The 144,179-nt window shown below is 39.2% G+C and overlaps 3 protein-coding genes and 4 long non-coding RNA genes across 18 annotated transcripts; 3 read left to right on the top strand and 4 right to left on the bottom strand.

Annotated features, from left to right (window-relative positions):
• Positions 1 to 51,572: 51,572 nt before the first annotated feature.
• On the bottom strand, positions 51,573 to 58,644 carry LOC135301227 (uncharacterized). The gene is made up of 2 exons (XR_010362959.1): positions 58,526 to 58,644; positions 51,573 to 52,284 (listed from the first exon to the last, which is right to left on the bottom strand). It is a non-coding gene; the product is annotated as an uncharacterized LOC135301227 (long non-coding RNA).
• A 2,060-nt stretch (positions 58,645 to 60,704) lies between these two features.
• Positions 60,705 to 63,870, bottom strand: LOC135301611 (inositol 1,4,5-trisphosphate receptor-interacting protein-like). The gene has a single exon (XM_064421853.1). It carries the CDS (start codon positions 63,853 to 63,855, stop codon positions 61,300 to 61,302), a length of 2,556 nt encoding a protein of 851 aa, XP_064277923.1. The 5' UTR covers positions 63,856 to 63,870; the 3' UTR covers positions 60,705 to 61,299.
• Positions 63,871 to 66,624: 2,754 nt separating this feature from the next.
• Positions 66,625 to 77,472, top strand: LOC135301226 (uncharacterized). The gene is made up of 3 exons (XR_010362958.1): positions 66,625 to 66,820; positions 66,928 to 67,009; positions 77,084 to 77,472. It is a non-coding gene; the product is annotated as an uncharacterized LOC135301226 (long non-coding RNA).
• LOC135301610 (inositol 1,4,5-trisphosphate receptor-interacting protein-like) lies at positions 70,211 to 73,382 on the bottom strand. Its single transcript, XM_064421852.1, has one exon. It carries the CDS (start codon positions 73,362 to 73,364, stop codon positions 70,806 to 70,808), a length of 2,559 nt encoding a protein of 852 aa, XP_064277922.1. The 5' UTR covers positions 73,365 to 73,382; the 3' UTR covers positions 70,211 to 70,805.
• Positions 77,473 to 80,092: 2,620 nt separating the features above from the next.
• LOC135301609 (inositol 1,4,5-trisphosphate receptor-interacting protein-like) lies at positions 80,093 to 83,258 on the bottom strand. Its single transcript, XM_064421851.1, has one exon. It carries the CDS (start codon positions 83,241 to 83,243, stop codon positions 80,688 to 80,690), a length of 2,556 nt encoding a protein of 851 aa, XP_064277921.1. The 5' UTR covers positions 83,244 to 83,258; the 3' UTR covers positions 80,093 to 80,687.
• Positions 83,259 to 86,021: 2,763 nt separating this feature from the next.
• LOC135301225 (uncharacterized) lies at positions 86,022 to 87,121 on the top strand. The gene is made up of 3 exons (XR_010362957.1): positions 86,022 to 86,208; positions 86,316 to 86,397; positions 86,590 to 87,121. It is a non-coding gene; the product is annotated as an uncharacterized LOC135301225 (long non-coding RNA).
• Positions 87,122 to 93,215: 6,094 nt separating this feature from the next.
• LOC135301607 (uncharacterized) lies at positions 93,216 to 136,970 on the top strand. 12 transcript variants are annotated; one of them, XR_010363375.1, is made up of 10 exons: positions 93,216 to 94,645; positions 100,519 to 100,593; positions 101,216 to 101,414; positions 104,315 to 104,521; positions 104,673 to 104,843; positions 107,713 to 107,772; positions 107,938 to 110,950; positions 113,045 to 113,126; positions 115,693 to 115,789; positions 136,177 to 136,970. It is a non-coding gene; the product is annotated as an uncharacterized LOC135301607 (long non-coding RNA). The 12 variants fall into 12 exon arrangements; XR_010363382.1 differs by lacking the exon at positions 136,177 to 136,970 and having other exon boundaries at positions 107,938 to 108,835; positions 108,911 to 108,996; positions 115,693 to 120,523; XR_010363373.1 differs by lacking the exon at positions 136,177 to 136,970 and having other exon boundaries at positions 107,938 to 108,835; positions 108,911 to 110,950; positions 115,693 to 120,523.
• The last annotated feature ends 7,209 nt before the right edge of the window (positions 136,971 to 144,179 follow it).

The raw sequence follows: 144,179 nt of genomic DNA, 5'->3' as shown, positions 1-144,179 counted from the left end.
AAAATACCAAACTGTGCAATTGCATTGCATTTGGTTCTGCTTTGCTTACTGCTCACTCACTAAGTTGAGTTTCTTGATTTTTTTTGTCTGCATTGAACAGAATTTGTTAGTTTCTCGTCTGAATCACACAAATGATAGAAGAATAAAACCTGAAAAAATATATCTGAATCTGCCTTCTCATTTAGATACTTGTATTTCAGAAGTTTGCAATTTTGCACTCAAAAGAAAAAGAATATTTCTCTTACAACTTTTAGAAGAGACCTGCAGTAATATCAGATCCCAAAGTCAATATGAAAGATTTTTGCTCCTATTAGGCTTGGAGGTTAAATCCCATGTGATTATCTACAGCATGACTTCCCTGTCTTAGAGAAAATTTTTGCAAGTACAGCAGTATTCTTCCAATAAAGGTTACAGATTTAGTAAAATAAACATTTTTTCCTAGAATAACTATCCATCAATTTTTTTTCTTTCATCTTTTCAATACTAATCTCACAGCTGCCATGCCAAAAAAGTGCAGTTTGCAACTAAGAAATCAGACAAAGCAACTAACTTGTCCCAAGTGAAACTAAGTTCCAAACACTGGTATTAATTATATAAGTCTGGAACAGCTGTACCTAGATGCTGGAGTAAGAGCTGACAGCCCCAGTTAAGCTGTGGCTTTTTGAGATGTTCATCAGAGTGATATGTTTGTGTTTATAGTGACTGTGTTGAATTGAAGATCTGATTTCAAGCCATTTCTTCGAGTTGACTAAAAGTTTCTCTTCTGTCTCCATTTTGAACTTTATATAAAAAATAAAATCTTGCATGAAACAAAACAAAAAAAGAGATAAGATTATTTTCTTTCACTAAGAGAAAAAGAGATAGAAAGTATGGAGTGACTTTAACACCAAAATCAAAGAGTTGCTAACAATAAGCAATCAGTAAGAAATATTTCACTCCTAGAGCCCTTTAATGTACCTGAACTTTTTCAATTTCCATCACCTGATTGGAAGCAAGACTGAGAAAACAGTTCAGGCTTTCTTCTGAAAGCTCTGAAAATGTTTAAAAATGTTTCTATGTTTTATGTTAGGAGTCAGATCACATTGTGTCTGTCTTATCCTCAGATCTCCACATCCGCTTGAAGTTAAAAGACATTCACTTTAAGATCAATGGTACTTATTTTGAAGATAGGTATTTGATCATGGGTCATTCAATAAGTGAATAATTCTTTGAATTAATTCAGTTATGGTAGTTTTGGGGACAAACCATTATTTTTATGATCTTACAACTTTTTATGTGTTATATTGATAGAAGTCCTTAAGAAAAATCTCAAACCTCAAAGTAGTTGTACCTGAATTTAAGACTCCAATCAAACAAAAAGTCCCATGATAGTCACTGTGTGTCTGGGGTCCTATACAGTTGCCTAAACACCCTAATTTATTGTCTAAGGATTTGATATTACCTCCAGGGCAGAGGAATTGTAGTGCTATAAGAGTTTATTCTTGATGTATCATTTTATGCTGGTTTTGTTAGCAATAACATGATTCGTTTTGTTTGTTTGTTTTGTTTAATATTTGGAAAATGTGACCTATTTTTGGTCCATCATATTTGTTGGCCCATAAGAAACTTTTGGAAATCCAAAAGTAGCTGAAATGTTATTAGGCTTTTGCAAGTCAACTGACCCTCACAGGTCCAGTCGTGTGTTTACCAGCCATGTGCTGATATCCCAAATATGTTTGCTCTGATAAGTTCTGCTGACTGTATGGTCTAGAATTTATATAGACAGATGTCTGTATGTAGGTGTCTTCATCTTGAAATGAATCCCACACAAAGTAACAAATCAGTCATTGGTAAATTACAAGTTTGTCATCATATGTCACGCATGATTTCTGTGAACACCTAGAATAACACTTCATAATTCATTAAGTAAAATCACTTTTTTTTATATAGTGTCTCTTAAATGGAGTGATTAAAAATATGGTAGATGTAGAAATGGAAAGAAACATTTGAAAGGAGTAACTCACACTTTCTACAATTTTCATTGTATAGCTTAGTGCCCAAATCCAGAAAATGGAGGAAATTAAATTAAGTTGCTACAGCCCTGATTCATAAAGAGCATTATGTTGTTACATCAACTTTCCAAAGATAAAACAGTGAAGAAGACATTGGATATGAGCTGTGGAAAATGGATTGGGAAAAGAAACAGAAAAGCTACTACCAGTAGTTGAGGAGATAGGAAATAGGAAGAGAGGGAAAGGAATTGTTTCCCCAGGACCCTCTGGAAAGACCACACTGAGCACCTGGCTGGTGATGCATGCCTTGTTCAGGCACATCAGTAATGAGAGTAAGCCACAAACACACAGGTGGGTGAAGACTGAGACCCATGGATACAAAGCCACTGGGCTGGCACTGCGGAGATCCCATGGAATCACAAACTGCCAATTACCATTATGTGATTAAAAACTAATCAGCACTAACACAAATGCCCAGTGAAGATCAGCAGAACAATTTCCAGACTGAGGAACCCTTAACAAGTCTGGGATTATTCAAGGAGAGTGGTGGGAATGTTGTTCCTGGTGAGAAGATAATCAAGAACCAAGGACCTCTGAACACCTTGCAGAGCTCTTTGCTTCTCCCTCTCAGAACACCTTGAGGTTGATGGAGCTACTGCCTGCACAGGCAGAGGTTTCCTGTTGGGATACCAGGATACTGCTTCTGCAGTACTTGAGGATTGCATGAAACTTCTTATAGGGTATTTCAAAGGAATTGTGGCAATGTGTGAGACATTATAGGATGCTGAGGGAAGGAATGGAAGTGGGAAAGGGAGCTGTCAGGGTGCATTATGAGGGAACAAACAGGAAAGAATAGCAAGAAAAAGGCGATAAACTGATCAGGTATAATTGTCTTAATTGTCTATTGTTGCTAAACTTATCAAACTGCCTTTCATAATTGCAGTTTGCATTGTGTTCTCATTAAATCCTCTTTCTGGTTCTGTATGGGTGCTCTCTCTATTCTGAGTATGTGTGAAAACTGGTGAAATTCAAACTGAATTAGACAGCAAGTAGGATAAAAAGTGCAAGTTAAAGGATAAAAGACCAGCTACTGGAGCACAACTGCAAATCCCTGAGGCTTGTATGTCTGTATCTCAGGAACTGGGGAGACAAGGACAGCTGGGAAGCAGATACTGGGTAGGCTGAGCATAGAAGGCTCACCCTCAGAGTGATTAATATTTTTGTAATTATTATTATAATAATAACAGAGTAATTATTATTTCTTTTCTCCACCAATAGAGTTCCATTCCAATAGCCACAAATCAAGAAGAGGACCAGGCCATCCACACTGGTCCTGTTTGTGTGGGTGCTGTGTGCATTTCTGTGGGTGCTGGTGATGCCCTGCTGTTTGTGTGGCAGCTGTGCATGTGTGTCTGTGTGTCTGTGTGTCCATGCATGTGTGTGTACCAGTGATTACACACTCAGCCTTGCTACCTTGGGACACAGCAACCTCACATCCATCAAGCTTTCAACTGCCTCAAACAAGAAACATGTATTTTGTTGGGGGGGAAGGTGGGATAATCCTTCAGAGAGAGAATATGACACTGTCAGCTGAGATCAACAGAACTGTGATAATTTATCCACTAAAATATATTTTTCTATCACAGTTTTTCACACTTTAAAGGAGAAAGCTGTCAGTTTATTTTTTGAAAGCAGAGGTGTTTAGCCTAGCTTTTAATATTGGTCCTATATGGCTTTCTTAAAAAAAAAAAAATGTTTGAAGCAAAATTGGCAGTATTTCAATTAACTTGAGTTTGGAATATCCAGGAATAATGCAGTGTTTTTTGCATGGCAGCCAACAAATGTGTCCTTATTCTTGACATGAATATATCAAAACAATAGTAGTGGTCTTAGCTTCATATAAAATATCATATGTTGCTACTTATAAATAAGTGGGCAGAAGTGGGTTCTGATGTGATTCACACTGATTTTTTAATTTAAGGATATTGCATTTTTGGAAGGAGAGATACACTATGCATATCAGTCTTGAGGGAAAGAAGCTATATTTGCTGACACTGCTGCTCTAGCTCATAATTTCTCAATATGTCTGAGGAGATGGTGCTCTGCAGCAAACACTGTGAAGCCAAGCAATTGTGGAAGCCCACAACAAATGCATCTCTGTATTGCAGGTATCAGAAGGGAATATTTCCCCTCAAAGGAATTATTTATTGTTCTGTTCCAGGTGGCTTTCATGGGTAATATGTCAGGATTCAGACAAGTTGAAAAGTACATGGGTAATTTATGACACCAAATGTATTGTAGCTTGGAAGGTCAAAGCCATATAAATTGAGAAAATAAAGAAACCGTCCTGAAGAAAATAACATTGGCTCTTTTGTGTTAAAAAAAAAAAAAAAAAAGAGAAAAGGGCATAAAGGCTCAGGTTATGGCACCAAATCCACTGTTATTTCAAATAACCATGTAATGAAGATCTCACAAATAGACCTTTCTTACCTTTAGAAAATTAAATATTCTTTTTCTCCTGTATATGTAATGGAAGTTAGTTCAAAAAGTTAATTGGATCACAATAAAAAAAAATCTAATACTTGGAGCTCTTCTAATTTTTGCAAAAAATTCACACTTGACATGTTTACTCTTGTGCAAGCATTGCCTACTAATAATCCTGGCCATTTTTGCATTTTTTGATGGTTTTTCATGCTTCTTCAACTATTACAATCCCCTTCAGCTGTTTGTTTTGTGGTTTTCTTTGTTTTGTTTTTGGGGTTTTTTTTTCATTTTTATTTTAAAAAATAAGAGCTGTTTGGGCCTTGGGTCTGCACAGGTCTAGAGATGTACTGGTAGTGATTGAAAAGCTTTTCCCCAGCCCAATAGAAAGCATAACTCATTCTCCTCCCAAATATTTTTAAGCCCATTGGTACGCAATTGCTCTGATCTCAGTCTTTCAGTCCTTTATTGCACCCTTCTAAACCAAGAGCAAGAGGCAACACAGTTCTACTGACTTGCAGAGTCAGTAATTGTTTAATCAAAATTAATGCAGAGACAGAAACTTTCTTGCTTTTGATATGTATCCAGCATTTCAAGATGTTTGCTGGTATAGAGGTGGTTTGGATGGGACTCTGAAGAAAGGCCATTTAAGGCATAGATAAGGCTGAATTCCTGATAAATGGAGACAACTTTCTTGAAAATACCACAGCTACAGTCCTGGCAACAAGACGAATTTTAGCAGATGCCATTTCCTGTGCTCATTTAAATGGAATTGATGTCCTGCAAGACTCATTTTGCCCCTGATCTGGGAGTTAAATGCATTGTCAGACAAGATAGGAACCTGACAACAGCAGTGACAGATTTATTCCCTTTATTATGTCAGTTGTCACACTTTGGCAGCTTTCCCATTCTCAAATTATCCTCAGGATACAAAATAACTATGGTGGAAGAGAGTAGTTTGTCTTCAGTATGGATTATAGAGCTGAAATTTTTCACAATCATTCTCTTTGAGATGGATTTGTTTGTCCACTGCAGTTATGGTCTTTATTAAGACCAAGAACTTGCAGGTAAGGAGCTTAAGTCCATTTCCCCTTGACAGCTTTATCTTTCCATGGGGACCTTTATCTTCAGCCCTTAATGGTGCTGTCTGTTTGCCTCACTTTGGGAATAATAGTTTCCAAAGTGACTTTGGAATCAAGCAGTCAGGCAAACAGCCAGTTGACAGCTATCAAACATTTAATCCTGTGTGTGCTGAGATAGACACAAGGGTAAAATTTGGCTTCTTGGGCTGTAATATTTGTTAGTCCTTCCATGTGATCCTACTGATAGATCCATAAAACTTGTTTATAGCAAGTTGTGTTTGTGGTACTCTGGAAGGCAGTTCTGAAATCCCACCAGTCTGCTGGTAAGACCTGAAATGACAAGGGGTCTGTGACTATACAACTGCACTGTACTGGGTGTCTTAGGCTGGAAATGGGGGTATGTATTCTATTTGCCATCTGTTAGAGGTGGGGCAGTTATCCTCTGTTCATTGGGCAGTTTTCTTTATCTCTTCCACCAAACCAATCCTCCCTCCGGGAGATCTCTTCTGTTAAAGGGCTATTCAGTGTCCCTGCAGGACTGATGAAAATTCCTTCATCCCATTGGGAGATGCTCCACCCAGGGGGAGGAGTCAAGCATTCCTACCTGGATATAATCTGAGATTTGAAACACCAGAAGCAGCCTTTTCCCACTGGATTCCCAGAGGAAGACCAGGCCCATCTACACCACCACTGGATCTTCAGGGGAAAACTACGCCCTTCTACAGGATCACACCTGACACTCCAGGAGTTCTGCAGCCACAATTCCAATTGGACTGCTACCAACACCCTGATCCCCAGGGTGTCAGGTCATATTCTGACTCTGTCTTGTTTTGTACTACTGCATTTAAATTTTATTTTTATTTTCATTTTCTTCCCTAATAAATAACTTTTATTCCTGCTCCCATATATTTGCCTGAGAGCCCCTAATTTTCAAATTATAACACTTCAGAGGGAGAGGGTTTACATTTTCCATTTCAAAGGAGGCTCCTGCCTTCCTTAGCAGACACTTGTCTTTTCAAACCAAGACACTGGGGTATTTTCCTGTGTAATCTGCACACTATGGCACAGATATAAACTCAGCCAGGGTGTTGCTCCTCCAAGGGGTGCCTGTGTGGGCACTTGCAAATTCAGAGATGAAGAGAAGTATGGCCACGTGCTGCCACTGCTGCCTGGCACTTAAAGGAAAACATTTGGCATTAAGTTCTCTTGCAGATAATGGTAGGCTGACATTGGACGTACAAACTCATGCCTTCTTGAGTAAAGGGCAGGGAAAAGTGAAAAATGGAGACTACTGATATTGTGAAATTACATAAAGCATCCTGCCTTGCCTGAATATTATGGCATGGTCCTTAGTTACTCTGACACCCACACTTTATCTCCCTGGTTAGAGAAGTCACTGCCAGCTGCAGTGAAATTGGGTTGCAGCTGTCATGGCAACTTTCACTCAGAATTCTGCATTGTGCCATTATAACTGCTATAGGGGATTTTCTACTGTTTATTATTTTCTCCCTTGGATGCTGCATTTCCATCCTTTTATCCTCTTGCATAAAGCATTGTGGGGTTATATTACAAACTAATGAGTGTTAGCAGTATTAACAGTGAATATTTATCTAATGCTTTCTTTTTAAAAAATATTTATAATTATTAGACAGCATGTATGTTGTGAGTTAGCACAAACCATGTGGCACTGTTTGTTCTGAACAGGCAAGCAATTGATTCCTTTTAGAAGTATTACAAATGTAAAATCAATATCTAATTTTTTCTTTAAGATCTTTAATATGTGCATTTTCCATGTTTCTGCCTGAAGGAGTTTTCAGAATAATCAAGAATAACAGGAGAAAATAAGCAATGAAAAATTATTTTAAAATATTCAGTTCTACCTGAATTTACTTTACAGTGTCATCCACCTTGCCCAATTATGAAATAGTTCAGATTACAAAATTCAAAGGAAAAAAAATCTGTGTGTTAAAAATTAATCATAACTTCTTTTTCTGCAGATGGCTATGGAAACACAGACTGACATAACCCACTCGGAAAAATTATAGAAATTCAATTTAAATTTGATAGAGAATGATTTCCATATCATAGATTCTTTTAAAATAAACATATATCTTACAGTAACAGTATTTAAAATTCCAGATGGAATAAAAATCCTCCCTTCACACCCTGACCTTTCATTTGTGCACTCACACACATGAAATTTTTTAACAGGGTCATTTCACAAAACTGAACAGAATTTCCCTTATGCCTCGACCCCTATCACACACACACACATCCTGGTTTCAATTTAGTTTTATAAAGCCACTCCAGCACTGTCTTCACTCCTCTCTGAGTCTGGGGACTTCTCATGCCTCCCATGCCAGATTCTCTCACACACTATCAGTTTTATCTATTTTGTTTTTCATAGGTGGCGTCTGCTGTGTGGATAAATTAGCAGAAACATTGATTTTAGACTCCCATTGATATTGTAAAATGGGCTGCAGTTGAAAGGGATTTTTTCCCATAAGATTCCCAAGGCTCAGAAAAATCCATTTTTGTCTGGCCGTCAGACATGCTCCAGTTCTACTTCCCCCAAACATCAATACCTCAAACACCTTGATAAAGAGAAGCCTCCCCTTTGTACCATGAAATTCAGTTCCTGGTGGGTAGAAGGGTGTGGCTCTGGGTGTCTTCCAGAAAGGAGTTACCCACCTTTTGTTCTGCTAATTTTATGTTATTGGCAGCATCTTCACAGCTGGTAAGAGCACACTGAACCAATGTGAAGAAAAGTGTAAAGTAAGCTTGTCTTTTGTTAAGGGACAGAACTTTGTCTGATTTTTCAATTTTTTGTCTTTATAAATTGGGAATAATTTTAAAATAATGAAATAGTTCTTTAAGCTACAAGAAGTTAGATTCCTTGTAGTGTCTCTCTTCAGATGGACAGCAGAAATATAGACCCATGCCAGTGAAGTGCATTTCTCTGCACTTCTTTTTCTGCTTTAATTTCTTTGTCTACTTTTGTCCCGGCCAAACATTGTACATGAAGTTGGATGATGAAAAAGGTACAGATACACTAACCCTTCACTCTCTCAGCTTTCTTCATCTTGGACTTAGGGGTGACCTAGAAGCTATTTGAGAATAGAGCTGGGCTCTGTGTACACACAGTTCACCTCAAAGCATTTTGAGTGAAGTTTTCGCATCCAAACATCTCCTGAGAGGAGGCTGTGGTTTCTCCCAGCCAGCTAGCAATAGGACAAGAGGAAATGGCCTCAAGTTTCACCAGGGGATGTTCAGATTGCATATTAAGAAAAATTTATTCACTGAAAGAATAAAGCTAAGCATTGGAACAGGCTGCCCAGGGAAGTGGTGGAGTCACCATCACTGGAAGTGTTCAACAAACAAGCAGAGGTGAAAATTTGCCATTTGTTTCAGTGGACATGGTGGTATTTGGTCAAAGGTTGGACCTGATTATGCTGGACGTTTCTGTGTTAATTTTCTGTGATTCTGCAATTCCATGAATGATGCTATCACTGAAAAATCACACCAAATATTTTGGCATTTTGGGCAAATACCAAAGGTTCACGGAGTAGCTAAGATGAAAAAATTGTGAGCTGTCTGTTGGCATAAACAGAATGTGATAAATACAATGCAGATTTAAAATAAGGCTTTATTTTACTTATGCTGTAATAATTCTCAGCTCCTCTGGGAGGAGCTTGAGTGCAAGCTACAGACCAAATTTTCAGTAGGAAAACATCTCCTCTGCATCATCTGTGTTTAATACAACATTAAACCTCACATAATTCTTAATAGCTTAAAAGCATCCGTTTGGCAAAGTGAACATCCAGTTCATACAATTTTTAAGCAACATGTAATAGATGTTGATAGAATTTAGAGCTACTACAATTTAGTGGTTCTAAATTCCAAGATTTAGTCAGAAAAGCACAACTCCTGTGGTACTGAAAGAGCAGACCAGAGGTATGATTGCAGAGTTGACAACCACTGACAAAAAAAATTGTTGTGGAGAAATCAGAATTTTGTAGAGAAGGTATATGTCTATTAGGTGCCCCAAAAAGGTAGATTGTAAATAATTCTGGTTTTAATGTGCCCAAAATATGTTAAAAAATAAGGAAAATAATGCTATGCTATGCTATTAATATAACAAGTGATTTGCATGAGCATTTGAATTTTTGTGTGTGAAGAGAAATCTCAAGCATACAGTCACCAATCAAATGTTTTTATTCATTCAACCACATTTAAAAAACCTCAAAACATTAACTTCTTCTATATAGAAAAATAGACACATCTTTCAATCAAAATTATTGCTAAAAATCATTTTTCAAGTGTGACAGAAGAAATACTTGAAAAATTGTTCTCCCAGTCTGGCAGTATGTGGTGTCCAAGAGAGCTGACTCATAAAGCAAAAGCTTTTAACTGAAAGTTTGAAGAAAAACAGTTTTATTTAATTCAGCACTTTTCCATGGAAACTTCATTGTCCCCTGACCCTGTTGTCAGCAAACAGATTTGCTGAAACTTTTTAGAGAAATTCAGCCTGAGGCAGACACACATTTGCAGGTGTTCAAATTGCAAATGTCCAGTTACAGTTTGGACAGGTAACATGACTGAAGATGGAATTTTAAAGTAGAAAACATAAGGCAAATTGTTAAACTGTGTCATTGGCACTAACTGTAATCTGCAAATAGTTAAATGTCAGGAACTCAAAAGTGTGTAACAGAGGTCTTTATGTTTGCATGGTTGGTAAATCTGTGCCTTCAAATGGCTGATCTCAGCATTAGTTTTTAGTCATCAAATCAAAGAGAACAGGCCAAAGAGCTGGATCACTACTGACTGACTGTCATTCACTAGCAAATCTGAACAATTTCTGGTGTTTTGCTGAGACATCAATAATTTCAGAATGTTGACATTTTGAGTATCCAGATGCTGGCTGGCACAGAAAACACATTATCGTTTTCCCTAGTAATACTTATTTCCATGCAAGGCATTTCACTGTCAGACACTGAAGTGCCTTGAAGAATTATGAATGAAGACAAAGAGCTGTGAAATGTGAAGATGTTGTCAATGCTGCAAAAGTTTGAAAAATTTTATATTGGAAGGTGCATGGCAAAACTTATGCCCTGGGAAGGATAGAGTTCATGCTGTCTTATACTAAAATGTTAACTGTTCTTTGCACTTTAAGAAAAGTGCTCACATTATGAAAATTTCTCTTTTTCTTTTTTTTTTTTAATTTGATTATATATGTTTTCTAAACTGTGTGTTTAATGGCTAAAATATCCATTATTTACAAGGGCCCAATATGTGCTGAAAAGCTTGAATGAACCTTACAGTAGGAAGGTAAGGCTTTGACTGATTAGAATGAAAGTCAAGAAAAAACCCCAAACCCCAACTAAATCCCTATGTAAAGCTGGAAAATTCCAAGAATTATGGTCTAGAAAATTTATCTTCTTTTCTAAAGGTAATTGCAGTGATTTTCCCCCCCTTGTTTTTCTTTCTTTTTTTTTTCCTTTTTTTAAACTTTATTCATAGACTAATTGCATTTTTATTTCTGCAATATACTGGAATTTGTTGTAAGGTCTAGAATCCCAAATCTGTCTCCCAGATAAATGTTTGATGTAGATTTGGATGTACTTGGTCTAATCCATAGGAGTGTGAGTTTGTTGAACTGTCATGGCAGAAAGTGATTTTGGCAAGGAACAGAAAGTCTTTACTGCTTTTCACTGACAATGAGAAGGCTTTTCTCACTTTATGTTGAGAAGCACTCCAAACACAGAAACGTACCTAAGTCACTAATGTGCCTTTGGATAACTCACTCAAAAAAGAATTGTTGTCACTCAAGAATCTAATTCAAAACCTGTGGAAATTAATAGAAAAGGTTCTTCTGACTCAACTTGAATCCTGGTCCAATGTCAGCATAAGTTAATGGGCCAGCTCATCCAAGTGAGTGTTACAGGATCAGAGCTTGTAGGAGTATTTATTCTGTTATGAATACAGTGTAAATAGATATGGTTTTGATGTCTTACAAGAAGGATGAAGGCAGTAAAAAGATTATTTTTAAGTCTTACAAAAAATATAGAAGCAACCATAGAAAATGCCATAGAAAATTCAAAACTTAATTACATCCTGCCCAAATGCAACCTAATTCCTATTAAGGAACATTTTTTTCCAACAAATAGACAAACCATTATTTGTGAAATAGTTGTTACTTTATACTTTTTAAAAATCCCAGCTTCATTAACTTTGCCTTTATTTGAATTCATTTGTACTTGCTCTTAACCTGTTGCTCTAGCTTCACAGGTAATTTTTATTTAAAGCACGGCTCTGCAGTCAGGAATTATTGCTGCATTTGTACTATTTAGGGCAAGGGGACATCCCTGCCTAGAGATCTAAAATATTAAAATGTTCTTTTTGTCCAGAGCGAGCAGGAACTGAAATTTAACACAAATCAGGAGTGATTCCCTGTAAGAGGCTTGTGAGCATCCAGTGTGATCTGTAGGCTGAGCGTGCAAAAGCGAAGGCACAGGGCAGCTGGTGGCAGACCTGAGTGCTGCCAGTGACACCTCAGCAGACGTGCTCATAGGTAAAAAATGCAGGACTGGCAGAGAAAATCATCGAGGAAATGGTTGCCAAGTTTGGTGGGAGAGAAGAGAGAGGAGAGAAACTCTCTGCCAAACGCAGATCCACACCATATTTTGCTGCAGAGGATGTGCTGTGCAAGCAGTTGTTACAAGCACAAAAGCGTCCAAATTTGTCAGTAAAGGAGAAAATTTTCATTAGCAGGCATGCACTGAGCTCGTTTTGCATCTGGAGCCTACCAGGTTTCACAAGAAAGTTATGTGTCATATTTAACCTTCAAGTAGTGACTGATCTTCATAGCTGAAATCTCAGGGGACAGGCTTGTGAAAGATGACATCGTGAAAGTCAGTAGTCCAGCTATTCTTCAAAATGTATTGGGAAATAATTCCACTAGACAAGTTAAACCAGTCTCAATTAAACCGTTGGAAACCTGGAAAACCAGATATCTAGCTGATAAACATCAGCTACTTTATTCTAATTTATCTAGGAGTAATGGGATTGCCCATAGAAGAAACTACACAATGCCATGATCCAAAGAGTAATGAAACACAAAAACTAAGTGTTGTTTGTGGATTATCCTACATTAAGTTTACAAATGAATTACCATATTCTGACGTTAAGTCTGTCTTCCTATCTAACAGACAATATATACATTGTTGTGAAAAATGCAGAACTTAATCCAGAATGTCTTCCTTGGAAAGAAAACGTGAGGATTCATGACTAAAAATAGCGATAACTTAAAGTGACAGAACACAGAAATCCACAGTGTTGAAAATAATGCAAATGATGAATGCTCCATAGTGACACTTGCCAAAAGTCAATGGAACAGTTTCAGAACTTGAAATTGAGCATTTCTTTACCCACAGAAGTACAGGAGCTCTTATAACAAATCCTGTCTGACCTGTTTCCTTGAATCACAGCAGAATGGATCCAAAGTCCAAACCTCTCAACCCTATGTGTGCTTCCAGAAGAGAGTCCCCAGCAAAGCTGCAATTACCATATAGAAAGTCCTTTTCAGACACATAGGAATAGTTGCAGATGGATTAACTTATTTTGTGAAAGACAGGCTGATGATTTGTGTGTTAACCCATCCTTGGATATTTCTTCTTAAATATGTGTGGACAGGACAGTTTTAAATCATTAAACAATTAATTGATTAAACAATTTTAGTTAAACACTAAAGACCTGACTGTACACTAATTTTCACTCTCTTTTCTTTTCTTTTCTTTTCTTTTCTTTTCTTTTCTTTTCTTTTCTTTTCTTTTCTTTTCTTTTCTTTTCTTTTCTTTTCTTTTCTTTTCTTTTCTTTTCTTTTCTTTTCTTTTCTTTTCTTTTCTTTTCTTCTTTTCTTATTTCTCTTTTTCTTTTCTTTTTACTTTTCTTCTTTTCTTCTTTTCTTTTCTTTTCTTTTCTTTTCTTTTCTTTTCTTTTCTTTTCTTTTCTTTTCTTTTCTTTTCTTTTCTTTTCTTTTCTTTTCTTTTCTTTTCTTTTCTTTTCTTTTCTTTTCTTTCTTTTATTTTATTTTCTTTTTTTTCTTTTTTTTTCTTTTCCTAGTTGTTTGAATAGACAATATGTAATTTATCAAAATTTTCAGTAGAAGAAACAAATTCAAGAGTGAAGCATAAAAATTACAGGGATACAAAGTCAAACTGTACAACAGAGACTGCCAGGTTGTGAAAAGTTTAGGTCCTGTGTTTCAGTGCAGAAAGCCAATGTCCCTTTTATACAGCAAAATGAAATAATGTTTACATTTCAGATTTTTAAAGTTATTTCCCCATTAAGATTCTTAATAATGGATAAAATTTCAGGTTATGAAATATTAATGCATTAAACAAGGATATCTGGAGTCTGAAAGCTTCATTTTTGATTTTGTTCTCCAGACATAGCTTTCTTATTTTTCCAAATCTCATACCATAATAATAATAATAAAAAAATCTGGTTTTTTTTTCCATTCCTTCTTATGTCTGTTAAAGCAAAGGAATAATTCAAGTTTTACATGTTTTGATCATATACTGAGCTTACAATGTTTTGTGGAGGAGAAAAATACAGTGTTATGATAGTGCTTAGAATATGGCAGGTGCATTGTTTTGGTTTGAGAAAACCCAGTTGCTTGTTTCTGGCATTTAACATTGAACCATGGGAAGAATATGACGTTCTAATTACCGACCTTCATATTAAAATTATTAATGCTGAATCTTAGTAACTCACCTGAGTACACAGTGATTTTTCTCTTCTATTTCTTCTCCAGTCCTTGGACACTTGAGTGCAATTAGACAGGATATGACCACATTCTAAGAAACAATATATCCTTCAAAGTGATCATGGTCATTGGTTAAAGAAATGTCAGATAAGTGGATATTTATGCAAAAAAAATTTGTTCAAAAAAGAAAGAACAGTTTGGGAAATGCAGCTAAAATACAAGAGTTTGGATGGACATCTTGCAGGGATTTGGGCTCATACTGATACAGGATTAAGCATCATATGGTGCCACTGTAGTTTCCTGGCTTGCTGTGTAGCATTTTTGCTATTCACTTGAGCATTTGTATACCTTACACACTGAACAGAAAGAGTGCTGTGTTGGTACAGTCAATATTCTGAGCAAGAAACACCTGAGCCACCCCCCAGGACATGCTGTAGAAAACCAGTCAACACTTCTGTGTGTGCATTGCTTTTTATAGTTATACAAGAGGTGTATGTTAGACTTTCAAACAAATCAATGACCTCTACAAACTTACATAATAGTCTTATATTTTTAAAGTTTTTACCTAGATGCTAAAAGTTTGATGTGGAAAATTTCCAACTTAAATCTTTTCCATCCCGAGAAACTCTACTAACAGCATGTAAAAGCCAAAGCCTCTAATGATTATTTCTTGGAGTGGGACAACTCTGCTGATAATCTCACCAAGTTCAAACATAAGAAGTCATAACAGAGAGGCTGAACTCAGAATTCACTCTTGGAGGAGAGACGTGAACACTAAGACACTATTCATAAACTCTGTGTTAAAACATCACCAGACAAAGTGTAGAAATGGTTGTAGATTCCCTTCCCTGGGACATGTCCTAACCACTTGGACTTAAGAGCCTCTATTCCACCCAAGCTGCATGTTAGGGTTGTAAGTGCCTGTCTGGATCTCATCCCTAACCTGAGGATATAACGTTATTAGCTCGAGCCTGCGTTGCCTTGAGCTCTCTGCCAGATCCCTCTCCTCTCCTGTTGCAAACACACGAGTGACACGTGTGTGCTCTGCACTTTGGCAGCAATCCCAGCCTGAGGCTGAGCCAGGAACACAAACCGTGCTTGAGACACCTCCACATGCCACTGCTTACCTGGCTCATGGCCAGCTGGGGTAGGGCCACAAAGCTCTTGAGGTGGCTGTGGGGAGCAAAGGATCCCACCTTGGTGCAAGGGCATTCAGGATGGTGTCAACTCTAAAGTGTAATCTGAGAGTAATCCCATTGCAATTAACAACAGTTTGAGACAGTAAGATTAAAAATACCCATGCAACACCATGGAGTAATAGACAAGAATACATCAGCTTGCACTTTGAATTGTTGCTATGTAATTTGTAATGCAGTCATTCAAGGCTGATAAATTAGACTTTTGTTTGTGTGGTACATTTTGAAAGATGCCTTAAAAATGCAGGATAAATTATTTCTCCTCCTAATGCATCACAAACATTAATCTCAATTTTTATGCAGTTTATTAATAACAGTAATCTCTTGAATGGGCAAAGCAAGAAATGGGACAGAAACTAGAAAAGAGGAAAGCATGTGAAGAGTTGCTTTACTCTGTTTCATCAGCTTCATTTATAGGGTTGTCCTTGGGCCTAATTCAATGCAGAGAAGTGAAGTAATATTGCTAGATGGCTGTAAACCTCAGGGAAATCCTCTATTAAGAGAATGATGGCTCTGGAGGGAATATCAGGCTTTATTGTTACTCTATTTCTTAGAACACTGTGTTCTTGAAGTCCCAAACAGCATCGGCATGCAGGACTTTATTCACTAAATCATGATTGGCTAGATAACTTGTTTATTATTTACAGACATGCACTATAATAGTCTCTTGAATTTCCATTTCAGGAGAATTATTTTTCTGCTTCAGAATTAGTCCAATGGAAAAGGAGAAACATTTCCAAAGGCTTGAACCTTGAGGGAGAAGACAGAGAATTAGGGCTTCTGCAATCAATACCGACAGTGCAGCCCTAGTCTGCAAGACAAACAAGTTTAAGAGCCTCTCTAGACCAATTCAGGGGACAGAAAGGCAAATTTTTATTTCTAAAATGGTAATTCAGACAAAGAAAAGAGATTTCATATTTTCATTTTCTGCATCCCAGGCTAGTGCCTCACACTTTGAAATACAGGAATTTTATATGCCTTCACAACAATCTTTTGAAAAACAGATTTTACCTTTAAAATTATTTCAGCTACTTCATTTTTTTAATGCAGGTATTCTTACATGTCAAACATTTTTCACATCTAAATAAAAGATTTGATTATAACTTTATAGAGCACTTAAATTCTTTGTGCATTTCAGTTAATCCAGATATTTCTTTAGTGTGGACAGCTTTATAGTACAATACGTAATGCGTAGATGTACTGTTTATTAACAGACTTAGACCAAAAGATTACAGATTTTTGTGTTAGTGTCAAATATCAGCGATGTCCCCCATTTCAATTCACAGCTGTATAGTTTGAAATGCAATCAGGTATTGATCAGAATAGAAATACATTAGAAGGCCTTAAAGAGAGCTGGACAAAGACTTTTTACAAGGTCATTAAATTGACAGGACAAGGAGGAATGGCTTTAAACTGAGAGAGGGTAGATTTAGATTAGATGTTAGGATGAAATGCTTTATTGTGAGGATGATGAGGCCCTGGCACAGATTGCCTACAGAAGCTGTGGATGCCCATACCTGGAAGTGTTCAAGGCCAGATTGGACAAGCCTTGGATCAACTCGAGATAGTGGAAGGATCACAGGGAACCATCTCCAGTCTTGCCACAGTCCTGCTCTGCCCATCCATGAGCCAGGCAAATGTCCTAGCTCCATCCCCAGGGAAACCTGAGGATACAGCTGTCCCCCTGGTCTGCCCTGCTCCTGACTGTGCTGTCCCCAAAACCCCTGCCATGCCCTACCCCAGGGACCTGCCAACCCCACAGTGCCCTGGCACCATGTGCCCATGGAGAGGTGTAGTGTTGATGTAGAAATAGAAATGTGACAACTAGAAGCAAACATTTCTGCTTTACATGTGCCAGAACACAGACAGCTTAATGATTCTGGAAAAAACTATAGTTATTCAGTTTATTTTGAATATAAAAAGACCAGACCTCTACTTAAATTATTGCCTTCCCCTGATCTCACTCCTTTCAGCAAAGCATTTTTCTCAATATACTTTTTTTAGGACAAAAGAAGTAGATGGCTCAGTATAATTATTTTTTTATTTGCTGCTGAGGATTTGATTTATATTTTGGCTTATGTTTCTATTTCTTATGGTAATTTTTTCCAGCTCCCATCTAATGTTTCACTTATAAGGCAGTTTTGTTAGATTTTTGTCCCAACTTGCTCTACATGACTCTTCTCTCAGGAGCTACACAAGCAACAGCCACCTGCTCTGTCTGTCCTGAATGGTCATATACAAGTTTGAAGGGCATTCAGCAACTTGATGAAGCTAAACTTTTTGATTAGAAAATTTCAGGATGAGCATCATTGTCAAAATTACCAGCTTCCACTGGGGATGGAGCCGCAGGCTGGCTTTAAGGTTTCCTGCAATAAAAATCGCAATGAACTCATTGTCCTGGCTGCCAAACGCCAGTGTGAGGCCCTTGACAGCATGATGATATCAAACCTCCAAATAAAAGCAATTGTCCTAGCAGACTGTGGCTTCCGGCAATGTACATAGCTTGATGCAGTCATTAGTTTTTATGCAGTTTTAGAGCAAACATTTTACTAGGAACCCAATTTTCTTCTGACAGAAGAGACTATTAGGGACCCCAAGCATGACAAGTCTCAAGAGTCCTTCCAACTGAAACAGGCCATTGACAGAAGGTGATTTGCCATCAAAGCTATATACATATACTTTGGTTGATTTGAGCATTAAAAGAAAAATAAAATGGAAAAAGAGAAGAATATTAGCTTATCTCTACTGTTTATGGTTAATGCTCATCTTAAAAGTTTGCAGAAGGGGCCTCTCTAAAGGCTGTATTCAGAGGATGCTTTGATTTTTGAATAGGTAACAGCCTTGAGTTTTGCATTATGCAAGGACAGCTGGCAAAGCATGTGGGCTGTGAAATAAGCAGGAGGCTTGATAAAATCCATCCTGAAAGAGAAAACAAGGTTAGGAGCAATGAGCTGTGACTGACTAGAGCTGTGGGAGCTTCAAAACCTTCCCCCCAAATGCAAATGCTTAAGGTTACTTATCTGGATGGTCTGTTGAAGACATGCTCTGTGACAGCATGGAAAGAGGGAGGATGAAACTCAGCCCTATCCTTTGCTGTTCTGCAATGGCCAGAAACCCCAAAAAAAGTGCTCAGCTTGCAAAACCAGTCTCAATTTCTACTGGAGGGGAACATACTGTACTGGAATACAAAATAAGTTGTATTCCGTTCTTTTAATTTCAATGTATTCTTCATGCAGATTTAAAAAAAAAAATTGTATACAAAATTATATATTCTCAGATAAAAAAGTGTTAGAGTTCACCCAAGAGTTCATGTTCTTGCCCTTTGGGAGATTGGGCTCCAACAATGGTGCCTCATTTTAGCACTGCACAGTATACAGGAGTTTCTGTTAGCAGTGCAAGCCCCAGAAAACAAAATTAGGTCAAGTAACAAGTTGTCCAAAGGAGTCTCCTCTTTCAGTAGTCATCCAGTCATCAAAATAACCCAAACATCAAATTTTTTTTTTTTCTAGATAATTTCTAGAGAACTTTTCTGCTCTTCCTATTTCTGTTACTCCATTTATTGTGAACTTTTACTCCTGAGTTTTATGAGGTCTCTGGAATCTATTAACAATTTGCCATATAGATGTGATGAGGATGAACAAGGAAAAGAGGATTTTGTCTTGCCTATTATCTTCATGAAGTATGTCCTAGAGATATAATGTACAAAAAACACACCCCCCAACCCAGACACCATATTTATTTAGTATTAGATGGCCAAAATGGATTTAATGCAAATGTAGTAAAAAATCTCAGATTTTAAACATTTTAAAGTATTTTGTCCGTAATGTAGCAGGCAGTAAAAGATAAAGAGACTTTTTTCCTCTTTCTTATGGAGGTCATATTTATCACCTCAGCTTACTCTAGCACTGTTGATATTAGCTAGATATAACATTGTTGTCCTCATTAAATAATTAAATTGCAATCAGACAAGCTAACCTCACAAAAAAACTTTAGATGGAATGGATAAAGATGTAATATAAAATAAAAATCAACCCTGATAGATTGATGAAATGCCAAAATAAAATAACAAACAAAATTAACTTAATTAACCTTCAAGGGAATAATAAAAGCAGGACAATTTCATGTGTTAAATAGCGCGTTACTTTATTAAGCTTTGACGTTGTTTGGCAAGTGATCCCTGACATGAACAATTTTACAGAAGCCAGAAGATTCCTTGTATACTGGGGATTATTCTGTCATTTGTAGTCAAGTTTATTTTGCTAGTCATTCTAATGGCTTCAAAGTTGCTTCTCAAGTTATGCTGCAAATAATTTATCTTTCAATAAGAGGTACATGATCAATCGTTGTTCATAGCAAGATTTTATTCATGGGAGGAAAAAATCCTGATATCGTCTTTGGCTTGCTTGGGGCATTTCTGGAGAATGCTAAATATATTTCTTTGCACAAATACTGTGAAAATAGTCAGGATGAATAGACACAATATAGTCAAATCAAAAAGCCACAATACAGATGCCAAAGATCTGTGTGAGCAGATGTTAAATGGTATACAGGACCCAGACCAGGTCAAAAGCTGGAAGCCTGAAGTGCTGTAAACAGATATATAAGGGAAGGTGCTGCTTTGAGCTTCTAACTCAGTTAAATACTGAACTAGATCTAACACAGGACCTGCACCTCCCCACAGTGAGGTGTGATACTATCACTGAGGTAATCAAATGCATTTTGTCTCAGAAAGGAATACCTTCTGACTTTGGCTGGGTTTCTATCAGAACTTTTAATCTGTACTCTGCAAAAGAAAAAGCTTTATATCATAAATGTGTGAAAAGATATAAACTTTTAAAAAGTTGTTTCAAGAGTGATTTTACTTTATATGAATGCTTTAGGGAAACCATGTGTAAAGATACATTTTTATTAAGCTGAGATTGATTAATCCCTACCAGAGAAGAATGGAAGTGGTAGATAGTGACAGTAGTAAAAAATAAACTAACCTGACTCACCAAAGAAGTATGTCATGGTTGAAAGACAAAGGCAATTTCTATGTATTTTCTCATTCCAGGAATAATGGAAGGACATGAACAAGGTAGATTACACTTGATTAGATTGTGTGACTTTGGAAAATATAGAGGAGATTTGTAAAATACAAATACATGAAATGTGATAATGGCATTTTTTACTTATTTAGGATAAAATCTTGCCTATAAGAAATCTGCTCTTTAACCTGTGCTGTTTAATTAGAAGACAATATTTTTAAAATGTCTACAATACAGAACAGTGTTTTTAAAGAAGGCCTGGAATTTAATGGAATAATTTTAGCCTAATTTCACACTATGACAAAAGCCATTTTTTTGGTCTCAAATAGAGTTCCTGTTGAATTCAATAGGGTACATAAGCACATTCCCAAAAGCAAATTCTGACAATTGGAATAATTATCTGTCTGTTAACATCTCTTGAAGTAATGGGCAGTTGCAGGCCAAATGACTAAACTGCTGTGAGGATTTCTCATATTCATTTAGGGAAAATTTCCAAAGAGCTATTTAGAAACTATTTTTTGTGACATAAAACAACATGAAAATCTGTCAGTTTTAGAATTTAGGTTTATGGAACAGTGGATCTGAGTATTCACACTGTAATTTGTACACCTCCCAGTATCTTCTACTGTAGTCAGAAAAGCCCAAGAGGAACTCCCCCTGCACTAATGTCAGCACCCTGGCTGCTGCACTGCACTTGTCCAAAAAATCCACTGCAACCCACACCGTGCTGATCTGATGGTGACCTCATGGCTGCAGAGCAGGTGAGAAACCTCTTCAGAAACCTGGAAAATAGTTTCTCCATTACTGAATAGAAATTCAATATCTTTCTTCAGAGCATGATCTATCTTTTGCATTAAGTATCCGAAAACGTGTCCAAACCACAATCCTTTTTTTTCCTACCAACACCTTTCCTTTTAGTTTTATGTTGGGGGCAGCTGTATGCTCATGTCTGCAGTTGCAAAGATTGGACTGTACATATGGGGTTTTCTGTGTTTTTCAAACTCTTCATATTAGTAAGAATATACCACAGATTTAAGCATTTAAATAAGCAGAAGTGTGCCAGCATGAAAATATAGAGGCGTACAATCTATATACAGTACAGTCTGCTGAACACACTGACAGGTTTCCTCTTGTGTAGTCAGAGCAGCTGTTACAGAAAGAGACAGATTTTCATGGATTTTGCAAGATTTTGATGTGTTGTGTTCCGTATTAACAGCAAATATTGCTCTGCAGGAAGAGAAAGTATTATTTTTGACATTCAAATTTACTAATTGCATTTTGCTAAATACATTTAATGCCCATCATGTTTTCAGAAAGTTTTAAAAAAGCTTCCAGCAAGTTTATGATGTCTGACAAAGATGACCCATAAACAACAACAACAAAAAGAAAAGCAGCAGAACCCAAGCTATCCATCTCCATCTGCACAGAAAAGTTTTCAAAAGGTATCTATGACATCCTTGGTAAGTTCATTTCTTTACCACCCCCAAAACAGACAATTTTTAAAAGTATAGTTGTCTTTCTGAACCTGTGTATGCCCCAAAGAGAGTCAAAGCTCATTTTTATCCCTGTATATGATATGGGGACAACAAGTAACACAACCTGTATGTGAAGAAATTCCAACATCTAAGATCAATGGAAACTGGGGAAAACATCTTCCATTGTTTAGAGATTCTAGCAAAAGCATTGTTTCAGGAATTATTAAATAATTAAAATTCAAAATGGATTTCTGGCTAATATTATGCAAGAAAACTAGCAACCTTGGCTACAGAAAAACATATGATGGGCAAATCAAATTAATACCATAGGGATGTAGGGGAGTTCTTTAAAATTGGTCTTGGAGTTTTCACTATTCTTTCACTGAAGACAGGAGGGAAGTAAGGATAATGAGTATTTTCTTGTTTCAGTATTTCTTTTAGATTCCTTTCTTTCCATCCATTTTTCTCTCCCAACATCCTTTCAATAGAAAGTTTTTTCCACAGTCCATGAGCTACTCATGTCTGCAGCTTTCATTGTGTCTACAGATTGTGCAATGGAGCTTGTATCAAGCAGACTCACATTCAAAAATTTACCCTAATTATGATTCTACCTGTTCTTTTGTGTAAGACCTAGTCCTTTGTATTCATGTGGACTCCCTTTTCACAATGTCAGCCAGCAAATCTCAGTAATAATGGAAATGACAGTCAGCTTCACCAGACACATAGCTGAGGGGTCTTTGGGAATGTCACATATAAAAATATCCTGAATTTGCTCCTAAATCTTTGAACTTTCAAACTGACCTTAAACTCCCAGACCATCATGACCTGAGTTCTGTGTTCACCTGTCCCTTTGTCACGCTGTTCTGTTGATTGTCCTGCACTGTCACAATAGCAAGGAAAGGGGCAATACTGAAAATTCTCAGCAGCTTAATGGCTTCTTAGGACAAAAGCAATTTGCTGCTCCAATAGTAAACTCTACCAACAGTGTGAGAATTTTGGAATTATTTTCCAGATGATGGGAATAATGTCTCAAACTGAAAGGTTCAGATGACAGGTATTTCCTTCCCTCCACTGTCAAACAGAATTTCAGTTGATATGCAGGTTCATCTTTCTGCAGAAAGAAATCAGTCTTAGAGTAACAGTTCAATGAGCAGAGACAAATATTATACATTTTGCAGGTTATAAAGATTTCTATATTTTTTAAAGCACTTGCTTCCCTGAGATAGAATTCTCCTAAAGCAGAGCAATCACTGAAAGACCATTCAGAATAAGCACAAATAAATTACTTATCTATATCCCCCTTTTTTTTTTTTTTTTTTGAGAGGATGCTATAAAAAGGGAGAGGCTAGAACTCCTGTGTTTATCTCACAAGGGTGACAAGTGAGAATATAATTTTCTTTCCCAATTTAAACTTAAAAATTTGCAGGCGATAGGAGAGGTCAGTACTTGCAGCTCCTGAATTTTCCTTGGCCCTGCTGAGCACTTCTCTAGTACACTGTTTATTCTTAATTTAGAGTTTGCAGTCCAGAACTTGATCTTCTGCCTTGAGCAGATCTCTTACATGGTGCCTCTCTGTCCTTCTGCTGAAGGGCAAGACCTGTGTGTTTGGACAAATATTAATGATGTATAACAGTTAATCTAAATCATGCTGTAAAATTCTTTAGAAATAAATTACATATTCACCACACAGTTTCCTGCAGGAAGAGTCATCTCTTCAAGGACACAACTCAAACAGGGATGGTGCTCAAACTGACAAAGTAGAGTGCACTTCTTGCATGGGCTGGGCTCCTCTATATTTAAGGAAAACTAACACATTTTGGACACTTGCAGAAAAATAGCACTGTTGCTGTCTGACACAGTGTCTCACCAAATGCATTATCTGTGAATCATAGAGCATGGAAAGGTTTGGGTCAGAGGTGACCTGGATCATCTCAATCCAACCTCCTTGCCATGAGCAGGGATGGCACCTTGTACATCACTTTGTCCAGGGCTTTATCCAGCCTGGCCTTGAACACTCCCAGGGACTTTCAGTCTGCTCCATTGGGTTCTCCTGGATGCTGTGGAGAAGATGGGACACAGGGCTGCCCTGTGGCTCAGCTAGCAGGTGGTGAAGGGCTGGAGGCAAAGTTCTGCACAGCTGAGCCTGCGCTGGGGCCCCGTGCAAGGCACAGCTCCGGCTCCCAGCGTCTGGCAGACACCAAGCTGGGCTCCTGTGGGGTTCCTGCACATGGACAGCAGAAAGGACTGCACTCTCATTTGGGCTCTGAGGGCTTCAGAAAACCTCCCCAAGCTGGGCTTGGCACCATGGGGATATATTGCATTTTGCAGTAAAAACCATGTAACTCAAGGATATGCACAGTTTCACAGGTGATATAAAACACCCTTATCCTAATCTTACTTATTTGATTCAACAGAGGGGTTTTATAAGTTTTATTTGTTGATAAGTGTCTCCTCCGTCTTCTCAAAGTGACAGCTTCTATTTATGCATAATTTTTAAAATAATTAATGTGTTAAATCTGGCTATTTTTGTATAGGTAGGAATACTAAAATGCCAGCTTTTAAAATGTTTTTTTTTTTTAAAATACTTAGCTACTGACCTTCCAGGAATCCTCATTTCATCAACAGTTTCAGCAGTAACCCTTAGAAGTTCAAAGATAAATCCATACCGTCAGTAAATTCTATATAAGAGGGACTAGAATTACAGACGGATGTAGAGTACCTTTTAAAACTAGTTGTCTTTGTTCAGTTTGGCATAGGAGTGAAAAAATACCAATCTCAGGAATGTAGTTACTTTATTTAAAAGGAAGCTGTGTCATTCATATAAAATAATTTAAATTCATTGAGCCTTCCGTCTCTCTTTCAAGTGAAAAATATCAGTAGACTTCATAGGCTGGTGGACAGTGGCAATTCAGCAATATCTTTCCTTCAAAAATCACTATTAAATGTGCCTGGGGATCCTGGGACTGACTGTGTAGCTAGAGGGAAGGACCTTCCCTGGCTGCACAAATTCCAAGGGCTGGAGGTGTCTCTTCCACAGAATGAGTTTTATGAAAGGTTAATACATAAGCAGGGAAAATTTTACAGCCAGAAGTCAGCCCCAGCTCAGGAGTCTAAAGCCAAAGCTGCCAGACATGGTGATGCGGGCAAAAAAAAAAAGAAATTTAATATTCTAATACAGAAAAGTAAAATGCTAATCATGTTTGCCTGCAGAAGAAGGAACACTTAATATATTTCACAATTTAACTTTATTGGAAAATACCTCTAATTTTAAGTTACAAAACCAATTTCAGTTCAAGTATCGGCACCTAAACAAAACTTCAGATTTGGTCCTTTACTTCCACATGAATACTGAGTTAAACTTTCTGAGACCCCTTTTAAACCTTTTTCTCCAGTCCTGTGCAATTTTACAGCATTTTTTGTGTTTTTTTTTTTTTTTTTTTCTTTTTAGAATTGACCCTTTAAATTGGAAAAGGTACTTTTAATACACTGCTCTACACTCTGACATTTTAGTGATCAGAATGCCAAGGGACATTGGCTTTTATTAGAGAAAAACAGCAGCCTTAGAGCCAGGATATGTTTTTCTGGTGTTCCATTTCAGAAAAGTATGCTCATTCTGGCCTAGACATTCTGAAAGCAATTGAGATAGATCACATAAGCAGGGAAAAAAAAAAGAGATCTTAGGCTGTGTTTCAGCTTTGTTTGTTCTTCTCTTTTCCCCTTTGCTTTTGCCTGTGCCTGGCCAGAAAAGAGATGAACTCTCCAGGGAAGCAGTGAACTCTAGTGTTACAATTCCTAACTCCATAGGGCTTAATTCTTCTGTAGCATGTATTTACCTCACACTTTTGAAGTATTTGAGATAAGTTTTCCCCTAAGATAATGCAGATCTTTTGCAGTTTATTTCAGGAAACCAAAGCAATGCATTCATCTGGATCTCTGACAGATACTCCTGACTGTTTTCTGGTGAGAACAGTAGATCAAGAAACAAAGGTTCAAATATAATTCAATACTTCCTGCCCTAATTCCATGCCATTTGAAAGAAAACAAACCAAAAATATTTATTCTGCCCACCAAAGAGCAGTATAATTTGTATGAGGGCTTTACCATCCCATAACTGTTCTGGTGGATCTTGTGCATCTGAGGATGTAGTGATCTGCACACACTTGCCCTGTGAACATCTAAAAACTGCATGTCTACATAACTTGCATTAACCAAATTAAAAACTCAGCATGAGTGCAGGTTTCAGGACTAGGTTTGAGGAGTTCCATAGAAGAAAGTTCATCAACCTTTGAAAATGTTCCCATCCCTTTTCAGTTTGAGAGAGGAGGATTCTGATGTACACTTTTCAAAAGGGATCACTAAATTACAAGTAACATTTTTCTTGTTGTTTAAATGGTGAGCTATTCCTGTTACCTGTAATCAATACTTTGAAAACCAGCTTCTTTATTACAAAGCTCTTCTGTCTCTCTCCTGCCCTTTTAAAAGCAAGCTGCAAACATACAACTGCTTGCTGTCATAAGTTAGTAGGAACAGAACATACCTTTTAATTCTAATTTTCATTAGGTTTTATAGTAAATAGTGGAGAGAGAAATCTTAAATGTTTATTACTTAATTGATTTTATAGGCTATGCAGTCACTGGAATAATAATTAATTAAAAAGACATATAAGGTCAGTAATGATTTTTATTAGCTGAAACTAAAGGAATTAATAACAACAATAATTTAAATAAGTAAGATAATCATGTGACAAAATTCTGCCACCATTGGTCACATGGATTAGTGTCATTTCCCTCAGGAAGCATGTTACTATGGGATCAACACTACACTACACTACAGTTATTCTCTGCATTATCCTTGTTGGCAAAAAAGCAAGAAAATATTAAATCACTTTTGATACATAAATTCACGTACCTCTGTGCTGTACTGCAGGATTTTAGAAACAACCACCTCTACCTCTTACTAGGAAGCCTGTGAGAGGTAATAGATTCAAAGACAGGAAAGCTGAGGAGATGCCCTAACTGAAGATCTTTGTGTCTCTTTAATTGTATAAATTTGTAAAAAGTGAGAAATGTGAGAAGAGCTGTAAAGATTCAGCTCTTTATTAAAAACTGATGAGTTATAGAGCTCACATAAAAAAAAGAAAAAAAAACAGCGTATGAGAGCATCTCAAATGCTTCTATTTCTGCTGCCTCTGCAGTGAAAACCAGACTTCAGTTCCCACTTGGATATGAGGAATGTGACAGGAGCTCAGTGCAATGGACCTCTAGCCAGAGACAACACCTGTAAGCAGAATTTCTAGCTACTTATTCTGAATGCTTAGATATTCATTCTTGGTTTTTAAGGTAAAAATAATTTTTGTTTAAAGTAGGGTCATTTTCCAAGGACAGTACCTGAACAAATTCCAGCACTTCAGAACTTGTACTGTGTCTCTACTCCATAAAGAACCGTGGTCTCTGGGGAATGCAGACCAACCTAGAGCTGTGTTTCACAAATTATGCATATTGTGAAGAAGAGTGGATTAATAGAAAGTACTCCCTGCACAGTTAACATAATTACAAACACACTGAGATTGCCAGCTATACTGCTTAAAGCTGAAATGTTGTCACCTAAATCACCTCATTTTCATTACATTTCTGCTTGTTGACAGGCTTTGTTGAAAATGTCTTTTCATACCTTGAAAGGAAGACGTTGTAGCAGACTTCAGAAATAGCTTATAAATAAGATACTGAAGGGCCTAGGCACTAGCAAAATGGAGGTATTAAAACAAAGTTCTGTGACCAAAAATATTTGGTTTTGTAAAAAAAAAATCCTAAAAATTTTACAAAATCTCTTCTTTCCATATGGTTTAACATATCTTGTATCCAGACATGCTCAAAATGTGTCAAGAATTACTATTGTGGGCATATTATACAACTTGGCTGTTATATGTTTAACCTCAAGAAAAGAGAGAGAGAGACTCTGAGAATGAGAAGTGAATAAGAGCTTCACATTCTTTTGAGGTACATCAACCTGAAGTCACAAGACATCTGAGAATGTTCACACACACACACACAGAGCCCTCCCCAAAATTACTGCTTTGCAAAGTCCAACTGCCATGTTAGAAAACACCACGATGAGAACTGAAATCCTTGTGCAGCCTTCCTAGCTACTGTTGGAAAATATGTGTGTTAGGGAGACCAGAACCCCTCTGTAGCACTTCAGGATGCTCACAAAGAAGGGTTTACTTCTTGTGAGGATCCTTCTTGTGGTTTACTTCTCTACTTGTGCAGAGACCTTTGCACCACCCTTGGTGTGTGCAATGAAGAACTCCTCAGCTCTTGCTGCATCTTGTCCCAGGTTCTCACCAGCAAAGAAAGTTAAACATAGTGTGACATTTCACAAAGTGTGGTGCAGTGCTTCCTCAACTCCCAACATGCTGTCCGCTGAAATGATGAACCTCCCACGCCTACCCCAAAATCTGCTGACACGAATTCTTTTTGAGAGATATTTGTACCACCTCCTCCATCCTGCTCTTGTCTTCATATGTGGTGGAGAACAGGCTAGACTTGCCTGCTTCACTCTGCAGATCAGCATCTACAGTGTCTGTCTCCAACAGCTCTGAGGCACCCTAATTAAACTTACATAAGTGTCTTCAAGATTGCTATACCAAAGAGTCACAGTTTCTCAGTTGCAATTTCTATTGTGTCTACAGCACAGCACAACTAAACTTGGCATCATGCAGGTTTTGTTCCAGCTGCAGCTCTCTGGGTCTGTTTAGGAGCCAGGTAAGTAGATATCAAACTTTTCAAACAGGGATTGTCACCTGAAATACACTGAGCTCCCCACTGCTGCAGTACCAGCTCCTTGCAGAGCACTGGCTAATCAAAACTTGTTTGAATAAACAACATTGTAGTACTTTTGTGATTTTCTAGAGCTGTGGATAACAAAAAGAGCTTTGGTAAGCTTTTCCTGTGACTGCAATAGAGGCACTTTGACGTGACAGTTTAATGTCACTGTCTGATCCACATAATCCATCCCAGCCTAATGCTGTTTTTAATATTTAGTCACCATGCAAATGGGTAGTAACAAAATTTGTCAATATAATGAATCTTGCTACTGAGACTACAGAAAGTCAATCGCCTTGGGTTCAATTTTTTTCTATATTACTTTGGATATAATATATAATAAATTACAATATAAAGAATACTTTATAATAATTTGCAAATGAATTTCCATAGACTCAAGATTATCTATCACTAGAACAGTCCTGCCCTCAGACCCAATTGAGTAAAGATGATGCAGCCCATCCTTTCTCCTGCATCCAGTTCAGTGCTACCTGTGTAGGTCAAGGTTTCTGCACTACTTTGGCTCTGCCCATTTACAGGCAATCAAAAATAGCATAGTATTGTATCAATTTTTAAACCAAAGGGCTAACCATTAACTATGTGTACACTGTTGGGTCTGGTATATCAAGCATTAACCTTTATTCTTCATGTTCTCCCATTTAATAATTTCCCACCACACAAAGGCATGTTATCTTAGATTTAGTGCCTGCTTTAGTGTGGCAAATTAGGGAGTTCTGGACAGGTTACAGATAGAGAAATGGCTGTGTCTGAATGGGTGTGACAAGTGCATAAAAAGCTTGAAGAAACATTTGTGTTTACCAGCTTAATTGCCTATACATTCAATTGGATTAAGCTCTGACATTTGACCTATCTGCCTTAAGTGTTTACTCTGGAGAAAGCACATCAGTGACTTGTCCATCATATACTGAACAGGAATATATGGAGAAAAACCTCACATATAAATAAAGTTGTACTGCAGTATTTGCAGATCTGTTGCCATGCCACCAGCACTAAAGCAATTTTTTATCCAGCCAGTAACAGTTACAGGAAAACTTTAGTCTGTGACGGTTGCACTTGAATGAAAAGTTATTTTTAACAGTTCCATAGATTTTCTACTGGTTTACCAATTAAAATGCTAATTACCTAAGTGTTTGAGGATATAACATTTCATAGTATGTTATCCCCAGAGAACTCTGAAAATTGTTAAAATCCTGATAGTAAATCATATAAAATCCACTCACTATACTGATCTTCCTCTGTTTTATATGGTCTGCTTTGTGTAACTATTAGGCAGGCAAACACTTACAGTATTTTTCTGTAAATACGTCAGCTCTTACCTTTTAATACTGATGCAGAAATAACTCTGTTTTCTTCTTTATGGGACCTACCCCACAGAGCTCTTATCCATGTTTTATGGTTTCTTTGTGCCTCTGACTTCGCCCAGAAGCCTTCCCTTCAATACAGTTTGTTCTGAATTGCCACTACCAAAAGCAAAGACCCAAAAGGGAAAAGCTTTTGATGAAATCAATTGAAATTATCAGTCCATCAAAAAAAAAAAACCAAAAAAACCCCAACCAATTTGAAAAGTGGTTAAACCATTGGCCAAGCTTATTCATAGACCATTCATGCCTGGAATTCATGTGACAGGCAGCAACCAGAGATTCTGAATGTGACACACTAGAGTGAATTTGGCAGCAGGTTTTTTTTCTTGTACTTTGGCAACAACATTTAATTAAGAAACTAAAATCTATATTCTCTGGATAGTCTAAATTTTTAGACTTTTGTAATTTTTTATATTTTTTCCTTGAGCATCTTGTTCCTACCCTTCTCTTTGGACAAAACTGATCATCCGTACTTCAATTTCCATAAACTACAGCCTTTGTTTTTTGAGAATTCTGTCTATTTAAAGAAAAAAGTACCAATGGTATATATTATCTCAGCAAGTCACTGTTTCCAAACCATCACATGTGCAATAGTGCCTCACAGTTCTCTATATGTTATCAGCCATCCCATGTTTTGTGCCTATTATGATAATGACTAAATGATTATTAAATATTATGACTTTATTTCTCTAAGAAGTGCTAAAATAAAAATTTAATGATTCTGAAGGAGACATCGCTTGAGAATAGCCTCTAATAGCTACAGCTGACAATATCCTGTGAAATGCCAGTGGAATTTTTTGCTATACAAAGCAATTATCCAAGAAACATGCAATGAAAATGTAATTTTGTGGCGGAGGCAAACTACAATATTGAAAGCACAATGTTCACCAGCAGTGTAAGGCACATGTTCGGCTTGCAAGCTTCTCAGACTGGGGCTGTTTTTATTTTCAGGTGCCGTGATTTGATTTTTGGATTGCTTTTTCCACCTGTTATTTCAATGCCTGCCCAAGTGTTGAAGATATTAAGGCATCTACTTCCCTGCTGAATATTTTTAGTGAAAAGTTTGAAAAGCAAATATGTTTCCTTGCGATAATCTTCTGTAAAAGCGCTTGTTAGACATCACGTTATCCACTACGCCACAGCACTTTTCTGTTTGTTTAGATTATAACCTAATGAGGCTGGGAATTACTTTATGTAATTCTTCTAATGCAGATTTCAAAGATTTGAAAATTTAATCCATTGAAAAAAACACCTACTTGGTTTCTTAGACTGGGATTTCAACTACTGTTATTCAGAGTGACACTAAATAGATAAAAAACAGCTGTGCGGTACTTCAGCTTTTTGCATTGAATAGCATACAGTAAGAGAAGGAAATTTAAACTGAAGGATAGCTGTAAATGTGATGCTCTATATTTCAGCAGTTATCATTATTACTAAACCTACAGTTTGAATATGTAGCATGACCTACATGTGCCTCTGGAATGTACTTTTAAGAGAGTTTATACAAGACTGCTGTACCATTACTATGTTAATACAATACTTGAAGTTTAAGGCTCTAAATAATCATAAAAAATGTAAATTTCTCTTGAAGGTTACCTGCAGGTGAAACACTACTTGAACAGGGATACTTTCATTACATACTCTATTCTTATCTACACTGAAAATGTTCACCTAATGTAGCTATTTAAAAGGGGGGTGGAATGTTTTACTGAGTGGTTACTGTACTTTGTAAATTCCTTTGGATGCAGTTTTACAGGGATAAAGGTGCCTCTTGGTCTGGTAGTAGAAATAATTTGCTTTGAAGTAACCAAAAGGAAAATAAGACCAATAAAGGTTTAACTGTATGAATATGTAGCTCTGGAGAGGCAGTGAAAAACTGTAGAGGAAAGGGAAGTGTTTGTATCATTTAAATAGTAATAATAGAATTTTTTTCTAGGATAGATTCAGCTTGTTTTCTCTCAGCTTGGTACAAAGTAGATCTTGTTACTTTAGGGTTAAATCTAGGAACATTTTCCTGAAAGAATTTTAGATATGGATGCAGTGTTTAATTTTTTTTCTTTCAGAAGAGAAATGTATTCAGTATACTGAAGCATACCATATACGTATTACATAGAAAATGGATCTTTCCAACATGTATTAGGTTTCACATTAAAATTTATAATCTTTCACTTAGAAAATGTGAATGAAAGACCTTTTAATTTGATTTTTAAAATATTTTGAAAATAACCTTGTTTTTACTTTGAATCAAAACCTGGTTTTGCTTATTTTGAATTGACAGAATTGTCCTCACTAAAACAAAATATTTGCAAAACTGCAGCAAAAACCTTCCAGCAGTACAAGTCTTATGCTCTCAGTGAAGCTTTTGGGTTGTAGTACCACTACAAAGGCAGCAGGTCTCAGGATACAAATTCTGGCTGAAAGCAGAACCAGAACATGGATACTGTATTTCTCTCAGCTTCCCTCCTCATCTGCTATTTATCCATCCTTACTCCTCTTACTGCTCCTTTCATTTTCCTAATTCCACCTGCTCTTCCCCATTGCCATTTTCCTCCGTGGCATTCAGATCTCCTGCAGTCACTGCACATTTACATGTTGCTTTGCATTTAGCACATTCTAGGCTGTCAGTAGAAGCTGTGAGTGCCCAGTCTACATCTTACTGGATGTGAAAAGCCCTGAAAGAGCTTTGGATCATGACTCTGTGAAAAAACTGTACTGAAACAGCTCCTGGGTAAATTAGAATCATAGCAATGTCTGGAGAAGCTCCAGCTTCCTAAATCAACCACCCCTTAGTTTTGACTCATTAGCTACACCCAAGTCAGTGAAGAAGGTTGACCAAAGAATATTTTCATGCTGGAACTCCTTTGACAGTCTTTCAAACATCACCAGACTTATTTTAATCTTTTGCTTTGCTTTCATGAATTTAAATTCTGATAACCCATATGATGTTCTATTGCAGAATCATGAACAAATTATTACTTCTATATTGCAGCTGCAGACAACCCCATGAATTTCTCCTGAACCTTGGAGACAAACCCATGACCTGCTGAATTTCAAATGTTCAATAAGTGGAAGCAGAAATAAAATGCTATCCCCTCTTGTTCATCTGATCATCTCTCAGTTATAACTCATGAGAAATGTGGAGAATGCAGAAGGGATATCTGAGCTACACCACTCTCGTCACATCCTGCACATCCTGCAAATGCTGAGCTGCCATGTTGCAACTTATTGCAGTAAGGTAGAAAAATTATAAAAAAGGCCTCATAAAGTCAGGCCTGCTCCTAAAATCAGTGCCTGGCCTGGTCAGGATAGCCCTTTGCAATTTCCCAGTGAAAGGAATCCTGGTGTGAGCACTTTGTTAACGTAACAATCTACTCCTGGGTAAAAAACAACTGCACCTGTATAAACTGTTTTTACACCTATCTCTCACAAAACTATCTCTCACAAACATCTTTCCTACATGTACACACCAAGAGTTTGAGTCACCAATCAATACAGAATAACAACTTGTTACTGACCAATAAAGCAATTAGCAAGAAACTACTAACCAATTGGAGTCACACACGAGGTCTGTAAAACTGTACAAAAAAGGAGTTACCTGAATAAAGAGGAAGCTTTTTCCACCATGAAGAAAATGGAGTCCACGTGATATATTCCCATAGCAAATCTATGTATTTTTTAAATTATTTTTTTCTATTTTTATTTAATGCCTTCTCTTGGTGTGATTTTCAAACCTTAAATCCCTTAGGTGCTAGTTTTCTCTGTCTCACAGTATTATTTCTCCTTTAGCTGGCTATAGCCTGTGAAGTTTCTCAAGCCTCTTTGAACTCTTTAGCAATGTCCTCTAAGGTGTAAGCCACAGTTCCAGCAGTGTTGTGTCACCAGCAGCTGAGATGAGGCTGAGGGAGGTGGCAGGGGACTGAGACCCTTATGGGTCAGATGTTGCCAGAGGAGGTAGGAAACTTGAAACATAACCATAGCTTAGAGAAACACACATGACAAATAGAGAAATCAAATGAAAGATATTGTTAGTGAATGGAAAGTAGTGACAAGTTTTCTCCACACTCGTTTTTTTCCTCAAATCATTCTTCTCGAGTCTATACTTGTATTAATCCACTAATTATAAATACTGGTTTGCTCAGAACTTAAGAAGCCAGTCCATGCTGGATTTCACAACTGAATTGCATTAACAATATATGAAAATAAGCCTGTAGATTCCACCACAAGCTTCTCAGTTCAGTTAGGCAGTAGCTGCAGTATTTGTAGAGGACCCAGAAAAATTGGAAGTCGGAGCCGTTTGTTTCTGGAAACCACAGTGCAATGAATAAACAACACGATCAACTCCAAATTTCTGGTAAAAGTATAAAAGCCATTACTTTTAAAAAGAAAAGAATATCTGAATTAGATGATTGACAACAGACATCTTGGCAGTACATTCTAGCTTAATACACCGGAATCATACAGCTATTTTCAATTATAAAACACAGCTTGAAAGTGCCATTATATATAAATTGACTTTTACCACCTTTTTTTTTTTTTAAAACCAATTTAGATTACCTAATTTAGTAATGCAGAAAAATAAATTTAGTATTTCTGGCACAGTTTGGTGTAATGTCCAGAATTTGCACCATAACCTTGGATAATTAAGATCATGACTAGCACATTAATCTGTTTTAAATTTGGAGCACAAACATATTTTACAACCATGTAGAAACTCTGCACAAACCATCATAAGTTCTACAGAAAGCTGAAGTTTGAATATAATTCCTTCTGCTCAGTTGCTCCTACTAAGGAGTTTTTATTTTTCTGTGGAAAGAAAATAAATCTCAAAAAGAACTTAAAAGGGGTGGGATGAGATGGGGCATATCGTGGGGGACAGGAAAAAGAATATAATCCATGTTTTGCCCAAAATGTGTAGTCAAAATAATCAGTATTTTAAAAAAAATATTGACATGGTCATCTACATCTGCATAAGAGATTGAAATACTTTTTTGGGACACATCACTAAACAGTTCTTGCCCTTAAATGCAGCTCCCTATTGGATGGTGTTTGCCAGCTGTGTTGAATAATGCACATATTCATTCAAAACACTGAGCAGATTCCTGGGAAAGATTTAGTTAGGTCTGTTAACCTTTTGGTTTATTGTTCTGTCATTTGCTGGCTATAGTCTGCTATGTGCCAGATGTCATTCAGAGATTGCTGCATGTTAGTGGTGCATGAAATTTTGTTTGTCTGCAGCTCATATCAGCTTATTGGTCCTGCAAAATGATTGTGATTTCTTGAAGATGAAAAGCAGTACATTTAAGTGATAGTCTTTTTTATTCATCTAAAATACCAGGTCTCTTGAGTCCAGTTATCCTCTCTATTTGACTACATCTCTGTTTAAAACTGATTTCTTCTCAATTGCCATAATAAAAATTTTTTAGTGTAATTTACTGAAAATAGCACCTGTGATATCACACAGCTAATTTCAGCATTGTGCCTCTCCTCACAATGGATGAGTGCTCTCCAAACCCAGCATCCAACCTGTGTGGTCCTCAGGCTTGTAGTTCCCTTGGCTCAAACAGCTCCTGTTCCGGAGCGTGCCCCACTGTTCCCGTACTCACATCCTAAGGACAAATGCTTGCTAAACCTTAGAGTCCTGTGGGGGCTGAAATGAGATGGAACAGATGCAGCTCTGCTGCACGGGCACAGTCACTGGCCGTGGCCAGGAGGATTGCTTCTGCACATCTCTGCTTTTGTAAATGACTCATGCCTGGAATGGACTGCACGACAAGGTGCTTAAATCCGGGAAGCCTGACGGAGGGAGGGAGAGAGGCAATCTGTTTCAGTAATGCGAAAGTGAAGGGAACAGATCTGATGATATTCTGCAGATGTCCACAGAAGGGGAATGTTTCTCTTGGTGGAACTGTCTCATCTAACAGATGAGGCTGGATGGGGACCAGAAACAAATCATGCTTTCAAAAAAGGAGAAATGAATCGTTGGCATAAACTGCCTTGGGAAGGAGGAAAGGTGACACTCCACAAAAAGTGAAAGACTGAATGAATATATTTTTTTCAAAACAATTACATCTACATTCTAAAAATAGCTTTAAAAAAATCTAAGTCTGAAGCAGAAGCTCTTTAACTTACTGTTAGAAAAAAATTTACTTCATTTATAAAGTCTGAATAGCAGTTAAAATTATAATTTCTCACAATTTTCTTTTCATTTAACTTTATCATCTCCCCACCCCCAGAATAAAAAAAGGCCATCTATATGCTGGATAATGTGGTATACTTCCATCATAAGAAGATTTTGCACCAGATTTTGTTTATCTTTTCAAATTGTATGCCTTAGTACCAGTGCAAATTATGAAGTTAATGTAGTGAAAGCTGTGGGTATCTTTGGAAAGATGTTGCAGTAACTTAGAAATGTTGTTCAAGTCTGGAATAAAAATGTAGGGTTTCCTGACCAGCTTTTTGTTAATCATCTGTCACATGGCACTGAGCAGAAATGTCATCCTTTAATGAGTATCATTCAAGATATGTCACATTTTTATTATCCTCTCAGTTCTCTCCATCATGGAAAACACTGCTTTATTGCTATTATTACATATTCATACCTTATTTATCAAACAGAATGAATCTGGAATCTGTTATATCAAATAAGAAATGCAACACCTGAGATGCATGATGGTACCTGACATCCTATTTCACTGTCAAACGTCAAAGTCCCAAATCTATGTTTTGTATCCAAGAAATTATAGAAGCTTTTTGCCTTCAAAAAATTTGTTCCTTTATGTGTTCTAAGGAATTCAGTTTTCATTGCTATTTTTCTAAATTCTGACACATAAATTTTTTCATGCTTTTGAAGTCATGAAAATTCTTCATTCCAAACACAAGAGCACATTATAATTATTTTTTGTTATCTAAGTCTTGTTTTGTGTCAAAATGATAAGCCTGCTTTTATGATCCCATTGAAACTTCATTTATCATTTCTCTGCAGCAACAGATGGGAAAGCTGGAAGTGACAAGAGCATGCAGCTGTAAAGCCTTGTGCTTGAGATGGGACAGACAACAGATTTTTTTTGGTTTTTAAATTAGGAAATGGTGAGTAATGAGTGTATAGAATTCTAATCTGTCTAAAACATTTAAATGCAATTGTGTGCTGCCTTTTGATTATTGATCACACTGTCTGGTTTGCTTCTATACCAAACCATCAGGGCCCAACACACTGGTTCTCAACTGTAGGAAACATAAAAATAAAAGTCATTGATTTTTTTCAGACAGCTGTGTTTTCTTAGTGTAAACTTTTTTATTTACTAGTTTATTTCACCTGTCCTGCAACAGATATAAAGCATCCAGAACCCCTTCCCTTCCCTTCCCTTCCCTTCCCTTCCCTTCCCTTCCCTTCCCTTCCCTTCCCTTCCCTTCCCTTCCCTTCCCTTCCCTTCCCTTCCCTTCCCTTCCCTTCCCTTCCCTTCCCTTCCCTTCCCTTCCCTTCCCTTCCCTTCCCTTCCCTTCCCTTCCCTTCCCTTCCCTTCCCTTCCCTTCCCTTCCCTTCCCTTCCCTTCCCTTCCCTTCCCTTCCCTTCCCTTCCCTTCCCTTCCCTTCCTTTCCCTCTCTTCCCCTCCAGACTTTTAAAAATTTTATTCAGGTACATTAGATTTAATCTCAGGTATTCACTTCCTCCTCAGGTGTGTTTCTGGTTACACACAGAGAGGCAGAGAACAGACAGTCTAGCTGCTTACAAGATCTTTCCTCTAAGAAACTGTACAAGGAGAATAATATTTTTGTCCATAATGAAGTGTTGCTCATGGGAAATAAAGTGTGAATTTGTAACATCCATTTCATGTATCCTTCTATAAAAATACAGACACTTCAGGTGTCTCACTCTGTAGCTACAGTGCAAATGCAAAAAGGGTTAAAGAGAGAACACTGTGAGCTGGGGTCACCCATGAGTGTGGTTATCTGGAAGTGTGAGTGAATGTATTTACAGACTATGGCATAAATTACATACAGTTATAGCATCTACTATAGATCACAAATATACACAAAAATAGCTGTGCAGGAAATTTCCACTCACAGTATCAGTCAGGATCTTGGCTTGCAGAGGGCTGGATTTTGCTCTTCATTTCAATTTGCTGTCAGAGCTGTGCCAAGGAGAGCCCTGCTCCTTCAGGAGGTGCTGCTGGCTTCCATGCAGAGAGGGACACCCTGGCACAGGGCTCAGGTCAGGGGGAGCATTCAGATGAGCTTTCTGACAGCAAGGACAGGCTCAATACCTGGTAGACACTATTTTCTCCCTTCTCTTTGTACATTTGTTTTCAGAATGGATTCTTTGTTTTTAAATAGTCTGTTGTTTTTCTTAAATTCTAGACGGATCACCTCACTGGAATTCTTTTATTTATACTGAAAGAACTCAGAAGAAATTCAAAACCTTCTTTGTTGTACTTGTACTCTTCAGGATAAGCTTTCCCCTGGCATCCAATGACAACCTTTCACAAACACTTATTTTACCCTGATGTTCTTAGTCTCAACAGTCTCAACAAGGAACAGGAGGTTTGGAGGTGTAGCAGTAAACAGGCACCCTCTTTGCATACAGCACACAAACACAACTGCTGTTTCTATAACTGCATGTCAGAAAAATTACATTCTCCCTGTGCAAGTAAATTTAATGCCAAGAAGGAAGTGTGCATCAGTGAACATGATGACTCAAAGGACTTTGCCCCAAGACACCTGCAAACTCTGACAAAGACAATGAGAGGTTGGAAACATCTGGCCTGTCCAAAGACAGTGCTGCAAATTCTCTGATGATGGCAGCACGTGTAACTACATGGGTAAGTCTTCCCCCTCCCACACCTATCCACTTCTCAAAGCAACAGAAGAAGAGAATAGAGAGAGTGGAAAACTGCAGAGGGGGGAAAAAAGACATAAATAGAAGAAAAGAGGATTTCTGTTCTCTATATTGTCAATGGTTTGAGCACAGAGGGGAAAATAATAATTTGGATAAAGGAAAAGAGAGAGTAAACATCTAAGTCCGTTCCTCAGCACTGAACAAGAGTGATAGTGATCAAGGTATGATCATTATGCACTTTGATGTTAAGAGTACTTTTTGTACCCACTCTGCACAAATCCAAACTGAACCCAGTTATTCAATACTGTGATAGAAACTATTGTCAATAACTGGTTTCATTCATATGAGAAATTTGATGCAGTTATCCTTGCATCATTTAAGAAAGTGACTATTTTGAAGTGATTTTGGTGTTGTCTGTATGTGTAAATAGCTGTCAAAGCAAACGCTTGAAGTTGACATCTTCCACCATCAATATCTGGTCAAGACTAAGCACATTTTATTAAATCTGTGCAATAACCTTCCTCCATTGTCCACAGAGTAAACTGGACTGAGTAAATTGAGTGGATGTTTGGGGTTGGGTTTTTCTTTCCTTTTCTTTTCTTGTTACCTGTGGAATTTTTTCCCATTCAGTTGCAAAGAAGCACTGATGGCTGGGTGCTTGAGACAGCAGGAAGGGGGAACTCCTCTGGTTTTGGAGTGTTTCTCTCTGAGGGACAGAGGTACCACAAGAACAGAGGCAGGTAAAATACAGGATTTGGGGCAGCTGGGGACTCTCTCTGGGTTGCGGAGGAGGTTGGTCAGACCTGCGGCTTGGGGGAAGGAATTCTCTGCCACTGTCATAACCCAGCTGGGAGCTTGTCAATGTGTTCATGGGCCCCAGGACAAGGGAAGAGATGAATCTGGCCCCATATTTCTTAGAATGCCGATATATTAATTATATTATATTATATTATATTATATTATATTATATTATATTATATTATATTATATTATATTATGTTATGTTATGTTATGTTATGTTATGTTATGTTATATTATATATATTATATTATATTATATTTATTATATCATGTTATGTGGTGTTATGTTATGCTACGTTATGTTATATTATTATATTATATTATATTATATTATATATGCTATACTAAAGCTATACTAAAAAGAATATAGAAAAGAAATAGAAATAGAAAAGAAAATAGAAATAGAATAGAAATAGAAAAAGAATAGAAAATATCAGAAGGATAGGAAAAGAATAAATAATAAAAATCGGGACTGCTCAGAGCCTCAACACAGCTGGACCATGACTGGCCATCAAATAAAAACAATTCACATGAGACCAATCAAAGATGAACCTGTTGGTAAACCATCTCCAGACCACATTCCACAGCCATCAGATAGTTATTGTTTACATTTCTTTTCTGAGGCTTCTCAGGAGAAAAATCCTAGCAAAAGGATTTTCATAAAATATCACAGTGACAGAAGCTGATTTCTTCTGCTGCTGGGCCCCACACCCCTGGCCCTGCTGGGACATGCCACAGTCCAGCTACCACCACAGAGCTTCTGGTACATCTCCATCCACCAGCCCGGGATTCCTGCTCATTGCTGCCATTCCAGCTTTCTGCTTCCCAGAGTCCTGCTAAAGCACCAGGATTGACTTTCCCAGGGGTTTCTGAAGCAAAGCCTCTCCTCCATCCCTTCCCATCTGGGCCGAGCCGCCATTGCCGCGTGCTCCCTGAGCCCGCGCCACAGCGCCCCCTGCAGCCGTGGGGGAATCACCGCACCTGCCCCGCCCACCGGGAGCCAGCAGCGCCCCTGGTGGCCGCGACCGGAACTGCACCAAAGGGAAAGCGCCGGCGGTCAGGAAAGCTGGGATTGCATTCCTGGTTCTGTTTGTTAATGCCAGAGTTGTTGTTGCTTTATCATACATACTAGTAAAGAACTGTTCTTCCTGTTTCCATATCTTTGCCTGAGAGCCCCTTAATTTCAAAATTATAGTAATTCAAAGGCAGGGGATTTACATTCTCCATTCCAAGGGAGCATCCTGCCCTCCCTAGCACACACCTGTCTTTCAAACCAAAACAGTGGGGCATTAGGTTTGGATGGTTCAATCAGCTTCCAAGAAATGGAAGAAATGCAAGAGAAATCAGGACAAGCTGAACATTTCCCTGTGTTGTCAGTTTTCACCAGGCTTTATTTTCACACAGGTACAAAATACCATTTGTCTTGGGTGAACAATGCAGCATAAAGGTGGTTGGGAATTTATAAGGCCCACTCCTGCCTCTGAATTTAAATTCATCACAAAGTGCTGGCAGAGGATCCCATACTGGAGTTCAAACCACAGGCACGGGGCACAAGCCATTTACTGGGCTATGGGAACTGGGAACCACTGTCTTGATCTAGAGCTTACACTGTGGATGTAAAATGAGTTGTTGTTCCAGATTTATCAGTCAGCGACTGAGGCCATCTCCTCTCTCAGTTAGGCTTTCCTGGCCACCTCTCACACCCCAAGGTGCCTGTACCAGCTCTGCTTTGCTCGAGGCCTGTTGGCACTTGACTTCCTTGCAGGTGGTGTCAGTAGCCCCCAAGCCCCCAAGCTACCTGCTTAAAGACTGTTGAAGAGGAAAAGGTGGTGGATTTCACAAAGAATACTCTGTGTGACTAGAGACGTAATTCAATGGGTTTCTGGTGACTGGCACATCTGTGTGTCATAATGCTGAATTCTGCTTTTGAACTGATTGTTGTAAGGTAACTAAAACAACTTTTTCTCTTTATATTTTTTTCCATCTTTTTTTCTCCTCCCATTTATTGAATTCAACAGTACAAGAAGGGGGAAAAAATAGTGCTTGGTCTTCTAGCACCACTAAACAGACCAATCACAGTTTTCTTTACTTCCCGGTATGAATCCTACATGGAGATAATAAAAATGTACTCAAGAAACTGCTCAGTTCTTCAGGAAGCAAATAAGTACTAAATTCACAGATGAGGAAACTGAGGCCAACATCCATACTTCACTCCAGCTATAATGTAAAAGTGCTCTTAACTAGCATCAGCCACTGTGATAGCTATTGCTATACTCTGCTCTTATTCCTCACTGGAATTCCACTGTAACAGGCATAATCTAAACAACATTTAGATTCTTCAGCATTCTTTTGCTGAAACTCTCCCCACAACTCTTAATGATTCAAAGAGATTGTTGCAATATAGAGGTTTTGTTTCAAAATAGCTTTATTCAATAACCCCTAACAGGCAAATACTTTTTCTGCTTTTCTGTCTGGTATCTTGGGAGGCTGTTGGAGGCTGGGCTCAAGGCCACACAAGACTTTTTATTTACTGTGTCACCTATAGCAAAGTTGTGGGAGGGAGAGAGGGATAATTTAGTTTTCCATCAGAGCAGGAGGAACATGGCACCAGCTGGTGGCTCCACACTCCAGAAGCAGCAGCACTGAGGTACTGCAGACCAACAGCAAAGGCAGTGGCAGGAGGGAGTGAATCCCATCATGGCCAGATAATGGACAAAGATGAAAGGCAGCAAGGTAGGGGATTTTTCACATAAATCTCTAAAATCAGGATCTAACGCTTTCTCCTGGGCAGATGGCATCCTGGGTCTCTGCAGGAAATTCTGGCAGCTTTCCTCACCCTTTTTTTCCCCTTCTTCCCTTTCTGTAAGCACCCTTTCATTACTGCACAGAATACCAAGAATAGACAGCTAAATGCCTGGCTGAATATAGCACAGCACAGGAGAGAACAATGAGGATCCTTTCAAACTTTGTGGGGGGTCCCATGAGGCTCCCCTGCTTCCCCTTGCTGCTCTGATGCTCTTCTGCCTCACACTTGAGAGAGCTTTTTCTTACCCACACTCATAATAAACTGCTGAGATCTCATGTTTCTATTATTCTTAATTAGAGCCATATGTGCCTTCAATGTCCATTAAACAAACTCTGATATTTCCAGAGCAAAGTTCTTACATTTGTTTTAATAGTCCAGCCATATTCTGCTTAAAATGGAGAGAATCTCTCCATGGCACACCCTGTGCTGAGAGCGATCAATAACCCAACAGGAACGGAAATGTGGACTGCATTCACTTTTCTTTAAGGTAGGGAAAAACTGAGCTCAGCTGTTCAGGCAGTGGAGCAGCAGCTTCAGCTACCCTGTGCTGTCAGCACCAACTCATCGCCTGTCAGTCACTGACACTTTTGGTAGAAGCCATGCTAATTTGTTATACTGCAGGCTGCACCCTGGGAGTCTCATGTAATACTGGGACTTTCACAACCCTGACACATCAGAGCCCAGGACTGCGCCGCAGCTCATCAGAAAAAATAATTTAAAATAGTTTTATCATAGAGGTATGTATGCTCAGAAAGGTTGTCTCACCCTTCTTGCAAAGTTTCTTTGTCCTTCACTTTACTCATGTTCCTCAAGAGTGGCCCTACAGTAGTATTATTTATTGGCTTGTGTCTCAGCTCCCGCCCATCCATTCAGTGTGCAGGGTCTGTGGCCAAGCAGAAACCAAGGTCACACAGCAGGTTTGGTCAGGTAATCTCATTGGATTTAAGGACGTTTCTACAAGACTGAACTCAGCTTTCCAATTTTCATCCCCAAGTTGTACATCATTTGCTCTAGGACCTATTTCCAGTCCCACATCTCGTTCAAATGATGTGGAGAAGTGTTTGCAGCTGGATCCAGGGCAAACCAAAAGTAGTCCCAGAGATAGTTCTCACCCCGGTTTCAGGAAGGTGTCTCTCTTTGTCCTTTTTAGAAGAATATTTTCTGTCCATACCACACAATAATTAGGGTAGATTAACATAGAAAATTATTTCTTAATTTCACAGCCACGTAGAAGAGGAACTTTCCTTTTCTAAACTCCGGAAGGAATGCAGACAATAAAAGTGGCATTCTCCAAGCTCGAAAAACCTAGTGAATTTTAAAAGGATGGAAAAGCTTGAGCCCTGCAGTCTAGGAAAGACCAGCAAAACAGCATGTCTCACAGAATGAACAGACTTTGCAGAACTACATTTCAAACTGTGTTGCAGCTGGCGTTTTATTTGGATTAAGATTCCCTTTTTTAGAAAAACTTGAAGAGACTCCTCTGTCTTTTTTCTCCTTTCTGGACTCTGCACATTGCTGCAGAGCAATGACCACTCTTCTGACATACCAAAAAGCAGAGAAACCCAGGCTTTTCTTCAGTACATTTACATTAATTCTTTTGCATAAATGGCAAATAAAATAATCTTTAAAGGGCTATTGAAGATGCAAATGCAGTTGTGGTACAAAAGGAATTATATGTGATCTTGATTACTCAGTACGTAAAGAATATTTGGATATTTGGATATGGATATTTGTACAACTGCAGGTAGGAAATACATTCCATGAATCTACTCCATGATGTGCAGAGTCAAAACCTGCCTGCTCAGGTAATCTTAGGAATTTGACCACAATACCTTAATGATCTCACATCTCTGATTATATTTCTAATATTTTCTAATGTGTTGGCTTCACAGATCTGTTCAGGAAAAAAAAACAAACCAAAAAACCAAAAAATAATCCAAACATAAAACAGACTTCAAAATGCAGGGCTATTGACAATTTATACCTAAATGTCTTTATAACTTGTTTTTTGTGTCATTCTTGCTCACAATAAGCCTAATTGTCAAGTTGGAAAAAACAATATAAAACTGATAGAAAAAGCAAAGCTGAAATTGCTCAGGGACTTTTAATACACCAATGCCTCTTATTTAAAAAAAATACTCACAGATTTAATGGCGGAGTCTACTAAAATGTCTTCTTTCAACAGACAATATTCTTTCATTTCATTTTCAGGCTGTCACGCGAAAGGAGTGTTCATAATCCAGCTGCTCAAGAGGGGATCCTTTGAAGGCTATGACCAAGAAAATGGACTTAAGCTACAGCAACTTTGATAAGACTCCCACAGCATGATAGGCTGCTGTAAGGCTGTGGCTCTTGTGGCTGTGAAGTCCCATGTTGATTTAGCTGCTGAAGAAAAAATTGTCTATTAGACCCTTCTATGGCTAGAGCTTAGGTGGCCTAGAGCTTTTTGATGGCATTATTAAGAGTCTGACTGAATGGAATACAAACTGTACTGTCAGGAATGTCAAACAGCCTCCATCTATCCTGCTCTGATTTAGCTTTTCAAGATACAAGACAGAATGACAGAAAAATGGATTTTATTTTCTGTACCAAGTCAATTAGTTTGAGGCAATGAGAGTAAACCATGGTAGATCTACCTTGCACCATCCTAAAGGATTTTTCCATTATATTTCATGAAGATCATCTTGAAAAGAGCTATCAGGTTGGCAGCTGAAATGCCAGTTGTATGTCTTAGATTTGATAAACTGCATTTTTCAGAGTACAGGGAATTGCTTTTTAACCTTAAATTTGGGTTCATCTATGAGGGGTCAATTGTCTGCCAATCTTGTTATTTTGAAGATACTGAGAAACTAAAAGGATTCTGTGTGTAGTGGCTTTTTAGCAATTTCAGTGGAAGAAGAGAGAGACAGAAGTACCCTGACATGACATCATGAGTAAACTGGCAAAAGGTATTTCAGCTACTAAAACTGCTGTTTCTTCCCAATCTATGAAGAACTTTCAGTTACCATGGGGGAAAAGGGGGACAAACTCGTGACATCCTTCCCTTATTCTGTTTTCATTCAAGACATTGGCAAATTTTCTATGTTTGGCATTCAATTCAAAACAATATTTAGAAGTGAAAGGAGTATTTTGATGAATATTTGTGAACTGAAATAAGTTGCTTCATAGATACCAGAACATTTCTTATTATTTTTGGTATTGTAGTTTGCATTGAGAGTGATTTTGAAATCCCTGGATTCATTTGTTTCTAATAAGAGAAATATGAAGACTAGAAGGAATAAAATTTTAAAATTATCAACCTCAAACAAGTAATTTTGACACATTTCTGATCTACATGGTAACGCTTTCAAGGACTTTGGGAAAGACAAAAACCAATTCTTTACATTAAAACTCAGTCCAGTAAAAACCTGGTCTAATAACATGCAGGTTTATTAGACAGATGCACTTCTGTGATGGAGTTGGCAAAAGGTCACATTAATAAAAAAAGAAAAAAAACTTCAATCAATTATGATGGCAAAGGTGGTTTCTTCATTAGGCTTCTGACTTCTGGCTTTCCAGCTGTCTTTTACCAAGAGCAGGAGTCATGAAGTTTTATACATTTTTTTTGAAGATGGAATAATAGCAATATGTCAGAGATTAGGAATTTATATCCAACTGCTCTTTCAATAAATTCTTTATTTCTTAGACGTAAATGTGAATGAACATTGGATATAAATGTTGACCTTCCTCCTACTGTTATTTATAGAGCTGGCTTTTCACCATATCAGGGGCTGAGAGAATCAATTCACTCTGTCATGCTTGATCGTAACAACATTGAGGTAACTGCAGTAGAGATTTTAACCGAATGGTCCTTTTTGAGTTTTTTTTTACTTGTTTTTCCACTGAGTTTTGACCTTGGTGTTTCTATCAACACAGTGAATATCTGAGTTCAACTTGTTGTTTATAAACCTCTCTGAGCAGATTTGGGATAGACAAGTCAATTTTTAAGATCTGAATTTTAAGAGAAGAGCTCCAGCATGGACTTCTGGCATCACAGAAAACCTTTTTAAAATGCAATTTTCCACAATGACCTTTCCCAGTCAAACATTTAAAACATTAAAATTGCTGACTTTAATACAGGTTATCAGCTACATTTAAACAATGTAGTGATAGTACCAGTAGACAGTTAAGACTCTACTATTTATGAAAAGTCTGAGAAAAAAAAATCCATCTTCAGGTAAAAGAGAAAAGGGAAACAGTCAGTTTTGTCCATAAATCTTCATTCCACTGTTGACCTAACACCACATTCCCATTGTTGTAACAGACTGTCTGTTATAACAGACAATTAATATTTGTTGCATGATTAAAAAAAAAATAAATATATTGTAAAGAGTCTGAAATAATGGTAGAAAGTCTTCTAGCTTCAGGGACTGGAAACTGGGGGCATGTTTTGCATGTGCTGTGGGTGGTACAAATCTTGCTAAGATATTTGGAAGAATAGCTTGAAGTTAAGGGAGACAAATGTGCAATCTTGTCTCTGCTAAAAAAGACCCTGACACATAGAATTCCTTGAACCAGACACATGGGAGCTGTCAAGCAGAACAACATTGATACCAGACCATCTTAATAATTAAATTACTAAATTCAAAACTTCTCTCTCGGCTTGAGGGGATAACTACACTCACCCAGAAAGCCATTCCTTGGGATACTCCAGCCCTTTGTCCCCACTCTCCATAACACAGCCATAACCAAGACTTTTCTCATGAGGGTGTAAATCAATAGATCCCAAATCATAGAACTGTTTCATTCATATTTATCTCTCTCCCTGTTTGTTCCCAACAATTCCTATGAATTCCTCCTTCTCAGTTTTCTATCAGGAACAATATCAACAGATGGTTACTCCTTCCTCATTTGTGCTATTGCATTTTGAAATAGCACAAATCTGCAATTTAACACTGATAATCACATCTCAGTGTCTGGCTGGGCAACCTTTATTATCTTGACATCATTTTTACCATCCTTCACTGAAGAATGTATCTTCTTGATGAGACAAAGAGATCAACAGATATTAGCACCGCAGTCAATTGCTTTTCTCATGCTGTTGTAAGAAATTGGATTTTTCTCCTCCAATGCAAATAACTCTGCAGATATTCAACTGATGTTTAATTAATAAGACCTTCCTCATTATGACATTCTGGGTTAATGCCTACTAAAAGATGGATAAGGGATCAACCCCCTTATGTCCTGCCTCTTCCTGTTCCTCCCTACTAGGCTTCACAAGATAAGATCAAAAAGTGGGTTTCTGAAATATGCTGCTCCCTGTAAAACTTGGTCCTAAAATCTACAAGGAACTTGACAGATTCACTGTAATAAAAAAATTTAAATGAGCTCCCTAAAAGTGGGAGATATAACATGCATTCATGTTGTGATACAAGGATTGTAAAAACTAACCAAAACTGATTGGTGCTAGACTGCAGAGAACATTTCCACATCAATCAGCCACGTAAAGAGTATTCTGTACATGTTTTGAGGAAACCAGTACATTACTGTTTGGGTTTGGTTTGGGTTTTTTTTTGGTTTTTTTTTTGTTTTTTTTTTGTATTGGGGTTGCTTTCTATTTGGCATGGGGTTTTTCTTTGTTTGGGGTTTTTTAATTTTGATATTTTTTCCTAATAGGCTATCTGGAACTGAGTATTGCAGACTTAAATTAATTCTAAATTGGATTATTCCCCCCTTTAATCTTGTTGTCCTATCAAGCCCATAGCATAGCACACTGCTGTTAAACTGCTCAAACCTGATGTAATCTTCCCTATGCTGCAGTAGTTAATCTGTAAAGGAAATCCCTTTTGTTCACTTAGTCACTACAGCACAAAGCATCTTCTTTCAAAAGGCTGCCTCCAAAATCTGTAGTGTTCAAGAGAGATGTAAATGGTTGCCTGAAGCACTAGCTTTCATTAAACTTTATAACCCTGGAATAAAGGCACTCAGGAGGAAGCTATTGATAAGAACAGGAAAGACTTTTCTATCACAAATACTGTGCAATGGAGACAGAAAGAGACATTCCATGATTTTTTTAGCAAGTTTAATTTATTTGGAGACAGAAATTATACTAGATAATAAGGGGATACAGAACAAAAGGATGTTCTGATTGAGGCATAGCCAACGTGTGATTTAATATCACAGAAAACTGGAGATTGTTTTCTAATATCCTGGATTATTACTTCTTTAGTGCAATGAGGTGACTACATAAGAAATAAGAAATGGATTTCTACTTTATACAAGGCACTTTAAAAGGAGGAGCCTGATATAAAGTCCACTACAAACCAGGGATAGACAGAAGGACAACTTCAGACAGTCCTCTAGATCTTAGGCTCCTCTTTCCTAAAATGCTTACAAATGGAACTTATGGAGCCTAGATCCACAATTTTTGTTAGAGAATCCTTTGTCAGTCCTCAGCACTGCGTCTTAAAGCTGCATATGTCAGTAGATAGGCAGAGTCTAAAAGTGGGTTAGAAGATGCCTGTGGCTTCCACATGTTTCTGAAAGAAAATAAAATGGAGTAACAACATGCCAGGATGGGGTTATCCACAGCAGTACTTGAATTGCTCAATTCTAATACACCCGGAGTCCCCTTCAAATACTGTTTTTATGTGTGATGATGAGTAGCCCACTTAGGTGAAACTACACAGGAGCATCAGAGTCTGGAAATTCAGGTGCAGGCAGTAGGAAGAAGCAGATGTAATCTCTAAGGTAAACACAACATTATACTTAGCAAAATAACAGTTGCCAGAGAGAATGAAGAGAAATTGATAATCTGAGAAATAGTTTTTGAATTATATATCACTGAAGACACTTTTTTTGCAAGATCAGCTTCAAAGAAGAGACATAATGGATGGTTTGGAAAACCCCAAGTTTTTTTAGAAATATAGGTTTAAGTATTTGATCTGTTATTCTTATACACATAAATCATATGAGATAAAGAAAGATGAAAGAAGACAGAAATCAACACAGCTACAGCTGTTTTTGCTAGCACCTTTTTTACAGAAAATTTCCTGGCTGCAGGATATCATTCCCCATTGGGACAGCATCCACTGTGTAAGGTAGCAAGGGAAAAAACAACTAATTGAATTAGGTGAGTTTACTGCTGTCCCATGCCAAGGTCCACAGTCAAATCTTGATGTGAAAATCTCACACACACACTGGCATGCATTGATAACTTGTTGGTAATTCATTGGTAACTGAGAGGCCTCAGAAGGAGCTTCTTTCAGCTGGTGCACATGTGGTCATTCACTTAACTAAATATCAGCCAATGCAATCTCTGGGAAGGAACACAGAGATAGATTAAAACTGAATCAAAGCCCACAGCACTGTTCAACCATATTTAAAACCCAACACTGAGTCTGTCAATAGTGTTTATGAAATATTGTTGCCATATGTTCTTCAAGAATATTATCAATCCAGATCTTCAGACAAATTCCAGTCTAACTCTGAACTCTTAATTTTTGTTAGAGAGAACACAGAACATATTACTGGAGAGATCTGGTTGTCCGTTGCTTGGAATCTCTCCTCAAAAATAGCAACAAGGAAGTTGAACCAGTATTTTAGAGTTTTTCTCCTAAAGCAAAAGTTTTTTAAAAATTTAGAAGTATAATTTTTTTAAAAAGCATTTTATTTTAAGATTGGTCAGTCTATATTTTATAGGCAATGCACAGTTCAGGTACTACGTAATTAAATCTTTATTTATAGACTGTTTTATGTCCTGAGATAGTTTGAAATTAGTTTGTTGCAATCTGGCACAGCCACCACAACAAATGCAGTATTATTAATATCTCACAGCTTATCAAGCTTTTCATCTCCCAGAAGCCTGAATAATGTTATTCGTGCTGAATATTATCCAGCACATTAACACACTGCTATTTCCACACAAATTGTAGCTACTGCTTTGCAGCCATAAACCTGCTGGGTTGTGAAATGCATTCTAATGGTATTACACCTTTAGAGGAAAAATGCATTTTTAAAAATCATAAAGAAAAATATTTCTAACTAGTTATAAAGCCTGGGGTTGTTTTTTGTTTTGCTTCGTGTGTATATGTGTGCTAGCAAGGTTACAAAAATTACTGTGGAAAATTCTGTGCTTTATCTCATTCTTTTAATATGACATATATATTTTGTACCAGCCTAAGATGGTTAACTATGATGTACATATTCCAAAAGCATCTACTAACTACCTGATATAAATTTGGTTGATGGATGTAATAGATCTGCTCTCAAACTTTGGCCCATCTTCCCTAGCAGAATGCTACATGGGTTTTCCAAAATTCCCTGGAATTCAAGAGATTAGAATGGATAATACCTACTTCCTGAAAGAGCACTTGCTAAGGGCAGAGTTCTGCAGTGTGGAACTGCAGAGAGGAAAGTGCATGAGAAAAGATAACCATGAAGAACAGAATGAGCTCCAAGCCAGAAGAAATGCATAAACACATTTCATTACCTGATACTGCGGAAACTAATTTAAAGATCAGAAATGCTGATATACAAACCAAATAACCTTAATCCTCTGAAGTTTCCAGATGTAAAGTGAGCAGATTAGAAAAAGTCAGGTGTAAAGGTCCAAGAAATCACACGGGAGTAGAAGCAAAGGGTTATTCTGTATGAATTGGACCAGAGATCAAAACATGGTTTTTGTCCCTTTCTCAGAAGGGCTTTGTTAAAATATCTGTCTTTATCTTTTAACAATTCCAGGGGAAAAATATCTGCAGAAATTCTTAACATGAAGTCAATTGTGTTCGTTGTGATAGTTTTTCCTGGTTCTAAAGAATAATAGAGTTATCTTGGATAAAATTAAGTAAGCTTAGATTAAGTGGAGGTTGTATAAATTTAGTTTTCCATGTCCTGCAATTTCCCAGTGCTGAAGAATCTGAATGAAAAACAATTAATTTAAACTATTTTTATTTATTTGAAAACCATAAATGGAAGTTGGAAGGTTGGTCAATCTACTCTTGGAAATAGATATTTTCCATGCACTTTTTTATTGGGTTTTATCTATCTTTTCACTTGGCTGCTCTAGAGTTATTTATAGAATTTGATAACTGACAATATATACTGTTTAATAAGAGGTGAATTGTTTGATGCCAGAAATGTTTCTTCAAACTTCTCCATAGGAACAATCCCTGGCTTTTTTCCTAGGGAAAAATGATGAGAAGGACTGTGATGTGGGAACTCTGTTATTTGCTCTTCTCCCAAAAGATATTTCTATATTTTATACTCACCATGTTGAAGTGTATTAGCCATTCCCCTGACATGAAAGATAATGGCTGTGTATTACTTTGCTTTAATCTCTAGACTAGTGAGCCCCAAAACAAAGGAAAGTCAACAAATTATAGAGAAAATCACTCTGCAACTTCTTCCTCATGATATCAAGGATATTTGTGTCCATTTGCAGTACAACTTGCATAGTTGTAAAATTAATAGATTTTCAGAATTTCTTCCACAATGAGGAGGTTCACCACCTCATCTATCATGTCTTCTGTTTTCATAAAGGCCAAGTGTCCCCAGCAAGCTGTTCCTCCAGTTCTCCCTGCTCCTCTAGTCACAAGACTTCTGTATCCCATAGAAGTTCTGAATGGGCATAAAAATACATCTGCCTGAAAGGTATAAGAGAGTGACTGAGATCTAGTTTAAAGAATAGTATGAAATAACCAAATTAGATCTGTACATAGTCTGTGCAGCCTTGTACTCCAGCCATTTATTCCCTTGCTTCTCCTCTCTCTCTTATCTTACACCAATAATGAACAAAAGGTATTAGTTGAGGAACTATTTTTCTCTCATCATAAAACCAGCCTGATAGATCTTAAAATAGTTTCATTCTTTAATATATTTCTGGGGGTTTCCTTTTGAGAAAAATATATTATTAATATTAATAATTAATATTTAATTAACCAATTGTTGCACATGATTAATATTTTGGATCTGAGCCATTTTTAGCTATTTATCAAAGTCCAAGCTGCATCAAATTTAGCAGTGTCTATGTATCTTGTGATAAAACATGCACCCCCTGACAGTGATCAATCTCATCCAAATAAAATTAATGAAGGAAGGTGGGGAGATTTGCCTTCTGAAGTTACTTATTTCATCCCACTAGGAATGGACTCTAGATTCCAAAATATCTTATTTCTCAGTATAGACATATTTTTAGCTTGCATATATTCCATCTTAAACCCAAATGACATCAATCTGTTGTAGCAAGTCCAAAGGAAGCCACCAAAATTATGAGAGGAACGGAGGACCTCTCCAATGAAGAAAGGCTAAAAGAATTGGAATTGTTCAGCCTGAAGAACAAAAAGGCTTTGGGGTGACCTAATTGGAGGAACTTCTAAAGGGAGCTTACAAGAAAGATGGAGAGAGACTATTTACAAGAGCCTGTAGTGATATGACAAGGGGAGATTGGATTCAAATTAAAAGAGAGTAGGTTTAGATGCGATGTTATGAAGAAATTTTTTACTGTGAAGCTGGCGAGGCCCTGGAACAAGTTGTTCAGAGAAGGGATGCCTCATCCTTGGAAGTGTTCAAGACCAGGATGGAAGGAGCTCTGAGCAACCTGGTCTAGTGAAAGGTGTCCCTGCCCATGGCAGGGGGGTTAGTGCTTTGAATGGGCTCCAAAAATGATATCTGGGAGCTAAGGCTGTATGACAGCTGTGTGGAGAGAGGGAGCAAAGAGACAGCAGCTGCCTCAGCTACATCTTGTCATGTCTGATCTGGGAGCATTGAGTCCACTCCTGGCCCTGACCCGTCCACAATCACATCCTGTGCCTGAGAGCATTGTCCAAACTCCTTGAACTCTGCCAGGCTTGGTGCTGTGACCACTTCCCTGAAGAGCCACTTCCATGCCCAACCACCCTCCGAGTGAAAGAACCTTTTTCTAATATCCAACCTAAACTGGCCCCAGCACAACTTCATGCCCTTCCCTCAGGTCCTGTCATTTCCCACCAGAGAGGAGAGATCATATGTTTATTTTTAACAGAAAAATGAAGTTTCAAAACTCTATGCTGTTACAGACCACTCAAATTATGCAAGCAAAATATGACATGTTAACAATCTTGCATGCTGAAGTATAACATTGCCCTTTCTCAAGGAATTTTATGACTTAGATGCACTGGAAACCTCAATGACTCTGAAGTGATGCAAATGTTGGGTTCTCAACCCCTGTGCAATGCAGACTTCAGACTAAGTTATTAAAATGTTCTGTGGAGGGAAAATATATTTTCAATAGATAGATAACTGTCCTTTACAGCCCTAAGGGAGAGCTGTCTGAATGTCAGCGATGCTTGTTCTGCTTAACCAGCTAAATTACATGCTCTGGTTGCTAAAATATACCAGTGTGTAAGTGACATGCCCTCCTCCATTAGAGGGACAGACAAAATAGATCTTGTTGCATAATCATTCCCTTCAAGCTTCTCTTTTGACTGCAGAGGGGGATTCTGTCAGCAAAGTTTGTTTCTTCTTAAACGTCTTCCTTTCCAGAATAGATCCAGAAGTCTCCCACTGATTGTAAAGGGCTTTGGATCACACTTGGACATACTGAAGGAATTTTCATTGTGTGTAAGTTTTGCAGGATGATTGCCATAAGCGATATTTGAAGACATCACCCCAAAATCATGTTGGCTTTTGGGGTGAGACATATCTGATCTGTAAAACCGAGGTGTCTCATCTAAAAGCTAAGTGTCTCATTTTAGCAATTTATTTACAGGGAAATGATATAAAAGTTTCAGATCACAAACCTGTAATGGGATTCCTCTGATCTAAGGCAGACGTATGGCTCAGATTGAGATTCAGGTGATGGTTTCAGACAACTAAATTTAATAACCTGAATTTCACTGTAAAAGTAACTCCCTAACTTCTACCTATTTCAAGATAGTTGAGATGAATCTTGCCTTTTGAATCAAAATACTATCTAATTTATTAGAGAGTATTTGCTACACATGAGAAATGATAATAACATGCCGGGATAATTGATTATCTCTTCATTTAGAAGTGAGGAAAAAGGGAAACAATACAAAGAAGAACTCAGTCCTTTGACCATGAGATCCCCTCTATGATGTCCAGGAATTCTGATTGCAACTGCTTGCAGATCTCCAGTGGAATTTCCAGTAAACAGTTCAACTCATGTCTTTTAAATTGTTATTATCCATGACTTAAGTTTTCTGAATGCTGTTGGGGGTTACAACAAAAATATATCTGGAAATCAGCACAATGAAGTAACACTCCATCTTCCAGTAAAGACCTAACAGAACCATTTTAGACATAAGGGAGGATCACATGTAAAAAATAAAGATTGTAAAGGTCAACAGAATAGCAAGTCTAAAACAACTGATATGAATATTTAGTTAACAAAATCCTCATCCTCCCCAGAAATGTCTTCACTGTCATCACCTCCATTCCAGCAAGATTTTAAAACAGCACAATAATTCCTGCAATAGGAGCCAACTTCAGAACCCGTCTATTATAAGTGAAATTCACTCTTCCTCCCATATGCTCTTTCCTGTATGCCCACAGAGGAAAGCTGGAAAATTAGACTTCCAACAGTCCAACAGCCAAAGAAACAGAAGATACTTTACACTGTGAAGCCTAGAGGGATATCTGAAAGACTAATTCAAAGAGTCTTCTCCACACACTTAAATTTCTCTCAGATCAACAAAGATAACAGGTGAGTCACCCTGGTCGCCCTGTTTACTGTATGTAAGGCCAATAAGCCTCTAAGATGATTTCATTTTCTTGTCTGCTGAAAAGGAAGCTGCCAACAGTTGATTAATAGGAAATATGAGGCTCCAGAGTGTATTTAAAATTCCAGACACTGTGCCCACTTCTGAAAGTAGCCAACACTGTGGCAAACAACGATCTCTGATGGGAAATCATCTGAAAGGGTTCAGAGATGTAACCTGTGCAGATTGAGTGCTGAGCACCAGCATCCTCTTCCAGGAGACAGGAAGATATAAATTCAACAATTATGGTTTTAAACCTTTTCTTTGGTGAGGGTATGGGGCCTGTAATGTCTTGCTGATAGTCACACAAATGACAAGACATAAGGCAATACTGAATTTAACTCCTGAATTCCCCATTACACAGTTCAATTCCTCTTTGTGTTAGTCAAGTGAAAGGTTTTGCAGTATGCGTGAAAGGATCTGGCCTGTTTCCTTATATAGCCCTGTCATTAGAGCTTTAACCCTCCCAGTGGATGGTGGCAGAGGAGGCCAAAATATGTCAGATGAGGTTTGGCTTTAACAGCAACAGTAATTGATTTTACTTTCGTAATTGGCGTTTGATTGGCTGATTAGTCAGCACAGGTTGTAGTCTTTAAGGAGTGGAAATGCCACCCCACTGAAGTGCAGAATACTGAAAAGGTCAAAGAAAAGGAGAATTCCCCCTTTAATTCATGGAGAAAAAGACATTAGAGCCCAGGGAGCCCACACACATGACAAAGGTTATAATGAGAAAAGAAAATGGAAAACAGATAATCCATTTTTATGAAAAAGATCCTAAGCAGACTCTAAAAGGGCAAATGTCCCACATTTATCCCTCTTGTGAGTGTCACCACATTGAGCATGCAGACAATAATTGCTAGGGGACAAAAAAAAAAGCACCATATTTTCTGAAAAAAAAAAATAATTCCCATATATCTTTGTGCTTATGTAGACAGAAAACACCAAGATGTGATATTTTTAAACAGAAAAAGACACAGTGGGAAAGATGTAATGAAAAGAAAGGGGTGTGGGTTTGTTTTAAAAATTCATACATTTCCTGCAGAATTCAGGAACAAAGAGCTGTCAACTCTTGTTCTTATGCAACTGGAAAGACTGAGGTAGAGAAGATGATTGTGGAAGAATTTTTGCTTTTCTAAAATAGAATAATTTTTGCATTTCCAAATAAAGATGTTTGAGCCAAATAAATATTTTCTGCCTTTTTTTTCCTTAATTTCTGGAACTCTTTCATATAGTTTACTTACTACATTAGCAAACTTATGCATATGCATTTATCTGCTGTGCAATAAATCAAACACAGAGTGTGCTGCTCTCACATTACTTAATTCTGTATATCATTGTGTGTAGGTTAAGGTTTCCCAGAGAAGTCTGCACTTGTCAGTAAGAGATACACAGATAAATTAACTTTCTCCTCCACTTTCTTCATAAATATGCATATATATGTATGTGTATATTAGCATTTGTATGCAAATATATCAACAAGATTTCTCATTTAATCATCCACATTCATGCACATAAACACAAATAAGGATATAGATATAGATACACAAAAGGAAAATAAAAGCATTATGGAAAGACATCCTATAATATTTCCATTCCCTTAAGCTCTTCTCCCAAAGCAATGACCCAGTGTATATCTTCAAACATATGCTAGTTCTGTGAATAGTTGTTTTTAAAACTATTTGGACTTTTGCTGCTAAAGCTGAAATCCAACACCCTAGAACATTCTGCTTTGACAGCTTTTAAACTGAAACGTCAGCTTTATGATAAGCACTTCTCACTGTCTTCCTCTCAAGCATTTTCATACAGTTTTTCATTTACTTTGCTGTTATATTCAAGCCTATAAACTCCACACAGAAACCCTGAGCATTCAGTGGGATTACAAGTAGATGTAAGATATGAAAACATGTGCTTGAAGAGAATAAAAATATGACAAAACAGGGCAGCATCTCTTTGCAATTAGATGAGTCTATAGTGCTATTCCTTTGCATCTGAAATTGTCCAGGAAAGTGACACATACACAAACAGAAAATGTGTTGTTTTTCAAGATAGGATGCAGAACTACTGAGAAACAACACGAGCAAAAATTTTCTGTTTTCCCCATTTTGCTGTGTGTGAAGTGCTGCAGTTGTTTAGCAGTCTGCACTTACAGAGAGAAGAATGAACTGTTATCTAACTGTTCTAAAGAGATTTGAAATAATATTGTGCTTTCAGAGAAAATAAAGAACTATATAGTTTCATAACAGATCAAAAACTAGGAGAAATTTTTGAAGCTTTTATACCACCTCTGAGGCTACTAAGTCAGACATGCAATTTTGAAGGTTTTGTGGAATCCCTAATTTGGGAACAGATTATGACAATGCTCAGAGACCTGACATAGAACATCCCAACTCAATTTTAAAAGAAAAGCAATCCTGTTATTTTCCAGAATGTAGTCAGAGAAGATGACGTATTTAGAAGAGAAAAGTTGTGGCTGAATTTTTGAGAACATGGGTCCACAGAAATATAAGAGGCAAAACAAAAGTAAAACTCGAAGACAGGCAAGAGGTGGGGAAGAGCACATGGCCTGCAGGGGAAACTGGCAGATGTTGGCAGTGTCCCAACATCCCATAGGACTGTCAGGTCTGCAAGATGCAAACCCATTTTCCAAAGGGCTGCAGAGGAGGACAGAAATAATCCATGAAGTATAATGTGTTTTATAGAACACTATGCCTCTGTATTCAACACAGAGGTGTTTGCAACACTAACAGCTACTTTAGAGAACATTTCCTGGTGGGATTCGCTCAAGAGTAGCTACACACTGTGACTGAACTATTACTTTAAACATCAGGAATATTTCTTTCTAATTATAAGTTTAAAACCTGCACAAATCAGTGTGATAGGTGAAAATATAGTAAAGTATGTGAAGAGAAACCTTGGTCATGTGGGACACAGGTAAAGGTCAATTTACGTCATGGAAAGACTATTTCTACTGTGAATACTCAGAGCTAGGTGCAAAAATCAATATGTCTTGGGAAGGTAAATTTACAAGTGTAAGGAAATGCAAGATCTGTCTGACATTAGTAACTTGATTCAGTTTCCCAAGCAAAGGTATCTAACATCCCCTGAAACACCTAACAAGATAAAATACCTTATTATGTCTCCCTGCTGGCAGATTCAGCACAGGAGCTATGGGATATCTATGGGACACCTACAGGGTCTTTTGTGTGAGAGTCAGAGGACAGAATGACACAGTGAGCTCTGCTATTTTCTATTGCTGACAATGTGAGCTTCTGCCACCTTTTATGACAAGGCAGAAGCCTGTGGTATAGAACCTCAACAGTTCTCAGCTGACAAGTGAGGTTGTGGGAGCCAGGTGTCTCAGCAGTGACTTCATTTTCCAAATGATTAGCACTGAAGACCATTTAAGTGTACCCAGCTGCTCCTAGATATTTCTGTGGGGTTGAGAGATAAAATATGATCAACAGGGCAAATTCATGGATTAGCAGCAGAAGTGAGCCATGAAGAGCAGGCACCTTAAATCTGAGCAGGCACTTCCATGTTGAGTCACAAACTGCTCTTGGTTCCTCTGAGGAAAATGTCAAGGCATGATGGAACAAGCAAAATCAGAGTAGTAACTTTGAAACTGATAACTTGAAACTCTTTAACTTTAAAAATATTGTTCAATAAAAAGCTTTAAAACAGCCTAGATGGTATCAACCCAAAGCTCACAACAAAGGTACTGCAAATGCCTGCAAGGAGATTTAATGAAACAGAAAATGCACCATGACAGGGAATTGTATTTGTGGAAGCCTTTGCAGCCAAAAATTAAAGGATATTTGAAAGAGTAAAACATGGGTGAAGGAGTGTAGGGGGATGCCCCCAATGAGAGAGGGACAAACTAGCCTTTGTCCCCCAAAAAAGGAAGGAGGCCCAGAAGTTTCTCCCAACGATCAGGTGAAAAGACACCTTATAGGACCCCAGAGACTTCACTAAAACCTTGGGGTCACCTAATTGGATGAGAGCCAAAAGATCCCGCCTGGGCCATCAGGGAGAAAAAGAGAAGACAAAAGAACGACGAGGCTTTTGTGAAGGTGTTTTACCAGGAGCAGACCTCTGTACCTGGATCGGATTTTCTGTTTATTGTTTTTCCTTTTATTAAACAGTTTTGTTTCCAACACTGCAGCAGAAGCCATCCTCCTCATTATTTGCCTCCAAAGGTAATAGCTGAGCTATATTCTTTCTGTATTAAGTTCTCTTTTAAAGGCTCATAAAACCCTGGCCCGACAAAACAGAACTTAATAATGAGGAACCAATTTAGCTGAGACTCAGAATTCCCTTTGTGACCAGTTACAGACTTTTTTTAATGGCAAGCCACACCAAAATCAGCAGGACGGGAACATCTCAACGTCCTTCAAAACAGTTACACCTAATGACACCTTTGAAGGCCTCTGAAATTTAAGGTCGTATAATTTTCATATAATTTTAATTATTTTCATTTTCATTTTTTATACACAAAACAGAGGTTGCCTCACTTTCCTTTAGGCAGGAACAAGCCCTTTCTCATGTTGGAGAGTACACATGAAGATTTACATGGGCATTGCCGAAATTCTCAACCAAACTTTTGAGATGAAGTATTTCTAGTATAGCTGCAGCAATTTATCCAATTGCTAAGGTATTCTAAAATTGACTAGTTGACCCCAGATGTATTGGTACAAAGGCAAAGAGAATAAATACTTCCAAACTCCTATGAATCTTACTATGTACTGCAAGAAGTAAATGATATTTTGTTTAGCTGCATCTCAGCATGGACAAAGCTGTGCATGCAAAGTGGCCCTCGTTGCTATACAATATTACACAGGCCTGGTGGAAAAGGTTTGAGCTGTAGATAATCCGGGCCCCTCCAAAAGGACACAGATAACCAGGAATAGAAAAAACATAACTTTCTGCTGTCACAATTTTGTGTCAAAACCTTGGTTATGAGAAGAGAAAATAGATGTATTAAACGACCTGTTTTGTAGTTGGGGACTTCTCTGTCTTTCTCTTTTTGGACTGAATTGTTCCCCAGGAGTGTATAAAAATGACTCTGTAAAGAAAACTTTTCCAAAGATTCCTAAAAAAATTCAGGAGTACTCTGCTGCAAAATTTCAGGCACTTCAAGGCATTTTTAATTCAAGCTTCAAGCATTTCTATGGGAATTCTTGAGAGACCGCATACTTAATATATCCAACATCTCTGATTGGCAAAAGTCTTTATTTCAGATAGGGGTAGAGGAAGGACATCCTCTAAGATACGAGGGTTAAATACGAAGAATGACACATTTCAAGCAATTTGAGAAACATCTCTTTTTATTAATTTTTCAAACATGGATACATTTGAAAAGAGACAGGTCACTACAAAAGGGTAATTTTTACAAAACTAAGGGTAATTTTACCAAACTGACTACACTAAAGGGGCTCTGGAAGGAACGCTAATAAATAAGTCTAATTAAAGCTACAGTTTACAACTACAAATAAAGCTACAATTACAGTTACAACTATAACAAAAGCTACAGCTACAACAACATCTACAACTACAGCTAAAACTACAGCTACAACTAAACAACTACATTAAGATGATAAGAGGTTGCTGTCTTCGAGGTGTTCCAAGCAACCTCTATCGGCTTCTGAGTCTTCCACGAGGAAGGATGTGCAGGTGGAGCCAGGTTTTGCCTCAAAGTGTTGGCCACCGTTGTAACTAGAAGGTGCAGGACAAGGCCACAGCAAGATGTGTCTGCACAATGAAGTCATGAGCTGCAGCGTCTTCCTTCCGCAGGAGCAGGAAAGCAGCTTCAGGACTGCCAGTGACGAGGGAAACAATTGTGCAGAGTTCACGTGGCTGCCATCGGATGTGATCCCCAGCACAGCTCTGTGCAGGGAACGCCTCTCAGTGGCTGGAGAGCATCGTCCAGAGGCGAAATCGCAGCTGGCCATATGTTTGCATCAGCTCCCTGTGGGTGGCTGGATCTCGGGCCAGGTGCTCGAAGAGGTTGAGCGGCTCAACCCTTTGTGTTGCTGGCGACACGCTGATCTCTGCAGGAAGCCTCTCACTGCCTTGCACAAAGTGCTCCAGGCGTTTCAACTGCAGGCAGCGGTGCAGGTAGGCCATGACGTCCCACAGCCGCCGTTCAAATTCCCTCCTGCGCCACTGGGACAGCGGTACTGTGGTCAGCACGTGCATGACCACCGTCTTCCAGGTGTAGCTGGAAAACCCTGTGCCCCTCAGGATGCAGGTGAAGACCTGCAGGCATTTCAGGTGCAAGCTGTGACAGGGCAGCTGCCTGGCGATGTGCTGGAAGAATTTCGCCTCTGCCACAGCGTACGTCTCAGGCCACGCTGTGCTTGTGATGAGCTTGGCCTCGGCAGGCTGACTGCTCATAAAGTTGATGGGGCCACCTTTCTGGGGCTCTGTGGGCTGGCTGATGACAAAGATGTCGGAGTCCCCTTGGCGCACTCCAAAGAGCATCTCCACCATCAGGCTCTTCTTGCCTTTGGTAAGCTGGAATTGGCAGGACCGGCTGCAGGGCTGAAACACCAAGTGCCATGAGTAGGACTGAGGCACGTGCAGCCAGGAGCATCTCACCAGCTGGTGGAACCAGTGGGAGGTCTTCTCCACGTCCAGGTAGGAGCCGGTGCAGAGTGTCTCTAGGAGGCTGCGCTTCTGCTTCCGCCACAGCTCCTCCTGCGAGTGGTGCAGGAAGCACAACAGCTTCTCGCCCAGCTGCTCCCTCTCGCATGTGCACACCAGCTCCACGCGGACGCTGAAGGTCCTTGCTGCCATCTGCCCCGCACTGTTCAGTTCTAGGTGGAAGGCATGGCCTGGCGGGGGATTCAGCGGGACCAGCACACGGTACACGCCATCCCACTCGCGGGGACTCCAACCCTCAAAGGCACTGCCCACTCCAATGGCTTCTTGAGGCACTGGGTAGAAGCTATTGCTCACGCTGTCCACAAAGACACGTGAGAAACTCTCCATCAGCTCAGCTGTCACTGAGCAACCTTGCTCCAGCTCCTCCACAGGCCACTCTATGTGATCCACAAAAAGGATGGCTCCCTCATTCCCAGCATCTTGGGTGTCTTCTTCGTCTTCTGTTCCACCATTCCCAGCATCTTGGGTGTCTTCTCCATCTTCTGTTCCTGTACTGCTGCTTTCTTCCTTGTCACCGTCACTGTCTTCTTTTTCACTGGCAGCCACGTTACCTTGTTCATCTTCTTTTCTCTCCTCCTTCTTGTTTTCCTCCACATTCGTATCACCTTGCTCTTCAACCTTGTTTCTATCACTTTCATCTTCTTCTATAACTTCGTTCTTTTCTTCCTCAGTTTCAGCAAAGGAACTATGGGCTTCTTCATTCCCACGTTCACCACTATCTTCCTGCCCAGTGCAATCCCTGCTTTTCTCTTCACTGGCATCACTGCTTTCCTGCACCTTCACATCCGTGTATACTTCCTGTCCATTTACGTTGTCCTCACCTTCATTTACATCATCATTGTTGCCTGCCTTCATATTTGAGCCATTGGTGTTTTCTTCATTCCCATCTTCTTCCTTTCCAGCGTCCTTGTCCTGCTCCACCTGTACATCCTTGTTTTGTCCTTCATCTGCTTCATCCACCTCTTCTGCCTTTTCTGCAACGTTGCCAGGTTCTTCTTCAGTTTCTTCAGCAGTATTATCTCCTGGCACATTCCCATCATTCCATCCATCATCTTTCTTTAACTCGTGGCCATTGTCACTGTAAACATCATTGTCTTCCTCCACCTGTACATCCTTGTTTTCTCCTTCTTCTGCTTCATCCACCCCTTCTGCCTTTTCTGCAACGTTGCCAGGTTCTTCTTCAGTTTCTTCAGCAGTGTTATCTCCTGGCACATACCCATCATTCCATCGTTCATCCTTCTTTAACTCATGGCCATTGTCATTGTAAACATCGCTGTCTTCCTCCACCTTGATGTCACAATTCCCTTCAATGACGTCATCGTCTCCTTCATCTGCAGCCACGGGACTGCCTTCTCTGTCACTTCCGCTCCCGTTGTTGTCAGCCTCCACAGTTACATCAGTGTTTTCTTTGCCTTCCTCCGAATAAGGACTGTCTTCTTCCTGTTGTGTTCCACTCTCGTCGTGTCCAAAGTCGTTGCAGGAGCTCTGGTCCTTGCCGCTGCTGCTGGCCTCACGGCTCCTTCTCCTGCAGCTAAAGCACAGGCCCAAGAGGAGCAGGACTCCAGCAAGAGCCCAGAATGGCCACTGCTGCAGAGCACCAAAGAGCACGGCTGCCCAGCCCTCGTCCAGGGGCCCCTGCTCCAGCTCCTGCAGCAGCCGAGCCATCTCCTGGTCCAGCAGCTCCTGACGCTCCTGCATACGCTGGTGCGTAGCCTCATCCAGCCCATCTCCAGCCGGCTGGGGGTACTGGATCAGGCTTTGCACGAGCACGAAGATCACTGATAGCAAAGCCATGGTCTGCAGGAGGACACACAGAAAGGGTTCAGTGGGGCCGGAATGGAGACAGGCAGTGGGGGTCAGGAGGCGCAGGGATGTGGCGGCAGGAGGGAGAGGGCCCCCGGCAGTTGGCAGGCACGAGGTCTGCACCGCTGCTGCCCAGCAAGCGCCGCGCCCTCAGGAAGGCGCTCCCGCCGGGCGCTGGGCCCTGGGTGCGGGGACAGGAGCACGGCCCGGTAGCGGAGCCTCTGCCCCAGCCCTCCTCCAGCCGCAGCCCTCCTCCAGCTCTGTCTCCTTGCTGCTGTGCACTCACCGCTCGCCCAGGCTCTACTGGGGCAGCCGCACGTGCTCTGGCCTTTTATAGCTGCCCCCATTGTGATGCGGCCCTGGTGCTGTCACAGAACCCAGAGCGCATCACCCAGCCCCGCCCGCCCTCCCCAGCCCGGGCAGGGAACTCATCATGGCCCTGGGCACCCAAAGCCCCAAGAGACACCAAGTGCAGACCCATCACTTGGGAACCTGGGAACCCCAGAGCTTCCCTTCACAAAGCAGGCACAAGGGCGCTCACACACAACTCTTGTCAAATATAAATTTGGGTGACATGACCCATGGATGTTCTCGGTATACAAGTGTAGGCTTTTATTTCATACTGGTGGGGGACATTTTTTATTATTAGTATTTCTACTTATTACTTTTGGGGCAGGGTGTCACGTAGGCTAATGCTCTGTTACAGATTTAGTGATAAATCCTTCTGAAAGTAATCCAGGTTGCTTGGATGATGCAGAGGAAGATTTAATACCATCCTGAAAAGGCCAAAAAGTTGAATGACAAAATTTTGGTGCCTTCAATAAACTCTTAGCTCTCAAACTCTATGGTTCAACACCACGCAAAATTCTGGTAGAGCCAGGATTTTGTTGAGAAAGTAGAATGTCTGGTTTTTGAAATTTGTGCAAAGATGTACCTCTGTCACTCCCACCATCTTCTAAATTGTCTCCCTCAAACAGAGATAGCCAATCTCTCTGACCGATTAAGGAACTTCTGCCTCTTTCTGCTGTCTCTTTGTGTATTTATCTCCAAAGGACTGTGAGTACAGGAGAGATTATACTCCTCAACCATTCTTTGGGGAACTCACCAATAAATAGAACTGCAGAAATGGGGAGGGAGGAAAGGGAAACAGGATGTGACTTGAGTACCTGCATAGTGACCACAGATGTCCACTGCTAGACAGACACTGGTGTCAGGCGGAGCATGCCCTCTCATTAGTGCGCAGAAGGACAACCATGTTGGGATTTCTGAAACTGCTCTGAATTGGATCTGCTTAACCGATGTCATTAGTAAAATCAGTCAAAGAGTTTTGAACCGTCTTCCAACCTGAGGCCACTTATCATTGGATCTGACCTTCAAGTTCTCTAGCTTAAAAAAAATAAAAAAAAAGTCTGTAAGAAATTTGCTGGTTTTCCTATTACTAAATGCCTTCAGCTTTATATTTAGCTTACTGCACATACAAGACACTTTCCTTGCATGGACAGCAGTGTCCATCCATCGTCAAGCTGGGGTATATTTTAAGTCTCAAGGATCAGTGCCTCCAGAAAGCATTTTTGAGATAAAACAGGCAAAGTATTTTGCGGAACTATACAATCTTCCAGCAGCAGGATCTTCAATCTCACATAAACACTTCCTATTTCTCCACAAAGGCATCCGAGATAGATTTTTCTGAGAAATAACAAACCATCAACAATTTATTAAATAACAAACAAGAGGAAAACACCACTTCCTCAGTCACCACGTTTTCCTTGATTTTTATAAGCCTTCGGATTCACAGCTGCTGGTACTACCACAGTAGCCGGGTTTTTTTCTAGTTTTACTTTCTCTTCCAGCAGAACAAGCACAGCTGCAAACTCATTTCTAGGCTCTCTTGTACATCCACATTCCAACCAGTCATAGTTGCACAACATCCCATCAGGGTACTGGGATTACTGCAGTGTCACAGACAGTTCAAGTGAGGTTCAAGGAGCTGTACAGTTTTAACTATGTTTTGTATGGATAATTAAATGATGTATGACATGGAAATAAGCCAGCTGTACTGAAACTTAACAAACTAACTGCTCTGATGCAACAGTCAAGCATCTCATCATTTGTAAAATGAAATAGGTTTAAAGCAAAAACCATGTAGAGAAAAGAATGCCTGACATTGTAAAGTAGCATGTTCAAAGGACCATTTTTGACCATTAAGCAAGTGTACTCACATTAAGCAAGTGTACTACATTTTCCAAAGACTTCCTGGCACCAAAATGCTCTCTGTTTGCTTTTTCACCATGTTAAAGAATGGATCACTCTTAGGGGGAAGAAAATCCTGTGTGCAAACCTCTGCATGAAACTAAGCAATCCTTAAACGTGGCTAATTTCCATGTGGAGCTGACGATTTAGCACTGGCATCCTTCAGCAAAAGAGAAAGATCTGCCTGTCTTTAGTTTACTTCTGTAAGATGAAAAAGGTGAAGAGTGTGAATTTGATCTTGCTTCAATTGTCTTCAGTGGCCAAACACTTGCCATGACTTCAGTGGGAGTGAGACTGCATCTTAATTCCTTCAATGTGGAGAAAACCAAATCAGCTGAGAATAATGCTCTTGTGTATTGGATTTAAATTACTACCATAGTTGTTTTTAACAGTGCTAAGCAAATCCTGTTTTAAAAGCCACAGGTTCCTTCAGTCATGCTTATTCCTATGTATTGTGTCACAATGTAGGGTTCCATGTTCTCTGACCAAGTCACAAGTGTTCACAGCAAGCAAGGCTTGCTCTGGGGCATGGCCACATTCCCACATGGGAATGATGTATGTTTGTGGATGTCACAGGTGACAACATCCAAGTGTGGGCTGAGGCATCCCCCTCAGCCAATAAACCAGGGTGCACACTTTTGTAAAATGAATGCATTCACTGAGAACAAAGACTATACTAACTAGGATGTCCATGAAACGCAGCAAAGTAAATCAAATCAACGGGGTTACATTTGCAATTAGGAATCTGCATTTCTGCAGGGAAATGTTAGGATAGCTACAAATTTTAAAACATTCCATTTTTGTTTTCCTTAGAAGGCAATCAGCCCTCTGGTTTGGCTGTTCTCTACTCTTCCTTATAAAGTAGAACTTAGAGAACTGCTCAGAAAATATGTATGTAAGTACCTCTCAATTAATTAGAAAGTATTATTACTCAGAACATAGACAGAAACAAGACTATCTACACTGAATGAATTAAACATATATGAATTCGGACACAGACCCTTCCATTCTTTGGTAAGGGATGCTGTCCTGCAAATTACATTAATGAATGAGACTGAGAGATGAAAACCTTCTGCATCTGCTCTAGAGGTTGGAATGAGGATGTTAAATGAGGCAGACAAGGAGGATTTGCTACTTAGGGATACTGAACATCACTTCTGTGCTTGAGGAGTCCTGCAGTTTGGATGAAGGTCACAGGTTATCTCCAGCTGCATAAAAATGAGTGATAAATATCTACTGTTTCTCTTAGACTGAAAGCAGTGTTAAACAAAGAGTATTAAAATAAGGAATATTACTCAAAAATCATCCCATGGTTTTCTAAAGACGGCAATCTTCTATTAGCAGACAGTTTGTTACCTCCTCCATATATTAAAGCTGTAACATAATAATAAAAGCAGCTCAAACTCTTTGAAGTATCAAAGATACATAGATTAAATAAGATCTATGCAGTGAGAGCACCCTAAAAACACCACAAGAGCAGTGACAATTTCTGAGATAGTAATGACATGAACCAATATTTAAGAGTTAAGTCTAAATGAAGAAGATAATTTTTCAACTAATGGAAAATGTGGGAATAAAGGATGAGATATGTGATTAAATTTCATAGTGTATTAACAAAGGTGGAGAATGTCTTACTTTGATTCTGTATTACAACATATTTCAATTGCATTGTGTGTAGTTTTAGTTTTATACATGCATGATTTTTTAGAACACATATTTAGACTGGAGCACACAATAATGGAAATCCATCGTGTGACATTGCATTGATCCCCACATCACTCACTGGAGTATCTTAGCATTTCCAGCAGAGGTTCTCACTTCTTAAGATGAAAACCCAGAGAAGATGCAAACCTGTAACTGCCATTAAGAGAAGGTCTAAGATTTTAATTGCTGTCTGAACACAAAGGAGCTGCACATGCTGTGGTTTCTTGAAGCACTCCTGCAGTTACAGACGCATCTTTAACTAGCCCACCCTGTCCCTCTTCCCCATCCACCACTGACTGATGCAGCTGGGAGATTCAGTAACTGCGGAGCAAAACCTTGCTTACTTTCAGCTCTCCTGCCCCAGCAAATGCTCAGCTCTTCTGGGAAGATGGACCTATGCCATAAACACACTGCACCTTGAAGGGAATGAAACCTTCCCTTCAAAGACACGCACGTGACCAGGTGTTTGGAACTGCCTGCTGTTGCCATTTTCCGTCTCTTTTCCACAAAGAAGGGAAAGAACCCTGTATCTTCCTCTTCGTGATATTTCAAGTCTTAATTCCAAAGAACAGAGATGCCAGGACTTGTCAGTGACATGACTAACAATTTTAGGAGAACTGGCAAGACACTTCATTTCTCCTACATCTTACTCACAGAAACCATGGTGTAGCCATGATATTTTATGAAAAATTCTCTGCTAGGATTTTTCCCGTCCTGAGGAGCTGAGAGCCTCAGGAAAGAAATGTAAACAATAACTGTCTGCTGCTGTGGAATGCAACAGGTGCATCTTCCATTGGTCCATGTGGATTGTTTTCACTTGATGACCAATCACAGCCACCTGTGCCAAGGCTGTGAGCAGTCACAAGATTTTGTTATGCATTCTATTCTTTTCTATTCTTGTTCTTTGCAGCCTTCTGATCTTTCTTCTCTCTCTGTTCTGTAGTATAATATTAATATAATTCTATATATATGTATAGAATATATATATTCTATATATATATTCTATATCTATCTATCTATCTATATATATAAAATATAAAACTAATTCTTTAGTATATATTAATATAATATATAACATAATAAATCAGCCTTCTGAGAAAAATGGAGTCAAGGCTCATGTCCCCACACTTGGATGGTCCGCCTCAACACTCAGTGGACTTGGCTTACAACAGCATGATCATGGCTTACTTAAAAAATCTCCAGCAGCAGAGCCACAGCAAAAAGGCTTCCAAAGTAAAAACGCCATTCTGTTCTGATAATAGGTATTTGCATTTATAAAACAAATTTTGACTGCTTAGCATCAAGTCACATGTGTGGTGACCATGCTACCATTCCTCAACTCCAGAACAGTGTAAGAATGTAGCAATGAGGAACCAATTTAGCTGAGACTCAGAATTCCCTTTGTGACCAGTTACAGACTTTTTTTAATGGCAAGCCACACCAAAATTAGCAGGACGGGAACATCTCAACGTCCTTCAAAACAGTTACACCTAATGACACCTTTGAAGGCCTCTGAAATTTAAGGTCGTATAATTTTCATATAATTTTAATTATTTTCATTTTCATTTTTTATACACAAAACAGAGGTTGCCTCACTTTCCTTTAGGCAGGAACAAGCCCTTTCTCATGTTGGAGAGTACACATGAAGATTTACATGGGCATTGCCGAAATTCTCAACCAAACTTTTGAGATAAAGTATTTCTAGTATAGCTGCAGCAATTTATCCAATTGCTAAGGTATTCTAAAATTGACTAGTTGACCCCAGATGTATTGGTACAAAGGCAAAGAGAATAAATACTTCCAAACTCCTATGAATCTTACTATGTACTGCAAGAAGTAAATGATATTTTATTTAGCTGCATCTCAGCATGGACAAAGCTGTGCATGCAAAGTGGCCCTCGTTGCTATACAATATTACACAGGCCTGGTGGAAAAGGTTTGAGCTGTAGATAATCCGGGCCCCTCCAAAAGGACACAGATAACCAGGAATAGAGAAAACATAACTTTCTGCTGTCACAATTTTGTGTCAAAACCTTGGTTATGAGAAGAGAAAAAAAGATGTATTAAACGACCTGTTTTGTAGTTGGGGACTTCTCTGTCTTTCTCTTTTTGGACTGAATTGTTCCCCAGGAGTGTATAAAAATGACTCTGTAAAGAAAACTTTTCCAAAGATTCCTAAAAAAATTCAGGAGTACTCTGCTGCAAAATTTCAGGCACTTCAAGGCATTTTTAATTCAAGCTTCAAGCATTTCTATGGGAATTCTTGAGAGACCGCATACTTAATATATCCAACATCTCGGATTGGCAAAAGTCTTTATTTCAGATAGGGGTAGAGGAAGGACATCCTCTAAGATACGAGGGTTAAATACAAAGAATGACACATTTCAAGCAATTTGAGAAACATCTCTTTTTATTAATTTTTCAAACATGGATACATTTGAAAAGAGACAGGTCACTACAAAAGGGTAATTTTTACAAAACTAAGGGTAATTTTACCAAACTGACTACACTAAAGGGGCTCTGGAAGGAACGCTAATAAATAAGTCTAATTAAAGCTACAGTTTACAACTACAAATAAAGCTACAATTACAGTTACAACTATAACAAAAGCTACAGCTACAACAACATCTACAACTACAACTAAAATTACAGCTACAACTAAACAACTACATTAAGATGATAAGAGGTTGCTGTCTTCGAGGTGTTCCAAGCAACCTCTATCGGCTTCTGAGTCTTCCACGAGGAAGGATGTGCAGGTGGAGCCAGGTTTTGCCTCAAAGAGTTGGCCACCGTTGTAACTAGAAGGTGCAGGACAAGGCCACAGCAAGATGTGTCTGCACAATGAAGTCATGAGCTGCAGCGTCTTCCTTCCGCAGGAGCAGGAAAGCAGCTTCAGGACTGCCAGTGACGAGGGAAACAATTGTGCAGAGTTCACGTGGCTGCCATCGGATGTGATCCCCAGCACAGCTCTGTGCAGGGAACGCCTCTCAGTGGCTGGAGAGCATCGTCCAGAGGCGAAATCGCAGCTGGCCATATGTTTGCATCACCACTCTGTGGGTGGCTGGATCTCGGGCCAGGTGCTCGAAGAGGTTGAGCGGCTCAACCCTTTGTGTTGCTGGCGACACGCTGATCTCTGCAGGAAGCCTCTCACTGCCTTGCACAAAGTGCTCCAGGCGTTTCAACTGCAGGCAGCGGTGCAGGTAGGCCATGACGTCCCACAGCCGCCGTTCAAATTCCCTCCTGCGCCACTGGGACAGCGGTACTGTGGTCAGCACGTGCATGACCACCGTCTTCCAGGTGTAGCTGGAAAACCCTGTGCCCCTCAGGATGCAGGTGAAGACCTGCAGGCATTTCAGGTGCAAGCTGTGACAGGGCAGCTGCCTGGCGATGTGCTGGAAGAATTTCGCCTCTGCCACAGCGTACGTCTCAGGCCACGCTGTGCTTGTGATGAGCTTGGCCTCGGCAGGCTGACTGCTCATAAAGTTGATGGGGCCACCTTTCTGGGGCTCTGTGGGCTGGCTGATGACAAAGATGTCGGAGTCCCCTTGGCGCACTCCAAAGAGCATCTCCACCATCAGGCTCTTCTTGCCTTTGGTAAGCTGGAATTGGCAGGACCGGCTGCAGGGCTGAAACACCAAGTGCCATGAGTAGGACTGAGGCACGTGCAGCCAGGAGCATCTCACCAGCTGGTGGAACCAGTGGGAGGTCTTCTCCACGTCCAGGTAGGAGCCGGTGCAGAGTGTCTCTAGGAGGCTGCGCTTCTGCTTCCGCCACAGCTCCTCCTGCGAGTGGTGCAGGAAGCACAACAGCTTCTCGCCCAGCTGCTCCCTCTCGCATGTGCACACCAGCTCCACGCGGACGCTGAAGGTCCTTGCTGCCATCTGCCCCGCACTGTTCAGTTCTAGGTGGAAGGCATGGCCTGGCGGGGGATTCAGCGGGACCAGCACACGGTACACGCCATCCCACTCGCGGGGACTCCAACCCTCAAAGGCACTGCCCACTCCAATGGCTTCTTGAGGCACTGGGTAGAAGCTATTGCTCACGCTGTCCACAAAGACACGCGTGAAACTCTCCATCAGCTCAGCTGTCACTGAGCAACCTTGCTCCAGCTCCTCCACAGGCCACTCTATGTGATCCACAAAAAGGATGGCTCCCTCATTCCCAGCATCTTGGGTGTCTTCTCCGTCTTCTGTTCCACCATTCCCAGCATCTTGGGTGTCTTCTCCATCTTCTGTTCCAGCACTGCTGCTTTCTTCCTTGTCACCGTCACTGTCTTCTTTTTCACTGGCAGCCACGTTACCTTGTTCATCTTCTTTTCTATCCTCCTTCTTGTTTTCCTCCACATTTGTATCACATTGCTCTTCAACCTTGTTTCTATCACTTTCATCTTCTTCTATAACTTCGTTCTTTTCTTCCTCAGTTTCAGCAAAGGAACTATGGGCTTCTTCATTCCCACGTTCACCACTATCTTCCTGCCCAGTGCAATCCCTGCTTTTCTCTTCACTGGCATCACTGCTTTCCTGCACCTTCACATCCGTGTATACTTCCTGTCCATTTACGTTGTCCTCACCTTCATTTACATCATCAGGGTTGCCTGCCTTCATATTTGCGCCATTGGTGTTTTCTTCATTTCCATCTTCTTCTTCCTTTCCAGCGTCCTTGTCTTGCTCCACCTGTAAATCCTTGTTTTCTCCCTCATCTGCTTCATCCACCTCTTCTGCCTTTTCTGCAACGTTGCCAGGTTCTTCTTCAGTTTCTTCATCAGTATTATCTCCTAGCACATTCCCATCATTCCATCCATCATCTTTCTTTAACTCGTGGCCATTGTCATTGTAAACATCATTGTCTTCCTCCACCTGTACATCCTTGTTTTCTCCTTCATCTCGATCATCCACCTCTTCGGCCTTTTCTGCAATGTTGCCAGGTTCTTCTTCAGTTTCATCAGTGGTGTTATCTCCTGGCACATTCCCATCATTCCATCGTTCATCCTTCTTTAACTCATGGCCATTGTCATTGTAAACATCGCTGTCTTCCTCCACCTTGATGTCACAATTCCCTTCAATGACGTCATCGTCTCCTTCATCTGCAGCCACGGGACTGCCTTCTCTGTCACTTCCGCTCCCGTTGTTGTCAGCCTCCACAGTTACATCAGTGTTTTCTTCGCCTTCCTCCGAATAAGGACTGTCTTCTTCCTGTTGTGTTCCACTCTCGTCGTGTCCAAAGTCGTTGCAGGAGCTCTGGTCCTTGCCGCTGCTGCTGGCCTCACGGCTCCTTCTCCTGCAGCTAAAGCACAGGCCCAAGAGGAGCAGGACTCCAGCAAGAGCCCAGAATGGCCACTGCTGCAGAGCACCAAAGAGCACGGCTGCCCAGCCCTCGTCCAGGGGCCCCTGCTCCAGCTCCTGCAGCAGCCGAGCCATCTCCTGGTCCAGCAGCTCCTGACGCTCCTGCATACGCTGGTGCGTAGCCTCATCCAGCCCATCTCCAGCCGGCTGGGGGTACTGGATCAGGCTTTGCACAAGCACGAAGATCAGTGATAGCAAAGCCATGGTCTGCAGGAGGACACACAGAAAGGGTTCAGTGGGGCCAGAATGGAGACAGGCAGTGGGGGTCAGGAGGCGCAGGGATGTGGCGGCAGGAAGGAGAGGGCCCCCGGCAGTTGCAGGCACGAGGTCTGCACCGCTGCTGCCCAGCAAGCGCCGCGCCCTCAGGAAGGCGCTCCCGCCGGGCGCTGGGCCCTGGGTGCGGGGACAGGAGCACGGCCCGGTAGCGGAGCCTCTGCCCCGGCCCTCCTCCAGCCGCAGCCCTCCTCCTGCTCTGTCTCCTCGCTGCTGTGCACTCACCGCTCGCCCAGGCTCTACTGGGGCAGCCGCACGCGCTCTGGCCTTTTATAGCTGCCCCCATTGTGACGCGGCCCTGGTGCTGTCACAGAACCCAGAGCGCATCACCCAGCCCCGCCCGCCCTCCCCAGCCCGGGCAGGGAACTCATCATGGCCCTGGGCACCCAAAGCCCCAAGAGACACCAAGTGCAGACCCATCACTCGGGAACCTGGGAACCCCAGAGCTTCCCTTCACAAAGCAGGCACAAGTGCACTCACACACAACTCCTGTCTAATATAAATTTGGGTGACATGACCCATGGATGTTCTCGGTATACAAGTGTAGGTTTTTATTTCATACTGGTGGGGGACATTTTTTATTATTCGTATTTCTACTTATTACTTTTGGGGCAGGGTGTCACGTAGGCTAATGCTGTCTTACGGATTTCTGAAAGAAATCCAGGTTGCTTGGATGATGCAGAGGAAGATTTAATACCATCCTGAAAAGGCCAAAATTTGAATGACAAAATTTTGGTGCCTTCAATAACCTCTTCGCTCTCAAACTCTATGGTTCAACACCATGCAAAATTCTGGTAGAGCCAGGATTTTGTTGAGAAAGTAGGATTTCTGGTTTTTGAAATTTGTGCAAAGATGTACCTCTGTCACTCCCACCATCTTCTAAATTGTCTCCCTCAAACAGAGTTAGCCAATCTCTCTGACCAATAAAGGAACTTCTGCCTCTTTCTGCTGTCTCTTTGTGTATTTATCTCCAAAGGACTGTGAGTACAGGAGAGATTATACTCCTCCACCATTCTTTGGGGAACTCACCAATAAATAGAACTGCAGAAATGGGGAGGGAGGAAAGGGAAACAGGATGTGACTTGAGTACCTGCATAGTGACCACAGATGTCCACTGCTAGACAGACACTGGTGTCAGGCGGATCATGCCCTCTCATTAGTGCGCAGAAGGACAATCATGTTGGGATTTCTGAAACTGCTCTGAATTGGATCTGCTTAACAGATGTCATTAGTAAAATCAGTCAAAGAGTTTTGAACCGTCTTCCAAGCTGATGCCACTTATCATGGATCTTCCCCCGTTCTTCTAGGGAGACTGGTTTTGATGTTTTCCCATCCTTCTTTCTACAAGGGAGCAAAAATTCTTTACTCTTTCAGTTCTGTTTCCTCTCATTTCCCAAGATTTAATAAAGTGAACACTCAGCAGAATAGTTCTGTATTTTTTGAACACAATTCTTCTTTTATCCAATTGTGGCCCTCTGTGACCATGAAAAAACAAAAAGTGTTGTGAGCTAAGGATTATACTTAAGAGGTGGATATGGGTCATTTCTCCAAGGTTGTTCTTAGTTCAACTGCTATGTAAACTGTTGATGTCAGTGACTGGAAGCTGTTCTCCAGGACATTATATCTATGATAATTATATGACAGAAAATGCAATATATAGTTGGATCTGACCTTCAAGTTCTCTAGCTTAAAAAAAAAAAAAAAAAAAAGTCTGTAAGAAATTTGCTGGTTTTCCTATTACTAAATGCCTTCAGATTTATATTTAGCTTACTGCACATACAAGAGACTCTCCTTGCATGGACAGCAGTGCCCATCCATCGTCAAGCTGGGGTATATTTTAAGTCTCAATGATCACTGCCTCCAGAAAGCATTTTTCAGACAAAAGAGGCAAAGTATTTTGCGGAACTATACAATCTTCCAGCAGCAGGATCCTCACTCTCACATAAACACTTCCTATTTTTCCACAAAGGCATCCGAGATAGATTTTTCTGAGAAATAACAAACCATCAACAATTTATTAAATAACAAACAAGAGGAAAACACCACTTCCTCAGTCACCACGTTTTCCTTGATTTTTATAAGCCTTCGGATTCACAGCTGCTGGTACTACCACAGTAGCCGGGTTTTTTTCTAGTTTTACTTTCTCTTTCAGCAGAACAAGCACAGCTGCAAAATGCAAACTCATTTCTAGGCTCTCTTGTACATCCACATTCCAACCAGTCATAGTTGCACAACATCCCATCAGGGTACTGGGATTACTGCAGTGTCACAGACAGTTCAGGTGAGGTTCAAGGAGCTGTACAGTTTTAACTATGTTTTATATGGATAATTAAATGATGTATGACATGGAAATAAGCCAGCTGTACTGAAACTTAATAAACTAACTGCTCTGATGCAACAGTCAAGCATCTCATCATTTGTAAAATGAAATAGGTTTAAAGCAAAAACCATGTAGAGAAAAGAATGCCTGACATTGTAAAGTCGCATGTTCAAAGGACCATTTTGAACATTAAGCAAGTGTACTCACATTAAGCAAGTGCACTACATTTTCCAAAGACTTCCTGGCACCAAAATGCTCTCTGTTTGCTTTTTTACCATGTTAAAGAATGGATCACTCTTAGGGGGAAGAAAATCCTGTGTGCAAACCACTGCATGAAACTAAACAATCCTTAAACGTGGCTAATTTCCATGTGGAGCTGATGATTTAGCACTGGCATCCTTCAGCAAAAGAGAAAGATCTGCCTGTCTCTAGTTTACTTCTGTAAGATGAAAAAGGTGAAGGTGTGAATTTGATCTTGCTTCAATTGACTTCAGTGGCCAAACCCTTGCCATGACTTCAGTGGGAGTGAGACCGCATCTTAATTCCTTCAATGTGGAGAAATCCAAATCAGCTGAGAATAATGCTCTTGTTTATTGGATTTAAATCACTACCATAGTTATTTTTAACAGTGCTAAGCAAATCCTGTTTTAAAAGCCACAGGTTACCTTCAGTCATGCTTATTCCTATGTATTGTGTCACAATGTAGGGTTCCATGTCCTCTGACCAAGTCACAAGTGTTCACAGCAAGCGAGGCTTGCTCTGGGGCATGGCCACATTCCCACATGGGAATAATGTATATTTGTGGATGTCACTGGTGACAACATCCAAATGTGGGCTGAGGCATCCCCCTCAGCCAATAAACCAGGGTGCACACTTTTGTAAAATGAATGCATTCACTGAGAACAAAGACTATACTAACTAGGATGTCCATGAAAAGCAGCAAAGGAAATCAAATCAACGGGGTTACATTTGCAATTAGGAATCTGCATTTCTGCAGGGAAATGTTAGGATAGCTACAAATTTTAAAACATTCCATTTTTGTTTTCTTTTCCTTAGAAGGCAATCAGCCTTCTGGTTTGGCTGTTCTCTACTCTTCCTTATAAAGTAGAACTTAGAGAAATGCTCAGAAAATATGTATGCAAGTACCTCTCAATTAATTAGAAAATATTATTACTCAGAAGAAAGACAGAAACAAGACTATCTACACTGAATGAATTAAACATATATGAATTCGGACACAGACCCTTCCATTCTTTGGTAAGGGATGCTGTCCTGCAAATTACATTAATGAATGAGACTGAGAGATGAAAACCTTCTGCATCTGCTCTAGCGGTTGGAATGAGGATGTTAAAGAAGGCAGACAAGGAGGATGTGCTACTTAGGGATACTGAACATCACTTCTGTGCTTGAGGAGTCCTGCAGTTTGGATGAAGGTCACAGGTTATCTCCAGCTGCATAAAAATGAGTGATAAATATCTACTGTTTCTCTTAGACTGAAAGCAGTGTTAAACAAAGAGTATTAAAATAAGGAATATTACTCAAAAATCATCCCCTGCTTTTCTAAATACAGCAATCTTCTATTAGAAGACAGTTTGTTACCTCCTCCATATATTAAAGCTGTAACATAATAATAAAAGCAGCTCAAACTTGTTGAAGTATCAAAGATACATAGATTAAATAAGATCTATGCAGTGAGAGCACCCTAAAAACATCACAAGAGCAGTGACAATTTCTGAGGTAGTAATGACATGAACCAATATTTAAAAGTTAAGTCTAAATGAAGAAGATAATTTTTCAACTATTGGAAAATGTGGGAATAAAGGATGAGGTATGTGATTAAAGTTCATAGTGTATTAACAAAGGTGGAGAATGTCTTACTTTGATTCTGTATTACAACATATTTCAATTGCATTGTGTGTAGTTTTAGTTTTACACTTGCATGATTTTTTAGAACACATTTTTAGGCTGGGGCACACAATAAAGGAAATCCATCGTGTGACATTGCATTGATCCCCACATCACTCACTGGAGTATCTTAGCATTTCCAGCAGAGGTTCTCACTTCTTAAGGTGAAAACCCAGAGAAGATGCAAACCTGTAACTGCCATTAAGAGAAGGTCTAAGATTTTAATTGCTGTCTGAACACAAAGGAGCTGCACATGCTGTGGTTTCTTGAAGCACTCCTGCAGTTACAGACGCATCTTTAACTAGCCCACCCTGTCCCTCTTCCCCATCCACCACTGACTGATGCAGCTGGGAGATTCAGTAACTGCGGAGCAAAACCTTGCTTACTTTCAGCTCTCCTGCCCCAGCAAATGCTCAGCTCTTCTGGGAAGATGGACCCATGCCATAAACACACTGCACCTTGAAGGGAATGAAACCTTCCCTTCAAAGACACGCACGTGACCAGGTGTTTGGAACTGCCTGCTGTTGCCATTTTCCGTCTCTTTTCCACAAAGAAGGGAAAGAACCCTATATCTTCCTCTTCATGATATTTCAGGTCCTAATTCCAAAGAACAGAGATGCCAGGACTTGTCAGCGACATGACTAACAATTTTAGGAGAACTGGCAAGACACTTCATTTCTCCTACATCTTACTCACAGAAACCATGGTGTAGCCATGATATTTTATGAAAAATTCTCTGCTAGGATTTTTCCCGTCCTGAGGAGCTGAGAGCCTCAGGAAAGAAATGTAAACAATAACTGTCTGCTGCTGTGGAATGCAACAGGTGCATCTTCCATTGGTCCATGTGGATTGTTTTCACTTGATGACCAATCACAGCCACCTGTGCCAAGGCTGTGAGCAGTCACAAGATTTTGTTATGCATTCTATTCTTTTCTATTCTTCTTCTTTGCAGCCTTCTGATCTTTCTTCTCTCTCTGTTCTGTAGTATAATATTAATATAATTCTATATATATGTATAGAATATATATATTCTATATATATATTCTATATCTATCTATCTATCTATATATATAAAATATAAAACTAATTCTTTAGTATATATTAATATAATATATAACATAATAAATCAGCCTTCTGAGAAAAATGGAGTCAAGGCTCATGTCCCCACACTTGGATGGTCCGCCTCAACACTCAGTGGACTTGGCTTACAACAGCATGATCATGGCTTACTTAAAAAATCTCCAGCAGCAGAGCCACAGCAAAAAGGCTTCCAAAGTAAAAACGCCATTCTGTTCTGATAATAGGTATTTGCATTTATAAAACAAATTTTGACTGCTTAGCATCAAGTCACATGTGTGGTGACCATGCTACCATTCCTCAACTCCAGAACAGTGTAAGAATGTAGCAATGAGGAACCAATTTAGCTGAGACTCAGAATTCCCTTTGTGACCAGTTACAGACTTTTCTTAATGGCAAGCCACACCAAAATTAGCAGGACGGGAACATCTCAATGTCCTTCAAAACAGTTACACCTAATGACACCTTTGAAGGCCTCTGAAATTTAAGGTCGTATAATTTTCATATAATTTTAATTATTTTCATTTTCATTTTTTATACACAAAACAGAGGTTGCCTCACTTTCCTTTAGGCAGGAACAAGCCCTTTCTCATGTTGGAGAGTACACATGAAGATTTACATGGGCATTGCCGAAATTCTCAACCAAACTTTTGAGATAAAGTATTTCTAGTATAGCTGCAGCAATTTATCCAATTGCTAAGGTATTCTAAAATTGACTAGTTGACCCCAGATGTATTGGTACAAAGGCAAAGAGAATAAATACTTCCAAACTCCTATGAATCTTACTATGTACTGCAAGAAGTAAATGATATTTTATTTAGCTGCATCTCAGCATGGACAAAGCTGTGCATGCAAAGTGGCCCTCGTTGCTATACAATATTACACAGGCCTGGTGGAAAAGGTTTGAGCTGTAGATAATCCGGGCCCCTCCAAAAGGACACAGATAACCAGGAATAGAGAAAACATAACTTTCTGCTGTCACAATTTTGTGTCAAAACCTTGGTTATGAGAAGAGAAAAAAAGATGTATTAAATGACCTGTTTTGTAGTTGGGGACTTCTCTGTCTTTCTCTTTTTGGACTGAATTGTTCCCCAGGAGTGTATAAAAATGACTCTGTAAAGAAAACTTTTCCAAAGATTCCTAAAAAAATTCAGGAGTACTCTGCTGCAAAATTTCAGGCACTTCAAGGCATTTTTAATTCAAGCTTCAAGCATTTCTATGGGAATTCTTGAGAGACCGCATACTTAATATATCCAACATCTCTGATTGGCAAAAGTCTTTATTTCAGATAGGGGTAGAGGAAGGACATCCTCTAAGATACGAGGGTTAAATACAAAGAATGACACATTTCAAGCAATTTGAGAAACATCTCTTTTTATTAATTTTTCAAACATGGATACATTTGAAAAGAGACAGGTCACTACAAAAGGGTAATTTTTACAAAACTAAGGGTAATTTTACCAAACTGACTACACTAAAGGGGCTCTGGAAGGAACGCTAATAAATAAGTCTAATTAAAGCTACAGTTTACAACTACAAATAAAGCTACAATTACAGTTACAACTATAACAAAAGCTACAGCTACAACAACATCTACAACTACAGCTAAAACTACAGCTACAACTAAACAACTACATTAAGATGATAAGAGGTTGCTGTCTTCGAGGTGTTCCAAGCAACCTCTATCGGCTTCTGAGTCTTCCACGAGGAAGGATGTGCAGGTGGAGCCAGGTTTTGCCTCAAAGTGTTGGCCACCGTTGTAACTAGAAGGTGCAGGACAAGGCCACAGCAAGATGTGTCTGCACAATGAAGTCATGAGCTGCAGCGTCTTCCTTCCGCAGGAGCAGGAAAGCAGCTTCAGGACTGCCAGTGACGAGGGAAACAATTGTGCAGAGTTCACGTGGCTGCCATCGGATGTGATCCCCAGCACAGCTCTGTGCAGGGAACGCCTCTCAGTGGCTGGAGAGCATCGTCCAGAGGCGAAATCGCAGCTGGCCATATCTTTGCATCAGCTCCCTGTGGGTGGCTGGATCTCGGGCCAGGTGCTCGAAGAGGTTGAGCGGCTCAACCCTTCGTGTTGCTGGCGACACGCTGATCTCTGCAGGAAGCCTCTCACTGCCTTGCACAAAGTGCTCCAGGCGTTTCAACTGCAGGCAGCGGTGCAGGTAGGCCATGATGTCCCACAGCCGCCGTTCAAATTCCCTCCTGCGCCACTGGGACAGCGGTACTGTGGTCAGCACGTGCATGACCACCGTCTTCCAGGTGTAGCTGGAAAACCCTGTGCCCCTCAGGATGCAGGTGAAGACCTGCAGGCATTTCAGGTGCAAGCTGTGACAGGGCAGCTGCCTGGCGATGTGCTGGAAGAATTTCGCCTCTGCCACAGCGTACGTCTCAGGCCACGCTGTGCTTGTGATGAGCTTGGCCTCGGCAGGCTGACTGCTCATAAAGTTGATGGGGCCACCTTTCTGGGGCTCTGTGGGCTGGCTGATGACAAAGATGTCGGAGTCCCCTTGGCGCACTCCAAAGAGCATCTCCACCATCAGGCTCTTCTTGCCTTTGGTAAGCTGGAATTGGCAGGACCGGCTGCAGGGCTGAAACACCAAGTGCCATGAGTAGGACTGAGGCACGTGCAGCCAGGAGCATCTCACCAGCTGGTGGAACCAGTGGGAGGTCTTCTCCACGTCCAGGTAGGAGCCGGTGCAGAGTGTCTCTAGGAGGCTGCGCTTCTGCTTCCGCCACAGCTCCTCCTGCGAGTGGTGCAGGAAGCACAACAGCTTCTCGCCCAGCTGCTCCCTCTCGCATGTGCACACCAGCTCCACGCGGACGCTGAAGGTCCTTGCTGCCATCTGCCCCGCACTGTTCAGTTCTAGGTGGAAGGCATGGCCTGGCGGGGGATTCAGCGGGACCAGCACACGGTACACGCCATCCCACTCGCGGGGACTCCAACCCTCAAAGGCACTGCCCACTCCAATGGCTTCTTGAGGCACTGGGTAGAAGCTATTGCTCACGCTGTCCACAAAGACACGTGAGAAACTCTCCATCAGCTCAGCTGTCACTGAGCAACCTTGCTCCAGCTCCTCCACAGGCCACTCTATGTGATCCACAAAAAGGATGGCTCCCTCATTCCCAGCATCTTGGGTGTCTTCTTCGTCTTCTGTTCCACCATTCCCAGCATCTTGGGTGTCTTCTCCATCTTCTGTTCCTGTACTGCTGCTTTCTTCCTTGTCACCGTCACTGTCTTCTTTTTCACTGGCAGCCACGTTACCTTGTTCATCTTCTTTTCTCTCCTCCTTCTTGTTTTCCTCCACATTCGTATCACCTTGCTCTTCAACCTTGTTTCTATCACTTTCATCTTCTTCTATAACTTCGTTCTTTTCTTCCTCAGTTTCAGCAAAGGAACTATGGGCTTCTTCATTCCCACGTTCACCACTATCTTCCTGCCCAGTGCAATCCCTGCTTTTCTCTTCACTGGCATCACTGCTTTCCTGCACCTTCACATCCGTGTATACTTCCTGTCCATTTACGTTGTCCTCACCTTCATTTACATCATCATTGTTGCCTGCCTTCATATTTGAGCCATTGGTGTTTTCTTCATTCCCATCTTCTTCCTTTCCAGCGTCCTTGTCTTGCTCCACCTGTACATCCTTGTTTTGTCCTTCATCTGCTTCATCCACCTCTTCTGCCTTTTCTGCAACGTTGCCAGGTTCTTCTTCAGTTTCTTCATCAGTATTATCTCCTGGCACATTCTCATCATTCCATCCATCATCTTTCTTTAACTCGTGGCCATTGTCATTGTAAACATCATTGTCTTCCTCCACCTGTACATCCTTGTTTTCTCCTTCATCTCGATCATCCACCTCTTCGGCCTTTTCTGCAATGTTGCCAGGTTCTTCTTCAGTTTCATCAGTGGTGTTATCTCCTGGCACATTCCCATCATTCCATCGTTCATCCTTCTTTAACTCATGGCCATTGTCATTGTAAACATCGCTGTCTTCCTCCACCTTGATGTCACAATTCCCTTCAATGGCGTCATCGTCTCCTTCATCTGCAGCCACGGGACTGCCTTCTCTGTCACTTCCGCTCCCGTTGTTGTCAGCCTCCACAGTTACATCAGTGTTTTCTTCGCCTTCCTCCGAATAAGGACTGTCTTCTTCCTGTTGTGTTCCACTCTCGTCGTGTCCAAAGTCGTTGCAGGAGCTCTGGTCCTTGCCGCTGCTGCTGGCCTCACGGCTCCTTCTCCTGCAGCTAAAGCACAGGCCCAAGAGGAGCAGGACTCCAGCAAGAGCCCAGAATGGCCACTGCTGCAGAGCACCAAAGAGCACGGCTGCCCAGCCCTTGTCCAGGGGCCCCTGCTCCAGCTCCTGCAGCAGCCGAGCCATCTCCTGGTCCAGCAGCTCCTGACGCTCCTGCATACGCTGGTGCGTAGCCTCATCCAGCCCATCTCCAGCCGGCTGGGGGTACTGGATCAGGCTTTGCACGAGCACGAAGATCAGTGATAGCAAAGCCATGGTCTGCAGGAGGACACACAGAAAGGGTTCAGTGGGGCCGGAATGGAGACAGGCAGTGGGGGTCAGGAGGCGCAGGGATGTGGCGGCAGGAGGGAGAGGGCCCCCGGCAGTTGGCAGGCACGAGGTCTGCACCGCTGCTGCCCAGCAAGCGCCGCGCCCTCAGCAAGGCGCTCCCGCCGGGCGCTGGGCCCTGGGTGCAGGGACAGGAGCATGGCCCGGTAGCGGAGCCTCTGCCCCGGCCCTCCCCCAACCGCAGCCCTCCTCCTGCTCTGTCTCCTCGCTGCTGTGCACTCACCGCTCGCCCAGGCTCTACTGGGGCAGCCGCACGCGCTCTGGCCTTTTATAGCTGCCCCCATTGTGATGCGGCCCTGGTGCTGTCACAGAACCCAGAGCGCATCACCCAGCCCCGCCCGCCCTCCCCAGCCCGGGCAGGGAACTCATCATGGCCCTGGGCACCCAAAGCCCCAAGAGACACCAAGTGCAGACCCATCACTCGGGAACCTGGGAACCCCAGAGCTTCCCTTCACAAAGCAGGCACAAGGGCGCTCACACACAACTCTTGTCAAATATAAATTTGGGTGACATGACCCATGGATGTTCTCGGTATACAAGTGTAGGCTTTTATTTCATACTGGTGGGGGACATTTTTTATTATTAGTATTTCTACTTATTACTTTTGGGGCAGGGTGTCACGTAGGCTAATGCTCTGTTACAGATTTAGTAATAAATCCTTCTGAAAGTAATCCAGGTTGCTTGGATGATGCAGAGGAAGATTTAATACCATCCTGAAAAGGCCAAAAAGTTGAATGACAAAATTTTGGTGCCTTCAATAAACTCTTAGCTCTCAAACTCTATGGTTCAACACCACGCAAAATTCTGGTAGAGCCAGGATTTTGTTGAGAAAGTAGAATGTCTGGTTTTTGAAATTTGTGCAAAGATGTACCTCTGTCACTCCCACCATCTTCTAAATTGTCTCCCTCAAACAGAGATAGCCAATCTCTCTGACCGATTAAGGAACTTCTGCCTCTTTCTGCTGTCTCTTTGTGTATTTATCTCCAAAGGACTGTGAGTACAGGAGAGATTATACTCCTCAACCATTCTTTGGGGAACTCACCAATAAATAGAACTGCAGAAATGGGGAGGGAGGAAAGGGAAACAGGATGTGACTTGAGTACCTGCATAGTGACCACAGATGTCCACTGCTAGACAGACACTGGTGTCAGGCGGAGCATGCCCTCTCATTAGTGCGCAGAAGGACAACCATGTTGGGATTTCTGAAACTGCTCTGAATTGGATCTGCTTAACCGATGTCATTAGTAAAATCAGTCAAAGAGTTTTGAACCGTCTTCCAACCTGAGGCCACTTATCATTGGATCTGACCTTCAAGTTCTCTAGCTTAAAAAAAATAAAAAAAAAGTTTGTAAGAAATTTGCTGGTTTTCCTATTACTAAATGCCTTCAGCTTTATATTTAGCTTACTGCACATACAAGACACTTTCCTTGCATGGACAGCAGTGTCCATCCATCGTCAAGCTGGGGTATATTTTAAGTCTCAATGATCAGTGCCTCCAGAAAGCATTTTTGAGATAAAACAGGCAAAGTATTTTGCGGAACTATACAATCTTCCAGCAGCAGGATCTTCAATCTCACATAAACACTTCCTATTTCTCCACAAAGGAATCCGAGATAGATTTTTCTGAGAAATAACAAACCATCAACAATTTATTAAATAACAAACAAGAGGAAAACACCACTTCCTCAGTCACCACGTTTTCCTTGATTTTTATAAGCCTTCGGATTCACAGCTGCTGGTACTACCACAGTAGCCGGGTTTTTTTCTAGTTTTACTTTCTCTTCCAGCAGAACAAGCACAGCTGCAAACTCATTTCTAGGCTCTCTTGTACATCCACATTCCAACCAGTCATAGTTGCACAACATCCCATCAGGGTACTGGGATTACTGCAGTGTCACAGACAGTTCAAGTGAGGTTCAAGGAGCTGTACAGTTTTAACTATGTTTTGTATGGATAATTAAATGATGTATGACATGGAAATAAGCCAGCTGTACTGAAACTTAACAAACTAACTGCTCTGATGCAACAGTCAAGCATCTCATCATTTGTAAAATGAAATAGGTTTAAAGCAAAAACCATGTAGAGAAAAGAATGCCTGACATTGTAAAGTAGCATGTTCAAAGGACCATTTTTGACCATTAAGCAAGTGTACTCACATTAAGCAAGTGTACTACATTTTCCAAAGACTTCCTGGCACCAAAATGCTCTCTGTTTGCTTTTTCACCATGTTAAAGAATGGATCACTCTTAGGGGGAAGAAAATCCTGTGTGCAAACCTCTGCATGAAACTAAGCAATCCTTAAACGTGGCTAATTTCCATGTGGAGCTGACGATTTAGCACTGGCATCCTTCAGCAAAAGAGAAAGATCTGCCTGTCTTTAGTTTACTTCTGTAAGATGAAAAAGGTGAAGAGTGTGAATTTGATCTTGCTTCAATTGTCTTCAGTGGCCAAACACTTGGCATGACTTCAGTGGGAGTGAGACTGCATCTTAATTCCTTCAATGTGGAGAAAACCAAATCAGCTGAGAATAATGCTCTTGTGTATTGGATTTAAATTACTACCATAGTTGTTTTTAACAGTGCTAAGCAAATCCTGTTTTAAAAGCCACAGGTTCCTTCAGTCATGCTTATTCCTATGTATTGTGTCACAATGTAGGGTTCCATGTTCTCTGACCAAGTCACAAGTGTTCACAGCAAGCAAGGCTTGCTCTGGGGCATGGCCACATTCCCACATGGGAATAATGTATGTTTGTGGATGTCACAGGTGACAACATCCAAGTGTGGGCTGAGGCATCCCCCTCAGCCAATAAACCAGGGTGCACACTTTTGTAAAATGAATGCATTCACTGAGAACAAAGACTATACTAACTAGGATGTCCATGAAACGCAGCAAAGTAAATCAAATCAACGGGGTTACATTTGCAATTAGGAATCTGCATTTCTGCAGGGAAATGTTAGGATAGCTACAAATTTTAAAACATTCCATTTTTGTTTTCCTTAGAAGGCAATCAGCCCTCTGGTTTGGCTGTTCTCTACTCTTCCTTATAAAGTAGAACTTAGAGAACTGCTCAGAAAATATGTATGTAAGTACCTCTCAATTAATTAGAAAGTATTATTACTCAGAAGATAGACAGAAACAAGACTATCTACACTGAATGAATTAAACATATATGAATTCGGACACAGACCCTTCCATTCTTTGGTAAGGGATGCTGTCCTGCAAATTACATTAATGAATGAGACTGAGAGATGAAAACCTTCTGCATCTGCTCTAGCGGTTGGAATGAGGATGTTAAATGAGGCAGACAAGGAGGATTTGCTACTTAGGGATACTGAACATCACTTCTGTGCTTGAGGAGTCCTGCAGTTTGGATGAAGGTCACAGGTTATCTCCAGCTGCATAAAAATGAGTGATAAATATCTACTGTTTCTCTTAGACTGAAAGCAGTGTTAAACAAAGAGTATTAAAATAAGGAATATTACTCAAAAATCATCCCATGGTTTTCTAAAGACGGCAATCTTCTATTAGAAGACAGTTTGTTACCTCCTCCATATATTAAAGCTGTAACATAATAATAAAAGCAGCTCAAACTTGTTGAAGTATCAAAGATACATAGATTAAATAAGATCTATGCAGTGAGAGCACCCTAAAAACATCACAAGAGCAGTGACAATTTCTGAGATAGTAATGACATGAACCAATATTTAAGAGTTAAGTCTAAATGAAGAAGATAATTTTTCAACTAATGGAAAATGTGGGAATAAAGGATGAGATATGTGATTAAATTTCATAGTGTATTAACAAAGGTGGAGAATGTCTTACTTTGATTCTGTATTACAACATATTTCAATTGCATTGTGTGTAGTTTTAGTTTTATACATGCATGATTTTTTAGAACACATATTTAGACTGGAGCACACAATAATGGAAATCCATCGTGTGACATTGCATTGATCCCCACATCACTCACTGGAGTATCTTAGCATTTCCAGCAGAGGTTCTCACTTCTTAAGATGAAAACCCAGAGAAGATGCAAACCTGTAACTGCCATTAAGAGAAGGTCTAAGATTTTAATTGCTGTCTGAACACAAAGGAGCTGCACATGCTGTGGTTTCTTGAAGCACTCCTGCAGTTACAGACGCATCTTTAACTAGCCCACCCTGTCCCTCTTCCCCATCCACCACTGACTGATGCAGCTGGGAGATTCAGTAACTGCGGAGCAAAACCTTGCTTACTTTCAGCTCTCCTGCCCCAGCAAATGCTCAGCTCTTCTGGGAAGATGGACCCATGCCATAAACACACTGCACCTTGAAGGGAATGAAACCTTCCCTTCAAAGACACGCACGTGACCAGGTGTTTGGAACTGCCTGCTGTTGCCATTTTCCGTCTCTTTTCCACAAAGAAGGGAAAGAACCCTGTATCTTCCTCTTCGTGATATTTCAAGTCTTAATTCCAAAGAACAGAGATGCCAGGACTTGTCAGTGACATGACTAACAATTTTAGGAGAACTGGCAAGACACTTCATTTCTCCTACATCTTACTCACAGAAACCATGGTGTAGCCATGATATTTTATGAAAAATTCTCTGCTAGGATTTTTCCCGTCCTGAGGAGCTGAGAGCCTCAGGAAAGAAATGTAAACAATAACTGTCTGCTGCTGTGGAATGCAACAGGTGCATCTTCCATTGGTCCATGTGGATTGTTTTCACTTGATGACCAATCACAGCCACCTGTGCCAAGGCTGTGAGCAGTCACAAGATTTTGTTATGCATTCTATTCTATTCTATTCTTGTTCTTTGCAGCCTTCTGATCTTTCTTCTCTCTCTGTTCTGTAGTATAATATTAATATAATTCTATATATATGTATAGAATATATATATTCTATATATATATTCTATATCTATCTATCTATCTATCTATCTATCTATATATAATATAAAACTAATTCTTTAGTATATATTAATATAATATATAACATAATAAATCAGCCTTCTGAGAAAAATGGAGTCAAGGCTCGTGTCCCCACACTTGGATGGTCCGCCTCAACACTCAGTGGACTTGGCTTACAACAGCATGATCATGGCTTACTTAAAAAATCTCCAGCAGCAGAGCCACAGCAAAAAGGCTTCCAAAGTAAAAACGCCATTCTGTTCTGATAATAGGTATTTGCATTTATAAAACATATTTTGACTGCTTAGCATCAAGTCACATGTGTGGTGACCATGCTACCATTCCTCAACTCCAGAACAGTGTCAGAATGTAGCAATGAGGTGAAGGAGTGTAGGGGGATGCCCCCAATGAGAGAGGGACAAACTAGCCTTTGTCCCCCAAAAAAGGAAGGAGGCCCAGAAGTTTCTCCCAACGATCAGGTGAAAAGACACCTTATAGGACCCCAGAGACTTCACTAAAACCTTGGGGTCACCTAATTGGATGAGAGCCAAAAGATCCCGCCTGGGCCATCAGGTAGAAAAAGAGAAGACAAAAGAACGACGAGGCTTTTGTGAAGGTGTTTTACCAGGAGCAGACCTCTGTACCTGGATCGGATTTTCTGTTTATTGTTTTTCCTTTTATTAAACAGTTTTGTTTCCAACACTGCAGCAGAAGCCATCCTGCTCATTATTTGCCTCCAAAGGTAATAGCCAGGCTATTCTTTGGGTATTAAGTTCTCTTTTAAAGGCTCATAAAACCCTGGCCCGACAAAACAGAACTTAATACATGGGTTCCATTGCTTCTCATGTAGTTGTGGTTATGAATTAATTACTGCAGAAATTCAGAGCTGTTGTTGAAATAGCAACTACTGACAGCAGGAGGGACTATAAGAATAACTGGGCCTGCAGGTCCTCAAATCATGAGAAACCACCAGATCCCAAAATACCAGTATTCAAGACTGACCTGGACAATGTAGATAACAAAATTACTCAGTGAAATCCAAGGTGTAAGAACTGAAAACAGCATTACCTGCCCTTAATTTGCCCTTAGAGTGTGAAAGTTATTTTGGGCATTCAGATGATGTTAGGTGTATGTATTTCTATAAATACATTTATATTTTGCAAAGTATAAACATGTTTATTTAAATAACATTCTCTTTAGCAATTAATATCTAGCTAAACAAGCATGTGTGTACTCTTTTTTTTTTAAACTTCAATTTATTCTAGGATTCTTCCTTGCATGCACTATATACCTCCAAGCACATAAGTGCTATCAAGAGCCTGTTCAGTGTCATTCAGCACTCAAAATGGGATAAGGCTGTGATTACTATCTTGTCACTATTTTTTCTCACTGATTATTTTATTTGAATCCTCAGATAACCCTTTAAAATTAATTTATTTTTTCCCCCATTTCTACAATCACTGAATAGATAAGTTGACATTTTGTTAGCAGCTGTACTTCTTGGTAAAAGGCATGTTTCAGTATAGCTTACATTGTGCACTGTAACACTATGGTTCTTAAATGTCTATATTGTGTAAACCTGTCTCAAATTTAGGTGTTTTCAAGGTGTTTCCTTTTAATGCTGTCAAAGATATCACAATATCACAGAATTCATAAACTTTCATTTAGTATTAATGGTTTAGTTTCTAATATAACAAATTAGTAATTTATCTTTGTAAACCAGTCAGTTATTTACTCTGAAATGGTTAACTTAATTTTTTTCTCTATAATCCTGTAGAAAATAAGCATTTGAAAAGGCAAAGATATGCCTTTGAAACAAAAATTGATCCCTACACTGAAAAAAATATAAAGTATCTCTACACAATTGTGACCTAAAATTATATTTCTTTCATAATCTTATTATTAACTTTATGTATATATCCCTACCTTCAAGTTCAGCAGTTTATATCAGTGACAGAGCAGAACAAAACAAATCTCTTTTGATGCCTAGACTGGGAGTGTAAATTGGTTGTCTTGAGAATGATGAACGAGAGTATGAAAACAGCCCTGGTAAGGTCTGATCCCTTAACAATGATACCATGATGATATATGCTCAACACTTTGCAAATGCAGATCTCAGAGCAGATACTACCCAGGATCAATAGCATTGTCCCTGTTTATGGAAGAGGAGATTGGGGTCCTTGATGGTGGCTTCCTGCCAGCCAAACAATATTCAGTCACTGAATCCCAGTCAGGATTTCAGTTTCTGGAAAACATAGCTTTCTGTTGTCCAATTCCACAGAAGTTTGGTGGGACCAAGATTAGGCTTGAAAATGAATGAATGGCACAAGTGGCATTGAAAGGGATTTTAGGAGGTCACAACAAAAATGCTTTACTACCAGTGCTACTGCAGCAGCTGCACACTCTGTTTATGTGTCCATCCAGGAAGATTATCCACATGCATCATGAAAGGGAGACCCCTGACCAGAAGATCTTGTACTCTGAGTGCACAGCATGAGGCAGTAATAAAGCATTATTGAGTTTGCAATAACTGATTTGAACGCTGACCATAGTGCACTCATATTCAAGTCAATTTTAAACTTTTTTGAAAGGTGTGATGACAGATGTGATGTTAGAATTTCCTTCTTCAATTACATTTATAAGAGAACTTGTTGCTTGCTTCCTGAGTAAAAATTTGAAATAATATTTACAGCTTGAAATATTTCCTGGGTTGAGTAATTGCTGACTCCAAAGTTTAAGAAGGTGATAAGTTTAATAGACCACTTTTGTCTGTGAATGTCTGAGTGTTTTGCATGCTGGAAATTAAAGATTTCTTTATTTTCCTACAAAACAGTTAAAACAAATATATTCTGTCAGAAACTGGCTTCTCTCAACTTCAATTAAACTTCAGAATGACTTTCATGCATCAGAGACTGCACTGAAAAATCAGTCAGTTCTATCTTCTCCACAGCAGCTTTGTACTGCCACATATGGCCAACATTGATTCTTCAAGTACTGCAGAGAATTTCCCTACATTTTTCAATTTTCTGGCAATTGCACCTTTAACTGACAGTGAAATTATTATGGCTTTTTCTGTCATCTTAACTTTATTCAAAGTACTTAATATATCCCAATTTACTCAGTGTTAAAAAATCTTGTCTAATTTTGTCTTGACACTAACAGATTACTTCCCACATGCTCTTCAGTAAAACAGTCCACACAGTAATTTATTTTCTATAGCTTTGTTATTCTAAAAAACACAGTCTGGATTTGAAGTTTTGTGTGTAAATCTCTCGATGAATTGAACAGTAACATTCTTAATCAACTCTGGATTATCAGCAGTGTCAAGGCTTGAATCTATCTAGATGTGACTTTGGTGATAACATAAATTTTAAATTCAAATTAATGAACTCTGAAGTGAATTTTACCAAAACTGACCAGCAATCTTGTTGCTAACTAAGGGTGACCATGCATTATACTGGTTAGAAATGGTTAATCACATAGAAAAGACTTTTCAGACAGACCCAGCAAGAACAGAATTTCTCTCTTGAGACATTTATTCCTACAGTCCTTCAATTCCCAAAGAAAAGCTGTCAGCCAGTGACCCTGAAGTGTATTATCATGGATGGCAGATCAAACACTTGTTCAGCTGTGTTGGTGATGATATGTTTGCTCTTCAGTCCCCTCTTTAAGAATACCCTCCAAAGGCTGAATGGTGATAATTCTCAGGGAAGTGAAGAATGGCTGTAATAAGTGACTATTGAGCAAGTCCTGTTCTTAACTCCACTTTTCTAACCCAGAGCAGATTCAAGTCCTAAGAACTTACATCAGTGAAGGACAAACACTGCTGTGTTTACTGCACTAAATCCAACTGATATAGTTGTTCAGTTCCTGCTGCTAGAACAGATCTCCCTCGTGAGTCTGGGCAAACTCTGATAGGTCTCTCTTCTACACAATAATACTCCTTCACTAGATGAAGAATTATGCTTTTTTTGTTTGTTTGTTTGGGGGTTTCTTTGGTTTTGTTTTTTGTTTGTTTGTTTGTTTGTTTTTTTGTTTTTTGGTTGGTTGGTGGTTGGTTGGTTTGGTGGTTTGTTTTGTTTTGGTTTTTTTTTTCCTTCTTCTTTCTTTCTTTAAGCCCAGAGCAGGAGGGAGCCTAGCAGCCTCTCAAAACTGTTGAGTAAATGCAGAGTGGACAGCCCACACTGTGCTCTACATATTGAGATATGTATCACTTAGGATCCTAAAGCTGCTTTTCCTATAGCCATGTGGCCACTTTCAGCCTGGCTGGCAGGTGCTTTCAGGCTGGGAGAGTCATAGGCTTTGTGCCTTTACATACAGCATCCAGAAGTGGAATACGGCTTGATTGACCCTCTAGGCTCCTTCACGGGATGAGCAAAGGCAATTTGCATCCAGGAAATAAATAAATAAAATAAATAAATAAATAAATAAATAAATAAATAAATAAATAAATACAGGTGAGAACTTCACAGAATCACAGAATGGTTTGGGTTTGGAAGGACCTTAAAGATCACCTAATCCAACCTGGGCAGAAATACCCTCCAGTAGAGCTCAGAGCCGCGTCCAAGCTATCCTTGAATACTTCCAGGGCGGAACATCATCTGCGTGCGGGGAGAGCAGCGGGGGCAGAGCGGGCAGGTGGGACGGCCGCAGCCCGGGAGGCGCCGCTTCCCTGCAGCATTCCCGCCTGGAGCAGCGCGCCGCGCCGCCGCGCCCGCCAGGTGGCGCCGCCGCCCCTCGGGACGGCGGGAAGGGCCCGGCCGCTGAGGGCACCGGGATGGGCCCCGAGGGACAACCCGGGGACCCTGGGGGACACCTCGGGCTCACGGGAGCCCTCGGGACATCCCGGGAACACAGGGGGACTCCCCAGGCGCTGCCTCTGCCCCGCCACAGCGCTGCGCCCTGCCGTGTGCCAGGTCGCTTCGGCCGAGCCCGCTGCCAGCTGCGCGCTGCCCTCACGCCAGGAAAAGCTGTGGAAAAAAAATTTCCCTGGAAAGCATCTAAGGGAGTTTAGTTTGAATAAATAAAGTCATTAGAATCGAGACCAAAAATACCTCCCATCTAATATTCTGTTTGGATGGTTTTTTTTAATGAAAATGCAGCCATGTCCTGGGGTGCCTCAGGCAGCAGGGATGCCAGCTGGTCGAAGGCCCTGATTGTCCCTTGCGGCTCTGCGCTCTCCTCAAGCCCTGGGTGCAATTTTGAACATCTCTGTATGAGAGGGATACAAAGCCATTGGAGAAGAGCTCATCCAAAAGAGAGCTGCAAAGATGATGAAGGGTCTAAAACAGAAGCCGTGTGAGGAGTGGCTGAGCTCATTTGGTTTGTTTGGCCTGGAGAAGAGCAGACTAAGGGGAGACCTCGTTGTGGTCTGCTCCTCATGAAGGAAGGGGAGAGGCCGGCACTCTTCTCTCTGGTGACCAGTGACAGGACTCGAGGAAATGGCCTGAAGCTGTGAAGAGATGTTTAGGCTGGATATCAGAAAAATGTTCCTCACCCAGAGGGTGGTTGGGCCCTGGAATAGAGTCCCCAGGGATGTGCTCACAGCACTGGCCTGGCAGAGTCCAAGAAGTGTTTGGACAATGCTCTTGGGCACGTGGTGTGATACTTGAGGTTGTCCTGTGCAGGGATAGGAGTTGTATTTGATGATCTTTGTGGGTCCCTTCCAACTCAGGATATTCTATGAATCTCTGATCTTCAAATTCATATTTAAGAAAAGAATTTTAATTTCTCATTAAAGAAATGTTATCATATGTGCCAATAATGAATGTGAGAGATGGATGAATAAACAAAAATCAAACAAGGGGAAATCATTATCCACTAGACACTGCAGAATAAGTTTGGCATGTGCATGTTCTATGTTTGCCTAATGGAAAGTTTGTTAATATGAGCACCTGGGACGTCAGGCTCCTTCCCATTTCAAGTACTGCTGAAGTCTGGGAAGCATGCTGTAAGCAGGTCCAGCGAGCCATTACAGTCCCATAACCAGAACTGATAAGAACTAAGTACAAACTATTAGGAAGTACTGTCATTCTCCTTCAAACCCGGGCTCTTTTGATTTGGTGGGCTTTGGCACCAATGCTCAAGGTCAGCTTTTCAATGATGCTTTCCTTTTGTTCATCTGAGGACAAAAGCACAGACCCTTGGGAGTGATATTCTGAGCTAAACTGTATCTCCTGACAATATTAATAACAGTCTCTGAAATGTCATTTGATGTTCACCGAAATTGTACGCAAATATTAAGCTGAGACATTCACCCGATCTTTCATTCATCTGTTCCAGGGAAATGTCATTGGTGAAATGCTAATGGAATGTGACAAAATACTTAAGCCAGAAAACTCATGAGGCAAATTAAGGCCACTTGACTTTTTCCCAACCAGTCTAATAGTTACTGAGGCACTGGAGGAAGATTTTGTGTTGCTCCAGGGACATCACAGTATGGTATGTTGAAAATAGCTTTATGATTCCTGTCTGACCTCAGGTTCCAACCCCTTTTGTGAGACAGTATGAAAAGTAAGGCTTCTTAAAGGGAAGAAAATTGAAACAAGTACTGGGGAGATTTTGTAAATGATCTGTAAATCTTGCTTGTGGCTCCTGTGGTCGTTCCAAATTTCCACAGTCATTTAAAAGTAGGAGAAACAGCCTCACTTTGTGAGACGAACTTCAGATAACAGGCATTACAAAATCTCCCTCAGCTACTTTACTTCCACAGTCTCCCTTGGGTATTTTTTCAGGTGTATAACAGATCTCTTTCCACATCTAACATTCAATACAGATGTATTTCAAAGGAATAACAAATTTCAGTTAAATTTGTCCTAAATTAGAGTCCAGTCCATTGCTTCTGATCTGACAGAGAACAGGAAGTACACCATCCATCCCCAAATATTCACATGTTGTAAAAGCAAACATGAAGAAAGAAAAAAACACTTTCCCCACAGCATTAAATTTTGAAAGGAATGATTCTGAAAGGTGTCCACGAGAAGCAGAAACAGACTCAAAGATAAAAGCCAACACTGTGTGCATGTGTACCAGGTACAGAAGAGGTGGATCAGAGGCAACCAAACAAGCAGACACCTCCATTTATGTCTTGCAATGGAACAGAATACAAATGAATCTTGGCATTGGTCTGAAAGGGTAGTTTGAAGATAATCTATTCAAAGGGAAAAAAAGACCCCAAAACCTCCAACAAAAAATCCACAGCACGAACACATGAGCTTGTATGTGGGAAATAAGAAAAATTCCACCTTGGAGTCTGATACAGTTTGTAAAAATCATTAGTTACAAACCAAGATAACTTGAAAGATGGGAGCTAATACTAGATTCCTCTAAATCTGCACCTGGAAACACAAGACTGCACCGACTTGAAAGATGGGAACTAACACTAGATTCTGCTAAATCTGCACCTCCAAACACACAAGAAAATGGCCTTTATCTGTGTTTTTAAATATTTTAATGATGTAATAATGAGGAAAAAATATTTCAATATCATTGCCATCAAGATCAAATAATCAAAACTGAGAATAAATATTTGTGGGTATGGAGGTGGTCATGAGGTTTATAGAGGATACAGATTGTTCATAGAAAAAAAAGAAACTTCTAAAAACCTAATATTATTAGGTTTTCTTAAGAAGGAAACAGCCACTGGTTTCTTATCTACCAATTAATTGCATCTGCAGAGCTCTTTGCTTGATGCAAACCGCTTTTTTTTTTTTTTTTATCCTCCTCTGACTTTGGAAACAAGATTCCTTATCAGTCCCCAGTGCATTTCCCCGAGGTGTAGCACAGATGTAATTAAAAGGCTATACAATTAAAAAGGGATTGCACCTAAATCACTACACTGAAGCCATTTTTCATGCAGAGCCTGCTTTACAGAACTGCACAAATGTAACTTCATTCTAATCCACATCTTTATGCCCATCTGTAGTGTGTCAGTGAGTGAGCTTTTTGTCCCCATAAAATTCTCAAGTACAAGGAGCTGGAGAAATTATAAAAGCTGCTTTTACTTGAGGGAGGCTTTTTCTTTCAGGTCACCTAGTCAAGTTCCTGTTGTTCTCTAATTAAATTATTTGAGTGTTAAGCACAGCTCTTTGTCTAAAGATTTGTTATGGATCTATAGAAATCAATAAGAATCTGCCTATTGACTTAAAGGGGCTTTAGATCAGAATTTTTAAGGGCCAAATTTTAATCTGACTAAACATAAACCAAGGCTCTGCTGATTTCAGTGAGGTCAGAATTCTGCCTCAGTCACCCTTACAGTGACTGGTCCTGTCACTGGGCAGTATCAGAAAAAGCCTGGCTCCATCCTCCTTGCTCCCTCCCATTTCTTATATTTTACATTTTAGAATCCCCCCTGAGGCTTCTCTTCTCCCAGACAAACAGTCCAGCTTTCTCAGCCTTTCCTTATAGGTGGGATGTTCTACACCATTAATAAGCCTTCCTTTTATTATCTATGCACTTAGGGAAGAAGCCCTTCTTGTGTCTTACATCCCTGGCCGGATTAATTTGGTTTGGGCTTAAACTTTGCTAACTTCACCCTTGCTTCCACCCTTGTGTGCTTCACTTCGTGTGTGAGTTTGGGCAAAGAGTCAATGCCATTTCCAGATAGAGTTTACAGACCGTGCAGGTGAATAATTGAAATGCATCCATTTATACCACAACTGAGTTTAGGATTCTGTGTGTTTGAAGCACCATCACAACCACCAAATTATTAAGTAATTTGAAAACATGTCAGGTGTTAGCATGAGCAACTGCAAAGCACAGCTAAAGTGGTAGTTGCCTTCTACGTTGGGAGATTCTGAAAGTTGGATTTCTTTTATGTTTCACTGTGTTCCTAAAGCATGTGGTGTGAAAGGTTTAAAGTTTTAAAGCTGCACCCACATGAATTAGGCAGCATGAAATATTCATAAATGGGGTTTGTCACTCTGCTTACTAAGCAAAATCAACTCTTACAGGCCATCAGCGAAGGATATTGCAATATAGAATTGAATGAAATATGTTTATTTTCCAGTTATTTATGAGTTAATATAAAAATAATAATTGTAACCACAAAAGAGGCCCGATGGTTTTTTTAAAGGACATTTAAACATTTTTAAACAATTCTTTATAAAAATATAATTTCCAGTACTACTGGAACTCTGGTCCTTGAAGTACAGTGTTCAATTGCTAACATCCATAGTCAAGGCATTTTGTTAAATGGGACTGTTATCCATGGACACAAGTGTAATTACTTTAAGTTTTTAGGAACAGCTTGCATTGTTTATAAGATCAATTTTTCCTTTCAAGAAATGAAATGAATAACATTAGCAGCAGTTAGGAAAGAGCTGCATATAGAGATTGTAGGAGAAGAAGCATTAGCTAACAAAATTATCACAATTAACAGGAAAAAAATGATCACCGGGATAAAAGAGTTATATAGGCAAAGGTTATTATTGCAGATGCATGCCCAGTACAATGATACAAACAAACAAAACAAAAAAACAAAACAAAAAAACAGAAAACAAACCAAACCAAAACAAAACAAAGAAAAAAAAAAAGAAAAAAAAAAAGAGGGGGTAGCCAGCCATGCTATTTTGCATTACAGAGTTTGTGCTAATATGAGCCAAATGGAGTTTCTACAGCTAAGGGAAGTCCAGAACCTAATGTAATTCTGAAATCTGATTTGCTCAGTTTCTTTTTCTTCTTGGGTAGGTCCTATTCTTTACTGATCAATACCAGAACCACCTGACAGCACATTTTGTGACATCTTAGGTTGGATCAAGATAAGCACAAAACACCAGATACAAGCTGCATCCTTCATGATGATTTCAGACTGATGATTCAAGGGCCTTCTTCAGGACCTGAATGTGTGCATATTTAAGGAAATCATGTTTTCCTTATTTCTCATGTGGACATGAATTCCTCCAGTCATAAACTAACCCACAACAGAAACAGTGACTATCAAAAGATAACTTAGAATTTGTACCTGCAAGACAAAAGCTGGTTTCCTATTTCCAGGAAATCATCACTTTTGTTGAGTAACACCATTTAAAATATTTATTTCCTTCCTTTTATTTATACACTGTAGTTTCTACTTCTTATTTTATTTGAAAGAGGAAGTTTCTTGAAAGTTTTAGGTTTTTTTTAAAGATATCTTTCCAAGTCTGTATCAAAAAGAGAACAATTAAATCACTCTGAAAAATGGAAGAGGTTTTAGCAATAAATCATTGAGATTGGAAAGCTAAGGGAAAAGACCTTTACTGCTTATTTACATTTACCTAAGAATCAATCTTTAAATTGCAATGAATCTTTTCATTATAAGAACTGGCCAGGTGTAGCACATCAAAAAAGACATATTTATATTCCCCTCTGAATTTGCTTTTCAGTCCCTGGCTGTCTTCCACTGCAAACAGAATCTGCATCAGAAATGGGTATAAGCCAGCAGTTATTCATTAATAATTTTTAGCAATTACATTTCTGACAATTCTTCCAGTTATGACATAATGTAGGTTTCTAACATATGGCAGTGTCTGGCCTTGGTCTGACTTTTGGGTTCATATTGGCATCACCTTGTGTTGACTACCAATCTACTTGTCAAGGAGCAAGGAGGAATACTCTCTGCTTATCTCTCTTCTGGGAGGCAGGCATACATCAGAAGCTTAATTCAGGCTGTGCTGTTCTGATGTGTATATGATGCAAAAAAACATGATGATAATGATAAATGATAAACTATAAACATTTATTTCCATAATTAAAAACCTTGTACTGGGTTGAAAAAATAAGAGATGCCACTTATATGCCAACTAATAGGTGCACTCAGACTGTTCTTGTTCCTTGCTTATTTTATCTGTTCTCTCTGTGTGAACTGCAGTCCCCTCCTTTCCTTCTTCTGTCTGAGCAAACCACCAGGGTGGTTTGCATCTGTAAAATCAGAGAAGACTTGCCTGTTTTGAACTATTTCTAATTCTCTTTGACTTTGCTATTTTTCAAGAAATTTAATTACATCCAGTAAGGAACAAAGGTTTAAGGAAGCAAGAAACTGTGGATGTCTTTGATGCACAATTAATGATTCCCTGTAGAACACGTTTGAGCTCATGAAAGGAGTTCAAACCTGAGTGACCAAACAGATGACTAACAATGCCAATTCTTAGAAACTTGGTCTACAAGGAGAAGTGCATGGAAAGGACAGAGGGAAAAAAGCTGCACTATAGCTCTGCAAGCCCCATGTGCAGAGTAAGTAGTTGATCGTTGCTACTGTCATTAGAGCAAAGTTTACAAATGGTAAAGGTAAACCTAAGTAATTAAGAAGAAGGGTTAAGTACTCAAAATGAGCATAAATGTAGAGAGAAATAAGGGAAGAAAAGGAAAAGAAAAATGCTTTGGAGCTGACAGAAAAGAAAGAATATATGAGGAATGGAGCCCTAGGTTTAAAATCCTGATGTCCTTCTATTAATTATAGTCATGTTCATATAGAAGTTTTTATATTCTCACTGAGTGACTGAAATCAGAACGTGTGTTGAAATCTTCTACCTAAAGATGCTCATACTGACATTCTTCAGAAAAGAAAAAGCTATGAAGTTGAAAGAGTGTGAAGAACATGTCAGATGTGTGAATTTCTCATCTTTCATTTGGATTTTATAAAAAAAAAAAAGCTACATTGTCAGGGACAATAAAAGCAAGGGAAGGCTTGAAAAACAAGCCACATATTGGGTCGATAAAACTCTCATGAAGTGTTATCTTTATGACTACTAGGAACTTAGGAATTGTCATACTGGGCCAGGTGAATATTTTTTCTCAGCCAGTAGCACTTTTCATGTGTTTCAAAGAGCGATAAAAGAAGGCCCATGAGGAAAATTCCTTGATAACATTTTCCATTAATTGTTGTCTTATGGCCATCTTAGGTCATTTAGTTCTCATTATCCATATGATTGTCCAGTCCTTGTTTGAACTCTACTGTTTTGGACAATGATTTTCATAGGTTTGTTGTTCCTTTCTGAGAAAAATATAAACATGCTTAGAACATTTAGATTTCCACTGTCTGTAATTTGAAGTGTCCTGCTTCTTGAATAGTAGGAGTTAATAATGGGCTGAAAACTAGAGGTGGAATGAAGCTGCATTTAAAGTAGCAAACTAGGATTTGATCCTCCTGACACTTCTGAAGATTTTTTTCTTGGCCTTTGCTAAATATTTAAATTTATCTGTGACTTAATATTTAAGCATCCACATGTTTATTCCATTACCTTTAGCTGTTAATTCTGTGATTTTGGTGCAATAATTACTCAAGGATTTTCTCTGTTCATTTCATATTTAATTTTTCTGTTATTCTCTGCCTCTTGCAGAGTAGATGAAAGAGTTTCCTAGAATTCACCAGGAGTGAACAATATCACAAACTAAAGGAAAAACTCTTCTCTCTGGTGAGCAGTGACAGAACCTGAGGAAATGGCATGAAGTTGTGTCAGGGTATTAGGAAAAGGCTCTTCACAGAGGGTGTTTGGACATTGGGAGAGGGTTCCCAGGGAAGAAGTCATGGCAACAAACCTGTCAAAGTCCAGGGAGCATTTGGACAATGGTCTTAGACCATTGACAAAAATGCATCAAAAACAGTGTTCAGCACTAAACATTTGTGACCTAAGAGTGGATTCTAGCCAGCCTGAATTACCTATGAAATATTCCATAGTCAAATATTTATAAGTACTGCTTTGTATGCTTTAAAAACAAAACTGTAGAGATCAGGAGCAATTTGTACTTAATTAACATGTATAACCAAAACTGGTGAAAAAGTTGCTTAAGCTATTTATAGTTTTGATCTACCTTAGAGGAAAAGAGACAACTTACATGATTGCAATGGATTTCAAGTGGCCTGTGCTCTCTGCATCTCAGTGACTGATATCAAGCCCTTTAAGATTTGAGCCTCTCAAGATTGGAATCAAACCTTGCAATTTCTTTTTAGATGTTAATCAGTAGCTGTAGCTGAACGGCTAGGATTAAGCCATTGCACTGTGCACATTGTAACCTTGACTAATCTTTTTGTTTAAGGAAAAAAGAAGACGATCCCAAGATGAATGGATTGTCTGGACAATAGCCACATGGAATGCAGTCAGCAGAACTGAACAGTAAATTGGGGAAAAGTAATTTGTGCAGTGGGAGACTGTGACCACTGATTCTTTGGCCATCTATTTAACCCAGACCCCAGACTCAAGCAGAAAGAAGAACTGCACATGTGGACTAGCAAGAGGTATAACTAACAAACAGGGGTTTGAGTATTAAGTAATGAAAAAGTTATGCAACATGTAACCAGTGAATGCTAATGCCTTTGTTTGTTAAAATGTTAAATAGTGTAAAATTTTGATGATCGGGGAGGCAGCTTTTTGTGAGTAACCTGGCTCCCTACTCTGAGCAATCTAGAATAAAAAATAGAAATGCCTTGTCTCAGTGTGTGAATTGGTGCTGCCCACCAGGTAACGAGCTGGTTCAGCTTGTTACCCAGGAGAGCAGCACTACCTGAATAAGTGAATCATTTCACTTTGAGGAGCTGATTGCTTTTAACATAGCCTTCAAAAGCTAAAAATCTTCTCTGCTCGTCCCATGCCATGCTCTTCTCTGCAGGCTGTCCTGCATTTCCATGAGAAATAAGAGCAGACCAGCTCAAAACTCTCTCCTCCTCAGGGGAGCCCTGGTTTAGGATGAGGCTTGTCTGTTCCAGCAGAAGTCTTGCAGGAGTTTCAGTTGTAGGGATGTAGAATCCCAAAATATAAGGGGCTAATGGGTATGTCTCAAACACTGATGTCTGGATGGCTGGGGAGCCAGCCAAGGATTGCAGGCAATCATGAACAAGAGTTGTTGGTAATAACCAAGGATTGCTGGTAATAACATGCTGTAGGAAAGAACAAGGTGTGGCTGGAGAAGAGGGCCATGTAGAGATAGGGTAGCACTTTTCTGAGACAAACATCCCTGTTCTGGTTCCTGGAGATAAGCACAACACATTACAACCCAAGTGTGGGAATGAGGCCAAAAAATGGGCATGGACTGTACAAACGGAACACCAAAGACCCCCAAAGACCTCCAATCCATTTCAGGAAAGGTCTTGAAGAGCAGACTGTGCATGATGACTAATTTGTATTTGAAGTAAGAAACCTGTCTTCAGGGCAGGGGAAACTTATCTATAAAAATTGGACTTGTACTAAAAAATAAACCTCCTTCTCAAATACAAATAGCACTTGCAGTACTCCTAACAGGATGGCTGGCTGCAGTAGAAAAACTGCATATTACAGGCTAGGAAGGGATAGCTACACCTGAAAGAGCACAGGGTGGATATAATGACTGCAATAAACATGTGCTGCCCTTTGAAGGTAACAGGGTTGCTGTCCTGCTTGGGCACAGCTGCAGAGACGAAGAAATGAATGTGACTAAAGTGCTAAGCAAATTCCAGATTATTTTATTTTCACTTGGGGAAAGGATGTCAAACTAATTGTTCTGCTTTGCAGCTTGTTTTGGTTGGTTCAAAGTTGGTTCAAGTTAAAAAGAAAGGTCTGTCCCACAAAAAAAGAAACATATATTTTAGGAGCCGTGAAATATTCAATCATATAAAACTTGTATTGGCATTTGGCCTCAGTAGAATTCACCTTTTCACTCTCTAAATGTGAGGCTCTTTTTTCTGCTTTGGGGCATAATCCTGATGAAATCACAAATGTAGAGAATGATTTTTAGCAAAACTGTTTGGGCTACCACACTCCTCCCAGATCAATCCTTCTGATATTTTGAAAGATATATTAGACCCAGAAACCACACTAGAATAAATGTTATCACACAATCCTGGACAGTCTTGGTATGAACACTGATGAATTGAACCAAATCCTCTCAGGAAAGCCTTTTCTGCTTGATGTCCCAGAACTGATGTGATAATTGATAGAATAGGAAGCTGAGAGCATACATTACTGAAGGAAGAAAACATGTTCATGACTTCTCACCCAGAGGCTGGGTTGCCCCAAAATCATTCCTTCAGAAAAGTAATATGGATGAGAAATTAAACAGCCCCTTAGCATGCCCTGTGAGCTCATATGTAGCTGCTTCTCCAAACAGAAAAAATTGAGGCAGAAATATTTATATGTGGGGACCATTTAGTACTGACTTCTCCAGACACTGGTAAGAAATCAATCAGCAAGCACACATCTTGCAATTTCCAGTTTTGTCTCTTTCATAAATTTGTGGTTCAATGCATCTTCTTCAGGTTAAACACTCTTTCATTTAAAGGATATTAAATGTCAGACTGGCAAGGGATTTTAAATAAGATATTGTCAAGGGTGAGGTGATAAATAAGATTTTACAACTTGAGGCACATAAGCCATGTCTGATCAATACAATCTCTTGCTTCTATGGATAATGATAATTCATGGTGTCAAGTGGACAGTATTCATCACAGCAAACAGTCCTGGATCACTTCAACACTTAACAAAAGGAAGAGATTGTGGCAGCTGCAGCTGAATGTCAAGACACACACACCTCTCACAGACAATAGCCAGCATCATAATAATTCCAAACAGTAAAAATTCAGTAAAACACAAATAGCTAAGGAGGCAGAGTGACTTCAGTGGACACCTGGTAGAATGCAGGACAAACTCCTTCTCTGAATGTATCCTATTCTTTGACACCCTGAGGCTTGCCATACACCCATGTAAGTGTGACAAGAGCATCTGGTATCTGCTAACAGAATGTTTTCTTAAGGGGAAAACCAAATAAATGATTCCTTCCCTAAGGTGTTCACTATCTAACCACTTCTTTACCAAGCACCAGTTAATTATTATGCTTTTTTCAGCTTTCCTACAATGTCATCCCTTCTGAAGTACCTGACCATGGAGCCAGGGAGTGGTATAGCCACTCTGTCTATATTGATATGTTTTATTTGGATATTAATCAAGACAGAAAATGAGGACACGCAACTCATACAGATCTCCAGGGCAAGCAATACAGAAAGAAAGTAAAATGCAGATACCACTCTACAGGTAGACTTGGCCTACAAAATGTTTCTGGAGAGCCCAAAGCTTTTGCCTTCTTGAGCATAGGATGTGAATACTGCAACAACAATTTCTGTCCAAATAGAGCAGAAATTAATCTCCTGTATCTTTTTCATCTATCCAGAAACTGCTGTCAGTAGTCCCTGCTGTTGCTGGTGTGATAATCACAGAAGATTCTGAGTTGGAAGCAACCCACAAGGATCATCAAGTCCAATTTTTAGTGGAATGGCCCATACATGGATTGAACCCACTACCCTGATTATGTTAGTACCATGCTCTGACCAGCTGAGCTAATCTCAGGAGAAAGAATGGGAGATGACAGCATCTGCTGGTGAGCAATGACCTTGTTATCAGCAGTGGCTGCTGTGGTCACTCCTACCGGGCTGGCATCTGTCATATCCCCTGTTCCCTTCCTCTTCATCTGCTTTCCTTGTAGAGCCATATTTAACTGAAGTGCTTGTACGTCCTTCCTTGCATTTAAGGGCACAAAGGAAACTATTGCTCCTGATACAAGAGAATAACAGGAAGATTCATGAACAGAATGGTTGCAAGAAAGGCAGAAGAGGAAGACAGGCTGCTGTTGGCGGGGAGTGAAGGTGCTGAGAAATTTCAATAACTGGCACCTCATTTAGCTGCTGGGCAGATGTTTGTAGGTGAGGATATGTGCAGTCCTGTCTAAATAGAGAAGACCAAAGGAAGTGAAAACCTTCTGCTCTACTGAGGGTGTGAAGGTTGGGCAGGAGAGGGCTGAAGTTTCTTTAGCCATGCTGTAGAGAAAGGATAAAGCTTTGGGCATATGGGCTTGAGGTCAGTCCCTGCCTTTGCAGTTTCCCAGACTGCAGTGGATCACACTATATAAACTGCAAAAGCTGACTCCATAGTAATGTAAATAGCACTTAAAAATAGGAATGCTTTAAAGCCTCTCAAACTCAGCTTTTCCATTTCTTTAATTCCATGAGCTGCTTCTTATGGAAGAATTCCTGTGGGTAGCTCATCTAAGTATAGCATTTATACAGTGAACTAAACGATTGGTTTAAATCACTTGGGTGCTATGTCATTTATTTTAGGATAGGTTTAAATCAGACTGAAGTTCTATAAACCTAATTAAGAAGAAACAAAACCTTCTCCATTTCAAATTTGCATTAGAATGCATAATGAGCTAACGGCAAGTTCAAAAATAGTATTTATGTGCTCTCAGTGAAGCTTAGGCAGAAATTATATTCCTGAAGTATGCATTGTTAGATTACCTCAAGCAATCTATAAAAACACAGTTTAATGATAAAACAAACAAAACATTTTTCTCAGCCACCAAGCTCTCTAGACTTATGTTGCAATGTTGAGGAAATGGTCCTTGGAGGCATCACAAGTGGTTCTTTAGTCAGAACTTTGTAAAAAAAACAAAATTAACAAAAGCTCCGAAATCACACCACATTACATATTGCTGTCACAATGCTTTTCATCTAGAAACACATTAAAGCAGGTCTTCCAGAACTTCCACTTTTCTAACCATGAGAGACATTTAGGTCTAAAGCAGAATGTTACCTCACCCAAGAAAACTTGGTTCTACAGTGTCACAGCTACAATGCCACTATTTCTATTACGTTTCTAGCAAATCTGTTCCTAAAAACACCATAGTAATGAACATATCATAAACTCAATGTTTAATCATAGGGGATCATCACACATAAAACTAAACCATGCAGTTGGTTTTGGTCCCAAACTGAAATGCAATATTTTTTAATTGACCAAAATTTTGTAGCTGACTTTTGAGACTACTGGGAGACAGAATCAAAAACCTTACTGAACTCAGCATCTGACAGTTAGAGTGAGGCTCAGACTAAGTCACACACATTTAAGTGCCTCTCTATGGTTGTCCACGTGTGATTTAAGTGCTTAGGATCTCGTTATAGATAAAGATCTCTTAGTACGATGAGTGGAGTCTGCTAAGAAATGTAACTGGCCAAATATAGCTAGTTTAGAGAAAATTGAGTTGTTCTTTTAGCCTTCTTGACTTTTTAAAGTAAGACTTCAAAATCAGGCATCCTCCTAAGGTATCTTCTAAAAACCCCTTCATGGTATAATGAAATATTTTCACAGTCTTTGAAAATATTGTAGGGACCTATGGAAGACCACACCTTTTAGAGCAGCAACTGTAGGAAATATCCTAGGACACCTCAAATGTCACAAATTCTCTATGTTTGCTATTTTAGACAGTACCTCAATAGCATAAAAGATCAGATGCAATTAATATCTGTGCTCCTATTCTTTTTCAGGATTCCTAAATTTTTATGCAAGCATTCAGTTAGGAGCTAGCTGAGAGTGAGAGAATATGCAGTTGTACAAAACAGGATTTTTGAAAGAATAAAGTAATTTTCCAAATATTTTCCAAATATTATGATATAAATATTCTAATTGCAGTAAAGCCTAGGAGCCTTCAATAGCTTGATGGTCATGTAGAGCAATGACAGACATAAATGAGAAATTTCATCATGTGGAGTTCACCACCTTTTTTTGTATTAATGCAGTGGGTTGCCCATGCCTATAATTTCCTGCCATTATTAGTGGGACTAAGGGTTCCATCTTCTCATATCCTGTAGGAAAATTTAAATCTTGATAAAATTGCTCTAACTTGGATATTTTAAGAAATTTAAACAGAAATTTGGAATGTGCAGGATGAATGGGAATTGCTGGGATAAAATACAAGTTGCATAATTTATTTACCCATATTTGAAAATTTTCCCAATACAGTGGATAAAGGAATATTTTGCTAAATTGGGAAAACAGGAAATCAAAGCATGAACTTTTTAAGTACAAAAATCCTCCTCAGAATTGCTACTCTAAAGAGATTTACTACTTCATTTAGGAAAGACTTGAAGCTACATCTTTCCCCTTGGGCACATTGGAAAGGTTTGTGACCTTGGAGTTAGATTTTTCATCTGCTGGCCAAGATTCAGGCTTATGCAAATAGTCTAGTCTTGATACCACTATCATCTAAAGCCTTTATAGTTGGAGATTTGCTTCTTTACGTAATGACTTTATCTCTGATGTACTTTGCTATAAAGTGAAATTGCTGGCAGTGTGCTTTTGGGGGGGAATAGAAGAAATACATTTTAGTTTTAAAAACCCTTATCCGTAAGAAAAAGTGCTTTTATGTTTGGTTTAACAGAATACCCTCTGTTCTCTAGTACTCAACAAAAGAATCATTCAATCACCAATAGATTGTGTAATTGTGGTTACTTTAGACACAACAAAACAATCATTTTTCCCTGCCAAATGTATGTTATTTCCACAAATTTCAATTAAAGCAATCAGTTTTTAAGGGGTTTTGTAAAAGACAGTAATTAAGGCAAATATTTTCCAGCACCTGGGAACAGCCTTCCTTTGTGTTTGATATTATGTGTTATTGTTCTGTATCAACAATGTTTGTGTGGTTTGCTGCAACCTTGATCTGAAAGTTAGATGGTTTCTTCAGTGGTGGCTTAATTCAAGGTGATATGGTTTTACCTATGAAATTCTTACCAGGACTATTGGACTTCATGCACAGCTCACAGCAGTGAAGAACTTGACTGGAAATGGGCACAGGTAAGAACCCCTCATATAAGACTCCACTGTGGTTCAGCAATTTTGATTTTGAATACTGCCATTTTGTAAGATTACAGTTTTCTCTGAAGTTATGATATTGCTGATACATGTAAAGTTTAGCACAGGCTTTAACTCTTTTTTTTCATTTACCTCTCTTGCTGCCAGAGCTGAACCAATAACTGGAAAGTCCAGGGATTTCCCAGTGTAGCATTGGAACCATAAGTGACTGTGGAGGCTCACCCTGGGATACCAGGGAGTGCTCACATTGCTGCCCTCTGACACTGAACAGTGCAGGCAGAAAGGTCACAGAGGCTGAAAGTATGACTTTACATGTTCCTCCACAGCATGGCTTCTTGGTACAAGACACTGACAGCTAACTGCATCCAGTACCAGATGTAGCCTGGCTGCAGAAATCAAGCAGTTGGCCCAGGTTCACCACTGTGCTAGGAGACTCATCCATACTTACCAATATCAGCACTGACATCTGTGAGAATGCATTTATTTCCACCTATTCATTGCATATTGACAGGAAGATGAAGGAGAGAGAAGCAATCTTTTTATTTGAGATGAAGGGAAGTTAACTAAGCATATCTTTTAGGAGGAATTATATTATTTTATGCATATTTTTAATGTATTTGAAATGTGAAAGTAGATCAAGGACTACATTTTTGAAAGCACTGTGGCAAGAACAATAACAATGAAATCACTCCTTATAAATGAACTCACCTGTCAACGGGCCAGATTATGAGCTCAATTACGTTGATATGAATCTTTAATACCTCCACAGAAAGCAATTAATCTTCTTGTTATTCTCACTATTTTAATTGCAAATGGAATCTGCTGTGACATGCCCAAGCACCTGAATTTGATGACCTTCAAGATCTTGCACAGACCTTGAAAACATTAGTGCTACTCAAAGCTGCTTATCCACATTGGTATTAGTGACCCCAAGACAATTAGAAACTGCTACAAAATTCTGAAAACAAAGATGAAGACAGAATAACAAGAAGTGCTTCTGTCTCTTCTCTCAAATTCATACAATTGCACAGGCTTATACTGTCAGGTAAGACTTTCAGAGTTATGGAAGATTTTCTTATGGAAGTCACAGAAAGTTTCTGACCTAGATCTTCCTTGCCAGTGCTCATTGAGGAAGGTCTGTGAGGAGCATGGGATGTCCAGCTGACAAAAAAGGGACTACCTAAGAGAATCACCATTCATCATCTGGTAATGATTGATTCAGAGCATTTGATGAGGATGCTAAGAACATGGAAGCTAGCTGAAAACTGCTGGAGGAAAATGAGAGTTGCCTGATGAGCAGTTGAGATACCTGTACACGAATATCCAAATAACAGGAGAAAACTGGAAAAATTTGAAATCTTAAAACGCCATTAAAATTGTGTATTATTATTGAAGAGACACATTAGTGAGTCATTGAACTGCAATGTTTACACAAAAAGAATTAATATCTGAGGGAAATTTAAGATATATTTTTTCCTACATATTAAAAGTATTTATTTTTGCTCTCATTCATGAAGTGATAACAAATAGTAAAAGACGTAGTATTTCTGAATAAATGTAAAAGGAGTAAAACAGATGTATGGAGTGTGCTGCAGACTGCCTAGTAAGAGGGAAATATTGAAAGGTTTTAAGCAATTACCAAAAAAAGCTATGCAGGATGGCAGTGAAGAACCTGAGTTACATATATTTTTTGAAAAATAATATGATAGAACAGAAATATGTCATTCAAAATTTATTAAGACCAACCTTTTCTCTAGAAGATGAAAGAAGCTATTGAAGAACCACTCTTGATTTAATTCTGAAAGGCAGAGAAGAGCTACTTAAGTATTTGGTATGAAAGTATGAGATAGGGTCACTATCAGCTGAGTAAAAAACATCTTCACACCAGATTTAGTGATTCATTGCTAGGCTATAAAGATACTTCAGATATATCTGTATATTTCCTATATACCTATAAGGTGATTCCTGATCAGTTCAGTATTTCCTTTAATGACTTTATGTAAAGGAATACAAAATAGATGTATTGGTTTTTAGGTTTTTTGAATAATTTTGGGATACACCTTCCATGGTCTGCATCTCCTATTGGTTGATACTTTCTAGCCCACACCCATAGGCTCTCAGAAGCTCCAGAGCCCCTGACCCACTGTTCCCAATAGAGAAGACAATTTCCAAATTAAAATATTTCATCTACAGATTTACATATAATTAATACATTCTTTATCCCTTTTAATATCCTTTGGTTTTTTGGTTATCTCCTTCAGTCAGGCAACATGCACTCTTTAGTTGATGACTTTATGTTAAACTTGTATGGAAACTTTGTTCCTAGCTGCACTACAGTTCAGGTTCCACATCTTAAAATGGGAAAAGTTGCAGTTTGTGTATAATCCATGATAAAATATGGGAGGTGTGTTGTGCAGATCTCGGGCTGCAGACATTGGTATGTTGTGTATGCGCCTCCCACCAATGTTATCGATGTTCTCAATGTCTCTGATGCAGCAGTTGTCCTGCTGAAATAGTCAACCTTCATCATTTTGTCACATAGAGGGCTGACACAGATTCTCAGCAAACATGCATGAGATTAAGGAATTAGAGACTTTAAAGTTATGCTTTGTTTGCAAATCATAATTTTCTTAAGTAGGTATTAAATATTCTCAAAATATGCAGTATCAGGAGAAGCATCATGTAAGTGTTCATATCTCCTAGCTGGCAGCTACCCACAAGGCATTTATTCCCAACTAATTCCAGCCAAGTTTTTCATTCTCTACTGTTGCTTTAAACTTTCCATTTCACACACTGATTAGCTCAGTAATATTATCAGTTTCCTTTCTAATCTGTGAGGCACCGATGAATTCAAGCAGGGCCAGGAGGGAGGTCACAAGCAACCTGCAAGGCAACATTAAAATTCAAAATGATCTTGAGAAACTGGGGAAATAAGATGAAATCTAGCAAGATGAAATTCAATAATGAGAAGTAAAAGGCACTGCACCTTGAAGAAGAACTCATATGTGTAACTACAAAATGAGGGGAGCTCACAAGGCAGCAGTGTGCCACGTGAGACCTGGGAATGATAGTACATTCTGAGGAGAAAGAAAGTCAACAGAGAGATGAAAATTCAAAACTGGTGAATCTCATTCTGGGATTCATTAACACCATGTGAGAGGTAAGATATGGGAAATAATGATTAAAGTTCACCTACCACTGTTCCATTGTAAAATTTTAAGTTTCACTGTAGTCAAAGACATAGCCCAGAAAGTTTGAAGAAGGAGCAATAGGAGAAAAAAGTTTATTTGACTCCTTTTGTCTACAAAAGGAAAAAGAGAGATTGAGACAGGTTGGCTATCTTTAATATGTTAAATTGCATTGTAAAAAAGTTGATGATTAATTGCCTTTTACATCCACAGGTGATAAGGGAAAAACAAATTTGTTTAACTGGCAAAAGAAAAACATTCAGATTATCAGGGAGTAAAGCACTGGAACAGATTACCCAAGGAAGCTGCAAAGTCTACCCCACTGGATAATTTTAAGGAAATGTTTTCAGAAAAGCATCTGACCATTTTCAGAAATGGTTAAGATATACACATCTTATCACATATCTAAGGGACAGATTAATACATGCACTCTTGAGATCTTGTCAAGATTTATGCTTCCATCATTTTTATATATTTGAAGATAGAAGCAATGGTATTTGAAAATAACTAGAAAAGTCATAGGGGTGGTAAGGGTGATGAAAACATTGAAACTTGAAAAAGAAATCTGAACTCACAATTCCACTGAAGATGAATATATTAAAATATTCACAGCATGTATTTTTAAAATGCTTCAAGGATACTGAAAGGATATGGGAACCCTTGTTTTATACCATAACTATAAACTCTGAGTAGAAATAAACACTGACTTTATTTTGGTTTTGTTTTAAATAGGGCATTTCTAGGTCTTTGAGAACACATATGTCTTCCTGGGTGTGTTTCAGCTCACTAATTTTAGCCTGCAGCAGCTTCAATATTTATATCTAAGTTTATTACTACGGCTACCTTTTATAGTTCATAAAAGTAAATATGCAAAATAATGCATGATTCATCTGATCAATTTAGAAACCTGATTTAGAATGAGATTAAGTGTGCTATGCACACTGTGTGTGTAAATGTCTGTTTTCCTCCAGAGGCTGTAAAGAAAAGTCTAGGCTTAATTCCACCCACCACCTCTAGCTGGTACCCACCATCTCACCTACCATCCTCCTTCAGAAACAGACAGAAAACTGACCATGGAATATACTTTCATCACTGATCTGTCACAATTCCAAACTTATTCTGAATGAGAAAATTCTCCATAATTTTTTTTTAGTCTTCAGTATGAGAAAAGTTGACCCAAAAACTGGGCTAATGACTGCAGTTTAAAGAACCCATAACTTCTTTTTTCATTACAGGTCTTTCTGCCTGAGTTTCTATATACAGAAAATAACAATTGTGATGCTTCCCAGATGTGTCAAATACCTTAACTGATTATTATCTGGGTAATAGCTTGATGTTTTCTGATAAAAATTGCTTTTCACACTGGGAGACCAAGAAAATGCTGCTGCCTGTGCAGCAGATGAATTGATATTTGTGCCTGTCATGCAAACTAGTTTTATTCCACTTGTTGTTTCATGTGTGCGATTTTCTTGTACCCATTTCAGTTTCCAGACAGCAACAGTTTCATTGCCATTTACTTTCTACAGTTCAAGATTTTAAGCAGAAATTTGCCTTAAATAAAAAGAAGTCATTTGTTGTTGATAAATTCCCAGTCTCACATCATCCTATTCACCTGGAGGACCAGATTATTCATCTGTGTGTTGTTACACAAAGACAACATTCCTTTTCTTTTGTGCATTTTTAATATTACCTGAAGAAGAAACAAAACTTAAATGAGGTTAAACCCTAAAAGTGTTCATTTCCAGATGATGAAACAGATCCACAACCTCTCTCTGTAGGCAACTTTCTTACATGCTCTGAACATACAGGTAGGAAAAAATAGAATGTTATTGAGCCAAGTCCTTCTACTTATGAAAACTTGTAGAAATTAACCTCTACTCATAAGGAAAAGGGATAATGGTTCTCCCTCCTTTCCCTCTTTCTCCTCTAACTACAGCTGTAGGAGTGCCAGCCTTATGGAAAAGAGGTTTGGATTAGAGCAGAATAGGACAAAAACAAGTTTTCAGTCCAGTACAGAAATACAGAATTATGTTCAACCACTTAAAATTTTCTTTGGTTTATATTAGAAATGCAGAAATGAGACAACGTGGGCACCCTGAATTTGGTACATGCAGGCTGCTGTGAGCTTACCAGAAAGAACAGACACAGGTATGACCATATATGCTTCACACATAACTGTGTATTGGAAATCTGTGTGGAAAGCAACATTCTCAAAAGCTTAGTTTGGTGTCCATAAATGTCCCCATTTCAAGGAGGAAAAGAGGCTGGCTTTTTCGGCAGGAGTTGTGTGAAGCTCCTGCTCATAGACTCTCTACTATTCTGCATGTTCAAAGAGGTGAAAATCAGTCTGTCAGGTTTGATGATGTGATTTTCAGCACTTGCCCATAAAAAATAATCTTTATCACAACATTATTAGTGACATTTTAATACTCAGCCTTGGCACCAGTCAGCTGTTAGAATAGGAAGCTGTAAGGAGGCTGAAATGACATTGAAAGCTGAACAGTGAGATGGGGATGAGCTGTAACAAAGTGAAATGCAAGGTTATGCATTTAGGCTCACAGAAAAAGCTGATTCCAGCTATGTGCTTATAAGCTGGAAATAACAGACAGGAGGAAAGTAATCAGTGGATCAGCTGGAAACAGGTTGTCTATGGGCCACCAGCATGGTGCATCCTTAAATATGACAGATGTGATCCTGAGACAGTAGGGATGAGATAATTCCAGGCTTCCTAGAGAGCATTCATTGAAAACATTCTCAATTCTGAAGAAAAAATATAAAGGATTATTTAAACTGAAAGTGTATTAGCACAGGAGCTATTATGTATAATCTTACCTTAATTACATTTAAATAGGAAATTAGGAGAAATATTATTACTACTTTTGATGAGTTTCTCAATATTAGTAAAAGGGCTGGCAGAGTCATTATCTTTATCATGGGGAAGATTATGGTTTGTCACTGATGTGATAAGATATGGATGATAATCTTTTTTCTCTTTTGATGGAGTTTTTAACATTGGAGGTGACATAGTACAGGTGATGTCACAGATACTTTTGGATTCCACTTGCTGCCACAGAAGTCTTCAATGAAAACTTCTGACTATTCCTGAGCAAAAAATCCACACAAAATCATGTCTTCTACTAGCATCCTTCTGACAATCCTTTCTCTTTCCTCTAGTTTTAAACGCCAAATCTTACCTACTTTTCAAATATCAGCCTTATCCTCATGACTTCCTTCATGAAGCTGTTCAATTAGAATCCACATTCCTTTGTCCACAGGCTACTGTTTTTAAATGCATATTAAATCTATTAAGAAAGTCATTAGTAAAGATTTTCAAGAATGGAATATGATTTTGACATCAAGATATCCCATGTGCTAATTAACCTAAGATCCAACAAATGTAGCTGAGAACTTTTTGGGTGCTTTTTTTCTTTAATGTCATAGTTGGAATAGCAGTAAGAGAGGGGAAGATTAGCAAAGCTTTCTGAATTATTATGTTCATTCTGCACCATCATGTAATTATATCTAAGTTAATCTTTTAGTTAATTATAAGTCAAGTGGTAAAGAAACACAAAAGCACTAGCATATTATCCTCATAAGAATGTTTCTTTTTGAGAGGGAAAGAAAATGGATATTTTATTCCCTCTTAACCTCATTTTTGAACAGTTATTGACATTTTACTGAAGAGGAAGAAACCTTAAAAAATTGTTCTTGATATTAACTTCAATATTTGTTTTTCCAGGATGAGAAAATATTTCGTACATATTTCAAGAGAAACAATTTTAATGGCTAAAAATGTCAACTGGAATAAGTATTATAGAGACCTGTGTTTGTGAGTCTGCTGCTGTAACTGCTTAAAAACTTATTTACATGTAAAACAATCCCTTCTTTTAGCAGCAGTATTGGCTTGTGCTGCAAGATGCATTGAAATGATTTCACATATAATAGCTGTTTTTTTACAGTTTGTAACATTAAGAAAGCCTGTTCTTCTTCCCAGTGTTAGTGAAATTGTGGTATTTCTTACTTCAGCTGAGCTCATGAATAAATTTTATATTCACACGTTTAGTCCCACTACATAGTACCTTTCTAATAACACTATTTTATTATGTTCAAAAGCCTACTGCAAGTGTTTTTCAACTGATTCAACTTATTAATCATAGATCAAATTCTGCAGTTTCTTCAAAGCCCTCAGTATTTGCTTATACACAAATTCGGCCATTCTCATACATCATGAAAAAAAATCAAATTTAAAAAATTTAAACAAATTCGGTTTGTTTATCCTCTAGAGATGAATAATATATCTTTCCAAGTATTTTCAAGTATTGTTCATTACAGTGTGTTCAGTTCAGTTGTTTAGACATTAGTCCTGTCCCTGAACATGTGTTTCAACAATCTCCACTTTTTTGAGATGCACCCTTAATAGCTGAGAAATTTTCAGGTTGGAAATTTATGTTTCAGTTCTTTCTTCTGTTTCATTTTCTAAAGTAATTCTTTTCTTTAAAACAAAAAAATCAAACTTTCTAACATTTAGACAGACATTTTCCCTTGATTTTTAATTTATCAGTGTTTTTTAAACTTTATTATCTTTTAGAAGCAGGTCGATTTTGAAACCTCGGCATTATCTTTTAAATGAAATTTCTGTCTACTCCCAAGCGTGGACAGTTGTTCATGGAACTTGCTCATGAGGTCAGAAATTGGTGTTTTTTCTATTTCATAGGCAGGATATCGGTGCACCATGAAATTATCATCACATCAATGCAAGCAGGTGGACACTTTATGAAGGATACAGTCAGAAATAATGGGAGTAGGAATGGGTGAGTAGGTCACTTAGCCTACTATTTTTAAAACTAATTATTAGTAGATATGAGATTTTCAGTTTATGGTTTACCTGTCACGTATCATCCAGCCCAAACATGCCATTCTGTGATAGTGTGAATTAAGAAAAAGGCAACGGCAGCATCCAGCTCTGGGGTCCCCAATATAAGGAGATGGACCTGTTGGAGAGAGTGCAGACAGGGGCATGGGGATGATCAGAGGGCTGGAACATCTCTTCTATGGAGACAGGCTGAGAGAGCTGGGGTTGTTCAGCCTGGAGAATAGAAGGCTTCAGGGAGACCTTAGAGCACCTTCCAGTACCTAAAGGGGCTACACGAGAGCTGGAGAGGGTCCCTTTACAAGGGCATGTGATGATAGCACAAGGGTGAGTGGATTAAACTGAAATAGATTAGGTTTAGATTAGTTACAAAGATGAAATTCTTTAGTCTGAGGGTGGTGAGGCACTGGCACATGTTGCCAAAAGGAGTTGTGAATGCCCTATTCCTGTCAGGGTTAAAGGCCAGGCTGAATGTGGCTGGGAGCAACCTGGCCTGGTGAAAGGCATCCCTGTGGCAGAGGGGTTGCAGTGAAATGATCTTCAGTGTTTCTTGCAAACCAAACAATTCTGTGATTCTATGGCCCATTTATATTAGCTATATATTGGCTGGGCACCTATAGGCTAGCAAGGAAGGCTGTATATCATCTTGGCACCGGGTTTTAGTAAACACCAAACCAGAGCTGACTCAGAGAAAAGTGATGTGATGATGTGTTCCTGGCCTATTTCTATAGGCATTTTTAATTGATCAGTCACCCAGTCTTCCAAGAAAAAAATCTGACCAGGGCATTTTTTAGCAGTCACTGTATGTTTCAGAAAAAAAAAGAAAGTATAGGTATATATGTAAGTATAAGTATATATGTATTAATATATATCTTAAGTATATATGGCATTCAGAGGACACTAATTTTACTCATATTTATTGCTATTTGTACGTGCAGAGTTCTCAGGAATATTTCTTTTTCTTCTGCACTCTCAAACAGACAGCTGGAAATGCGTGAATAGTACCATTAACATTAAAAAAAACCCAAAAAAACCCAAAAACAAAACCAAAACCCTAAAACTATTCTCTGTTAAGAATAAAAACCAAAAGCATTTGCAAAACAAGAACCTCTCTTCTAAGCGACCGGTTTGTTCCTGAACATGAGACCTCACAGGTAGCAGTGGAGCTGCTCCAGGCCTCCTGCAAACACTTCTATGGTTCTTTTATGTTACTTTTCTTCATCTTTTCTTCATCTTTTTTTGTGTGTTTGCATGTGATGACTGATTCCCAGTTCAACAACAACTCCTCTGTTGCTCAGGAGATGCAAATATAAGCACAATGGGTACAGTGACCTGGCGTGCAACAGAGAAAAATGCCTTCAATAATTAATGAGAGAATGGGATGTGGAACCACTAAATCCAGTCTGAAGTTGATTACAGAGCTGTCAGTCATATGCAGGGCAATGTAATGAAACAGAGCAACTCAGCAGTCAGGATACGTATGAAAGTCATTTCCTATCCCTTCTGCACTTTTTTTATGGACTGTAAAACTGACAATTGGATTATTGAAAGGAAAAACAGATGAAATATGTCTGTTTTGAATGGGAACGTATCTCAGTAATATAGCCCACACACACACTGTCCTATTTTTATCCAGAGTTCAAGAAATAAGTTATTCAAATGTATTTAAATAAGCCTTCTACCCTACCAATATAGTTTCAAACTGCCTCATCTGTTGTGTCATAAGCATAAACCACCCTAGATTAAATTTATATGTAATTATTTTGTTCCTCATATGTCCTTCTATCCAAGATATGTCCCTGAAGTGGCTATCTTGTGATTTTGAAACTTACATTGTTCTTTACCTGAAGCAGAATTCAGATCAGTTTCTCAAGGTCATTTTTAATAAAAAGCAAGCCTAGTATCAGACAAATTATTATTTAGAATAAAAAAAGTACTCAGTTATAAGTTTTTTGTGATTGTTTCTTTTTATTCCTTCTAAAGGATCTGATTGAAGCCTCAAATCCCTTATGAATTCTTATTGAATTTATCAAATATGATGTGGTTCAAAAGCAGATTGATGCCTTAAGTTTTAGCTTTCATATTTTTCAGATTCTGTGCTGCCTTGGTGTGTAACTCTGAGCTTCATATTAAGTGTTACTAAGTTCTCTTTACAGGGTAGGTAGACAAAACAGTCTTTTTCCAGCTTGAGAACCAAGGACAACTATTACAAGCCTCAGGCCCAAAAAGCATAAACAGCAGTGAATTGAGGAGAATGAACAAGGAGGATGGGACGTCAATAACTGAAGCTCTAATTGCACAATTAAGCCCATATGTAAATGGAGCAAAACTTATAAAAGTGTGAAATCTCATAATGGGTCATCCATCTGGTGACCATTTTGGGTCCATCTTGGGTATAACCGTGGCCAGGCTCTAGGCATGAAGATGACTGCAGAAGTGCAAGGTTGCACAGCTCTTTTCTTCCCAGAGTGAGTGCCCTGTGTCTATATCCTAATAACATCCTAGAATAGGTCTGGTTTGAATTGTCATCTATCATAAGAAGTCTTCTGAAGAACAGAGAGTATTTCTGAGGGGTTTGTCTGTTTCTGCTAATATACAGAAGTGGTATCCAGAAGCCCTCATTTGCCTTGGACCAAGGCAAACTAGAGGGCATGCCAAGGATTTTGTATTCCTCAGAGGCCTGAGTCCATTAGCGTGGGTTTGTCCCTCAGCCTAATAAGGCAGGAGCTGGAGGGAAAGTCTTTGGAAAGGGAGGTGGGAAAAGCAAGTAGGAGAGAGCCAAAGCAATGTGTTGGAGTCACTGACTGTGGCAGCTTGGGAAATCCAGGGCTAAATGATGTTGTTCTGTGGAAATAACCTACAGTTTACAGCCTCTGAGATGGATAATGTGTCAGCTGGAAACAACAGGGAGAGTGGAAATAAGAGACCAGGGACAGCAGGGAGACCATGGAGTAAGTCTGGAAAAAAAAAACCTCAGGGGGAAAAATGATCAGGAGTGCATGCCTAAGCTTGATGGATATTTTATGAGGTAGAAGAAACAAAATGCTTGTTCAAATTGCTTGTACATACTGCTAAATAACTTGAGCTGAGTATGCAGATCTGTGAAACAACCTGTAAAAGCCAGATCAGAAAATGCTGGCAATTGTTCAAATGTGTGGAGGTACTGTAGGAAAAAGCCCTACTAAAAATTAGATATTTCAAAAACTACAAAATTTGGAAACGGTAGTCCACTTGATGCCCCAAACAACTACTAATTTTTTGATGCTGTTGCTTTCACACAAGGAAAGGAAACACACATCAGTATACTGATGGCCACTGGGGAGCCAACAGGTGCTAAGAACCAGAGTTATGACCCATTTTTCTTCCTGTAGTCCATACATTTTACTTCTAGGTAAGCACATTCCTCTTTTTTTGCAGAACGTTAGGAATGCAGGCAATGTCTGATTAGGGTCTTTTATGCAGAGAAATTGCTGGAAAGTGAAATAGATAAAGCACAGACCAAACCCCAGTCCAATTAGTTGCCTGTTCCAACCCATTCTGCAGTATCTTTTACAAATATACTTCAGAAAAGAAATTATCTCAGAAGTATTAGCAGGGGAATTTTCCAAGACTTTTCCCTCTGCACTAAAAATCCCAAATCCTTCCAAAAGCACCTTACAAAAACTGATAAGATAACTACCTTTTATTTCTAATTGCTTAGGTAGAAATTTTTTATTGCTAAAAGTCAATGGAAAAACACTTCAAAAATATATGAAAAAGTACCTCTTATTGCAACATTGTCACCTTTATTTTAAAAAATATGAGTTTATGAGCAACTTTTGAAGTAGTGGTAGTTTATATGCTCTGTGGACTGGAAAAATGTTCGAATCTTGAAAATATGACAAAAAAAAATTGAATGTCTCCTTTAAAAATGAATAATATTGGAAAACCAGACCCAAAGTAAAAATACTTTTGGAACACAACTCTGTTTTTTGAAATATATGTGTCTATAAGTTGAAAAATACTGGCTTTGCTTGAATCTAGTCAGTAATTTCTTAGTAGTGCAACTTGGTAAGGCTCCTATACAGCTTTTAAGCTGCCATATCAACTTCTGCAACTATGGCTATATTTCTATGGACTTCAGTAAAAGCTTCTGATATTTTATTTTTATAGAAGCTTAAGGAAGGAGTGTATATTATGGTCCTTTTGTAAAGATTTCAGGGCAGCATTCCTGCTTCAGGGAGCAACTGGGAGGTGGTAGGAGGGATCTTTGTCACCATTCCATGTAAGAAGCAGGAGTTGTGCCCAGGTGGAGGTGATATTACTGCTGTAGGATATGTTGTATGAACACCTTGTGATGTGACCTGCATATTCCCACAAGCCTCTGGTGAGAATTAACTTTGATGTTTACAGCATGACCCGTTTTTCCCTGGCTTTTTAGTGTATCAAGGAGCTTGTCAACACCACCAGCTGACTCTGCCATAACCAGCTGTCTCCTCCTCGAGCTCTTATAAAATGCAGTGGTGCTAACACAGGATGAGGCAGAGTAAGCACAGTGTAGATATGGAGAAATGCAGAACATATTAAAAACCAATAATTTTGAAACACATAAAAATACTGTTGAAAGACCTGTGATAAAATCATGTCCTGAGTTCTTTTCAAATATCTCTCTAGGAAATTTCTCATACATTCATGTAATATTACTATAATCATTATAAAACATAATAAACTTCCATTTTAATATTTCAGAATTGTATAAAAGTTCTGTTCATGTATTATGTACAAAAGCATGACATCATTATTTTCTTTCTTTTCCTTTTTTTTTTTTTTTCTTTCTTATACTTAATTGGAATAACACCCATGAAAGTGGTTCAGAATGAAAAGCCAGATAGGTAAAATGTTCAACTGTGTGGTGATTTAGGACATATATTTTAAAATAAAATTAAATTTATTTAAAAGCTTGGGCTGCTTCCTTAAAATTTCTAGTTTAATGGATGTGTCAGGCTCTGAGGGATCTGCTTGCAAAGCCCAAAGACCTATTGTGCATCTTTTGTGAAGTGTCAGGGGAGTCCTGGTGCCTTCCTAGCTCCAAGCACACTCCCAAAGTGTTAGATTCTTTTGCAATTTCTCAGGAAGCCACTTTTCCTCAGGGTTTATGAGCTGGAATATTTCTTTTCCCTTTGCAAGTGAGGTACAAAAATTATACCCCAAATAATTCAGAGAATCACAGAATAGTGTAGGTTGGAAGGGACCTGTAAGATCTTTTAGTTCAACCCCCCACCATGGGCAGGGGTGCCACAAACTTGATCAACTTACTCAAAGCCTCATCCAAACTGGCCTTGAACACTTCCAGGGATGGACAAATGGATCCACACATGGGCAGCCTGTTCCCATGCTTCACCATCCACATAGAAAAAAATTTCTTCCTAACAACTATTCTAAACCTGCCCTCTTGCACTCTAAACCCCTTCTGAGCATCTTTACATCCCTCTTCTGGACTCACAGATCTCCAGAAGATCCACATCCTTCTTATGGTGAGGGCTCCAGAGCTGGACACAGCACTCCTGGCAGGGAAACAAGAAGAGAGGACAGGGGGAGAATCCCCTTCCTCAAACTGCTGGTCACCCTTCTTGTGTGCAGCCCAGGACAGAGCTGCCTTTCTGGCAGACATTGCCAGGCCATGCTGAGCTTCTCATCAACAAACATCCCCAAATCTCACTCTCAATCCATTCTCCCAGCCTGTATTTGTGCTTGGGATTTCCCTGACTCATGTTGTTCCTGCTCTCCTTTCCAGTGATAATTCTCTGCAAGGACAGCCAAACACCTTGGGAAAATCAAACATTCAGGTATCAGAAATCCATGTGTGTTTTGTAGGGTTTGAGGGGATGCTTAGCTATGAAGGTCAAAGTGTAGTGAACACTTCAAAGTAAACTGCAGGGAGTTCCTGGCTGGATTTTGTTCTTTTCTTCTGTCTCTCTGCAGAAAAATATCATGTTGCCAAAGGCTTACAATGAAAAGATGGGCACTTTTATATTGCTGTAGTTGAAACAGCACTGGCTGTATCATGATGGATCACATATACTCTTTGGAGTCAGTTCTTCAGATGCAACAGCTTAATTAAATTTTAAGCATTATTGATTGAGTTTACAAAGCCTCCCTGCTCTAGCACCATTGAATCTTGAGCTGCTGCACTCTGCAGCAGTAAAACAAAGAACATAAAAAAGAAGAAAATAAAGGGTTATTAAAAATGAAAGTATTTGGCTGGAAGATGCAGTATGCAGAGCTTAATTACTGCAAGATCTGTAATACTCTTTCTTCTAGAGAATAGAAATCTAAAACAACTCAGAAGAGATTTTCAGGGCAGGTTCTCACATTGTGTAAATGAGAGTAGCAGTGTCTGTGTCCTCGGTAGTGCTAACTCACTGTGGAGGGCAGGAACTGCCCGGATCTCTGCAAAAGTCTTTGGTCAATAGAAAGGCAAAGCAGCTCTCAGATGGTTGTATGTATTATAAGATTGACAGAGCAAGCCTTTCTTTTTTTCTTTTTTTGTTCTTTTTTCTTCCTTCATGGTTCAATGCTGTTTGACAACCACAAGGCTTTCTCTAGACTGTATATCAGCTTTAGAGTTGGTTTAAGACAAACAGGGAACCATACAAGATTAAGCTGAATGAGCTGGTCCCAATGTGAAAAAGACAAGACTGACAAATGCAGTTATCAGTCTTGCAGTACACATAATTTGTACTAAAAAATTCAGTGGTTCATTATTTTCCATGGTCCTTGGGATAGAATAAGAAGTTTTATGAAAAATGCTCCAATTTAAGATGAATGTTATATGATAACACTCCCAATATGAATGAAATACTGGAGCAGGCTTGAGGAGCTGAAGGTTTTCAAGGACATTTAAGATGCAGGATGCTACATATATTTTGGTGCTGCTTCAGTGCAGGTTGTAAGAGGATCCCTTAAACCCAGCTTTTCTATGATCCTATACTTATTGTTAGCTATTCAGGACAGGCTTTGTCTTCCAGTATGTTTGTGTGCCTGCAGATAGAAGATGCATTGTCTGGGTAGTTTAAGCTTGTAAAAGGACCTTTTTTTTCCTGATGTTTTTATTTTTTCCTGTTAAGAAACTTCTTGATGTTTGCCTTGCTAATGTCTGTAAAAGTTGCCTGAAGATTTGGCATGAAGCTCGGTTTTATTTATACATATATATACACACATGATTTACACAACTAAATAACTGCAGAAAAATCCCTATAGCAATGGGAGCATTATTGTATCAAAACATTGGCTATTTTTTACAGTATGTTATCACTACATCAGTTGTTCCTTTATTACCCAAACAAAGGCTGCAGCACTCATTTGGATTCCGTATTAAAATACTCTATATTTGTGACTGTGGTCTTTTCTCTCCTCCTTTCCCCACAGGCACTCTCTTCTGCCAGATACATGATCTGAGCAAAACAACACTGGAAAAAAATAAAAATCTTTCAGCACTGCCTTCAATTGCCACTTTAGAAAAAGCAAGAATACTTCTTAGAATATTATTATTAATATTAATAGCAATATTTTAAACTGAAATATTTTGAGGAAGAAAGAAACATTTTTCAAGGCAGTTTTTTCTTTTAGCAGCATAAAAACTTCTTGAAAAATATGTTGATGGAGAAAAGTCTGTGTTACCTGTCTGTGTGACAGTACATAATGATACATTCATAAAAAAATATAGAAGCCTATTGATGTATAGATACTCTCAGTGGCAATGGGGAAATGTACACAGCAAGAATAGCTGTAAATTTATGCAGGGAAGGACATGACCTCCCTGAGGAAAGGAAACTCAGACTATGTCTGTGCTGCCAGGGAGCTGCAGGCTTGGGCTCGTACTTCCATCGAAGCCCTTAATTGCCTGTATCAGTGGCAAGCAGCAGCTTTGGCCAAAGTGGAGACAGGCTCACACCTGCTCCTGCACAGGTAGCACAGGTCAGATTGCTGTTACGGAGTGGAAAATATCCTTACACATAGAGATGGGCTTTGGACACAGTCTGGCTGGAGGTGACCCACAGCTTCTGCCTTCAGGCCTAAATGGGAAGTGAAAAGGTTATTATGGGTAAAATGGAACTGTATATCCAGTGTGCATTTGGGATTCCTCTGCATTAACCTATACCCCCTGCAAATTTAACACCCCTTCTTCACATGCCATAGCTGTGGCTGTCATTTCCCACACGTTTTCTCCATTAGTTTTCTCTAAGTGCATGGCTGGCAGCCCACCCTATGCCTCACTTGGCCTTGGTGCTTTCTGAGCTCAGGTGTTTTTTATAGATTCACCAGCAGTAAATAACTATCTTTGCTTCACCCAGGCTGTGTGTCTGTGCGTTCAAACCTGGTCCATACTCCAAGACACAGGGTGCCAGGTTTAGTGACAGTGTCTATGACATGAAACAGATCTCACACCCATTTTTGAAATAGATTTCAGTCTTGCAGCTTCCCCACCTTTACCCTTGTTTGGAGGGAAAAACACTCCTCAGATTCAGTGAACAGTGTGAGTGGCGAGCTTGGGAATGAGAGCATCGGAGAGATGAGAAGCAGCTTTGCTGTTCACAAAAGCCCCGTGCTGGTACAGCCACGAGTGACAGCCACTTCCTGTCAGCCCTGCCAGTGTCCCTTTCATCCGTCCCACACGTCCTTTGAGCACTTGTGCCTGGCTTTAACGAGCAGCTGGGGCTGTGCAGTCTGGTGCCAGGCTGGGCTGGTTTTGTGAGGGCAGAATGTCCTCCTGGAGATGAATGGGACCCCTGGACTGTGCAGTTTTCACAGAAGAAAGTGCTGCAATCACATTCCCTTCATCCTCCCCTTCCCCTCCATTTGAAGTTTTAATTAGAGCTTAGAAGCCAGGCCTTTTTAAATCAAGCCAATTGCTCGTTTCTCTTCCTAAGGAAGGAAACTCCTTTGCTTTTTACTTGTTCCAATGCCGCCCCTTCCCAGCTCCTGCCACCGGAGGCTTGCTGGTTGCTGTCCCATTTGGTGACCATCACACAGCCTCACGCTGCCAGCACAAAAATCCGTGTTGCTGCCAGTCTGTGGGAAGGACAGAAAGAGCTTCCTCCTGACCATGGTTTCTTCTTTCACCTTGTTGGGTGCAAAGAAACATCTTCCCTCAGAGAATGTCATCATGTAGATGGGGGGCAGAGAGACAATTTGGGCACCCTTTAGTTTGCTAAGTTGAATTCTCAGAGACAGAGGTATTTTCACACTGATTACACATCTGCTATCCCAAACTCTGAGCTGTGCCACCCCAGTGTAGGTGCAGGCAGTGCCCCTGCTGTTTTGCAGAAGCACCTCACAAATTTTGAGAAAAGTAGCAAAATGAATAATTTACCTCCTTTCATCCATCTCTTGAGGACAAGGAGAATTGCTCTTGCCTGACAAAACATCCACCCTGTGACCAGAGGGGTGACACCCAGCTCAAACAAATCGGGGGCATTGAAAGGACTATGTAATCGTTATTTCTCAAGCTGTGCTTTTCTTTTAATCTAAGCCAAAAAGCTGACTGCAGGGATTGCCTCTTCCTTCTGGACCTGTGCAATCAGAGAAGTTTGGCCTGAGCCTGAATCAAGTAAATTGGTTTTTATTGTTTAGATGCCTCTCTCAGATACATTTCCAACCCTTGAAATACATCTGTCTCATCTTATATGCATCAAGAATTAGACTGAGACTTTCCTGCTCCATTTGATTGTATGATAGATTGAGAATTCTCCTCAGAGGGAATGGTGGTTGGGTGGCATTTTAAATGACCACTCAGACACCAGCAGAATAGTATTAATAACCACTAGAGCAAAGAAAAAAGGAATATATTTAAATTGACTTCATGCAGGTTCAACACAATGTTTGTTTGAAAGATGTTTTACGTAGAGATGATTATTCAGATCAATTCAAAACAAAATATTTAATAGATCACTGTTGATTTTAATTGTTTTGTCAACAATTTCAAAACAAAAAGTTAATATTTTTCTTTAATTGCCTAAAATATATCTTAAATATCACTTTTTAAATGAGATAAAACACATTTATAATTTTAGTTTTCATTCAATATTATGTTAAATATGATTTTATAGTATTTCTTATTATATAGTATTTTTAATATTTATATTATATTAAAGCTCTACTTCATAGTATATATTTACTGAAATGAAAGGTTTGTCCTTTATATAATTGATATTTTTCAGTTTGCTAGAATGAAATCCTTGGTTGTTATTAAAAGAAATATTTAAGCATTTTTGGATGGAAAGCATTCAGCTTTGATCATTTGAAAAGAACGAATAGTATGTATTCTGCTCTGTTTTATAATTATCTTATATTTCTCTGCCCATTGATCCAGGAAGGTAAATTTGTAATAATGCAGTTCTGTTCTTCATGAGGCTTTGAAAGCTTTTCTCTGGCTCATGATGCCCTGGAGACTTCTGTGGTGCACTGCTGGAGCACAGCACCTGTGATGCTTTCTGGGGGAGGCAGCCAGCCCACCTGGACAGATGTCACATGCGGAGCTCTCCGTGGCACTGCCAAGCAGCTGAAACTGCTCTACACATTCACTCAATTACAGTTTAAACTGTAATAATTAATAACAACACTGCAGTTAAGATAATGCTACATATGAACAGCTGTACAGCTGTTTATATCAGACTAATACACAAGGTCTTGCTCAAGGTCCATTTCTGGGCACACACCTTGCACAGCCTTTAAGCAGATTTTATGCACCATTGTTTTTGTGCTAAGCTTCCTTTTATCAGTATTGTCTCTTCCATTGTCTTTTCTCTGAGCTCCAAACTTTAAAAACTAAAGTAAACCATGCCTTCATTTGAATAAAACTTCTTAAAGGGTACTTGCAAGATATTGAAAATTCCAGTTAATTAAAAAGTGATTACATTTAATCATAGACAGACTTTCAGCATACTGGGAACTATTTCATTTCACCAAGCTAAACATCTGTGACTAAAAGGATTACTGACAGAGAAAAACATTCTTCCTAAATTAAAGGTGCACTACCATGAAAATCTCTTTTGACCATGTGTTTTTTAAGACAGCTCATGGTTGACTGCATGGTTAGGGACAGTACAGGATATTGATACCAGACAATACCAATTAGAAGATAAATAGCTTTGAAAGGTGAACTATGGGCATTATCTGTTTGTTGCAGCAATACTGATGTTTTTTATGCACAGTTATTCATTCATAAGCATCCATCAATCCCTGATATTTTCATTAAAAATGTATATCCCAGTGCAGCAGATATGACCTTTACTGTAAATTGGTTTACTCTTCAGTGAGCCATGGCCCTCAGTCTTCACTAAAACAGATTAGAGGGTGTTTCTGTACTTTTGGGTTTCTTGTACCCACAGCTTGTATTCCTGCCCCACATCCCTCCTGATCCCTTAGCATCTCATTCCCATAAATCATCACAGATTGACAGAGCTGCACCGCCACAGCCTCACTGCAACACCCTTGAATCTGTAGAATTACCTTAGGTTGCACTGCAGTCTTCCACCAAGGTTTACTAACTTCACCACAGGCTGTTCCTTCCTTGTAATGTTGGCTTAACTCATTAAAGAGGCACCAATTGGGAACTTCTTTGCTACACAATTACACAACTGCTTCCTAGAGAAATTTTGTTCATGATCACTCACTGATTCTGCTGCTTTATCATATGGGGTAGGATGAAACTTTGAAATTCTTTTTTAGTCTATAATGAAAAAAAAATCCCAAAAGCTCTATATTAGAAGTCACACAACTTTCTTTTCTCTTTAAAATTTTCAGGTTAAAAAAAGGAAAACTGTAATTTCAAGATGTCATTTCAAAAGTGTGTTTATCTTCTGATTTCAATGACATTGAGTATTACATAAAAAGGTGATATGTGTGATGTAGCTAATATATTAAAGGAGCATTAGTTTGCACTTTCAGAACTGTAATTTCATAGTTAATATAACCTTAATAATAATTCCTTTAACGTTAATAATAATTCCTTTGTTTCAATGACATTATATTTTCAAATAGCAAATATTTCTTCCTGACACATTCAACTAGTTTTTCCTTTATAGCACTATCCTTTGACATGTTCTTTAGTAAATTTTGAATACATAAAATTGCTTAGTATAAAAAAGAGATTTCATATTATAAACAGAAAAGCCACTGGATGGGTCTGCTATAAAACAAAAGTGCGCATATGGAAAGTGAAGTTATGAAAATATATATAGGAAGCAAATTTCTATAACACATTAGCAACTGACTTTAAAAGGTATTTCTGATTAACTGAGCTGAAATAATTGACTATGTCCATATCTTCAGTTTATTCCAATGAAGTTAACTGAATTTGTTTAACATGCATGCTGTAAGTAATGTTTTGGAATTAATGAGGTTAGCATTGGCAACTGCTGAATTAAATGTTTCAAAGACAGAAAGCTGAGACTGTGAGTTTTATAATGCTTCCATATATTGTCACTGGAGACAGATAAGTGATTATATGCATCAGCATTGGATCATCAAGGCAGTGCTTATGAATCACTCTCTCAGTCATGAAAAACACTGCATTTCATATGATGTGGCGTGATTCTATATGATATACATAATATAACTTCTGCATTTTTACCTATATTTTGTAACTATCACTGGTGCATTGCTTTCCATCACCAAAGATTAAATAAGCACTTACACCAAAAAAACTCCACCAAATTGTGTGCACATAGAATCCAGCAGAATGAGTCTCTGACCCCAGTGCCTTCACAAGCACTATGAACAAGGGACATTCTAAATAATAGCACCAAGTCACAGTTTCACTTTGAAGCAATAAAAAGGAGAGATAAAATAGTGATGATCACTTGGCATACAGTGGAAAGGACAGTTTAGTTCACATTTGTCTGTTATTCATATTGCCTAGAATTCCCTCTTTGCCCTGACCAATCAACACTGAATCTATTTCTTGATAAAGACAATACAGAACTTAGGGGCAACAAACATGAATAAAATGTGAGCACCTCACAGGGCTCCAAAATGGTGTTTCATCTCTGTCTACTGATTACTACCTACACCATGAACTCCCAATCTTAGATACTACAGCAAAAGTTAAAAGTATCTATAAAAACATAGATACCTATAGAAGTGAAGGTGAAGAAGAAATATTCTGTGACTGCAGTCAGCAATCCTGAGATGTGTGAAGACAATGACAATCATTAAAAATGCTTTGTTAGTCCAGCTGAACATCGGAAAGCATGGGTCACTTTGTTTAAGAGATGAAAGAAGTGATCAAAGTAGCGATCAAAGATGAGAGAGAATTTTTTATTCTAGGAAGACTCTTTGAAAAGATGTAGGCCAAGCAGTAAGTGGCCTCAGACATCTTGACATACAGTAGGTGAAAACACCTTTGCCATTCTTGACGAGACAAAGCTGTACCCTGGAATAACATCATTGCTTTCCATAGCAATGACAACAGCAGCTTTATGAGAAGAGAAAAAGGCAACTCTGCTCATCTCCAGATTTGTTGCGTGGAGACCCAGAGCTTACCTGACCCGGGCTGTGTTTGTCATTTGGCAAACAGATGCTGCCAACTTGATGTGAAGCAGTGGCCTTTAAGTGCCTGAAAACTGCTGTCAGGTATGTCTTACCACTTTAAAAGCTGCTTCAAAAAGAAGGAAGGCTACAAAATATATCAGGTATTCAAGAGCATTGAAGCATTTAAAGATTGTCAAGCACTGCAGCACCCGCTGGCTGAGCCTCCAGAAGTGCACATCAAGGACACTGCAGCAACAAACAACCCCTTTGAAAACCTTTCAGGAGCCAGGACAAGGTGTAGGAAGGTATGGGGGTCAAAAGTGTAGCAGAACACCTTAGTTCAATAGAGATTCAGCAGTGCTATTATTATCACAATCATATCTTCACACCACTCAGCAGATTTAGCAGAGCCTGCGGGCTGAGGCTGCCGGAGACCCTGCTTGGTACAGGAGTTCATCCCATTACCTTGAAAATCCCAGACCTAGTAAATTCAAGTTTGTCATGTGGTTTGGTCAGGACACGTGAGCCTGGTTGGCTTGAAGGTTAAAGTAAAGAGGGTACATGGTAAATCAAGATTCAAAGAACAATATGATGGAAGCTGACTGTAGTTGTCACCTCAGTGGAGGCTTGGAAGCTGCTGGAGGATGGACTCCTTGCAGTCAAGATGCCATGGAGAGAACCATGAGTTCAAAGAGATGGAACTGTGTTAGCAAATTATGTGCTGTTAAAGCCAAAATGTTTCAATAAAGGTCCCAGCAGAAAGGATAAACATGCTTGCCAGCAAGGTCTGTGTCAAGCACTGCCTTTAGGCTGTGAGAGATCTCATTCCTTCTGTGCTTTCTGCTGTGCCTCACTGAGGGTTCACCTTCTGCTGCTGGGGCCACGCACCAAACCCCACCAGAAAATGGACTTTTTCCAAAGAGTTGCTTTGAAAGCTGGAAATATACTATGGGAAAGTTGGAAGAGCTTTGTTCCTCCTGAATCATGCACCAAAAAGAGAAAATCAAGAGATGTTTTGTCACTGAAAGTATTAATTCTTTGTAAAGCAAGTTTTCTACAGCTCAGGAAAGCAATGCTGGGCATCACCTGTAAATGAAAGCAGAATATGCCAGTGTACTGCCAGTGAAAAATTTTCACAGGAACTTGTGTTAGGGACTGTCAGTACATATTGATGTAGACATCTTTTAAGAAGAATGCTTTCTTATGGATCCACTGGAACATCTGTGTGGATGCATTGCTGTTAGCATGAATAACCTTGACCAGTTTGGCACATTCCCTTCTCATCTTAAATAACCAGGTTTTTTGGTTGCAGATGCAATGTGTGAGGGGAAAATTAGATTTTTCTTTTTCCAAGAGTAGGTCAATGACTATTCCTGTTTACTAGGATTGCCCTCACACAATTTTTTTTTTTTTTTTTGTAATCACTTGTTAACTTGTTTTGTTAACTTGGCCAACTTTGGAGGTTGAACAAGCACTGTGATTAATTTGCCTGCACTGCAAATCCCTGAGATAATCCTCCAGGTGAGACCTGAGATACATTGCTGTGAGCATTTGGGAAAGGTGGCTTTGTCCATGATTGATCTGTACCTTGAACAGGAGGATCTGTTTCATAAACATAATAAATTCCTAAACGTAATGCATACATCAATATGAGAGCATTAATTTTCCAACTTATTTATTTCCTAAAAATTAGAAAGTCATCTTTCAAAATTAGTATGTATATATGCATAGCAAGTTTATTTCAAATAAGAGGTAATTTGCATAAGCTTTCCATAATTTTTGCAAAACAATGTTAATTACCCTTTTTAATGATACAGAGCATCCCGAACTTGATTTTTCATGGTTTTCCATCTTTGTAATTCCAGCCCTAATTTCCATTAACATAACTGTATTGCAAAGAACTGGCTTCAAAACAAATCCATAGTACAAGTGTTGTCTTGAAAATGAGGAGAAATGTATAACTAGCATGTCATTTTGTCTTTGGGAGTCTTTTTTTCTCTAATAACCAAGAATTCCTTCCAAAATGAGGCACCTTGATCAGAGAATTGAGAATCTTGTGTGCTGTTGTATATATACTTTTATATATAAGTGTATATTTTATAGTATATATCCATATGATATGACTCCATACAGTTATTGAACAAAGCTACATAAAAGGTGTAAAAGAAAATAGGGCATCACTCAAATTCATAAGTTCCTACAGAGGCTGATTTAAAACCTCCTATTGAGAAGTGACTAGCAAGACAAGAGTTGGTGCAGAATTCATCTCAGGGTATTTTTGATTTATAAATCTGATTTTTTATTTATTACTATAAATGTGAATATAAATTTCCAAGGGCAAAACTAATATTAGTTCACGTAATTCCATCACATCCTAGACAGGCTCATTTTCTTTACACAGTCTTTTACATCTTTTCACTATATTATGTGATACCTATCTTCACATTATCCAAGTAATTTCCAGCAGAATGTGAAATGTTTTTGTCACACATAACCTCATTCTGGTTACGTTTTTTTTTTTTTATTAGAAGAAATCCTCACATAAATTTCATTTATACTGTCTTCCTTACCTTTTTTTAAAATCCTGGCTGTGCTGAGGATTTTAAAATAATATCTGCAGACATGATGAGCTTGTGTGTATGCCTGTGAGTGTGTTTAAGGAATCTGTACTTTTGTTAAATAAGAATAACACTTAATCAGCTGATATTCATGACTGTGACATAGGAAAGCCAGGAATATATTGTGTACTTTTAAAAAAGTAACATTAACCAGAAGCTTTGGAACTAGTCATACTGCTCTGCTGAGTCTTATGAGTCTACTGAAAACTTGCCAAAGGGATGCTGATACAAAGATTTTAAATTGGAATTAGACTGAAATGAAATTACAGTTCTTTTCCCTGTTCCTTTCTTAAGCAGCTTTTTTCTTCCACTGGTTTTGTGACAACTGAATATTAATTTAATTCTAAGATTCAGAATGATTAAACTTAAATTGCAGCAGTTTTTTTCATGGATCACCAACGCCAGCTATATTGTAAAAATGTACTGACATTCTGCAAGAGATAAAGATTGTTTACTGTACATTGCTGAATCCCAAATAATCCTCTTGAGCTTTTGCTAGTGATAATCCTTCCCACTGCTATTATGAGTAGTGGTAATAACTCTTCCTTTAACATAGAGTGATAATTCTTTCTCTTTACCCCCATAAACCTCTTTTACCCTCATAAAATTTCCAATAAACTAACTCAAACTTGCAAAGCAGAAACAAATCATCATCAGTTTTAACAGAGAGATAACACAAAGCATTTCCAAAGGCTGCAATTAATCCTAGGACAGCAGTATTCAAAAACTCCAGCACCCAACTAAGAAAGGTATTGTTACCTGACGTGTTTTGTCTAAAAAAAGTGCATTGTAAAGGCATATGGGTCTTAAGAACTGCTGGTTCACTTTCTATTTCTAGTTTTCTATTCTAGTGAGAGCTCAGGCAGACTGCCTCTCCATTTCCCTCTTTGGAAGGTGCCTGCTTCTGCTGGAAGCTCTTTGAGCAGGGTATTGTCTCTCTCTTTATCTTTGTGCTGCATTCTGTTGTGTTTGGCACGAAGAAATGATAGAAACGCTGAAGTGGGTACAAGGAATTAGGCTGGAGTATGCTGCTTCCCAGCCAGACCAGCCCAGCAGCCCCAGTTGGATGGCTGGCTGTTCAAAACACAGTTTAGCTGGGGGGCAGGAGAGAGGGGAGTTTGCAAAAAAGCAAACAAGTTATTTCCTCAACAGCCTCTACCCAGTTAAGTTGCTATGGTGCCTGGCACAATGGGAATGAGAGGTTCAAGTAAATTTCCACCTATTGGTAACATAAATAACAAAAACTATTTTCTCTGCATGTGGAGAGCTTCCTCTCCTCTCCTCTCCTCTCCTCTCCTCTCCTCTCCTCTCCTCTCCTCTCCTCTCCTCTCCTCTCCTCTCCTCTCCTCTCCTCTCCTCTCCTCTCCTCTCCTCTCCTCTCCTCTCCTCTCCTCTCCTCTCCTCTCCTCTCCTCTCCTCTCCTCTCCTCTCCTCGTTTCATTCATGCCAGTATTTTTGCTATTTTTGCTGCAGACTATTACAGGATTAGGAGCAGAGAAGTTACTCCCTTAACAGTGAACTAAATGCAGTTCTGGGTTGCATCCACATAAATGCAGAACAATTTCATTGAAATAAATGAGCCAGAGCTGCAAGTGGTGTAAACAACTTTCTCCTTTGTCTCAGGGATATTACACCAATTTTCTTTAAATGTATATCAAGCTCAAAGCAGATAAAATTTATTTATCCAGATCCCATTTAGGGCACTCTTTGGACCAGTCTCAAAGAGAATGATTTGCCCTCACCAGTAGCATGTAGTATTTATTTTGTTTCCTTTTCCCCCTCTGCTTACTTCTGCTTTTCACTTGGTGTCAGTCACACACATCCTTCTCCACAATGTGAAGAAATGATAAGCAAAAAATACATTGACTTATGCTACTGAGCTTAAACTCTTGTTTACAAAAATAACTTAAATAGGTGCTATTATCAATAGGAAGCAAGGGTGAGATGTTCTCTGAGAACAAAAAACAAAAATGGAAGAAAAGGTACTGGAATAACACAACGCATTACATAGTAATTAATCATCACTGCTGTGTCTTAGCTGTCTAGAAGCTATGAGGGACTAAATAATGAAGCAGCTGAATTGCTGTTTAAAGATACACAGTTTATTGTTAAAAATCTGACATAAAACCCTGCTTCCACAGCCAATTGGGTTGTAGCCAAGACTGCCTTAATCTTTTAAAAAATGCCATAGGCAATTGTATTTTATAGATACACAGGACATACCTCAGCAGCAGGAAAAATAGTCAAGAAAATTATGAAAGATAGAGTTATATATTAATTTAATATATACAACCTGCTAGGACTAAAGCCTCAGGCTTCTCAAGGCCAAATAATAGCTCTCTAAGCTGCCAACACTCACTCAGAATTAACAAAATAGTGAATAAGGGAGAAATGGTGGATAAAATTTATTCAGGCTTTCAAAAGACCTTTGGTAAAGACCCTTAGAAGAGACTGTTAGGGAAACTTGGTAACCATGGAGTGAGATTTAAAACTTCACATGGATTAGGACCTCACTAGGAGATAGGGAAAAAGGGAAGGAATAAGATTTTATTCTTACTGTAAAAGAGGTTAGAGGTGCAGTAGCCTCCACACCAGTGTTTTTTGTCTGTGCCAAATCACAGCATCCATACTCATGAGCAGCTCCATTCAAATCTGCTGCTGACTGTGGTGGGAAGTTTGTTGTTACTGTGCTTCAGGAAGTTTAAATAAGGTTTAGAGGACATGATGGAATATTTATAGACAGTCTGAAAGGGGAAAAACTCAGTAAATTAACCACACGAGTTGGACATGCAAATCAGGTGGATTTAGTTAAGAGCTGAGACAACCATGAAGGACTGTAAAATCTTCTAATCTTCTCCATGAACTTGTAAGGACAGTGGTGTTCTAGTCACCAAATCACCCTATCAGTGGTGTCACTGAACTATCTGTTCAGATTTCCTACCTGCCAATTTACTTTGGGAGGGTGGTATGAGTGTTCACTAGATAGCATTTTGTGTCATTCCTTTGAGCCTCTAGGTTAGCAAAATATCTGCAGAGAAAAAAAACCCAAAAAATAATAATTTTAAAAAAAACAAACACACCCCCCCCCCCCCCAAAATCAAGAAAAAGAAATGAGATCAAATTTCCAAAGAAATTATACTTTAGAATTACTGTGACTAAACTAAATCTTGTGTGAAGGAAGTTAAGGTATTTTTATTACGGATCCTGAAGCAAGAGCAAGAGCTGCATTCTGTACTTTCCTCTGAAGTCACCTGCTCTTGACTCAGGTGTGCCAGACCATTAGGTCTTAGCAGGCTTGATGTGCTGCTGGTCATATCACTTAGTGTGTATTACTGGCTGCAAAAATTAATGTGCCTTAATCCCCATTAACCAGTGTGTCAGCTAAACATGTAACACCACTTCCCTGCTTTCTTAGCTTGACATTACACAAGTTCAGCAGATGCCATCAAGGTGAACATAATTTTGGAGAAAGCTTTGTTTTCTCTATGAAACAGATCTATTCCAAACTCCATGTAAAAATCCTATGCATGTTCAAAGAGATGAATAATGCAGTTGCTCTATAAGGAGGACAAATATGACAAAAATAAGTGAAAAAGTAGATAAAAATAGATGGGAAGATGATGGTCCATTGCCAGCTGTGCAAAATTTTGGAAACATAAAGTAAAAATAATTCCAGTAGCAAGGCTGAGGAAGACTAGTTTGTCTCACTTTGCTTGTACTATGGCCCTGAACTAGCTGCTTGAAAACAAAAGGAAAGTGCACAAGTCTCTAAGGTGAAGAGAATGAGGACACAAACTTTGTTGATGGTATGAACTTGCTTGGCTTAGTAAAACTGAGAGCTGACTGCAAAGATTTGCAAAAAGACTGTACAAGGCTAAGTGGGTGAGAGATAAAATGGAAAATTAAATTCAATGTGGATAAATGTAAAGTAATTTACACAGGTAAAAGCAATAAAGCTTTAGTTACAAAATTATGGGCTCTGGGCTGACTATTATCATTCGAGAGAGATATTGGGCATATCATAGCTAGTTCTGTAGAAACATCAACTCAATATTCAGAAGTCAAAAAGCAAATCAAACCTTAGGAAATATCAGGAAATGAATAGAGAACAAATAGGTAATGTTATTATGCCAGTGTATAAATCTGTGATATGCTTGCACCTTCAATGTTTTGTGCATTTCTGATCTTTCTGTTTCAGCCAGAAGTTGGAAAGGCACAGAAAAGGGCAGAAGGGCTGATCAAAGATGTGGGAAACAATGAGGTGGACCAGGACTCCTGGGGAAGAGGTGGTGCAGAGCAGGGGCAACAAGGAGGAGGTGAAGAGGGATCAATCTGATACATGAGCTTAAAGTCATAAGAATATTCTGCCACACAGTTCAAAGCAGGTAAATTGGAGTAATTCCTTACACATATGTGAAAACTACTGATTCTAAAATTTACCACTGTGCTAAATGTGCCTCGTATGTTGTCACTGTCATATTTTCTGGAAAAATGTCTTTTCCCTAGATTCTTCTCCTGGGAAGCTGAGAAGCCTCAGAGAAAAATGAAAACAATAATTATGTAATTTGCTTCTCCTGTGTTTTGCTGCTTTGGAATGTGGTTTCGACATTGTTTACCAACAGGTGCATGTTTGGTTGGTTTCATGTGTAATGTTTTTACTTAATGACCAATCACAGTCAGGCTGTGTCAAGACTCTAGAGAGAGTCACGGGTTTTTTATTGTCATTCTTTGTAGCCTTCTGTCTATATCCTTTCTGTATTCTTTAGTATAGTCTTAGTATAGCATTCTTTAATATTATATACTAACATAAAGTAATAAATCAGCCTTCTAAGGACATGGAGTCAGGTCCTCAATTCCTCCTTCATCCTGGGGACTCCAGCAAATACCACAGTATGTCTGAAAGGAGAATACACTAAGGGTGACATAATAGAAACCACCTCTGTTTCTGGCTTGTAAAACATGAGCAGTGAAGGGCTTTTTGGCTCTTCTTTTATCCTGGGCAGCTGTCCCTGGTCTGTCAGAGACAGACTGTTGGGCTAGGTGTAGTTTTGGTCTATATACCTCAACTGCACATGTAAAAGTTACTCCTAGAAGGCAGAGAGCTGCACACACACACACTAAAACAGGCATATGGAGGGACAGAGAAGCTGCTCTCAGTGAAAGAAGGGAGGGAAAACAAAAAGGAATATCCAAGGAATGTCAGAACCTTGTATGTTATTGTTTTATCCTCTGGAATCTTAGGCTGATCAGCCTACATATCAAAAAGCACTTTTTTTGCAATCAGTGGAGTTGGTTTAGGCCCTCAGGGCAAAGCTCTGGTCCATTCCCATTGCAGATATGGTTTCCAGATAGAATTCACTCCAAAGAGCGGAGAAGTCACTCTTTAGTGAATAGGTGCATCTATTTGTCATTCTGTCTTTATCTTTCACTGTCCTTTTTTTGTGTTTTCTCTGATAAGGGACCTTGGTGACTGAAATATAGATCAAAGCACCAGCCTAAGGCTGGTCAAAAGAAGAGGGAAGAGAAAAAAAGTAAAAATTTATATCATTGAGCTTAAAAGATTCTTTCTTATTTTCTGCCCTTTCTATACAAAGATTTTCTGTCTCATCCTGCATTTAGCATATCCTATAGTTACTTTGAAAGAGGTGTAAAAGGGAGAGACACAATAAGAGATTTTCCTTTCTTATATTGTAGCTATATTTAATTCTAAACTTGAACTGTTTCATTATACTTTGGATTAGATGGTGACTTATTGTGCTTTATGTGCCATATCTGTGGTGCTCATTAACCTTTTCTATGAGTGCTTTCATGAATCCTTACAAAGGCATGAGTGCAGTGACTTTGATCCTCTGTGTTTGATTACTTTGATTTTAAAAGCCAAATATAACAGCCCAGCTTGTTATGTGTTAATTGTGAGGAAAGGCACATAATTTAATGTATAACTTGCCATAGTACCCATATTTGAGGTACAAGGTCTAGAACTGTTGAAATTTCTTTTCATACCACTGATACTCAAAAACATTAGATAAAAGTTTTCTTTTACTGGAAGAGGGAACACTTCTGGATATAAAAAAACTGGAAAGCTGGTTGTGTCTGAATTATCTTTCTTTTAGCACAAGCTAGTTTGTAAATCCTCAGATATTTATATAAAGGGTTCTGTTTCATTTATTAAATAAATATATGATATAAGTGCAACCTTTTTATTCCATCATTATAATTCCAATAGCTACTCTTACATTTATCCTTATTATTGTAATAAAAGTAATGTTCATGCTTTTTCCTGTGTTTCTGCAGTAGCATCAGGGCATACTTACCCATCACATTTTTTTACGAGTTTTATGATTGTATGACACTGTTTTCACTACCTACAGTTTGATTTAACTATATTCAGTTTTATTACAGTGCCCAGAATGGGTTGTTAGGCTATAGCAATAGATCAGCGTAGCTTCACCAAGCTCAGTACAACTTTATTCCCTTGAACCATTTGATGTGATGCCTTTAGTGGGTGTGTGCTTTGCAAATTTTTGCAAAGTTACAGTTATGGCAAATTTAGAACCAATACTTTCTGTTATAACATGATTTGTGATAGCAAGCTAAAAAAAAAAAAACAAAACCAAAAAACAAACCCTAACTTTTCAAGATTTTGGTTTTGTGAGGAAATTTCTCTCATCTTATTATAGTGAAAAGTACTATACTCTGACAATGACTTTTATCCAAAACTTACTCTAAAAGTTCCTCATGCAAATTTATAGGCTCAAAATATAAGCCATTTACTGCCAGATGTTTTGCAAGCTGTTCTGTAACATCACATAAAAAGCAATGAAGTAAAGACAGAGCCATAGCAATATATATGATAAGGAGATAAAATTGGGATAGAGAAGGGTGTTAGCTTTGTAAAATTTACAGTAATGTGAAGAAATCAAGGTGTTCTTGGAAACTGAGTAGAGACAAACTAATTTTGAGTGATTTTTTTTTAAGATTAAGCAGAACATTCAGTTAAGAAATTGAATAAATTTATATACTTTGCAATGTACCATGAACACCACGAAACTTTCCTCCCTGTTGAACTAAATGAGGAAATACGTTTAGGACTTGAAAGCCCCATTTTGAGGTTGTGTCCCAAAGACCTTTCTGATGCCACAGAGGGATTCATGGTTAGACATCTCACATAAGAAATGCCAAACCACTATCAGTACTGATAATGCTCTTCTTGATCTTACCAGGTTTCTGTCACTTTCTCTGTGTACTCCTGCCCAAGTAATTTTGGGCTCCTTTTGTCAGTGGTGACTGCACATTTTTTGAGACCAAAGTTAGTACATTAGCCAGATGGAAAGAACAGGTTTGGATCATGAAGGACATGAAAAATATGAAACATGTATAGGCAACTCCTGAGCTGCTGTTTCATAGTAATTTTTTACTTTGGGACATAACAGTCCAGCCTCAATAGACATTGGTAGCTGAAAACCACAGAAGCTGGCACCAGAAACAGGTGGTTAGACAGAGAGGAAACTGAAAAAAATTACCTATGACTGGAGATATCAACAGTTTTCGAATGCAGACAAGATTTTTTTCATTATTATTTTTTAAGACCAAAGTGTAGCAGGAGGTGAATGACTTATGTCCCCTGCATATATTCCATATCCCTTTGTCACTGCCTGTGACACAGATGAGGGTCTTCAGACAAACCAGAGTTACAAAAGAAGAAAATAGAGCAATACCCAGAAGTCAAGAGATTATTTTTACTAATAACAATAGTATTTTATTTCACTCTTAGCTTTTAGAGTAGTGTCTGCATTGAAATATTTTCTGCATGAGAGAGAACGTGAACACATTTTTTGCTTTACTGTGTTCTGTATTTTAGGGGAATAATTTAGGTTTGTGTTAGGGGGAAAACTGGGCCTGAGAGTTAGTTCTTCATATCATTTGTGCATGAAACCCTAATCTGAGGTGAGAGGAGGAAGCACTAAAACACAATGTAAGGGAAATAATAAGCAGAATTTTCATAGAATCATAGAATCTTTAAGGATAGAAAAGACCTCTAAGGTCTTTGAGTCCAACTGTTAACCCAGCACTGCCAAGTCCACCATTAAACCACATCTGCATATTTTTCTAACACTTCAATTCAGGGGTCTACAATGCTGACTAGTCTCCATTTACCCAGATCTCTGGCAGCATTAGAAGATGGTGCTGTCCTCAGTGTTTCCCAGCTTTTTTTCTCTAGACCCTCTGCAGCAGAAATCAGGATGTGAACCATGCCTTGCTGCTCTGCATGGTTTTCAGCAGGGATACTTCCTTTATTTGTTTCTTAAGTGCCTCACACATCTGTGGAGCAGGATAAGTCATAAATAATAATAGCAGTGCCACTGCTTCCCTCTCATTAATACTGAGTCACTAGAGATTCCCTCGTGGTGATGCACAGTGCATGACACTGCACAGATTAGGGCTTCCATCATGCAGACTGTCAGCATGATTGCTTTCACTAAATACAGCCATTGCACACAGTGAAATATGCTCAGCCGGGGCACTGCTAGTAAAGTACTGACAGCAGCTTTGCAAACAAGAATGTATAACTTTCATAATTCTGCTCTGGAGACTAAAAGCTTGGAAAAATGCTGGAGATTGTGAGCAGGAGGTGAATATGTTAGCACTTTTCTCACAGGAATTCGAGCAGTGGATCTCATTCCCAGAAACCTGCCTTTATTCTCTCTTGGGAAACCATTCACTGATTTTCTTAAGTCCATGAACTCTCTGGGTCAGTGATCATCTTAATCCGCTCCACTTCGAACAACTTTGACTTACTCTTGACTGCCATAGTGAATGGCAATTACTGTGATAATTAACTAATTATATTAGCCAAACCAGCAAAAGAAACTTAAACAAGTGCTATTGGCAGTCTGTACTGAAGGAAGCAGCACTAAAACCCCAGCTTCTCTGAACATCTGCTTTGGTCTCATCTGCTGAAGCTGTTTATGGTCAGTGGACAGCAGCAAGGTCTCCAAGAGGCCTTTCAGATCATAAGCCCAGGGCCTGCACCCTCCTGTGGAGGAGCTTCCACTGCCAGTGAAATCCCTAAAGCTGCATGGTCAGAATAGATGACATGGAAAATGTTCCCAAAACTCTCCAAAACTGCCCTTTCCTCACATTGCCTTTGGCTTCCACAGCCATTCTCAGCTGAAGGCAGTGCCACAAAGATCAGCTGTACACCTCACTGCTGTGTTTGGCCAATCATTTCCCTCCCTGCTTTTTCTCTTTCAATGGATCCTGGTGCTCTTACTCTCTAAGAGTGACTTAAGATAATAGCCTTAGCTGGAAGGAAAGTGTTGTTTGTTTAGGGAAGCTTTCTAGAAAGCAGTTCTCCAATCTGGTTTATTGCTAGTCCATCCCAAGGGAGATGGCAGGAATATAACACCAGCCCCATTCAGATGTGTGTGGAAAGTAATTTTGAAATAGTACCCAGTGCTTCTGTGGAGATAGCTCAATACCCCTCAGAAGTGCAGAATATTAGCTTCTATATCAGATACAGTGTGAAATAGCTACCAAACTTCAAATTCATCTCATTTAATTCCTAATAACCTCCACAGCTAGGCAAGCCAGTGGGGATTGTATATTCATATTCTGCCATAAATTCACTTGGATTCATGTGACTGTAGGGAAGGGTGGTATAGAACATCCACTCTGTAAATAGACATCATTGGAGCAGGTGCTCCCAAATTCCAAGTGCATTTCAATAAGTTTTCTGGTGTTCTCACCAGAAACATGCCATGATCACACACAATGTCTAGGTGAATATTTTGAAGGTAGGGAACAAAGACATGGCCACAGTTTAGTCAGCTAGGATATTGCTTTGGAGATCATCCAGAGAAAGGCTCGTCCCCAGAACAGTAGAAAGAACAATGAGACTAACCATTTTGTTGCAGAATTACCTGTGTTTCCCTGAAGCAGATGCACTTTTCTGGAAAGAATATCAGAGTAGATGGACCAGACCAGATTCAAAATGGCAATAAACTATCTGTTTTAAATGCACTCAGCATTTTCCTGTGGAGAAACCATAGGCAAAATTGAGTTGAGCAAAATTACATTTTGCCATTCTAAAAAAAATGTAATGCAGAAACTCATAATTCCTAAAACTCCACTCTGGTTCATCCTGCCAGAGAACCAGTTCTGAATAGCAGTATTTTGACAAATATAGCTTTTTTTAAAAAAAAATTATATAATGAATACTGTCTTATTTGCATATGGTAATTGGCCTTGTCTGCCACTTCTGCTTGACAGTCTGCTCTTCAGCAAATGCTGCTTTGTTTGTCACTTCCCAAGCTCCATGACTGTCTATGGAGCAGCAGTCTTTTCATTTTTATAGATTTCTAAGTGATGTTAATGAGAATAATCTTGCACAAGCAGGAAAAAAAAAAATCTGGTTTCATTTCTGGGCTCTGGACATAAAGAAAACACCAAAAGAATGCATTAAAATTGTAATATGTTTTCTGTGCCATATTGTTGCACTATGTAATTTGAAAATCGATAGCTTTACGTACTACACCAGCTGGATTATTTTTTCAGTATCTTGGCACAATTTATTTTTCTGACATTAAAGAAAACTTTTAAAATCTCAAAATCATAGAATCATAGAATTGCTAAGATTGGAAAAGACCTTTAAGGTAATCAAGTCCAAGCATCAACCCAGGACCACCATGCTCATTATCAAACTGTATCCTCCAGTGCCAAATCCACACTTTTTTTAATATTTCCAGGGATGGTGACTCTACCACTTCCCTGGACAGCTGTTCCAATGCTTACAACTGTTTCAGTAAAAAAAAAATTCCCAACATCCAATGTAAATCTCCCCTGGCACAACTCAAGGCCATTTCCCCTCATTCTGTCACTTGCTACCTCAGGAAGAGACTGATACCCACAAGTGTGGATGCATGCATGAATAAACCCATTAAATTTACAAGCCTATTACAATAAATTAATGATATTTTCTGTAGTGTTTTAAGGAAAACCAGGCAGAAACCAGAGCTACTGAGCAAAATTTCACCGTCATTCTGGGAGTTCAATCTTTGTACGTTGCATCTGCATATGAAGAAGTTTTAACAAGCCTTTGTATGCCAAGAAATATGCCATCATATGTATGCCATCACTTCTTCTGCACACAAAGTTTTCTTAGAGTGGGAATAAAGATAAACACAGTGTCACAGTCTGTGCTTCACTACACAAAAGAAAAGTATGACTGAAGGCATCTGACAGGTTGGGAAAGCCACTGCTATATTGTGCTCTTCAGGAGTCTAAAACCCATTTTAGGACTAAGGGTTGAAAGGAAAAGCCAGTCATTTTCCATGTCAGGGCCCATGGGTAGCTAAGAACTGAAGTACATAAAACCAAGGGACAGTGGATCTTTCAGTAGTTTTCATTTCTGCAAAGAGGATACTAAATTCCAGTCCAACAGGAACTTCTTGAGGGTGAAATGGGAAAAAAAAGATCAACCATAATGTGTGCATCACCACTAATGTAATAATACTTCTACTCCTTCTGTGTAGAAGACTTTGCCTCAGTTAGGAGAAATGGTAGATTTATGTTGGAAACATCCAACTGGCATTTACTTCCAAAATTAAGACAAGGCATGTTACCCATAGCAATCTTAAGGAGAAGCTAAATCTAGTGAACCCATGCTTCACTTGTTTGCTGCAGAGTTGCATTAGTGTGACACAATGCATACAACACAGGTGATGCACACACTGAGGGAGAAGTCAGAGGAAGAAAAAACACAGAACTGAAGAATGAAAATATGGATGAAAAGTAAACAAAAGGAGAAAAAAAGAAAGAGAAATTTTTAATGCAAAGTTAAGTGGGAGAAAGAAGCCCTACCAAAAGGAAATAATGTGTCCTTGCACAATTTAAAATATTCAGGTTAGTATGAGTTAAAAACCACTCATCAACCAAGGCATGGATATAGCTCTCAACTGAGACATTCCCTCATCTCCAGAAGAGACCATTTTAATCCTTGGTTTAAGTGAAGCTCATGAAGGGGTTTTCATTCTCCCTCCTGAAATCCTCATTAATTAGTCAAAACTGGTTGGTTGGTTGGTCAGGTTAGTGCCACCAGCAGACACGTGTGTGCTCCTAGTCTGGTCCTACCTGTACAGACACTATTGACAAACACTGAAGGCTCCTCTGTCTTGCCTAATTCTGTACCACGTCTACAAG

Source organism: Passer domesticus, chromosome 5 (genome assembly GCF_036417665.1).
Source record: "Passer domesticus isolate bPasDom1 chromosome 5, bPasDom1.hap1, whole genome shotgun sequence".
Classification (NCBI taxonomy): Eukaryota; Metazoa; Chordata; class Aves; order Passeriformes; family Passeridae; genus Passer; species Passer domesticus.
The sequence above is the reverse complement of the archived record's forward strand: the minus strand, read 5'-3'. Positions and strand labels throughout refer to the sequence as shown.

Coding starts and splice junctions, on each gene's coding strand:
- LOC135301611 (XM_064421853.1), bottom strand. CDS start 63,855: ATGGCTTTGCTATCAGTGATCTTCGTGCTCGTGCAAAGCCTGATCCAG.
- LOC135301610 (XM_064421852.1), bottom strand. CDS start 73,364: ATGGCTTTGCTATCACTGATCTTCGTGCTTGTGCAAAGCCTGATCCAG.
- LOC135301609 (XM_064421851.1), bottom strand. CDS start 83,243: ATGGCTTTGCTATCACTGATCTTCGTGCTCGTGCAAAGCCTGATCCAG.